General features: G+C 45.1%; 5 protein-coding genes across 26 annotated transcripts; 3 read left to right on the plus strand and 2 right to left on the minus strand.

The window, feature by feature from the left end:
- The first annotated feature begins 931 nt into the window (after positions 1-931).
- Positions 932-23,407, plus strand: CARS2 (cysteinyl-tRNA synthetase 2, mitochondrial). Of its 3 annotated transcripts, none has more exons than XM_032955293.2 (15): positions 932-1,559; positions 3,328-3,378; positions 4,236-4,353; positions 5,194-5,265; positions 5,764-5,869; positions 8,447-8,530; positions 8,623-8,752; positions 10,087-10,220; positions 10,778-10,845; positions 11,588-11,654; positions 13,777-13,915; positions 18,837-18,960; positions 19,867-19,965; positions 21,350-21,550; positions 22,214-23,407. In XM_032955293.2, the coding sequence occupies exons 1-15, from the start codon at positions 1,216-1,218 to the stop codon at positions 22,286-22,288; spliced, it is 1,812 nt and encodes a 603-aa protein (XP_032811184.1). In that variant the 5' UTR covers positions 932-1,215; the 3' UTR covers positions 22,289-23,407. The 3 variants fall into 3 exon arrangements, with proteins under 3 accessions (XP_032811184.1, XP_032811185.1, XP_075923589.1); XM_032955294.2 differs by having other exon boundaries at positions 937-1,559; positions 21,353-21,550; XM_076067474.1 differs by lacking the exon at positions 932-1,559 and adding an exon at positions 1,613-1,641.
- A 356-nt stretch (positions 23,408-23,763) lies between these two features.
- Positions 23,764-38,416, minus strand: NAXD (NAD(P)HX dehydratase). 8 transcript variants are annotated; one of them, XM_032955297.1, is made up of 11 exons: positions 38,205-38,396; positions 32,941-33,479; positions 31,353-31,494; positions 30,628-30,673; positions 29,074-29,162; positions 28,065-28,173; positions 27,300-27,350; positions 26,913-27,017; positions 26,128-26,251; positions 25,428-25,548; positions 23,764-24,904 (listed from the first exon to the last, which is right to left on the minus strand). In XM_032955297.1, exons 2-11 carry the CDS (start codon positions 33,407-33,409, stop codon positions 24,754-24,756), a joined length of 1,407 nt encoding a protein of 468 aa, XP_032811188.1. In that variant the 5' UTR covers positions 33,410-33,479; positions 38,205-38,396; the 3' UTR covers positions 23,764-24,753. The 8 variants fall into 8 exon arrangements, with proteins under 8 accessions (XP_032811188.1, XP_032811187.1, XP_032811189.1 ...); XM_032955296.2 differs by lacking the exon at positions 38,205-38,396 and adding an exon at positions 34,923-35,034; XM_032955298.2 differs by lacking the exon at positions 38,205-38,396 and adding an exon at positions 34,889-34,905.
- A 129-nt stretch (positions 38,417-38,545) lies between these two features.
- Positions 38,546-54,075, plus strand: CCDC138 (coiled-coil domain containing 138). 2 transcript variants are annotated; one of them, XM_032955289.2, is made up of 16 exons: positions 38,546-38,881; positions 40,926-40,968; positions 41,075-41,192; positions 41,774-41,898; positions 42,352-42,585; positions 42,806-43,002; positions 43,164-43,325; positions 44,028-44,147; positions 45,049-45,126; positions 45,344-45,472; positions 45,916-46,026; positions 50,303-50,419; positions 50,532-50,727; positions 51,924-52,106; positions 52,374-52,512; positions 53,464-54,075. In XM_032955289.2, the coding sequence occupies exons 1-16, from the start codon at positions 38,813-38,815 to the stop codon at positions 53,609-53,611; spliced, it is 2,169 nt and encodes a 722-aa protein (XP_032811180.1). In that variant the 5' UTR covers positions 38,546-38,812; the 3' UTR covers positions 53,612-54,075. The 2 variants fall into 2 exon arrangements, with proteins under 2 accessions (XP_032811180.1, XP_032811181.1); XM_032955290.2 differs by having other exon boundaries at positions 45,919-46,026.
- A 444-nt stretch (positions 54,076-54,519) lies between these two features.
- YIPF5 (Yip1 domain family member 5) lies at positions 54,520-64,312 on the minus strand. Of its 2 annotated transcripts, none has more exons than XM_032955300.2 (6): positions 64,181-64,312; positions 62,206-62,347; positions 60,703-60,869; positions 58,928-59,073; positions 58,060-58,241; positions 54,520-56,452 (listed from the first exon to the last, which is right to left on the minus strand). In XM_032955300.2, exons 2-6 carry the CDS (start codon positions 62,322-62,324, stop codon positions 56,290-56,292), a joined length of 777 nt encoding a protein of 258 aa, XP_032811191.1. In that variant the 5' UTR covers positions 62,325-62,347; positions 64,181-64,312; the 3' UTR covers positions 54,520-56,289. The 2 variants fall into 2 exon arrangements, with proteins under 2 accessions (XP_032811191.1, XP_032811192.1); XM_032955301.2 differs by having other exon boundaries at positions 64,062-64,194.
- Positions 64,313-68,030: 3,718 nt separating this feature from the next.
- On the plus strand, positions 68,031-96,737 carry TRMT9B (tRNA methyltransferase 9B (putative)). Of its 11 annotated transcripts, none has more exons than XM_032955280.2 (8): positions 68,031-68,266; positions 68,424-68,477; positions 69,085-69,155; positions 74,015-74,712; positions 76,621-76,678; positions 78,022-81,476; positions 87,669-87,842; positions 93,589-96,737. In XM_032955280.2, the coding sequence occupies exons 6-8, from the start codon at positions 81,320-81,322 to the stop codon at positions 95,391-95,393; spliced, it is 2,136 nt and encodes a 711-aa protein (XP_032811171.1). In that variant the 5' UTR covers positions 68,031-68,266; positions 68,424-68,477; positions 69,085-69,155; positions 74,015-74,712; positions 76,621-76,678; positions 78,022-81,319; the 3' UTR covers positions 95,394-96,737. The 11 variants fall into 11 exon arrangements, with proteins under 11 accessions (XP_032811171.1, XP_075923599.1, XP_032811170.1 ...); XM_076067484.1 differs by lacking the exons at positions 68,424-68,477; positions 69,085-69,155 and having other exon boundaries at positions 78,022-78,139; positions 78,469-78,491; positions 81,293-81,476; XM_032955279.2 differs by lacking the exon at positions 68,424-68,477 and having other exon boundaries at positions 68,031-68,329.
- The last annotated feature ends 22,263 nt before the right edge of the window (positions 96,738-119,000 follow it).

Consider the following 119,000-nt stretch of genomic DNA (forward strand, 5'->3'; position numbering starts at 1 on the left):
GCGAGCACTATGCGAAACAACGATGTTTAGCGCAACGGCGGCCGACTCGGCGGGGAGCCCGCGTTGGTGGAGGCGTGGGCTTGGCTTATTACCATGAGGAAGAGCCTCGCCACTCGTTACGGTGGTGGGCGGATAAGCGCGACAGAGGAGACGCTCGGCTTGGGTTTTGTTTTTTTTCCACAATAAAGCGTGCAGGAGAGAGCGAGAGAGGAAGGGAATTGTAGCGGTATACGCGTTCCGCCGTGTACACGACCGCGTATGAAGGAAGCCGCGCGACGCGAAAGGGCGAGCGCTGACATTGTTGTAACATCGTCAAACGTGTACAGTGCAGTAGAGGCGGCGGCATTGGCTCTATTTGAGGGTTTCGCTTGTGGGCGGTTTGAGGTTTTTGGGCTGCTTAGGAGGGAGGAGGAGGAGGTTAAAGGGAAGGGCACGCCGAGCGTTCAGCAGCAGTAACAACAGCAGCAGCAGCAGCTGCCCCCGCGTGTACGAGGAGCGAGCGAGCGCGCAGTAAAAGGCGGCGTTTGTCCTCGGTGTCGGAATGCGGGCGGCGGTGGGGGGGGGGCACGCGGCGGGGGGGGGGCGACGCGCGTTGCTATGGTGCAACTTGCAGCAAGCACTTCCGCATTACGTAATCCCCTTAAACCCCGCCCCTCGCCCATAGCCCCCGCCCCTCACTTTTGACCCCCCCCCTCCTCCCCCCCTGTCTACCCCAACCCCCCCCCCTTTCAGTCGCTCTCGCTCGCGTCGTAAACACTCGCCGCGCGCGAGCGTGCCCTCCCATTGGTTCCGCTACATCGAATGTGGGCGGGGCTACTAATACGGTGACGTCGAGGCGGGGGGGGGGAAGGAAAAACCCCCCCCCCCTCGAGGGTTGGTGGCAAATGGTTTGGCGGTGGTGGGAGTTCAAAACGGTCAGTTTAACCAATCACACGCGGGGACGCGAAGCTTGCGCCCGTTGCTTTTGTAACACCGAGCGCCAGATTGGCTTTCCCTCTCGTCACGTGGCGTTTTGATTAGCCCAATGGGGATAAGGTTGGGAGCGAAGTGGAGGGAGGGCCAGGGGTGCGAGTGGCGTCGGGAACGTGAGGGGGAGAGGCGGGCCGGGCGAGCGGGAGGGGCGGCTCGCACCCCCGCGTGCCGTCACTGCGTAGCGCCCACGATTCATTATTATTATTATTTTACTTGGTGCTTTAAGCTGCCAAAACGGCGGCCATGTTAGCCAGCCGAAGGTGGCGTGACGCCGCCGTTTTCTGTCGCGTGGCCACCGCCGCCGCTGCGCTTCGCTGCCGCCCCCCGAGGCACTGCCGCAGCCTTTCCGCTGGAGTCGTTCACTGTTCGTCGTCGCCGCCGCCGCCGCCACCGCCGTCGGCCTCGGACGGCGTCGTCGACGAAGGCGCGGCGGAGCAGGAGGTGGCGCCATTGCCGCCTTCTTCCCCCCCACGGCGGAGGGCGGAGTGGACGCGCCCGCGGGGTCACGAGACCGGCGCGCGCGTGCACAACGGCCTGACGCGCGCGCGCGAGCCCCTCGTGCTGGCGCGAGACCGCCTCGTCACGTGGTACTAACCCCCCCCCTCCTCCCCGCCACCCAAATCCCCCATCCACCCTCCCCCCCTTCGTACGCGACCGGCTCGTCACGTGGTACTAACCCCCTCCTCTTACCCCCCCCTCTCCCCAAAACTTCTCCCTCCCGTAGCGTCATTGCAACCCGCGTGTTTAAAAGGGTGTCCCCCCCCCCCCACGTGGTTGGGGGTCATTGCGAAGCGCGGTTTTCTGGATGTAATACGCCTGTACTCTTTGGTTCTATTCGGTAAAGTCACGGAGGCGAAGTCACGTTTAGGTGACTTTACCGAATAGAACCAAAGAGTATGGATCCTTGCAGTCACGACAGCTTCAAATCTAGAAGTAATACGCCTGGTCGATAGGGGTCGGTGGGGGGGTGGTGATCTAGACCGGTCGTGGGTCGCGTGTCCGCCAGGAGGGCTGTGGGGTTTGCTCCACTGCCCGCCCTCCTGTTGCCTGACCACGCAGACCCGCAGCCTATAACAACCATACACGGTCGCCACCCAAACAAGTAGTAATCTCTGCGGCAAGCAATTTTTACGCTTTCCGAACCTTTGCAGGATCGTTAATTAAGAATTCCCTTTTTGTTCAGGATATCTAGACCACGTCGCAAGCTGCTCCCCACCACCATTAAGCCAACAATTCCGAAAGTCCCTTGCAATGAGATATTTTGTGGCAACCGTGCAGTGGTTCACGGCACCAGAGATTCGTTTAACCATCAAGATTTAGTCGTGATATTATTCATAAATCGATTTGTTTTTTAGTTTTCGGTTAATATTGTAATAATTGGTTTAAGAAAACAATACAGTACATTGACAGATGTATTTAATAGCTTTTGGTTGCTGCAATTTTCCTGTCGGACTTGACATTAAAATGTGTTGTCGATGTCAGTCCAACAGACAAATATAAACAACAGCATTGCTAAGAGTAGGAGGCAGACACGTCCAAAACCTTCCTGTACGGTAGCCTTGATTACTGCGATTTCAAATCTGTAAAGGAGTCGCGATAAAGACAGGAAAACCCATCACAACAGGAGGCTTTATTTCAGGCCGGACAAGGAAAAGTTATAGTTCTCGAAAAAGCACCTGTCAACTGTGTGTACAACTTAGCACTCAGCTTTGTTGCATTATTCAAAGTGTGTTGACTGTCAGACATGTGTGGGAGAGAAAAAAAAACTAAATTAGAAACCCAGAAAGTGTGGCATAAAGAAGTGCGTTGTTTTTGTTACTTTGTGGGAGGCAATTGGGGTTCTCTTGCAGACCAAATATTCTGTAGTGACCTCTACCCACGAGTCCTCAGCTGATAGTTTACTTAATTACAGCCATACATGAAGGCACATTAAGGGGGGGAGGGATGGTAGAGTGTTTTCACCCTGAACTATGATCTCAGTGACTTGAGTTAAATTCCCATCCACTGCAAATATCAGTTGCAAGTGATGTCTGAACTGGTCCTGGCTCCCCGGCCCTTCACCAACCCGTATTGACCAGCATGGTGAAGTATGATCAAACAATCTTCATCAACGACGTGGCGTGAGGAGGCCTTGATCCAGCAATGGATTTACAAAGAGCTGTCATTGTGTATGTTTATTAAGGCAGAATAACATAAGACTAAGCTACAAGTATCAGGTGCATGGATAATATACATTTGCTGAGAACGCGTGAAGCTACTGTTATTGCAGCCAGGTGCAGGACTGCGTGTTTGAATATCTGTGTGTGACTTTCCTTAAGAGTTCGCATTGCTTAAAGGTGGATCTCTGTGTGACAGGTACAGCTGTGGGCCCACAGTCTACGACCACGCTCACTTGGGACACGCATGGTAGTGCCTCTCAGTGAAACATTTCTCACGTTTCTCTATGTCACAAGCTTTTTTGCTATCTGCATTGTAAAGATAAATAAAGTTAATGTTGCAACTCTCACAGCGAGAGAGCAGTCTATCACCATCACCCTTTTTTCGAACCGATGCATCCACACTATAGGGGCCCAAATTTGGTATGCCCTGCATAGAGAGTTTAGTGCAAGTCAATCAGACCAAAATGTTAAATTTGCAGAACTTGAATATATTGAATTTAATTTAACGTGATGCATTTTTTGTGTGCAGTCATTGGTGACCAAGCTACACTTGAGAAACCAGTTTAGTTACAGGTGTCTTGAGCCAAAATTAAAATCTAGGATCTGTCCTGGTTCATTGCCCTGATGTTAACATCGCCATTACAGGTTTTCTATTAGAGGTAATGACCCCAATTATAGGAATTAAAACAAATCTGTTTAACATTTACTGCATCCAAAATATAACAAAAAATGTATAGTTGTAAAATCTTGTCTTCATCTTGACTAATTATACATTGTTTCTAGGAGATATGCACATATACCCATGACATTTTCCAAAACTGTTCTGCTCAGATCTATGACACTTGTTGGAGCATAAAGGAAACTAAAACAGTCCATATCGGCATCTTCCATATAAAACATTTTTTTTACCATCTTCAGGGGGAGATGAACATTAGTTATTTGGTTGTCATCAGTGAAAAACAAATCTCTGTGCAGAAGATGGCCACAACTCAACTACCCGTGGTGCTAATAATAGGTTTGGTAGTAGGTTTAATACAAGGATGCATGCGCACATTCAGTCCTGCTTGTGGAGGTTTTAACCTTCGGGACATGTTCCCCATGCAGCTCGTACGTGCGTTTTGACATCATCCGGAGAATCCTCACCGCTGTATTCGACGTCGATGTCGTCATGGCGATGGTCATAACGGACATCGATGACAAGATCATCAAGCGCGCTCGGGAGGTGTGTGGGCATACGCGATTTATGGGAAGGGCCTGCCTGCTTTCGCTCGTCACGACATGTTGAGCTGCGTAACTGATTCGGCCGCCCGAGACCATTGCACAGTTGTCAAAAAACATTAAAGTTGACAAACACACCTGGTCTGGTTGGCACAGTTAGTTTTTTTACACGCTTTTTATTAACTCACTGTTGTATCCTCAAATCTTGTAACTCAATTTTAACCCACTTCCAAATGTGGTAGCGACTGCAAACTTGGTATGCTTATGTCATACTGATGACAATACTACATTCTATCATAAAAAATAAACATATTTTAAATCATTTTTTATATGTTATGCTTCGGCTTGGCTCTAATTGTCCACGGTCAACTGACGTTGGCTGTAATTGGCTACGGTCCTTTGCGTGATGGCAAGCTTCGGGGCCACTTCCTGGAGTCGTGGAGTTCTTCCATTACGAGTACGGTCCATTTCATTAAAGCGTGTTTTGAAAAAAGGTTTTTTTAAAATATTACTTAGGTATCGCACATTCAAATGTTTTGACCTCGTGCTTAACTCATGTTATTGGCACTTGGCAGGGGTACCTTAATAGTGGGTGGGGTTGTCAGAGGAGTAGGGGGGCCTATGATTAGTAGGCGGGGCCGATACCAGAATGAGCCAAGATGCTCAATGTGGGTGGGTGCAGTGATTGAGTGGGCATGGCGATGTTAAAGTACGCGCGGCTGATGGAGGAAGCAGCTGCTATCTTACAACATATCCTGGTTGGGCCTCTCAGAAATGTGGTAGTTTTAAAGATCTCCCTTTCATAGTGCGACGAATTTGCTGTAATTTGTTTTGTGGTGTGCAGCTGAACATGACACCGGACGTCTTAGCTCGAATGTATGAGGAAGACTTCAAGCAGGATATGGCTTCTCTCAACGTAAGATGCTTGGATGAGCCTGTCCGTGTGTCTCACAGCTGATGGATCGCATATGTAAATGTCGGTTTTATTATGGTATATTGTTGATAATTGCATATGCCAGAGTGTCTAGAGATTCGGGTAGAGACAGAAGCTTTAATTAATAATAGGATTTGTTTAAAATTTGAGATATACTTAATCTGAAGCAAAGAAGACTAAAATAGTCGTAAATAGAGCCTTAACTGGTGGTCAGTGTGAACAGTGTGGATATACATATAAATAAACTTCCATATATAAAGGGCACCAAAGGGAAAGTGAGTGACCACTGCTTCCAGTAAACAGAGGTTGACTGGGTATTGATATACATTTTACAGCAACCCTCTTCACTTGATCCAAGGGGCATTGTTTAGTCATTCATTCAATGATGTAGACTCCAGTCACACATCATCCCTTAAACACTGAGCTGCTTTTGGAGTGGAACGATGTGTGCGTGCCTGTCTGTGTGTGTGCGCGGTCCAGGTGCTGCCACCCGCCGTGTACATGCGCGTGACCGACAATGTGGGGCCCATCGTGAGCTTCATCGAGCGCATCGTGGCGAAGGGCCACGCGTACGTCACACCGTCAGGTAAGAACACACATACACGTGTGCGCACACAAACACAGGGCCGCGTGACCCCTCCACACATGGACCGCGTGATGTTTAGAAGCACAACACTTGTGCTCAATAATAATAAGCGTGGTGTAGGTTTTGTGCGTTTAGTACGTTTATATTGCAATAAGAGCAGTGGTTATTGCAAGGCGATTTGAACCCAGCGACCTGAGCTTTATTTTTTCCTGCGGCTAACAGTGGTGCGCGATTTCTGATTCAATCTACGGCTCCCCCATTAAGCAACCAGTGTGGTGAAATATGGTCAGCAACCCCATGATTAACGTATCGTGGTGAGGTCTTCATCCAGAAGTCAATGGACATGGCTGGAAAAAAACGTATTATTACAATTTATTATTCATCTGAAAATGCCAAACAAAAACGGAAAATTCCAAGGCATTAAAACGCCTAACGAAAGGTAGAATACATAAAACTCAGCAAGATGAACACATATCTCAGTTTAATACACACGTAGGGGTTCGCGACAAACATCCATAATCGAGGTTTTTTTTTAGGTTAGATCGTGTAAATATAAGTTTTGTGAGACCTGCCACTTCCTGACACAGCTAATTAGTAAGGTTTGGCATGTAAAAAAAGCATGCCAATTAGGTTCTAGTTCAGCACACCGGTGTGTTGGAGAGTACCAAAATTGTTAATGTTGTGGGTTTACTCTACAACGCACAAGTGTGCTGAAATAGTAACTAATTGGAACGTTTTGTTTACGTGACAAACCTTACTAATTGGCTGTGTTGGGTGGTGGCGGGTTTAACGACACAATTATATTTACGCGATCTAACCCAAAAAAAACCTCTTTTGGAAACAGATATAAATTAGAGACCTCATATTGCCTGTTAAGGGAAGTCAGTAGGCTTGGGCAGGATACATTGCTTGAAAGGATAATTGCCGACATGAGACTGTAGACATTGGCAGGTAAAGGAGGAAACTCGCCCAAGTGGATGACCACCTTGGAGGAGGAGCGATGAGATTATCGGTTAACGTGCTGGAGCGGGATGGGTTGTGGCATCCCAAGACCACAAGGCATGGTGTCGGTGTGGGGACACTTCATCCAGCAGTCAGAATCGGAACATTTATTTATACTGGAGGAATCCGATGAGCTATAAAGCTCTTTTTCACAGATTTCCAATAGGGGCAGGTCAGAACGTTACAATGATAAATAATAATGAAAAAACACTTTAGGAGTGTAAATTGTATACAAGGTAAACAAACCACTTAAAAAATATACAAATAAAACTAAGCTTTTTATTTTATTTTACAAATTAAGGCCCATTGGATAAGTCATGCGAGCTGCTGCTGCAAATGACGTACAATTACTATACTCAACTATTTTTCGTGTACTTATAATATCCACGTATAATATTCAAGATCACGACTGCATTATAGTTAGCCAGGTCTCTGAAAAGACTAAGAAATATATTTTTTATTATTTATGTTTTGCTACTTTTTATGTTGAATGTTTCCAGGTTTGTTGCGATTGTGCATGCCTATAGTCAGCATTTTGGAGTCAAGTGTTGGTGGATCATAGCTTTGTGAAACTCTGAAACCCGCTTGGTTGTGGACCTTGAGGTATTATTTGTTATTATGCATGGCAATTCTCCACATACTCTGGTTTTGTTGAAAAAACACTCATCAAAAAACAATTGATAAAACGTTCGATTGCGGGACACTTGAATGAGCGACTTTTGTTGATACATAAATGACCGCTATCTTTTGAATGATATGCTGTAGTTAAAATTAAAGTAAAAAAAAATATTCTTTGGTTCTTTCGGTAAAGTCACGTAGATAGAAAATATATATATTTTGAATAATGGTAAAAATAAAAAAAACAAATTCACGACGTTTCGATACCAACACAAGCGGTCGTCATCTCTCCGCCTGATGACGACCGTTTGTGTTCCGATCGAAACGTCGTGAGTTATTGTTTTTAATATTTATTATTTTTAAAATTGTTTTTTCTATCTACGTGACTTTACCAAGAGAACCAAAGAATGTGAATTCCTGCAGTCACGAAAGTTTTAAGTAAAAAAAATATAGAGTTTACACTGAGAAGAATGAAGAATGTAATATTTCTTCTGGCTCGCCTTGTTTAGTCAATAAGGTGTAAAGTAGTTGTGAGTCTCTTAACCGTTCCAGGTGGTGTAAAGGGATTTTCTCAGCCCAGCGTGAACTAAGTTATCTTGAGTAATTAGATGAGTGCAACTGTGGTTATAGCTGAACGCAGTATCTCTGAGCTGCTCGTTAACAGACTTTTAAGTAGTTTTACTATTTCGCAAATAATAGACATTTGCTGCTATTTGTGTTAGTTATTTGGCAGGTCGTGTATGAAAGATAAAGTGTGGGTAGTCCCGCCTCTTCCAAAACATGGCCAGTGTGGAAGAGTTGGCCAAATACCCTCTTAGAGAGGCTATCTTGAGCTCCCTCTAGTGAAGGCCCTTCTGCCGACAGTGGCGTGAATAAGTAATTGCAAGGGTGCAGCGCCTAGACAGTTTTTAAGTGAATAATCTTTCATTGAGCTGTTTATACCTTTGTTTTGCGCAGGCAACGTGTACTTTGACGTGCAGTCGATTGGGGAGCGCTACGGACGGCTACGGAGGGTCCTCACAGACGTCACACCCGAGGCAGGTAAAGTTGTGTAAACTTGGTTTGTTCTTCCCTTGTCGTCGGTGTTGGGGTCCAATTTTCATAGAGCGTGTGGTGTTCTCGTGCATCCACAGAGGAGGGCGAGAAACGTGGCATGAGAGACTTCGCGCTGTGGAAAGCGGCAAAGGCGTCCGAGCCATCCTGGGACTCACCGTGGGGGCCGGGCCGACCTGGGTGGCACATCGAGTGCTCGGCCATCGCTAGGTCTGGTCTGAATCGCACCCGATGATCCCGCGCATCATCTCACTCGCCAATTAAACGAACCTGCAGACACGGTCACAGCTAGGCACCGTCTTTGGCAGTGGAATAGCTATGGAGTGTGCAGATAACATAACTGCACCGGTGCCCATGGGCTGGATGAACCCAGACGCCGGGTGACAAAGAGGAGAGAAATTGGAAAGGCTCTATTTTGTTCCTTGCACCAGCGCCAATTAAACGAACCTGCAGACACGGTCACAGCTAGGCACCGTCTTTGGCAGTGGAATAGCCATGGAGTGTGCAGATAACGCAACTGCACCGGTGCCCATGGGCTGGATGAACCCAGGCGCCGGGTGACAAAGAGGAGAGAAATTGGAAAGGCTCTATTTTGTTCCTTGCACCAGCGCCCATGCCAACGGTACTATGTCTTTGACTATGTTTTGATTGTTTTTATGGACTTTCTGCAATTTTAATGGGAATAATTTGTTTTTTTGCATAAGGAATTGTTTAAAAATGTTATATGAAACGTTTTGTTAAATTGAAGGATTTTCTTTTTAATTAGTGGTGCAGTGGCTATCATGATTGGTATGGCCCTTGGCGCAAATAATTAAATGTAGCCCCATGTCAAATTGTCTTCTTTTTAGCTCAGCACTTGGGCCTGGACACTCGATATCTACGGCAGTAGTGGTGAATGTTTAGGGGCACAGAGCGAATGCTCAAGCTATCGTCCGTGAGTAGTATTGATGGTAATTTTCATTGTGTTGAATGGAGGAGGTTCACAATAGGCCTGTGAATTTAACACATTAATGTAGACCGTTTGGAAATTGATCTTCATTAATAAGTGCTAAAATTAGAGTTCAGCCGACTTTATAGTGAGCTTATTTTTAAGTGTAACCTGAGAAAAAGTTTATTTGAAGCTTTCGTGACTGCAGGAATCCATACTCTTTGGTTATTTCGGTCAAGTCACGTAGATATAAAATTAATAGATCACGACGTTTTGATCACAACACAAGCAACTGTCATCAGGTGAGACAAACACAGCAGGAGAACTGCTGACGCAGTTGTGATCGAAACGTCGTGATTTGTTAATTTTCTATCTACGTGACTTTACCGAAAGAACCAAAGAGTATGAGAAAAAGTTGATTAAACTATACCATAAGGCGTGAGTGAGAGAGAAATGCTGTGTGCATGGCCAGCAGCGTGTTTACTTACAGTCCTTGCCCCGCAAATCCCTCTTGATGCGAATCAGCAATGGGCATGGTAGACAAGCTCCTTGAGCGAGGTGGTGCGACATGGCAGTGGGACTCGCGTGCCAGTGGACGGTTGTTATGTTTGCACAGCCTGGTGTTTGGGAGCCAGCTCGACATCCACACGGGAGGCATCGACCTGGAGTTCCCGCACCATGAGAACGAGATAGCTCAGAGTGAGGCGTACCATGGCTGCGAGCAGTGGGCCAACTACTTCATGCACTCCGGTACACAGCTCCTCTGTCATTAGCACATTACAGCGCTTTTAATTAAACCGCTGTTTTTGGAAAACGTGAACGTAAGTGACTTTTATCATTATAATCGTCAGCCATGATTAGTTCACTGTTGGAAAAAGGCCTCCCTGTCGTGATCTTGTAAAATCAAGTAGTGGCGATGAATGCGTGAAATGTCACACTTTTGGAGGAAATTTTGGTGGATCACAGGTTTGTGAAATTAGCATGGTTGGTTACGTGTGGTGTGAAATAAGTTAAACATATATACATGCATACCAACATACAAAAATCCGCTGTACTGCAAAATGGCCAGGAGGTGGAATTACAGGAAGTGGGTTCATAAAATACATCTGTTCTGACTTTTCTTCTTCTCCTTATTGGCAAGGGAGTTTTCTGTGGATGTTCCAGTTTCCTTCAAAAATGGATTCTGCTCATACATCCCAAATCAGTGCCCTCTTGAAAGTCTTGACAATTGGTGAGGCTTTCCTGAATAAATAAAGAACATCAATATGTGTTTGAATGTGTGGTGTTGTGGCCTTCCACCTCCACAGGACATCTGCACCTAAAGGGCAGCGAGGAGAAAATGTCAAAGTCTCTCAAGAACTTTATCACCGTCAAGGTAGATTGACCCTTGTGGGCTAGTTTCTTTACTCAGTGCGATCGTTTACAATTAAACTTGCCAGCCAATACCAGTAATTGACACATAGTTGGTTCAGGGCCTATTGCAGATATTTTATTTGTAATCACGTCACTCATTGCTTATGTGTATCACAAAAGTAGGTGCAATCCTTTAAGCCTTTTTACCTTAAGTGTTTTTTGTTTGTTAATTGGTTAACCACAAACTGCTTCTCAGAAAGTGGTTGTTTTATTGCAAAGCTACTTAGTTTTTACACAGAAGACAAAGGGCTTGCTGGGGATCGTGGAATTCCAAAGCCAACCAGGCGTAGTAACTCACGCATGAGCGCGCATGGAAAATTGGAATTAGTTCAGCGTGCACATGCATTATAGTTTTTTAATAAACGTGGCGGTTTTTCTGAAATAGATAATGCAATAGTTTTTTTGTGCTGAATTGGGAGCGTGGGGCTGGGGATGTTCGAGTTGGATCGTAGCGTGGCATGGGGAGGAAAGCCTCCCACTTGGTTATATGATGCAGGGCTGGGGATGTTCGAGTTGGATCGTAGCGTGGCATGGGCAGGAAAGCCTCCCACTTGGTTATATGATGCAGCTCGCTGGCGGACGTGGTATTATCCTCGTGCTTGAATCATTGTTTGGCAGCGATGTCTGCCCTGCGTGCTCTCTCTCTCGCCGTCTCACTGCCTCGTTCTTTCTCGCCCTCTTGGTTTGCGTGTGATGATTTCCAGGAGTTCCTTCAGAATAACACGGCCAATCACTTCCGCATGTTCTGTCTGATGTCCAGATACCGTTCCCGTGAGTTTATTGATTTTTTAAACATATACTTTAAACATACACACAAGTATCTGACAATTGTTAAAAGGGAAAATGCACATGCATAAATACACAGTTGTATATATTTACAGTGTACGTATATGCTCACGCCTAACATGTATGTTGAACTTTATGTAGCCAACCATGTTAATCGGAGGTGCATAGTACTTGAGTATGTTGTACATAATTACGAGCCCGTTTAAAGTAGTAGCAATGTTAATGTTGCTGATGTTGGAAACATTTCACTTGTTTATTGGTTTTGTTTTGCATAACTTGGGCTTTCAGTGCGACCTTGGCAGTCGTGCTTTTGTAATACATATCTGAAGGGCTGTCAGTTTAGTTTGGAGATGACACAGTGTACTGTTTGCTATCAATGCTAGCTTTCCGAATGCATATCTTCCAAAAGTGATTGTGCCTTCAGTATTTTATGTTGCCAGAGCATTATGCATTCTTGCCAATAGTATTCAATCATAAAGTGGATTTGTCACGCGTTGATGAAACCGGCTGCACTCGTTGGTGCCAGTAAGACTCTGAAGACCAAAAATCAGTCGACATATTTATCGTGATTCTTAGGAATAAGACGTGTTATTATTCTAAGAAGGAGATGGCTCGGGTGTAATAGTCCAAACACCGGCCTTGCAAATACACAGGTCGTTGGTTCGGTTTGCCGGCGTGTTATTGGAAACAGTTGGAAAGTTTCTAAAATGCCACTCGCCAGCAGTATAAAATAGGTACACCACAGCTGAATTAGATCTCGTGTGGTGGGGAAAAGTGTGGGTACTCCAGTTAAAAACGTCTGGCAAGCATGGAAGAGTAGGTGAAATTGCCTTCTATAGGGGCTCTAGAGCTCCCTCATGTTCAGAATCAAAATCTTTGTTTAGAGTGGAGGAGGAATCTGATGAGCTATGAAGCTCTTTCACACATGTCCAGTATGGGCGTCGGGTCAGCAATTTGAGGCCCTTCTGCTAGCAGTGGTTTGAGCGAGAAATTGCAGGGCTGGACCTTTGCCTTTTTTGTTCTAAGAAAAGACCGACACATTATAACCGAAGTAACAGATATTTTGCAGTTTTTTCATACAATAAATTTCGATCGCTTCTTAAATTTGTACTTTTCTTATCCATATATTTTAAACAACACTTTTCACATTTTATATTACCGATCAAATGATCTCCATATCAATATACGCTGAGTGTAATGAAGTCTAAGGTTATGTTTTTGAACTGCAAAATCCACTTCCATTGTGAGTGAAGTGGTTGAGTGAATAAAGGTTGCTGTGGTTGTTGACTGCATTCTGCTAAAACTTATTGAGTTGGCACAGTGGGGAGCAGTTTTTAGTTATTTTCCCCAGCTTTATTCTGATTGTTCTCTTCGTATTCCGCCATGGGACAAAGTATCCATTTGGTTCTCTCGGAGAGTAGTGCAAACCTTCTTCGTGTTCGAGAATGGCCCACGGAAGCGAATATCACAGAGCTACCTCTGAGATCCTTGTAAAGGACCTCTGATCTGCCCAGTAGAGGGCAGCACTCTCCTATTTCTTACAGAGTAATGTTAGCAGATCTGGAGTTTAGAGACATTTAATGTGCAACCAAATGTAATGTAGTGGTTTTTTTTGTGCAGTCATTGGTGATCAGGCTGAGAGCATCAACCTCTGATACACTTGAGAACCTGGTTTATGTGGGAAGCATAGTTGTAACTGCTGCTGCCAGTCTCCTCTGTCTGCTACCCTATAACACCTTTTCTGAAGTCCAAGTCCCCTGCCTCTTACGACCTCGCCTGGCACAGGCACTGCAATGACTTCACTGTAGCTTAGTGGCGAATGTCTGTGGTTATTTATTAATTCCCTTTTGACCAAACGTTTATGCTACATACTGATGTTGTAGATCTGCTGCTGTTACTTACCACTGATGCTATTTCTGCTGCTTCTGTAAATGTTTTTACTTCTGATACTGTTGCTGCTGCAACTACTGCTACTGTTGCGGTGATGTATGTTGAACTTCTTTCGCATCGTACGTAGCCAACCAACCGCGCTAATCGGAGGTGCTGGCTACTGTTGCTGCTTTTGCTGCTTTTGCTGCTGCTACTGCTGCTGCTGGTGTCACAACAGCCGTGGAGTACAGCGAGGACAGCGTGCGAGCGGCGGTGGACGTGCTGGACTCGCTGTCCTCGTTTCTGTCGGATGCGCGCGCCTACGTTGCCGGCACTCTGCACACGAGGCCCATTGACGAGGCCCTCCTCTGGGAGAGGTACCGCCTCAACGCCCCACACCTCAGAGTGAACCTGGCCCTCCACTCGCAGCGTGCTTAACGCCACCTGAGCCCCGATTGATAGGTTTGGCCATGTCTTCTTGGAGCCATTTTTTGTTGTTGTGATTGGGAAGCAACTGGGTTTCTTGGAGAATACCCACATTTTGATTTAAAGCTTTCGTGACTGCAGTAATTCATATTCTTAGCTCTTTCGGTAAAGTCACGTTGAAGGGAAACAATAAAATAATAAAATATATTTAAAACAATAAAAAATTCTCACGACGTTTCGACCATAACACAAACGGTCGTCATCAGGTGTGTCGGTTTGCATACATTTATTTATTTTTAAACGGTGTATTTATTTATTTAGTTGTTTATAAAAACCCGTCAGCGCCACGCGCGGCGATTTGGCAGTTTATTTAGAAGGACTAGTCCATCTATGTTCTGAAAAGAGGAGGGGGGAGACGAAAAATTAATGTATGCTGTCTGAAAGCCACTGTAAGCGTGAACAATCAATTAAGACCTGAAATGGTTTATCAAATCTTTCCAATGATTGTTAAGCCAGAATCCATCTTCTCGGTTGAAATTGTCTCTGTGCTTGTATATGTGGATAGCCTCATGAAGGAATCTCTCATGGTAGCCAGATGGCTTACAAAGAACCTCTGTCTTGGAAAAGTCAATGTCATGTGAGCCTACTGAATTATAACAATGATCTGGCACGGCCGAGGTGTTGGTCCTACCGTGTTTAAGGTCTGCTTTGTGTTCACGAATGCGGTCCGAGACATGGCATTTGGTTTCTCCAATGTAACTACTACCACAGAGGAACACATAGGCAGTGAACTCAAGCACGTACACCAAGCTCTTAAGGCTAATGGTTACTCCGACTATACAATCCGCAAAGCTATCACTCAAACCATGAAGAAGGACCCTCTTGAGGAGCCTTTCAAAACCATCACTTTACCCTACAATGCGGGGATCACAAAAAAGATCTCCAAAATCTTGAATAAACACAAGCTCCAGGTCCGTTTCAACACATTACATAAAATCCGTGATCTGGTTCCGTCTGTAAAAGATGTGATTCCGGACATACAGTACCCTAGTGTCTACAAACTAAGTTGCCTCTGTGGTAGTAGTTACATTGGAGAAACCAAACGCCATGTCTCGGACCGCATTCGTGAACACAAAGCAGACCTTAAACACGGTAGGACCAACACCTCGGCCGTGCCAGATCATTGTTATAATTCAGTAGGCTCACATGACATTGACTTTTCCAAGACAGAGGTTCTTTGTAAGCCATCTGGCTACCATGAGAGATTCGTTCATGAGGCTATCCACATATACAAGCACAGAGACAATTTCAACCGAGAAGATGGATTCTGGCTTAACAATCATTGGAAAGATTTGATAAACCATTTCAGGTCTTAATTGATTGTTCACGCTTACAGTGGCTTTCAGACAGCATACATTAAAAAAAATTCGTCTCCCCCCTCCTCTTTTCAGAACATAGATGGACTAGTCCTTCTAAATAAACTGCCAAATCGCTGTGCGTGGCGATGACGGTTTTTATAAATAAATAAAATACAACGTTTAAAAATAAATAAATTTATGCAAACCGACACACCTGATGACGACCGTTTGTGTTATGGTCGAAACGTCGTGAGAATTTTTTATTGTTTATATATATTTTATTATTTTATTGTTTCCCTTCAACGTGACTTTACCGAAAGAGCTAAGAATATGAAATACCCACATTGTAATATATTAAACTTGTGCTGGGTTCTCAAACTGCCAGGTGTAGTGGCGCTTTTGGAGGCAAGAGTTGGTGGTCTACACAGAGTAGTGAAACTCCAGAACTCACTGGGCTGCGAGATGGCCAGTAGATGGAAGTTTTGCAAAAGGGTTTATGAGCCTGTCTGTATGTTTCTTCGAGTGTCATCCCTTTACATGCATAAGCTTTCTCCGGATACTCTGGTTTACTCCCTCATGCAAAGCACTCCTAAAAAGGCAGCTGAGCAGGGTGACTTTGAACGTTTCTCCTGCTTCTCTTAGGTCCTTTTATAAGTTGCTTTTCCTGAGCTATTTGAGTCTTTGGAAATTACACTAAGTCTTAAGAATTCTAAACATGGTCGAGTGTGACTTGGGTAACTTGCAGCGATGCCTAGTCCTTTAATACATTATTTTCTGAAAGTGTTTATTTTTCTTTGTGTTTTAAATCTAATGGTTATTCGTGGTAGTAGTGTTATTATGTATGTTCTTGCGTCTTAACACGTGTACTTCTGGTTTTTTGAATGATGCGCATCATGTAATCATTTCGCACGCTATACCACTGTGGCGTTTTCTTGCGGAAGATTCTCTGCTTTTTTAACGATAGCGTAAAATAGGATTTTTAAATCATAGTTTTGTAAAAAGTACACGTGTGAGTGATGTGAATTTTCTGCATTTCACAACAATATCTTCGACTAAATAGAAACCTTATATTTGGAATTAATGTGTGGACGAAGAAGATTGACATAATATGAGATCCCTGCCCGAATATATATCTCTATATGAAAGAAAGTAGTAATAATTAGGAATTGGCTAAGCATCCCAAAGCAGGACTCTCCTGAAAACCAGTCATGAGACTTGGACCTTTATGGGAAAATGTCGTATTATTGCTCTACTCCCATGTCCCCGTGAGATTTGGTTACTGTATCCGCATACGGGTTGTTTAATTAAACAGTTCATGAATTGGATAAAGTTGATTGATGATAAATAAATACATTTCCCAGTTGGTGCCTAAAATTATTTTCTAAACCACAACAGCAAATTACTGGAAGTAGTGACCTTTGGCAAAATGATGAGTGCATGTGCAGCATATTCGATGTCACTTGTGTGAATCGTAATTACTGCACGCGCTTGACTCGTTGGTTGGTGTGTTTGTCACTGCGCCACTTTGCCAGGGGTTTGATGAGTTGAGTCTCGTAGCTCTGATGATACTTGATGTTTCCGAATTGTACTGTCTGCTCTGGAGCATCATCAGGCAAGGAATTTAACTTTGGTGGCTTACCAACTCATTTGAAAAAAATGCGTCATTTAATATTACGCACGGTGGGCTTAAATTAATGTTCCTGTGTCACCAGACATATTCTACTGAACTGAGTTCACGGGTGATTTTATTTCCTGAGGCTCGTGGCAGTGTCATCCAAACATCTGGTTGCGCTTTCACCGCATTTTGTGACCTCTCGGGCAAATGTGGATCCGCTGCACGCTGGGACGCAGAAACAAATGAAAAGTTAATTCCTCGGTAAAGCCCATTGAGCTCGACAGATACCTGTCAAGGCTGACTCGGCCAAAGCACAACAGCGACAGAAAAGTCTTACTTATTACAAGTTATTCATACTTAAAAAAAAGTTAATTATCACAATATCATAAACGTTAACATTTCCATAGATAACTACATTCACATTTGATACTTTGTCATCATCTCAACGGGGTCTGTTTAAATGAGTACAGAGATGGCAAAGTGCATCAAGGCACCGGTTGCTTTGCGCCGCTGGCCGGGCCAAGCAGTGGTTGCTTGATGGCTGTTTTTGTATCTACTTTAGTGCAGGAGCTGGAGTGAGCTTTGTCAGAATACAAAGGCAATGCCGAATATTGAGTAAGGAGAGATGTGCACAGCATTCCGCTCAGCTGTGGTTCGTCTCTTGACTTGGCTGTAAATTGAATTTGGTTTGTTTAGTGTTGGCAAGAATGGAAATTTGAAGTTATTAAGAGGACCATACTCGTATTAATTTGGGCACATAAACGAGTGTCACTGCAGTGTCGTATTTAATGTTTTTATTTATTTTGGTAGTTTTATTTCCAGCCAAGGTGTGGGATTATAATGAAACAGAGTGCATTACAGAGATTTCCTTAAATCCTGGAATAGCAGCGGGGCACTGTTCCAGAAATTAATTTTCTGTTATTTTGTATGTGGCTGCATCTTCATTTCATAATTGTATTTTTGTTGTCATTTAATTTATTCAAAGGTTATGAAAATGACATTTTCAGTATTGGTAGCACAAATTGCTTCCAGTAATACAGGACGAGCAGTAATACATGTAAATAATAACGGTGTGTTCCCAATTTCCTTTTGCTTAAAGGCAAAGTATGGTTCAGTCTAATGTAGCGTTAAGTGTGGATAATTTACCACTGGTTTTTCAAGCATATCCTTTCAGCTGTTGCCAATAGTGGGAACTGGAAAGCACAACATCCATGTTGTCCAGGTCTCCCTTGTAGGAGGCACACCTGTTTGCACTGGCCCCTCACCTTGTTTTATCAGAGCATTGTTTTGTTAAGGCGTCACAGTTTAACATGGAGTGCTGGGCTTGGTGGCAGTCATGTCGGTGATGATAGTGTAAGCATCAGCGGTGATGGTGACCGTTCAGTTCAATTCATTTAGTTCATTTATTTTGGTATAGTCCTATGAGCCATTCGGCTCTTGAATTGGGTGCAACCACAACAAACAAAAACACGAACAAGAAAACATCTTAAAGTGACTATGTGACATTGCAAACAGAAAATCCATGAAAAAAACAGCAAAATATTCCTGAAAAAAGCACCGTACACCAACGCTGTGTGCAAAAAAATCCCAGTGGGATGCAAGTCAAACAACAACAACAACCACAAGAAAACTTAGATTAAGGCCATCAGTCTAACTCCGTACTACAACAAACAAAACATGTCCAAACCGTGAAGGTAGCTGTGTTGTATGTCAATAAGGGTGGTGGTGTCCGCGGTGACGTTGATATGTTGGTGGCTGCGTAAGTGTCACTGGTGATGGTGGTAGTCGGGTTGCTGATGGTGCTGGTCATCATGACTGTGCCGCTCGTGATGGTATTGACGTTGTAGATAAGCGGCCGTGTTAGCCTGGCCGACCGTGTGTTGCGTGTGTCCCGTGCAGGCTGGCGGAGGCACGGGCCGCGGTGCGGGCGGCGCTGGCTGACGACATGGATACACCGCGTGCCATCGGTGCCCTCATCACGCTGGTGCAGCACGCGCACAGGCAGATGCAGACAGCCATCCCGGTAATCAGATCTACTTGCCTTCCAACAACCCAGTGACTTAACACTAGCCAATTCAACCAACTCGCAGTGGTCTTGATTCAGCAATAGCAGTGCACGTGCTAAGGACGAGCTCAAATCCAGGGCGAGCGCTGGTGAGCTGGGTTATGTCTGGATTGTGTTTAGATTTTTTTTCTGGATCTTATTTGGAGTGTTCCCAAACTATATCCAGATTGTTTCTGGATTGTTACCGGATTGCTTCTGGTGTAATTGGGATTGTGTCTAGATGTTATTATAGGATCCTTATGGCGGTACCCCGGGGTACCAAATAATAAAAAATGGCCGAGGCAATTAAATATTTTATTTCTGGGACACTATTTTTTCCAGGGGTGTACTTAACTCCGCGACTGGGGTACCAATCCATCCGAAATCAGTGCCATACTCCGCGATGTCGAAACGCAGCAAGGACGATTATGCCAAAACCCTGAACGCTCGTACGCATCATAGTGGTGCATCGTGTACAGCTCGTCGAGATGAGTCGATTGCCGCATCGCCGACCATCAACAGACTAAAAATGACTGCATCACGGACATTATGCGAGAGCCGGGGTACTATGGTGACCCCGGGGTACCGCCATAAGGTCCATGTGTGTTGTTTCTGGAGTGTTTTTACGTAGTTTTTTTTCATTCTGTCAGAATTGTTCTGGATTGCATTTGGATTACATATGGATTGTTTCTGGTTTGTATCAGGACAATCGGGATGGTTTCTGTCCTTGGTAAATCCAGATTGTGCTTGGATTGTTTTGTATTGCTTCTTTGTGTCCACATTGTTTGTGTACTTTGCCTAAGTTTATGTACTGTTTCAGGAACGTTTTCCAGATTGTATCTGGATTATTTTCAGATTGGATGATGTCACCGCTCTGTCCTGCAGGTGGTGGGGGCAGTACGGAGCCCCAGCGTGCTGGGCGCAATCGCCGCGTTCATCGAGCGGATGATGGAGACGTGGGGACTCCAGCTCAGTGACGCACAGGTGCCACAATCACCCCCAATACACAGCTCTTTAATTCTCTTTCACTCTTGAGTGTTGTGACTATAACATGCAGCGGAGATTTAACCATAAATTTGTCATTAAATCCTCATTTTTGCAATGTGTGTACTTGGCCGATTTTAATATCTGACGCATAATTTTTAGCAAACAAATGGTCACTTTATAAATGTGCTGTTGTATAGGTCATAGCATCTTCAAGAACATGTCCTCCCTATAGGGTTATGTGTGATGTAAAGTGCACTGTACACATTGTAAACATAATTTTGTTACCAGGTGAGGGTTTGACCCTCTCTGGAGTTGTGTTTTTGTGTGTGGGGAACAGTAGCGCAGTGGTCCGCGCACTTCAATACCAAATCGGATACCCATGTTCGATTCATGGCCATGACCAACTTCGGTGGCGATAATCAGAATCGGTCCTGGGCCTCACCTATGTCGACTCGACCTTAAATGATTACCTGGTGCGATGCATCAGTACTGGGGAGACCAAGGCAGTCGTTTGTGGTGGTGGCCATACCATCCCTCGTGCGTTGTACCATCCTGAACAGGTCCTCGCTAACAGCACTTGCCCGACAGTCTGTTAAAGGATTACATGGGGGATTGTTGTCATACAGCAAGTGTTTCTGCTTTGGTTATCGTACAAATTAAATGTACTCTAAGCCTATGATGAAATCGCCCAGAAGCCATGCAGGGTTGAGACTGGACCGGTGACCACAATGCATAATAGGTTGTAGAGGCTGTGGGCCTTTGTAATGGGCTGCAAACGACAATACTTGAAATATGTTGAAAATGTGCTTGTATGCTCTTAAGACCCATGCTGTCCGCATTCACCAACCAGCACTGACTCGTGTAGTGAAGTATGGTCAAATAGCTCTTGCAATTCACACGGCATGGGAAGGCCATCATCCAGCAGTGGATTGGCAAAATGGATATACGTGTACAATATTTGCGCAGCGCAGGAACCACTGCTCTACCTCTTTCTATATAATGGTGACAGTATATTATTTGTCTGTCAGGGTGTGGGGGCTCACATACAGGACTGACATACACAGTTTTTTGTAGGCATGTAATTACGGTGCATGAATTGAATCATGTGCTTGAGACTATATTATTTATACAAACTATATGCTGTTTCATACAGGCTAATGAACTAAACTGCACAAATAAAACTGAAACAAAGAGAATACCATGACAGTAAAAACAGACAATACTGAATCGATTCGTAAATCGCAGGGCCACCCAGAATCGCCACAATGTCAAATCGCGGGGAGGGGGTGTGGGTGAGTCGTCCCATGCACCTCTTCGTTTGTTAAACCTGTCGTCGGTGAGGTTAAAGGTCCCTTATGAACGTTGGTGGCACCACGGCAAGCAGGTGGCGGCGGTCGACGCGGGGCCTCCGGCGGCCGTGCTGGACCACGTGGTGGCATTCCGCAGTGAGGTGCGCGACTTCGCATTGGCAGGGGACGTCATGCAGGAGAAGCGCCGAGGTGCCCGGGCTGAGCGTCGCGCGCTGCTGGACGCGTGCGACCGGCTGCGCGAGCGTCTCGCCTCTTGCGGCATCGAGCTCAAGGTGGGCGCCGCGACTTGAACCGGGATTATTCTGGACTCCAAGTGTGTGTACGGTAGCCGTGGCTGCGGGGATTTAATATATTTTGTATTAAAGTTTATGCCTTTGCAGTGACATTTAAAATGCTACCATTTGTTACTGCTAGGAAACGTTGCAAGTAACAAGTCGAGTGTTTCTTTCCCACCAGAGATGGGCAGTTAAATGACTTGCAAACTGTACAGTTGGATGTGGTGGATTGTGGGTGATAAATTAAGGCAGGCAAGTATCTGTTGCACCACACAAATAATGCATGTGTATTTAATTCCTTTTTCCTATGGACCAGTCTTTTTGTAAAATATTTTCTCATCCAATTTTACATGTGCTCAATTAGCTGGAATTTGACGAGTTTGTTGAGCCAAGATGCAAGCTAATAAGATGTTAACACTCTCATTGACAAACACCGTTTGGTTATAACTGAGAAGTGTACGTGCCGTGTCGAAGTGCTTCAGTTGCTTGTAGCATCGACAGTAAAGCATTTGCAGTCTGGGTCTACACTGCCATTACAGTCCTTACAAGTTGTACCTTCAGTGCCGATGTTGATGGCGCAATCCCTTTGGCGGTCTTGGTAGAGGCTGTGGTCATATTTGGGTTGTGCTGATAAAATCTGCTATTGTTTCGTTCCGACAGGACCGGGGAAACACATCCACTTGGAGACACACGGAGACGAGGGTGACTGACAGGGGCACGGGAGGGGGCGAGTGACCAAAGCAGAGCACGAGCGAGTCTCCGCTGAATCGCACGAAGCGTGCTTCAACCTCGGTGAATCCTGGGTCCGGGGTCGGACCTGCGTCCTGGAGCGGAGCCCAGCCCCTCGGCTCAATTCCGTCATGGGGGAAGTCCCGAGTGAGACCCGATGAGAGGCCTCTGCTGGACGATTACATGCACTACGGCTAAGAGAGCCTAGGCTTGTTTGCCTTGAGGGTGCCACTCCGGTGCCAAGACATTGCTTTTGCAGGGGTGCCGATACTTCAATTTGTGGCTCCCAAGTCTCAGCAGAGGCGAGGTTGTCAATTGCTTCATGGATGGGCACTGCACTGAGCGATGCCCAATTGGATTATACGAGGCTCAGGTCTTGCCAGGTTTTGACAGGAAATCCGATTTTAAACTTTCCCTCCCCCACATATTGTGTTTATTGACCCAGATTAGTGCCCGAGGAACCGACGAATGCTTTTAAAATTTACCGAGTATGCCTTGATTTTCACCCCCTACGTTTTTCTTCACGTCACTTAATGTCGCTGGGCATACTGCCTACAAAGCAACAATTGAACATTAAACAGATTGCTTTTTTTGCCTTGACAAGGTGGATTCTATCCTGGCTCGTGCTGCGGCTGGTAATTCAATTCCCCTTCATGCTGCCAGCCAAACACATTAGCACGACCTGCTATGAACGTCTGAAAAATGTTGACTCTGCTTTCCCTGGAAGGGGACTTATAAAGTGGGATGGACTGAATACGTTGAAGTGTTGAGTGATTTCATTACGGGGATGCGAGCAGATGTTCACGTAATTCTCAATCTCGTTAGGGATTGGCGAGGCTGTAAATACGATGCAATCCGTGCAGTGACGCACCGCTGTTGCAGCACATGTTGTTGATCGTAGTCACGTGTTTGTTAACCTGTCCGTGTAGATGCACGTGGAGCGGTGTTAAGTTGTCTTGGCTGTGGCAGCCAAAGCTCGACTTCCCATGCCTATTCATCAGTTAGGTCGCTGGGCTCAAACACGAAGTTGCTTTGTTTACATCAGGTGAATAACATATCCACATTGGCCACCAATTCAGTAAAGGCAAATGTTAATTAAATAAAATTCAAAATCCTTTACAAGAACGATGATTCATGGATGGATTTTTACCCTCTTAATGTGTGCATTGAATCATGTATGTGATTGGTTCATAAGATCCTGTAGCCATTATAGATTGTACATGTACCACAATGGCAGATTAATAAATCGATGCTACCATCCATATAAAAAAACTATTGAATTGCGGAGGGATTAATTTTTATCCTTGCCATCAGCTTAATTTAAGCTAAATGCAAGTCCCCTCTGTTCCTAGTTACAAATATTTTTAATAAACTATTTCTTGCATACAAATTATATAACTGTGTGCAGGAGGCAATGCATAACATTCAAATAGCGCAAACACCACCATGGTGACAGGTGCAGGGACAATCAAGATGGTTGCTTAGATTTTCAAAACATTTATTTTCAGTTTTGTACAACTTTTAAATCTGAGTGATATAGGACAGCCTGAATAGTACCCATTGTTTGGCATATTATAAACACGTAGCTATCATTGTGTATTTAATCACCACACCCAAATACATCTTGCACATCATAAGAGTGTTGATGAAGGTGTGGCAAAACCTTAAGATAATTTGCCAAACCAAATTGCTGTTTACTTCTATGTAAAAACTGCACCTCTCCTCAAAAGCGGCTGTGTAATGCAGGCTATTTAAATTTTCCACTAATGATCAAGTTCACCCTGCCACGTTCAACAGAACGAGACTGAAGGCAACATTTTCTCAGGAGGGGTGCCTCCCCCTCACCATTAGCACTGCTTGCTTCATCCATTTGAATGTTTTAAATCCTGCTGTCAGTTATAATTAAGCATGGCCATATCCTGTGGGATTTGTGCACAGTATCAATTCGGTTGGAGAAACACTGCAGTTAATGCTCTGGTTTATATTGCAGGAGGAAAAAATGTGTCTTACTGTCAATTACGCATTAAATAAAACTTGTAAATCATCACACTTTCCCTAGAAAGGGTGGCACTTAAATTTTGAACAAAACCATTTCACCCCCAAATGTCATCCTTACACAGCACAGGTTAGCGCTTTTCTATACTCGGTGTAAGAAAAAAGCAAAGATTTAATATGCCTCCGATTTAAAGCTTTCGTGACTGCAAGGATTCATCTTCTTTGGTTCTTTCGGTAAAGTCACGTAGAATGAGAATAAAATAAAACAATAAAATTCTCACGACGTTTTTTGGCCACAACACAAGTAGCCTTGTGTTGTGGCCGAAACGTGAGAATTTTGTTTTATTTTATTATTTTATTCTCATTCTACGTGACTACCGAAAGAACCAAAGAAGATTTAATATGCTGTTTGATCGGGGCTGTCCCATGTGCTTGGGTGAGCAGTATGGGGTGGGAGGTCAGGCTGGAGAGCGCAATCAGTCCCCGTAGAGCATGCGGAAGGCGGGCCCGATCTCGGCAATCATGTCCTCGGTGGTGGTGGAGCGGCCGTGCTTGAGGAAGGCTTGGCGGTTGCACTGCCGCGTTAGAGTGCACGCTCCGTACGCCCCCAGCAGCGTAGGGTTCACGCTATGGGAACACACGCGCTCGTTGTGGCTTTGTGGTTGCACAATTGAACAAAAACAGGACACTGGATATTTCAAAAATATGTTAAAACATTCTTGAATATCACTTAGTGCTACCTTTTTAAAACAACATATACAATAATCATGCTTTTGGCAAGGGCGCTTCATTGCAGACGGTGGCCAGAATTTTAAAACAAACTTAGATTTGGAGAGGGCATCTTGCAAGTTACTTTGTGACACCTTAAAAAGTAGTAAATGCGAGACTTGCTTGGAGCTATTTTTTATTGTCAAATACTGTTCGAGACTTTAAATAGCAAAACATTTAATGAACTCAATACAATTCTGGGTGCATCAACCTTTTATAATATAACCAGTGAGTTCTAATTTTGACTTAGAAATTAAATTAATTTATAACCAGATGACACAAAAGTCTTGTACAATTTAGACTTGAATGCGTGCTTGATCAGCTTTAGCTTGTTGGTATTTGCGAGTGTGAAATGCCCGTGATATGGGGGCACATTCATTACCCGTTGGAGATGGTGGGGTTGGCGGCGAGGGCCCAGTAAACCATGATGCCCGTGGCACCAGAAAGGAGGTCGCCCTGGCCACCGCACCTGCGGAAGCTGCCTTCGTGCTCACACACGAGCACTGATGAGATAAGCGGCACAGGGCAAAGCGCCGATGTGTTACCGTGGAATTGCACGATCAGGGGTGGAGCCCCCATTTACTTCTTCCAGACACGAGCTGCTGCATTTGCTTTGCAGCATGGTAGCTTTTGAGCAGTGCAAATGACTTGCACCAGGCGCAGTGTAAAGAAATGTGTAATTTTAAACCACTACCAGCTGCAATTTTAGCTATCAGAATCTTTATCCTGGAGAAATCTAATGAGCTTTGAAGCTCTTTCACAGATATCCAGTAGTCTTTCACAGATGTCCAGTTTCAAGAGTATTTTTGATATGCATGCATATGTATGACATCACGGTTGAATCAGACTTGGAGATAGCATCCAACTACAAACTTTGGTGAACAAATCTTTTTTGAGGTTTCTACAGCCTGTGGTGGCCGCAGTGGTCACTGTATAATAAAATAAACTGTGGTGGAACTGCACGTAGTTTAGAATGGAAAAAAAGGACCAAACTGCTTCTGTCGTGTACTTTGCTGGTTCAACAACATTAGTTATATAGTGTTATTCAGGATAGAAGCCTCAACTGCAATACAGTAACTCACCGGTCTCCCCGTCCGACACCAGGTCTTCCTGCCCTTTCTGCACGATGGTGACGTTTCCCAGGGCGAGGCACAGCTGCGTGAGCGCCGCGTATTTGTTCCCTTGCACAGCCGTGCCCTCTCCCAGCTGTGGGCCAGACTCAGCATGACCACAAAGGATGGCGTCATGTCCGACGTCGCGATACTAATGCACACCTGTCCGTCACCGGTGTACACTCCCTGTTGCTGGGATTATATAGCTACCAAATTCATGGGAGGCTCAACTGCGACACATGGTGTGTTGGCAGTTTCTCCAGCCATCAGCCGTCAACTTTTACATAGCCACACTTAACCACTTGCTCTCTTTGACCTTGACCCCACCAAATATGTGAATCCATTCGCTACTTAGATAGCCCCACCCTTTGCCTGTAACAAGCGTCAATAATAAGGCTAGAAAATTTTACAATGGAACAAAATCCTATTTTTTTCAAATGCTTTTGGACAGGCTTTTTGAAACTTGGTCTGTCTTGGCCAAACCAAGGCATTTTGGTAGTGGCCTTATATAGTTTTAACAAGTATGACTGCTGAGTATTGCTCCATTGGTAGAAGCATTGCTCTCGAGAGATGGTGAGTTCAAGTCCAGATCATTATGCTGGTCATCACCTTCAACTTATTAAACCTAATTGCCATCTTAATCGTCAACATTTAATCAACTGTCAACATTTCACATCATCGTCATTACAAAATACAATAATCAGATTAACTTCATAATGGGTGTAACCATTTTCATTATCATCATGATCCCTCACGGTCGTCTGCTGCAGCCGGTTGAACTCAATGGCGTTGGGGGTGAGGATGATGAACCGGTGTCCATGTATGAGAGCAGGGTTCTGTGTCACCAGCCACAGGCCATCCTGTCACATGAAATACCACGAAAGAGAGAGCAAGCTGATGGGAGTGCCCTTTTGCTAAAATGTCCACTTGTTTCATATATTTGTTTTAATTGAAGGGAATAGTTTTACATCATAGAGTAACCTGTTGAATTGCATTCATGGTGCACCAACAGCTGTATTAGTTTTAGATGTATTTCATTCACAGCATAACAAAGTTATCAGAATTCTGCACTATCTTCTGGCTGCAGATACATATGGTCAATATACACATGTGGGAGTGTGCATAACAGATTGTGTACTTACAGCATCAATGACAATAGGAATTCCTTTGCTCTTTGCCTTCTCAATAATAATCTGTTCAGAAATGGATGAAAAAGAACATCAGTTCCCAATACATCCGGAGAGACCTGGCAATTGTAAAAAGGTGCATCATGTCCACAGAGCAAAATGCTACCAGGATTGTATAGTTGATATTCACCCTTTTTGGGAAAAAAAACATGCATACCAAGCATAAACTGAACTTGTAAGACAACCGGCCTGGCCTTTTTTTACCCAGTGACCGGAATTTTACTGACCTGCACGTAATGAAGTGGGCACATCTGTTTGTCGGCGTCATCAATCTATTTCATTAAGAGCTCAGTGGAAATCGTTGGGGTTTCAACGCACTTGTTGCCATATGAAGTGATCATGCATGGACAAGGTCATGATATGAACTCTGGACTAGAGTCCTACATTAGTCGGGTGCCATTTTTCATTAGCTCATGTTCATCACATCATGTTCACGTCATGTCCAGCCTGCATCTGAATAGGCAAGCTTAAAAACAGCTGTGGCCCGCTTCGCAGGTCACCCGTGGGTACCTGACCTGATACACATCACTATCTTGGACTCATAAAAGTGAGCCCAGAGAAATCTCCTTATCTCCTTATCAAGGCCAAGAATCGTAGTAACTGAGTGCCATGATGAACGAGTCATTGTGTGTGGCCGCTGAAGCTCAGCGTTTTCCTCGCTGGGTTTTCTATTTTGCTTCAGACTGGTGCCCGCGTGTTCCCGGGCAACCCAAGGCTGACCTTGACATTCTCCAGGATCTCGGGGTCACGGCCGAGCCCTGGCCCAACCACCAGGGAGTTAAGACGTGGCAACCATGTGTCCATCTCCTGCCCAATGTTCTCGTGGTCCCTACACAATAGGACACCGAGCACACAAACACGCACGTAACTCTCATGTGCACACTGCACCGTTGCTTCACTGAACACCGTGGGTGAAGCTTCAAGGATGAGTGGAATGGTGGTGAATTTAATTTATTCGTCATTGCTAAGATTCAATCATTGGTACAATAGTTAAGATGCAATAGTTAAGCGATTGTTACATCACAAATTCGAGAGAGGTGGCAGTGACTCGTGGAGGGCTTCCTCCAACAGTCTTTCGCACCGTACGTAGCCAACCATGCTAATCGGAGGTGCGGCTGATGATAAGGGAGTTAAGCTGCAAGGGATCATAAGAAAAAACTCACAAAACCTTATTTGATATTTGCAGCTGGTTCCTAACCACTAGCATTAAAGTGGCCGACTCATCTTTGTTATGACATTGCAATGAAGTAATTTGGCAAACGTATATCGGTTTCACATTTATAAGGGACTGTTCGTTCTGTGGCTGATACCCTCCTGTCACAAGTTGCAATTGAGCCTTTCGAAGGAGCAATTCCCCCTATAACAAGAGGAATTATAATCTCATGGCTTGTAACACCAGTTCGGATGCAGCCTTGGGTCCACGACACCTAGAAATTATGTATTTGGTTTACATGTTACATGCTCTTGCAAGACCTTAAACAAGACATGTAACATCTTACTACATATTAGGATCCATAAGTAACCTTTTGTGAGCAAATTACCTGTATGGGTTTTCCAGACCTGACGAATGAAATAATGTAAGGTAATTTCTGGGCTTCATCCACTACTGAATGTCCAATCTAGTCAATGAGGACCTCTTCAGTAATTTGGATGCCATTATTAAGTTGCTCAAGGGGCTTATCGGTGTGTGGATCATGAAGGTGCCAGGCTGTGATGGAGGTCCACTTACAGGATTGGGTGAACGATGAGCTCGGGGCTGTAGGACTTGATAACCACCGCTGTGTCCTTCGTGCAGAACACATGGGAGAGGTCGGCTCCCTGGGAGCGGGTGCACACAGAGACAAGTGAGACTGGCACGGTGTGGAGACAAGCACTGGTCAGACACTGCCAGGCAGCAGCTTGGGCATGCAGTCCCGGTGTAGTACAGACGTACACCACCCTGCCCTTAAATTTTAGATCCACACTTTGTTCGTACAAATACATACCACCACAGTTGTGTAAGTTTCACAATATATTTAATGTCATTTATTTCTCCGTTAAATATTCACGAAGTCTTAAAACTAATTTAAAGGTGGGTCCTGCATTGGAAAGTTTGGCCAATTAATGGTGAATTAAGTTGGAGGTTGGAGGAATCAAGAGGCAACAGAAAGTTTTGCATTGACAAGTTCACAACTCATTTGCTGTACTGCCATCTCCTGGCCACCTTAAGACACAGCAACAGGAGTTTCACAATCCTATGTGGTTCCACCCATCTCTTTCCTCCAAAGCACTAGATTTCAGGCTTGTGCCACTATGATTGGCTTAATAAAACCGCCACAGTTCAGGTCATTGTAAAGTCTGCATTTATAACTTAGAAGTTGACCATCCCTTCAGCTGGAGATTAAGTTCACTGGGATGGATGGCAAATTGACATTGTCTATTCTAAATTTTGATTTAAAGCTTTCGTGACTGCAGTAATTCATATTCTTAGTTTTTTCGGTAAAGTCACGTTGAAGAGAAACAACAAAATAACAAAATATATATAAAATATATATATAAAAAAATAGATGGACTAGTCCTGGGCAAACTGCCAATCGCTGCGCGTGACGCCAACGGTTTTTTAAATAAATAAATAAATATGCCGTTTTAAAAATAAATTTATGCAAACCGACACACCTGATGATGACCGTTTGAGTTATGGTTAAAACGTCGTGAGAATTTTTTATTGTTTTATATATATTTTGTTATTTTGTTGTTTCTCTTCAACGTGACTTTACCGAAAAAAACTAAGAATATTGTCTATTCTAGTTTATTGTGATCTATAAGCATTGCATGCATGAGGTTTGCACAATTATATAACTATGTAAACAGTGCACTTGCGAGTAAATATGTACGTTGATTTTTGTGGTTGTACTGTTCTTTTTTCCTGAGCGCAGATATTTTATACAGTATTTAGCACCCCAGGCCTCCCTTGCAGATGAGATGTTGTCTCAATTGACTCTCACCTGGTTATAAACTTCACGCACGTATTCACTGACATATATCTCAGCACAGCATGCAGTTCGGTCACACAGTTGTAAAACATAAAACATATATGTCCTGTTGGCAGGTTCTGCAAAACTTTCAAACATTACATATCCACTCTGACCAATTAACCACCCTTACACGGAGACCTAATATTTGTAGACATTCGACATTTTAAAATCTCCGCCTATACTTCAGTCCCCAGCGAGTCGGATATTGCAACGTTGTACTATGCCGGGTAAACTGGCGGTGGTGGAAGTGGCCGCGTGAAGTTTCTTACCACTTTCAAAGCAGAGATGGCAGCAAAATACGGTGCTCCAGCATAGCTGTAGGATACACAGACAAAAGAAAGGTCAATTGTATACATACCACAATATCTAAGTTCAACATTTGGCAAAAAAGCTATTGTTGGAATGGTAGAAAGCAAGCATGCAACAATTTGTTCAAGTTAATTCTTATGCTCACTATAATAAATGCATTACTTTGTACATCGAGTAATTGAAAATATGATTTAAGCAAATATATGCAAATGATAAGTATTATGGAACGGATTAAATTATATAGATCAAAACATTAACATAGACAAACAGCACAGCAGAAATAAGACAATACAATAATTGGTTTCTACATTGAATCCGAACAATTCATTGAATCGTGAGTTGAGGAGCAGAGTAATTTATCATTAAATGACACTAGTGTCTTATATGGTAGTTGTATTTTATTTTGAGACTCGTCTTTGGAGGAAATGCTTCACGAGTAGACTTAAAACTCGGTGACCGTCTGCCATAGATAACAAAAAAGGGTCAAGCTTGCTGACAAAAGTCATTCATTCCGCTAATTATCTAAAAGAACGTCAACGTAAACTGGGACATCTATTCGTAACGACAAAATCCACCGCAAAAAAACAAATATGGATCACAGATATGGCTACGAAGATCTACGTTTTAGTCGCAACATTGTCTGTAAAACGGGGAGAGTGAAGTTTGCGAGTGAAACAACACCAACGGGTGGAGACGTGCGAGAGTTGAATGAACCCACTCCCGGGAGCCGCCCACGATTCCGACGCGGCCGGCTTGGCCTTTGTGTTTTGAGGGAGAGAGCGGAGGAATGATGCCTCGCACTTGCTCCAGAGGGCTCGCCATCCGACCTGTACACGACAAAGAACCCCCGTGTAGGCTTAACAGCACTTGCCCCAACAGTCTGTTAGCGAGCAACTATGAAGGCCGGCACGGCACACGAGGGGGTGGGTGGCCAACACCACGCCCGGCCGCCTTTGTCTCCCCAGTGGCGATGTTTACACACCGGACCTGGTACTTGTTTGAGGCCGAGTCGACCTCGGGGAGGCCCACGACTGGTTCAGATAATCGTCACTAGTGTTGGCCATGAGTGTAAATCGAACTTGGGTTGTCGGGTTCGTAGCGCAGCGCGCTAACCACTGCACCGCTGTTCCCCACTAGCGTACACGACAAAAACAGACACACACGCACACAACTACAGGCATAAAGACACAAACATGCACAGTCGGACACACAAGACGTACACCACAGACACGATATCAATGCTTGTTTTTCAGCAGCAGTGTCACGGCTCAATTCACAAATCTATAATTGTGTCTGCAGTTAAATGTTTTTTAACATCTCTCTATAAAAACAAGTGATGAAGCTCAAAGTGCCCTCTCCTGGCACAATGTAATATGATTTGAAGCTTTCGTGACTGCAGGAATCCATACTCTTTGGTTCTTTCGGTAAAGTCACGTAGGTATAAAATAAATCACGACGTTTCGGGCACAACACAAGCATCCATCATCAGGTGGGAAAGCATGGTCTGCTGCTGAGACAGACCGCTTTAAAAGGAGTAAGTTTTAAAACAGTCTGCCTCAGCAGCAGACCAAGGCTTTCCCACCTGATGACGGACGCTTGTGTTGCGCCCGAAACGTCGTGATTTATTTTAATTTTACACCTGCGTGACTTTACCGAAAGAACCAAGGCGAATGTAATATGAATTACAGTTCATTTGAGCCTATTAAAGTTATATTTAAATGTTTATAAGCATTATAAGAAATGGCAGACCAACTGAATATTTTTTTTTATCAATTCGTGTGCCAGATTTTGACATTCTTTTCGCAATAAAGTTCGGCTCACGCTTTCGGTGTCGCATCACAAAACAAAAGTCCACTCAAGCAAAAAGTAGTACCACAGTATTGTATGACGTAACTATATCTGAGGTTCCTTTAAATGCCCATAATCCTTAATAGATGGTTACAACATCTAAAGAATATTTAGATAACATGGACAACTGAATAAAAAATTATAATTCATGTAAAGATGCTAAATTGGTAAACTAATTTAAAATAACTGTGCGGATTTTTTGCACAAGTTGCTGATGTGACCATTGGTGAGACCATCAACGCTTGAGAACTCTTGTTTACTCAGGGGTGGCTGGAATTTTTTTGATCAACCTGGGTTCTCAAATTTTTTTGCCGACTCCATGCCGACACAAACTGTGCGCCACATCTTAAGCACGTGGGATCAAGCAAAACCCGTCTCTCATGTGGGCACCACCATCAGCACTTCATCCTTCCGCTTCCCCTGACCTGTGAAGGCCAGTCGCTTGGCGTAAGTCTGCGCCGCACTCTGCTGCTGCTGGCGCCTCTTCCTCTTCTTGCCCGACTTGGACGCCTCCTCCTCCTCTTCCTCGATCGCCTCGGCCGACTCCACCACCACGGTCCCGGCCTCGGCGTGCACCGCGGCCTGCGTGGCGGCCGTGAGGATGCTGGCCGACGGGATGTCAATGGTCTCGAAGACGTACTGCACGCCCTCGGTCACGCCGTCGCTCGGGTCCGTCTTGGTGGACAGGTGCTGGATGGCGAAGGAGACCTCGTCGGGCGGGTAGAGCTTCTCGAACTCGGCCGGGTGCTTGGAGCGGATGTGTTTGCGCAGGTTGCTGGTGCTCTGGCGGTACGCGAGAAAATTCTGGCAAAGCTTGCACTGGGCCAGCTTGGTGATGTTGTTGGGAGTCTCAAACACCTCCCACACCTTGGAGTAACACTTGAGGCTGGTCATGGCTGCGTGATGCGGCCCCGAAACGTCGCCACGTGGGGCGGGCAGGGTTTCGGATAATGTCCTCCTCTTTCTGTGTGGGTATGCACGGACCTATCAGGCTAATGAGCTTGACACCTCTACTCATGTATTATTATTTGTAGCATCGCAGTGAAAGTACACAGTTGTGTATACGTATGCATGTAGAACTTCTTTCGCACCGTACGTAGCCAACCGCGCTAATCGGAGGTGCGGGGGAAGGACAACAAACTAACGCACAAAAAGGCAATTATATAACGATATAGCCATGCAAATATTATAGTACAATATTATCCTCCTGCTGTCTTGTATAATACACACGAGAGTGAGAGACTTGTTGTTAAATGCACACACACGTGTGCGCTCCACACGCCTCCCACAACACGCACTCCTCTCTCTCTCTCGCAGTGCACCGACACATCCGATATGCACCAACGCAAAACACGGTAAGCGAACGTGCACACAAGAAAGACTATGCGCAACTGAAGACACGTGCAAACAACGCATGCACGGACACCACACGCGTTACACACGTGTACCCGGCAGACACGAGCGCACACAAACACTAATCAACACGTACCGAAACGTGCGCTAACCACACGATTCAATTGCAACGCATGCTCCCGTTTGCTGAAACGAATACATTGGGAGCCCCCCACTCATGCGGCGAATGAACCACGACGCTTCGCCGATCTCGTCAAGGGGCTTAAACCATCATCATCATCATACCAACTCCGCGCTCATCCTCACGGCTTCTGCCTGCAAGCCGTCAAACAAATTGTATTCACTGCATCGCGGCGCTTTCAGAAGCCCTTCCGCGGCGAACTGTATTGGAACGCTCTTCCTTCCTATTGTTAGGAAGCCACTGGAGCTATGCACTGTTAAATACGGACTGAGAACGGGTGTGTTCAGAACTGCTTTTTTGCGTGCGTTTAGTTCGCGGTCAACTCTCCCGTCACCTCCGACGAGCGAAAGAAGTTCAACACGCATGCAAACTAGTTTACCTGACAAACCACCCAAACGATGAACGCACTGTTAACGTGTCACGTGCATGTGTATGCTATCGTGCACGCGTTGACAGTAGCCAACAGCACCGCACAGCAACCTGCACGGGGTTAAGACTCCGAACCAGACCAGAGCAATTCCCCCCACCCCCACTTCTCTGCCGCTCTTTAAGCGGCCTCCATCTCGCAGCTCATCAACCACCACTTCATGAAACCCCTCCTCTAACTCGAGCCAGCACCCTCACCCCCTCGCGGCGTTTAGCCTTGGACACACACACAGACACACACACAGAGACACACAGACAGACACACACAGAGACACAGACACACACACACAGAAAGACACAGACAGACACACACACAGAGACACACACACAGAGACACACACACAGAAACACACACACAGAAACACACACACAGACACACACACAGACAGACACACACACACAGACACACACACGTGCGAGGGGTCTCCTCCGTGCCGGGTTTCAGACCCGGGATCGAATCCTCTCGCCCCGGTTCCGCGGCTCTCGGGCCCCTTGCGCGGTCCTACAAAATGGCGTTGGAACCGTGGCGGGGCTGCTGTTTAATATTCATGAGGTGTGCTGGTGGGCGTGGCTCGCTGTGATGACGTTGGCGGTGGGGGGAGGAGGCGGGGCTTGCGATGCAGGGTCGGGGAGGGTGGCTGGTAGTCGCCCTCCAGCAACAACGAAGGCAGACGCTCACGACAACGAGCGGAGCGCCGGGCGGATAAAACGCAGCGAGTTGCCATCAGCCGGTCATCTCAGTCAGCCAACCAATGGCACCTGCCGGGTGTGTCCCGAGACCTCCTGTCTCAGCGAGCCTTCACGTGGCCTCGAAGTGCACCTAGCCTGGCACAGGCGCCGTGGTTGACGTCACCGTCACTTCGTGTTATTTGGCGTGTAAATGAGAGTTGGGGAGCGGTGGTGTAGCGGTAAGAGCGCACTGCCGCTTCGAACCCAGCCCACCCGATCGAATCCCGCTCACGGTCAACGCCAGTGACGGCTGTCTGAACCGGAGTCCTGGGCCTCCCCTAAGTCGACTCAGCCTCAAACGAGCACCTGGTGCGGTGTGTAGTAAAACATCGTCACTGGGTGGAGACAAAGGCGGCCGGGCGTGGTGCCGGCCACCCACCCCCTCGTTGTGCCGTGCCGGCCTTCATAGGGTGCTCGCTAAGAGCACTTGCCCCGCCAGTCTGTGCAGGCTACACGGGGGAGCTTTGTCTTTGTCAATAGATGTTGGGCGTGGCTTAATATGCAAACGAGTCGTGACGCTATTTTTTTTTACAGTGGCGTCCAAACACAAATGGAGTAGCGAAAAACTCAACGCATTTGTCAATAACGTGTGGCCTACAGCCGACGTTTCGGGCAATTGCCTTGCTTTTTTGTACTAGAGCCGTGCACCATGTTGATGCCACGACCTTGCCACTTGGGACCTCGCCGTGTGCAGTTTGTGGATTTTAAGTAGTTTGTTGGAACCAGCTTTCTACGGTGTAACAAGGGTTTTACCCGTGACAAAATAAAACCTAAAGTGAATACAAGTTGGTGACTGCATTTGATATTTTTTTTCCCGATGACCAATGCTTAAATTGTCATGAATAGTTACATATCAGTTCATAAATTTTGACTTAAAAAAACTTTCGTGACTGCAGGAATTCACATTATTTGGGTCTTTCGGTAAAGTCACGTAGATAGGTTCAAAGAAAATAAAAAAATAACAAAAATAACGACGGCGTTTCGATCGCAACACAAAGCGGTCTTCATCCGTGATCAGGGCCAGGCCAGCCCTGAACAAGATCCGCTTAGCTTCCGCTTGTGTTGCGATCTAAACGCCGTAGTTGTGTTATTTTCTTTGAACTTATCTACGTGACACCCAAAGAATATGAATTAATTTTGTATTGAGGAATTCATGTTACTCAACAGCTAGTAGCCAAATATTCGCATAGCAATTTTAAAGAGATTTAGAATATAATTATCGTGAGGACCCATAGTGGCAAAGTGCAGTATCCAACGCGCATTGTGCACTATCTCTGGCCTATTTATCTATTAAGGGACAGTGTCCGAAACGTCGCCCATTCTAAGTACAGTTTTCACGTCAAAAGCCACGGCGACAGCGCGGGTGGGTAGGGATGGGCGGGCCCTAGCGAAGGTAGGCGTTTCCCCCTGCCCGCACGAGCGCTCTCATTGGCCGACGCAGCGCGCACGATCCCTCAGCGGTGGCCAATGTGAGCTGCGGGACGTCAACGTAGGCGGAGCCAAAGTTATAATATATGCAAGTTAGTTGTATAGGCTCCACCCCCTCTCCCGCGTTCACGCCGCGGGACCCGGGTTGTGGATCCGGGTTCGACTACGGTTCCGGTTCCGGCGGAACCGGAGTTGTACAAGACACGTGGGTTGAGTCCACGTGGGTTCTTCGAAGTAAACACGCGGATTATATAGCCTTAGGGTAACCGCACGGGCACACACTGGGTCCCAAATTCTCCGCAGAATGTCAACGCCGCAAAGTTGAAATTCCACATTCTCATGACGATGACAAGTCCATCTACAAAGAGCGCCAATTCTCATTCGGCAGAATGTGGCTTGAACTGTGCCGAGACCCGACGCGTCTCGCTCGTCTCCGCTGCCGGATGATGACAGTTTCATCCACAGAAGCAATCGCTGTTGGTAATGCAGTGAGGAGGCTGAACGGCAAGATAATTGATGAGCGTCACATCTCCGGTGGCGCCGAGTATGGAAATTTCACAATCCGATGGCGGTAGTGGAAATTCTTCATTTGTATTGCAGGGACCGCGTTAACTTCGAGGATAACTATCGTTATTTGGGCGAGTAATTTCAACTGTCAGGATAAACAGTCAGAGTTGTATTCGCATCAACCAGTGTCGGAAAGTTACAACCGCGGGGATAAGTCCATCCATAGCGACCACTTCCATTACACCGAGTGGCTTGAACAACGGCGAGAACCCTCGCAGTGTACCATACATAATCGTGTGCTAAAGTTGTAACAGAATGGTAAAAAAAAAAACATTAAAAAACTGAGTCACCTTTGTCTCCCCAAGTAAGTACGCAGTGATGGTGTACATCATAAAATGCACGGCGTTTGTACTGTACGTATTTTGGTGGTAAACAAAGGTAACCAGCAGACATTACTAAGTGGTACTGTATATTCGGCAGTTTAGTGGTTCAGTGCATTCAGTATGTATGTGATGGCAACAGCATTCATGACGGAATGTTTTCATTGCACGTAAACACCTTAACGGTCTTTAATGCACACTAAATTGTTAAACGTGCCTAGGCTATTGACCTGCGTGACTGTGCCCGGCTCTTATCCATAATTTATGACTCACATGTGGGTAGTTTCATAAATTAGGTAAATTTTGAAGGTATGAAGTAAGTCGATGGGTTTGACACGCATCCCAGGCGTGGATGAAAAAGTAAGTTTGTCCCGAGTGCGCCCGACACTGGCATTGAGTATTTATCGATGAGCAAGTAAGCTGTACAGATGAGCCGTATCGCAGTCGTAACTGGTTGACGTACTGTACAATGCCTCGAGTGATTATACAGACAGCTTAATAATTGCCTCACATCTACAAACGTGTGCAGGCATGTGCGTCCTAAACCGCGGAGCTGCCCATGCGTCACACAATACGTACATGACACAGCACGTATAATGTTGTGATTAGTTTTATACCGCAGTAAATAAATGTACACATTGGGCTCAGCGATTCCAAGTCACCGATCCTCAATACAAATCCTCACCTTCGGCAACTGAAGAGTGGCAACGGGAACGAACCAAAGCAGCGAAAACGTTCCGCAGCCGCTCCACGCGTAGCATCCCTCGCTTACTCGCCACACTTCGATACTAAATGTCCCAAGATGATTTTACCAAAACCATCAAGGCTATAATAAGAACAAGTTTCCTCCACCATTGGCATCAATAGGCTAACGTGATTTAATTGTATACAGCGCTTAGGAGCACGTTGCCGGCCCCTGATTGGCGGAACCCGCGAAGCGCTCGAGCCGTCTCCACCAATCGCGGCGCGAGGAACGCGATGTCCCGTGCCCGTGCTGACTGCGAAATGCAAACGGAGCGCGAGAGAACAAAATCTCGCGAGACTCGCGCAAGGTGAAGTGCTGGCGAAGGAGGTGGAGCCGCGTCAAGTCTCGCGAGACTTTGGGGAGATTTTGAACGAACTTTTAAATGGCGGCGAGCGGTGCTCGGCCGTGGCGTCTCCACGGCAACAGAGCTCCTCAACCCTGAAGCGTTCACAAATATAAACGTGTAAACACGTTCTTTATCATCACCACGGTTAACAATTACAGAGTTTGTTCAGGTGGTAGATACGGGACGTCTTAAATCCTCGAGTATGGCGGCGTCTGGCGCGGACGCGGTGAGTGAATCTGTGGAGAGACTCAAGAAGAAATACCTGGGCCAGGTGAGACCCGCGAAGCGTGCACAGTTCCCCGTTACTCCACTGCTGAACCATACTTCACCACCCTGGTCACTGCGGGGGTGGTGAAGGGGCAGAAAGCATAGAAGGTGGCGGTGTAGACGTTACAGCACAGCAGTGTATTACTTCTGTAAATACCCTCGGCCTACCGAACACTGCCCTGCTTGCAGGCTTTCTCCACCTGCTGTGTTAATGAATGGTGGTCGCTCCACGCACGTCGCCGACCATCGAGGTTCAAACCCGCCCCAGCATTTGGCATGTGGCGAAATCGTACGAATTCCGTGTGATTTGGTCGGGCGTCTTGAGACGCGTGTCAATTACAGCGCAGCGCTTTATTGAACACGAGTTCATAGAGAGAGGAGAGGGAGCTCGTTGATGTTCGGTCGGTAATTTTTGGTGTCGCCCATGATGGAGGAAGGGCCATGCACATTCGTTATCGGCTCTAGGGGGCCCTGCGATGCCACCACACACGACCCATCTCACCGCGACACGTGAACTGATTAAAGCTCCATCTCTTCGGTTGAAGTTTTCTCGGACGCGATGCTCCTTCGCCACTCTGTCACTGGTCTCAGACGTCCATCAGCTGTCATCCCTTTTGTGTTAGTGATGTGTCCTGTCCAAGCCCCAAATACTGTTTCGTAACAGTCATTGTCTCTACAGTATTTGCTTCTTGTTATCTGTTTCCAAGTATTCGTTCATGCTTTTGAGATGTTCTCGTTTGTTAGCCTTTTGTTAATTTATTCAATAATTCCCCGTTGTTAATTTGAACTTATTATAATGACTGTGGTGAGCAATGTTGAGACTGTTAATGTTCTTTTATACATTTATGCGTACAGTTTTTAGAAGACATTTTGTTAATATCACTGAATGATTTTGGTGAAAGTGTGTCTCCTTGTTTGAGATGTTTCAACAATCTGAGGTTAATTTCGTTATACTGTACATGTATGATCTATTAACATGTATGACCTTTTAACATCCACATTGGAGCCCTATTAAATTAACTCCCAAATGGAGTACACACCTATGATAAAATAATAATTGACAGCCATTTGTCAATCTACTAATAAAGTCCTCCATTTCCATGTCAGTACCATGTGAAAAATATAGGCATTAATCTTAGAAACTACAATACTTAATGTAACGTAGCACAGTGCACTACTTTGATTCACATTTTTTTGGTTTGTGTCCTTCCTCCGCACCTCCGATTTGTACATGTTGGCTATGTACCGTGCGAAATAAGTTTGGCATAATCTACGAATATTGAGCATTTGACATGAAGATACTGATAGTTGAACACAAGATGTTGCTGTTGGACCTGTTGTAGACAGTTGATAAGAGGATGCTACCAGTTGGAGTGAAGCAGTTCATTTTTACCGCCCTTTATATGGGCCCGTGGCGCCTTTTACTGCATCTTGTTTGCTTAAGAGTTGAGACTTAGAAGCCTCGGCATTCTGGCCACTGTTTCTTTATTGTGCCCAAATCACAGTTTTGACAATCGCCAACCACCGTATTAATTCACAGCGAATTGCGGTGAGAGCTCACCGGGTTCAATACTGTGCACTCGACTCTTAATGCGTGCTGGTTACTGTTGATTTCAAAATTACTTTCAATTGCAGCACATTGTTGTTGAAGCTTATTACTAAATCTTGACTTAAAGCCTTCGTGACTGCAGGAATTCATATTCTTGGGTCTTTCGGTAAAGTCACGTAGATAGGTTCAAAGAAAATAACAAAAAACTACGACGTTTCGATCGCAGCACAAGCGACCGCGATCGAAACTTCGTAGTTTTTGTTATTTTCTTTTAACCTATCTATGTGACTTTATCGAAAGACCCAAGAATATGAACCTTATTACTGTCCTTAATTTTCATGGCTCTATTGGAAGTAATGAAACTCGACGAGTTTTCACCTAATTAACTGAAGGATAGGGTATATATAATAACATTGCATTAAATCAAGGAATGTTTTTGGGAACTGACTGACCGTAAGCCTCACAATTGTGGCGTTTCTGGATTTGTGTGCTGTTCCAGGACAGAGGAAACAATGTGAAACCCCCTGAACCACTGTGTGCTGGTGAGTCTGAAGGCTTTGTTGTGCACACACAAATAGCTTTGGTCACATCGATAAAAGGCAGAGATAGATACGTGATGCACGTGATGCGATGCTGTGTGCGTTCCAGATAGCGTGACCCAGGGCACTCTCCAGGAGCCAGGGATGTCGGCGAAGTGTGGCGGAATAAGGCATGAAGAGCGGGCATTACAAGACCTCTATTCCCTCATAAAGATGCATACACGCCGGTACGTGTGTCCAGAGCCATCATTGGTTGCTTTCCAGTCACAGTAACACCAAGTTTAACACGTAGGCTTTCGCGACCAATATTATTCATAATAAACGTTTTTGGGTTAGATCGCGTTATTTATAAATGTGTCGTAACCCTCCACCACCCGACAAGGCCAATCAGCAAAAAAAGTGTCACGTTGACAAAAGACAAATAGTTCACTACTTTAGCCCACCGGTGTGTTGAGTGAATCCACAACATTTACAGTTTTTGAGTACGACGTTTCGCTGGTAATTACATCCAGCATCATCGGGCAATTCGGCTAAAGTAGTGAACTATTTGTCTTTTGTCAACGTGACCCTTTTTTTCTGATTGGCGGTGTCGGGTGGTGGAGGGTTACGACAGCAGAGAGCAATGCAGCAAAAGCCATTGCTGTACTATGTTCCTGAATCTGTGCTGATCGCCTTCACCAAGCCACAATGACTAATGTGGTGAAGTATTGTCATATACCTTTCACAACACAGCAGTGGATTAACAAAAGGGATACACATGCATATATTTTGTGTATGGATGTGTGATTGTGTGCCGTGCGTGTCACAGGCTTGATGGGGTTTCGGGCCACCGGTCGGCAGGTGGGGGGACCAGAGAGGCAACAAGTGGTGAAGGGGAGAGTGACGGGCAGCCAGCCCACAGCCGCATCACACACGATGCCTACACAGAGACTGGTAAGGGTGGCAGTCAGTCAGCCTCACTTCAGACTATGTAGCCTGTCGTGGAGGGTGGCGTCAGGCAGATAATATAAGATGTTGCAGAGATAGTGATGTACAAAGTCCAAACAGTTGAAGCCACAACTTCTTACAGGCCAACACCTATAAATGTATCAACTCTGCCCACTTTTCAGTAATATGGCTACAATACCAGTAATGTATTATTGCAACTGCAGTGTTGGCAAAAGCGTCTGAGTGGAGCATCACCTGTGAAATATTTGATAGGGTTATACAGTGAGGTTATTTAATTGAGTCAAGGGTGTCTGTAACGTACGTTTGATACAGAGTGATTTTCCGTTCCTCGGTACACGGTTTGATTTATCCATTCTGTATGCATATTTTAATGATAATAATCTGCATGTATATGGTACCGTAATTACAAAGATTCGCATCTGTGTAATTCCAACACAGACGTGACGCTGACATCACAATTGGTCAAGGCGAGACCTGGCTTCACGCACCCACCCGGCACGGACTCCCGTCTCACCTCGCCGAGCAGGGTGGAATCCAGACGCAACCGCCGCAAAAGCCAGAGCTGGGGGATTCGGCACACAAGGGCAAGGCGACCGGGACGGAGAGCAATCCACGGCAACCCCTGCTCAGAGGACCCTGCTTGCTCAAGCCACGTGTCGTGGGAATGTTCAGGTTTGACATTGGTGTTGTGCTGGTGTGCATTGATGTGGATGCTCCAAGTTTAGTGGGGATGTATTCCTGTAATCGACTGACTTGGACATGGGATAGGTGGATCACTTGAAGCTGATGCCATGTAGTTGACTTTGTGTTCTTCCTTCTTGTGTGTGACTTATAGGCACTCCCAGTCCCCCCTCATAGTTCACTTAAAGTTTCCTACCCCTTACTATTGTAGGAGACATCGATGAAGATGAGTACGACGACGTTGAAGATGACGCAGCCAGCGATAGTGTTGACAATGGTCTTGCTGAGAATGGCGAGGACAAGAGATGGGACAGTACCACGGAGTGGAAGAGGAAGGGGGCTGACTCTTCGCTGGGGGACCTGCGACATGTCTATGCAGAGCTTGAGGCCATCCACAGCAAACTGCAGGTTCCTTTTCACTGTCTCCTTGTGGTTCCGTTCACCCTTCTGCACTAAAACGGGTCGCCCTGGCGGTTGATTGCACCATTGGTTGGCAGGAAAGATGGTGTTGCTTTTGTGCTTAGCGACCTCCCCTATATGCCGGCTTTTGTTGCCTGTCTATCTTGCAGCGGGAGAGTGCGGCGCTGGCGGAAAGGGCGGTGAGGGCTGCTGAGCGTGAGGGCCGTCTGGCGGCACGTGAGGAGGAGGTGGCAGTGCGGCACGGTGGCGCGCTGAACAAGCTGCGTGAGGTGCAGGCACAGGTGCAGGGCACGCTGCATGCTTTGCGACAGGTGGGTACACATGCAGGAGTTAGGCTTCGGGTGAGGTTTTACGTCGGTATACTAAAACTAAACAGTTGAAACTATTTTTATTTACCAGGTAAGGCTGGCTGAGCTATGTAGCTCTTTTTCAGAAACGACCTGGCCACAAATTGGTAGCTCAACGAAGTGGCTCATCATGTGGAAATTTATAGCAGCCAAATACTCTTCTTAAATTGTCAAAGATATTCTCACACACCATGGATGCCAAACTTGTTTACGCTTAGTTAAACAAATTAAGATCTATAATTATACAGACTATAGGGGGAAGGACTGTTAGTGAGCACCTATTAGGCCAGCATAGCACAACTGGTCAGCCTTGTCTCCCTATTGCTGATTAGGTTATTATTAATATACTGCATTTTGTACTCGTTTAAGTCTGAGTTGATGGAGAGGAAGCCAGGACAGGTTAAATCGGTTATCACATGCTTGTCATGTTATCTATGGCTGGGAATATAATTCTAGTCGCTAAGTGAGTAGCACAGTGTACTGACCACTGCTCCTCTAGAGACTACACACATACACGGTTAAACTCTTGTCCAGCAATAATACGTTACGTCGTCCACCCAGGCTCTGGCTGGATTATGCATATGCGTTACACACCCGTGTCTGGCTGTCAAGGTGACAAACCTTTGGAAAGCTGCTCGTGAGCCGTTCGCTTTCCGTATCCCACAGCAACACGCTGCTGAGGTGCAGGAGCTGAGCGAAGCACTGAGAGAGAAATCCCGGGAGAATAAGCGAATAAAAGCCTCGTTTGACACACTGAAGGATATGAACGATTCCCTAAAGAAGCAGGTAAGTTTAAAAGTAAAATGCAATTAACATTTGATCCTTATGGCGGTACCCCGGAGTACCAAATAACTCAAAATGGCCGAGGCAATTAAATATTTTATTTCTGGGACAAGTGTGTACTTAACTCCGCGACTGGGGGTACCAATCAATCCGAAATCAGTGCTACTCTGCGATGTCGAAACACAGCGAGGACGATTACGCTGAAACCCTGAACGCTCGTATGCACCATAGTGCATCGTGTACAGCTCGTCGAGATGAGTCGATTGCCGCATCGCCGACCATCAACAGACTAAGAATGACTGCATCACGGACATTGTGCGAGAGCCGGGGTACCGCCATAAGGTTAATTTTTTTCTCAGATTGTTTTTTTTTTAGAGTGCTGTTGTCTCTTAGATAGTCATCGTGGAAATAGTATTGTCTACATCCCTTACAGAGACATTTATTTCTGTTGATTACGAATATTGTGAAAGCAGTGGGTCAAGGCGGTTATGTCCATCTACTATTAACCCCAGCCACACATCGGTAAATTAATTAGCAGTTGCCGACAGTAAGGCCTTAAACCAGAGGTTGGCAAACCTGAGGCTCCAGAGCCGCATGCGGCTCTTTTAATGACTGCTTCGTGACATTATTCACGTGCATTGTAGGTCTTGAAAATCTGATTTTTTTTACCGAATTTGAAAAAAAAGGGTCTTGTTATTTTGGTTGCTGATCCCTGCCTTAAACCATGACATTACATTCCCCTTCATCAGAATCTGTTTTGGTTTTTATTGTGGAGGGAATATTGGTTTTAACATAGATTGTTTGGTTTTTAGATATGAGAGTAGTGTGTTATCAGGGGGTTTGTGGCCGATTTCAAAATAGCTTCAATTCTGCCACCTCAAACCCTCTCTCTGTGTTGCCCCAGATGAGCGAGCTGACGGAGCAAAATAAGCGGCTGGAGACCCAGGCACACCGCGTGCAGCAGCGGTTGGAAAACCTGCAGGTAACAGCAGGCATCACAAATCAAGATATGCGAAGGAATTTCATTAAAGTATCAAAGCAAAATGGGGATTAATTTCACGTAACGGCCGGTAAGGAAATCTGAGCATCTTTTCCTGAATAATTGGAGCATCACTCCTTGCTGCGTTGTGTGCATTGCCTCTGGCACCTTGTCCATCCACGTTCACCATTTTTGCCGTCACGGTTGGTGCATCCTGCAGAGGAAGTTTGACTTCCAGCGTGCGCAAAAAGGACGGACTGTGCTCCTCACGCAGGCCCACAATGGCCAGTTGCGGAGAGCGTTGGAAAAGCCAGACAAACAGCCGCCACCGCAGCCTCACAAGGTCAAGGTAACTTGGAATGATGTCAACACAGTGCACTGACTGCCAAGCATGTAGCAATGGACCCCCACTGTTATTTGATGTCACGATTTGTGGTTGTGATTCGATTCAAGAATCTGTTCTCTTTGGTCTCTTTTTGATGTTTCTTTTGTGTGATTTTTTTTTATTCTTGTACAGTTTTATTTATACCATAAAGATGTAAATGTATACATTTTGCAGAAATTAGTAAGCAGGAATAGATAATTATCACAACATTGGATAGATGTGTTTTAAGTGTAACAATCAATTTGATCTATTAAACTGCATTATCACTTGCCTGTTGACTGCTCATGGCACCCTCTTTTTAAAGATTGTGCATGTTATTCAGTTTGCTGCCGAGAGTGTCATTTACATATAGCAGATGAGCATGACTAGGGCATCTTCGTGTCTTTGCCGTGGGCTTTGGTCACCAGCAGGCAAGTGTGGGGCTGTGTGAGCTGCTGGGGCTGCTGCTGTTGTGGGTGCCGGACCTGCACCCCTCACCAGACCCGAACGTCGCTCTCTCGCTGGAGAAATGCAGCAAGGTGGCGCCCACCTCCCATCAACACTGCATACCCTGATAATTAATTTACTGCTTCTAGTGATGGTGCCATGAGAAATCCTGCAAAATCACTCATTGTAGTCCCCCTGCCTCTTATTGCACATATATACATCTGCGTCTGCTGGGGATCTGTCATTATTCACCATTTTAATAGAGATAAACACCTAAAATAAAGCCCTGAAGATAAAATACTTCAAGATTGTTAAAGAGATCATGGCATGATATTGAATTCTAAGCTGCTGTAATTTTAGGGTTTTGTGTTTTTAATGTTTTAAATATGTTTAATTTGTGTAGCCAGCATCATGTGATTCTACAAACATTCTCATTTATAACTGTCACATGTTAAAGAATGGCATTTGGAAGCTGACATCACTGAACTAGTTCTGAAGTTTCTGCATTTATTACCTCTAGTCCACTCTATACAGTGCCATAGTGCACCTTTTCACATTCCCTGCTATGGAAGTGTTTGTTATGTGGCAATTAATCCGATAATGTTTGGTCGTCAAAGTTAGAATATTCCATTTTAAGTGAAAACTAATTTTATTCGTGGTTGATTCATTTTATTTAACCAGGTGAGAACCCATACAACAACGTAGTTTTTGTGCCGTTGTAGTGGATTCGAATTAGGTGCACACAACTTCTTGGGAGGCAACACTTATTTATTAATGAACACAACAGTTAACTCTTACATTACGCATAGGGTGGTGACCACCGACTTACTCTAGCTAACACACACTTCTCAGATACTCTAGGGAGGTACAGCCTCCTGTTTTGGTGGGACTTACATGTCTACCGCTATCCTAGAGTCCTCCGGCTGGGACCTACACACAGATCTCTTGCTAACCTAAGGAGGTACAGCCTCCTGTTTTGGCGGGACTTACTTACACGTCTACCGCTATCCTAGAGTCCTCCGGCTGGGACCTACACACGGATCTCTTCTTGGCGTCTTCACGATGCATCTTCATTCTTGATACGGGCAGCAGCGAACCTCGTGAGGAGGCTGCTTATATGGGCCTTGGCGTGCCCGGGCCCAGCCCCGGCCACGCCTCCCTTCGAGAACCCTCTCGAAGCCCCCCTGCTATCCACGTGCCCCCCGAGGTGCCCCCTAGGCCCCCGGCCCCCACTGGGGTCCAGAGTCACGTGTCCAGCCGGGGTCACAGAGAGTGCCACGACCTCACACCACCCTCGTGGCCTCCCGAGTCCCGAACCGGCCCGGACGTCATTCCTGCCTCCAGCCGGGATGACGTCATGTGTGTGTGTAGACCCGCGTGGTCGTGACGCTCCCCCGCATAGTGACGTCACATGTGTGCGTGTGTACACAGTAGTGATGCTACCATCACTACATCGTCATTGGTGACGAGGCTGAGACCAACAGACTTGGTATGTACTCTTTGGTTTTATTTGGTAAAGTCACGTAGATAAAATAAAACAAAAGAAAACAATTAAATCACGACGTTTTGGAGGCAACACAAGCTTCTGTCTTCAGGTGGAATAGTCAACACAGAATATCTGTGTCAGGAGCACAGTTCAGAGACGACCGGGATTATATACAGGTTAAGGGGGTGGGAGGAGTCAGTAAGGGGGCATGGGTGGGTGGGAGGGCTGGGTTAAGCAGCCTTTTGATAGACTGCTGCGGGCAACAACCACTTCGCACTGCACGAGAGTGGGTAAAACCCACCTTTTGTTATGCTGCGTGGGGGGTCGGGGGGAGGATTTTGAAAGCGGCGGCAAACGACTGTTAAATTATAAAGTAGCTAAAGTTTGATATACCACTGAAAAAAGGAAATGGCTGTACAAAAAATTGAAAGGCAGCTAACGTTTGACTTGATTTATAACATCTTTCCAGTGATTGCTCAATTTGAACCATCCTCTCGGTTGAAGTTGTGTCTGTGTTTGTAAATCTGGATGGCCTCGTGGACAAATCTCTGATAATAACCGGTAGGTTTTCAGAGCACCTTGGTATCGGAGAAAACAATATCATGATCACCCACAGCGTTGTAACAATGATCAGCCACGGCAGAATAATTCGTTCTGCCGTGTTTCAAATCTGATTTGTGCTCGCGAATTCGGTCAGAGATATGTCGCTTCATCTCCCCGATATAGCAGTCCCCGCAGGTACAACTCAATTTGTAAACACCGGGGTCTGTAAGTCAGGAATAACATCCTTTACTGACGGGATCAGATCACGGATTTTGTGCACTGTGTTGAACCGGACCTGGATCTTGTGTTTGTTTAGAATTTTGGAAATCTTTTTAGTAACGCCTGCTATGTATGGTAACGTGATGATTTTGATCGGAGTGTCAAGTGGTTTCTGTATGGTGGGAGAAACAGCTTGGCGGATGGTACGGTCAGAGTAACCGTTCATCTTGAGGGCCAGATGTACATGTTTTAATTCACTGGTCAGGTGGTGTTTGTCAGAAATGCAATGAGCCCTATGGATTAACGTTTTGATGAGAGAATTCTTCTGAGTCGGGTGGTGGTGGGAATCAGGTTTCAAGTAGGAGTCTGTGTGGGTGGGCTTCCTGTAAACAGAATGTCCCAAAGAGCCATCAGGCCTTCTCTCAAACAGGACATCCAAGAATGGTAGCTTGCTATCTTTCTCCACTTCCATGGTGAATTTGATGGAAGGGTGTCTGGAATTGATGTGGGCTAGGAAAAGGTTCAAAGCTGGGAGGCCATGTGGCCAAATGACGAAAGTGTCATCCACATATCTCTTCCACAGGGAAGGGCTGAGGGTGGATGTCTGGATGGCGTCTGATTCACATTTCTCCATGAAAACATTGGCTATCACTGGTGATAAGGGGGAACCCATGGGGGTATCAAATTGAGCAATCACTGGAAAGATGTTATAAATCAAGTCAAACGTTAGCTGCCTTTCAATTTTTTGTACAGCCATTTCCTTTTTTCAGTGGTTGTATATCAAACTTTAGCTACCTTATAATTGAACAGTCGTTTGCTGCCGCTTTCAAAATCCGACCCCCTACGCAGCATAACAAAAGGTGGGTTTTACCCACTCTCGTGCAGTGCGAATTGGTTGTTGCCCGCAGCAGTCTATCAAAAGGCTGTTTAACCCAGCCCTCCCACCCACCCACGCCCCCTTACTGACTCCTCCCCCCCCCCTTAACCTGTATATAATCCCGGTCGTCTCTGAACTGTGCTCCTGACAGATATTCTGCGTTGACTATTCCACCTGAAGACGGAAGCTTGTGTTGCCTCCGAAACGTCGTGATTTAATTGTTTTCTCTTATTTTGTTTTATTTTATCTATGTGACTTTACCGAATAAAACCAAAGAGTATGAATCCTTGCAGTCACGAAAGCTTCAAATCTAGACTTGGTATGCTTAATCACCTTGACACTTTATCAGGAATAGTTTTAGCACAATACAAATAATACGTTTCTTTCATATATCTATGTGAATATGAAATTGAGTAGAGTTGCTTCACTCTTTAAGCGGATAGGAACAATACTTAGTGGTCTAGCAAGATATCGCCTTCTCATATCAACATAGAAAGCTCATGTGAATGACTTCACAAGAGCATTACTATCTGAGACTGACAGCATGTCCCCTCATGGCAAAGGGAAGATATACAAAAAAATATTTACATACCACTGCTTGTGTTGTTTTACTCTGTATGTTTGACGTGTAAAGATTTAAGTAGTCATTGAGTGTGCCGTTTACATTTCAAGGGTTATGATTTTTTAAAATTTATTTTTGGAGTTTCCAAACAAAAGAGAGCATCAACAAAACACCAGAACAAATGTTAAAGTAAATACGGAAGTCTAGTAAAACTGTGCTAATGGGTGAGCTGCCTTGAAGGATACATACACATCGAGGTCCTTGAGTCACAGCGGCAGCTTGGTTAAAATGAGAGCGGTATCCATAATGTGATGCATTCGTCACTGCGATAACCATTGCTTGCTTTTAATTATTACTACGAGTCACTTATTATTTGCACTGCTTTAATCACTGCCTGCTTACGACTGACTGTTGGCTAATTAATTGCTGCACCATTAACCGTTCCGTTGTAAACACGAGTTAATACTAATTGTCACTGACTGCTGCACATTATTTTTTTTAACCACGGCCTGCTGCACAAATTACTGCTTTACCACTGACTGCTACCATAATTACTACCCTATGTCGAGCTTGAAACATTCTCTGCTGCCCATCCAATTTTTGCACCTTTATTTACTGCCGTACTATCTGCTGCACCTCCAACTGCAGCCTCACTAACCGCCACCCTCTTGCTGGCTGTAGGCCCTGCCACTGGTGGTGGAGCAGCTCTCCTCCGTGCCATCTGTGAGCAAGAGGCTGCAGCTGCCACTCGTCAATTTTGTGCTCTGGGCTCTGGGCCGCATGGATGGGACCTCACAGGTAGCGTGCACTCTCCATGGCACTACCTCTGTCTTTTGTTCCTAACACCATGACTTCTGTCAGGATTCCTCTATGCCTGTGCATGTGCTGTCTCATCCCCTCGTGGCTCCAGCACACTACACTCACCGCGACGTGCCGGCGCCTGGGAGAGGAGCTGTTCAAGCCGGGCGGGAGCACGCGCGGAGCAGAAGGGTCGGCTGAGTCGTCGCCCGAGCCCAAGCCCCATATGGGGGGCAGCTTCTTTAGGAGCTCGGAGCCCGAGGTTCGACTGCTCTCCTCGCTCGTCATCCTCCGCACCCTCTCGCAAGGTATGAACCAATCTCAACGAGGGCCCAGAGCACTTATACAACCGCAGCAATAACCCCATACTTATAGTACCCTGACCCCTAATACAATTCAATACAATTTGGATTCATCTCATGGCGCTGAGCAAATAGGGAGAATGTGCATATCTTGGTAGCGTGTTGAACAGAGGGTCTTTTTGTGAGTTTTTTTTCAAAGGGTAGAAAAGGTAGGAAAAGATACTGCGGCATGAAGAAAGACGAGACAACAGTGAGGTGAGAATTAAGACATTTCATAGAGTGAGGGGAAACAGTCATAGGCCAATGAGAAAAGGAAGGTCTTGAACCAAGACTTCAATGTGGGAAGGGTCTGGACAGTGCCAACAGTTAAGGAGAGGGTGTTGAGGGCAACTGGGGCAGCAGAGATGGTGGCCTTCATTTGAAAATGTTGTATGGGGGTTTTGACAAGGTCTTGATTTCTGGAATAGAGAGGATGGAGTGGAGTAGAGATGAGAAGGGGATAGGTAGGTGGTGGATAGTACATTGGAAAATCTTAATGACAGGAATACTAGCTATTGCCCTAGCATTAACACTAACCCCAATTGTAGCCTTAATGTATCATGGCATTTACTACAAGGAGCTGCTATGATATAATGATCAGCACACTGAATCAGAATCTTTATTTAGACTGGAGGAATCTGATGAGCTATGAAACTCTCTTTCACAGATGTCCAGTATAGGCAGGTCAGCAAGTTACAACAACAAACTGAATGCATAGATCACCCGTTAGATTCCTTCTTCTGGATCAATAATTGAAACAATTGCCAATGTTTCTTAAATCCACCTGCCTCTGTCCACCCAGCAGTATAAATATGTATACACTCAATTAGTGGGGGGTCACATGTGGTGGGCTAAAGTGTGGGCTACACCCTCATTCAATACGTGCAAGAATAGACCAAATACCATCTGGAGTTTGCGCTAGTGGAGGCAGTTCCACGAGCAGTCGCGTGAGTAAGAAATTGCAATTGGCCGGCCTTTTTTTAACGTTTTTAACAACTACATTTTAATATAGCTATTCAAAACACTTAACTTTAAAACCTTAACCATACCAATATCCCTTACCTCAACCTTTAATATTATCTTTATAAAATGCCGAATGACTGGAACTGTATAACAACCCACAGCTTACTCGGAGAGTGTGTGATTTGTGCGGGTGTCCACAGCGGACGTGTTGGCACAGGTGCTGGACAGCGTATGCTCAGACCTGCAGAGTGAGCAGAGCAAGCGGCTTTTTGTGAGGCACGGCGGCGTGGCGGTGGTCACGGCGCTGCTGACGTCGCCCTGCAGAGGGCTCCTGGGCGACGCTGTGGGCGTCCTACTGCTTCTAGCGATGAGCATAGATTCCGGTACAGCACATCCCACCCCCCCCCCCCCCCCCCCCGTTGCAGCCCACAGTCTTGAGTCAAAGGAAGAAGCAACACCTAAAAAAAACATTCTTATTATCTTGTAGTTATTAAACATGTAATTAAGTCAAGATTGTGATGCATTTAAAAAAGAAAATGTGAATCCTTTTGCTTTGTCTCATTTGCATAAGACAAGTTTGAAGCTTTGTTCATGAGAAAGGGCTGTAAATGTAGATGCTCATACGTGCTAGTGCATGCCTGCCTGTTTAGGCTGTGTGGAGGAGTTCCTGGCGGCGTGCAGCACAGAGGTGTGGTTCCGTTCGTGCTCTCAGCTGCTGCGCACGCCACATCTTGACCCGCTAATCCCAGAGAAGATGAGTGTCATCTTGCAGAAGCTCTCCAAGATCAAGTATGACCCATGATGGGGGTCGGACTGCATAGTACACTGTCAGGGGTTGAAGCAGGATTCCAACCAGTGTGCCCTCAACTTGGAGGACACTACAAAGCATAGAGCGCTCATTTTCAGTTAGTGCTGTTTGACGGAAGTGTATGAATTAAGTAGACAATATTTCTATAACATCTTGTTTGTAACATTCAGATGCATACACAGTCACTTCAGTCAAAGAATAATGACATTTATTTGTCCAGGAATGCCTCCTGGAGTCTCAAGAATTTGTCTCCAGGGTCCTAGATTGTATGTTAAATGTATTTCGCAGTGTACGTAGCCAACTGCTAATTGGAGGTGTGGGAAAGACAACAAACTAACACATAAAAAGCAGTTCGAAACAAATGAGTTTTCAATTTGGTTTTAAAAGTGCATAAAAAGATTTAGATGTTTAGCCAAATATTTGAGGAGTTTTACACGTCAGAGAAAACCCGACTACCACTGGGTCCTGCCCCCCCCCCAGCCATAAATTAGGAAATTGTCATGCTCTGTAAACATCGGCACTTGGGAGGCAATGGTGGCTGGGTGTGTCTGGCCAAACCACCTGCCCATAGCCTATGCCAACGTTAGATGCTTGCTAACATCACTTGCCACAAGTGTATGAAAGATATATGGAGTATCTGTCATAATTTATTTGTCAGGCTGTATAATTTTGCCAAATGTGCCATAGATCCTCCACCACACATAGCAAAACCAATAAAATTGTAACTTGTAAAAATATTTTACATGTCCATTATTGTTTCAGCTCACCGGTAAGTTGAAGAATAATTATCACATGTAGCAAATCGATGTGTTTAACTTGCAACAATGCCAATCATATTTAGAACAAGATCCAGTAAGAATAAAATCCAGGGTATCAAAATAACTTGTTCAATTGACCTGGCTGCTTAAATATGTATGTGTGCTTTTGTGCAGGACTAACCGGCGTCTGTTCGAGGCATGCTCCCTTCACATCCAGCTGCAAGAGATGCTGCGTACAGCCGAGCCACATCAGGTGTTTCTGGCTGTCAACCTGCGCTCCACCCTGCACCAGCTAGATGTATTCCGGGGCACCTGCACCTGAGGGTCCCATCACCTCACTGCTTGACGAATGGGATGGAGGGATAGGAGTCCACCTGATGGCGCCGTCTGCTTGATCTGTAAGCACATGGTGAGCTTACCATTAAAATGCACTCCCCTGGACAGCCAACCTCCACCTGATCAGTTTGTACCAAGTCAGGCATTTTTTTTCTATTGCAGAAGTGCAGTACTGTAATTTGCATAGACTTGCCACAGCATGCACTCTGTATGTAGAACTTCTTTCGCACCGTACGTAGCCAAGCATGCTAAGCGGAGGCTCCGATGATGTAGAGTGGATGTTAATTACTCTGTAACATAATTTAACGTGTCGGAGGCAGTCTAAATCCCAAGTATGGAAATTACATGCATCCGAGTTAGGAATTTTACTTGTTCTCCGCGTATGTATTTTTTTACAATGAAGACAATCTCCAACATCTATTTTTCCTAAATAAAGGATATGCTATATCAGTTCTGACTAGTACAATGTTTTAAGTGTGAAGTCAATTCCAGTCAGGGCTGCGGTTCATGCACAATGTTGATTTTATGGCGACTAGTTTTCAAAGACAAGGTGTGGTGCCACACGGGTGATCCAGTGCTTTAGAAGCAAAGGTTTGTGAATAATGCAGATTTGTGAAAACTTGAAACCTGCTTTGCTGCTTGGTGACCAGATGGCAGTAAATGGGTTAATTAATCTATCCAGACACTTGTTTTGTGGTAGGGTACTATTTAGTTTTATATTTATGGAAAAGGGATCTGATACTACCTTCTAATATGCACGGTTTTCTCCAGGTACTCATTTCCTCCCGTGCACATTAAAATGGAATTGGCCAATATTCCAATGCAGGACATTATAAAAGAAGACCTACAAATTCCTTTAGTTACCCATAAGTCTATAAAAAGACACCAGCACACTTGTGTACAAAAGCAACCTTTATTTTTTTCACGATAAAACATGTTATTTCATCCAGGCTGTAAAAACATCAATCCTCCACAACACGCTTTGCCTTATCCTGTAATTTTATCAGGCGAGCGAGCTTCTGATGTCAGGTATCTTTCTACACAGGCAAAGCCGTTGTTTGACAAAAGAAGTTAACATTTTACTTGCAGTGTGGCTGTTTTCAAAGACCAACTACAGCAGAACCTCGATTGTCCAATATGCAGTTGGACCCCCAAGGAAATGACCCCAACATACAAGTTTATCTTGTTGGCCACCCAGTGGCTCACATCAGGTGTGCAGTCATTACTTACCCTCGGTTCAATGCACAATTCTATCATTCACCCAAATTCTGAGCTAATGGGGAAAAATAACCCAGTGTAAGGTCCCATTTAATGGCCAATAGATCAGGCAATGTGACCGTACTGCTTATACCGGTCTTTTTTTCAGGTATGCTAATTTCTTGAATGTTATCAGCCCTAACCATGTGTCCATCAGGAAGTAAACACCTGATATTAAAAAATGTCGACTCAGGCCTCATCCTGGGACTTCGTCTCCTTCCATTAATGCAAACAGCCTTCTGACTAATCATATTGGAGTGGCGTATGTAGTAAATAAAGGTTATGTGCTTACATTTGTTCTTTAAGGGTGCAATTAAAACACACCTCAATAAACTACAAAACATGCTTTTAATCCACAACCTACAGCATTTTTCTGGGTACAATGCACTGTATGTGTCCCCTGTGAGCTTTTAACATGACATGTCAATGCAGAAAAACCTGAGCTAGAATGCATTTTTCCACAGTGCAAAGGGTTCAGTTTCTTCTAATATCAATGTCTGAAACCGTGAAATGCACTCTTTGGTGCTGAAGCTGACAAAAAAGTTAACTTACACGGGTCAGCCTATTAAGTCCACATATCTGATTGCCACCCACCCCCTTCGACTAACAGTATCAGAGGTTCTGCAAAAATAAAACTATGACCTGGCCAAATGGTAGATGGTTCAGGTGGTAGAGGCGGTCACATCTCAGCTGATGATTTGTCTTAATTTACTCCTGAAGGTTTGTCCTCGAAGACCAAAGTGCATATATTTACTTAAACCCAACATTGCAACTGTGTGGCTTCTTTAAGGGAGGTGAAAGAAAATTAAAACAAAACAGAAAAAACTAAAGTAGTAATTGCAATAACACTTTTGTTACTATGCACAAATTGCAACATTTTTCTTAAAAATAAAAAAGTAGTTTGACCGTACGCTGCATGGAGACGCCTTTCCTGACGCCACCACTGTTCATTAGTGCGCGTGGTTTTACACAGTTCATTGAGACGGCTCACAGGTACTCAACAAGGACAGCTTTCCCACTGGGTGAAGGACACGATTCTGGCCGGTGACTTGACATAGACATGATTTATGTTGTGAAGCGGGTGGTGATGGGCCTGAGGGGGCAGGTCGGATACACTTTGGTAGTTTTTTGGAACGGTACGGTGTGTTGGAGAGTGAAATGCTAGGTTAGAGAATAGTTTGTCAAGTGAGTAGCAGAAGGGTATGTAAATATACATTTTAAAGGGAATTAATTGGTTTGGAACATGAATAGAAGTATGGTTTTGCTTGGAGAGCTAGCTGGAGTTTGACCGAGGGTGAGCTGTGAGGTTGTGTAGTGTTCTAATGAAGACCGTGGTTTGCAAAGTAGGAAAACGGTCTGGAAAGTAGGTGATCGAGTTAGCGAGTGAGTCGAGACTGTTTTTGGTCCTCAAAAGATGGTGAGCAGGGCAAAGACACCGTAGAGTAGGGCACATGGGTAGGCGACCAGCAGCTGTTGGCCCTGCATTGCCAAGGCTGAGATGAAGAGCTTGGAGGCCGATAGGCTACACCAGCCAATAATCACGGCTGCTAACACCACACCCATCGTACCCCTGCACACAGCGCACAGCCCAGACACAAAGTACAGAACAAGACATCGGCTCAATTTAGAATCAAGATAATTTTTAAGAGGTGGCCAAGTGGCTCAGACATCAGAGCACTGAGCTGGCACCACTAACATCCTTTGTTTAAATTTTGATTTATAGCTTTCGTGACTGCAGGGATTCATATTCTTGGTTCTTTCGGTAAAGTCACGTAGAAGGGAAACAAACTTTCTTGCTGTGGTTTTCACACCTGATTATTGCTTGTGTTGCAGTCGAAACGTCGTGAGAATTTTATTGTTTTATATTTTTATTATTTTGTTTCCCTTCTACGTGACTTTACCGAAAGAACCAATAATATGAATTATTAGAACCAATAATATGAATCCTTTGTTTAATTTGACATTTTAGTGACCTATAATTAAACCAGGTTCTCAAATGTAGTGAGTTTCTACTCAGGCCAGTGGCAAATGACTGCAAAAAACCCATCACATTCAATTTGGTTCTGCACTCATTTTGAATTCTAGTTTTGTCATGCCATAACCATTCACTGTGTAAGGCTGGTTGGGAAAGTACTGTTCCCTGCTGTATAAACCAGAGGTCACTTGAAAGGATGTCAGAGGTAGCAAAAGGCAGAGTTTGACTTGTATATTTGGGGGGGGCGGGGCAGGGGTTTGCTTTGTTCCTCACATTCGGAATTGTGGGCACATGGATTTTGTGTTTTTATATCTTAATTGTAAACTACTGAAAATAAATTAATAAATGCGTCTAGTTTTGGGGGCGGGGGGGCATTGCCCCCGCGTGTCCCCCCCCCCCAATCTCCATCAATGGAGGAAGCTTTGTGGTATATGCTTCCATGGGCTGATTTAAAACAAAGTGCTTTTCTGTCACAGGTCCAAATAGGCAATGTTATGACACCATTGGCACAATTGAGATAAAAGGGGGTAAAAAAACCCCACTAAAATAAAAAAAATCACGTCTATTATTACAAGCAGCTGATTGTCAGGAAAGTCCAAGAAATAACTATAACTACCTCATTGTATGACAAATAATGTTTTTCAAGGTGAAATACTTCCACCTTAAAGAGTATATTTAGATTAAGTACTTTTCAAACTCCAGTCCTCATGACCCCCAATGGTGTAGTTTTTTGTGATTGCCATTCTGTTCAATTAAAATGCAAATCGCGCTGCTACATATTGCCAGGCACGTCATGCTTGGCAATCAAGAAAAGCTGCGCAAAAGGGGGTCTCGAGGATGAGTGTGAGAAGCATTCGAGTAAGGATGTGTTTTGGGATAACACTCAGGATAAAACATTATAGTTGATGAGGCGGTATAAAATCCAGTAGGCATTTAACAATACATAAATTAACATCTATTATGCTCCTGACACATGCGTGAACGAATGCATTATTTTTTATATTAAAATGTTTACTTTCAGCCAACGGAACAAATTAGACAGGAAACAAAGAAGACAGTTTTGAATCATGACCCTGAATCGTTGCAAGTCATCAAATCGCAGGGGAGGCCAAACGTTGAATGCTGGGTATTCAGTATTTCAGACTGGAGACCTGGCCTAGTGTTGTAAGTGTATCTGAGGGGGCATGCAGCAGACCACTCACTTGAGCGAGAAGAGGATGGCGCAGCCTGAGAGCAGCACCATGGGCAAGAGGCAGTAGCCAAGCACGCTGGCCACGCAGCCAAATGACACCCCCGTCATGCTCATGAGGTTCAGCAGAGAGAAGACGGCCAGGCAGCCGATGGCACTGATACCGTACACATAGCCAAACTGCACCTTGCCAGCCTGTGACAGCACCACCGCACACATGGGTCCAGAACCAAAAAAAGCATTTACACAATGTCAGCATTCTCATTGTCTGCATGTTACGTTTCTTTCTTGTGGGTCAGGGAGCTGTCTCATTCCAGTGCATTACAGAAAGATGAACTTAAAAACCGAGAAAATGGACACCCTAAAAAATCCAAGTCCTTGTTTGTTTTTACGATATGTTTGAGGCGCTATGAATAAGCTAAAATAAAATTTTTCTATCTACGTGACTTTACCGATAGACCCAATGAGTATAATATATTAGCTAACCCTGATTTACAATTGTTTACTAAAAGGAGGAAATAAAATAAACCACAATGCTGGTGATCAGCTATTTCAATTCTGTACATTTTGGTGGGGTTGAAGGTGCATTTTGTATTGCAGTACATGGTCTATGGGCCCCATTACCGTTTTGGTGAATGTTGCTTTTTGTGCAATTTTTGACAAAACATGCCAATGTCTGTTAATGGGAAAAATCGCAAGGCAAAGTGTTTTAGCCTTCATGTCGAAATATGAATGTGGCACTATCATAGAAAAACCTTGAATTCCACGTCTAAGCATTTCAAGGCGCTCTGCTGGAATAGTAGTCTTCTTAGGAATCGTCTCTAATTATGACGGTTATCTGAGCAGATGTGCATCATGACTGGAATGGCGAGTGTTCTTACCAGCAGCAATGTGGCCCCGAAGGCGAGGCAGAAGACCACGGGCCCCGCCAAGTCCGTCTCGTTCACTATGCTGCCATCGGCGATCTTGAGCGGGTTCAGTACTGTCAACGTCTTCTGCCAGATGTGGTCAAAGTTTATTCCCAGCTCTACAGTCGCAGGTGTAGGGGTCAAGTGGGAAGAAGCCAATCAGACAAAACCTCTGAAAAAAAACATATGTGACTACCCGACTTGGCAAAAGAAGAGGTGGGTCATGTGGTGCGATCGGACATGGTGGCCCGAGGAACGGAAAGAGAGATGGCGCAGGACAAGGCAGCATGGAGAAGGTTGGCAAGGAAAGCAGACCCCACATTGAGTGTAACAATCGGGTGGGAGAAGAAGACTACCAGACTTGGCCAGTGGTCGGGTGCATAACAGCTTCAGAATAAAGTACATTCCAAAAAAACATCTCTAATCTTTCTTTTTAGACACATCGGCCGTTTCCAGGGCTTGGGAACGTAATTTTATGCTTCGTTAAATATTTTGTTTATAAATAAAAGAATTATCATGATGGTAAAGCACACGCTATAACAATTCTAGAATTGTGAAACTCCCAAATATGTGATGTGGGCAAATGGCAGTAAAGAAAATGGGTCCATTGTCTGTCTTGACCTCTGAGTGTTATCCTCTCATATGCTTCATTTTTCTGAGTATTGTAAGTTTTCTCCTACATGAAATAAAGCACGTGTTAAAGTATAACTACGGTAATAAAACTTCATATCGCAGGACCACCCGCTGAAAAATAATTTTGACACTTAGGTTTTTCTGGATATGGAAATTATATTATTTATGTATCTGAAGTATGTCTGCTTAAAAATGGTCGTCAATCGTTCATTGTTGAAACTGACTCCAAGAATTGCCTCCCTGATTCTTCAGCTTCTTTTGCATATGTAGTGCCACAGCGCCGACTGCTGTCCAGCAGCGGCAACAGTTGGCCCACACGCCGTCGAGCATATACACGGGTGTGCCGGCAGGGCTGAGGAACTGGGGTAAGGGTCACGGAAGACCTCATCGGGAGGCCCCTGGAACCCTCTAGTGGATTTGAGAAGGGAGGCGCGGCCAGGGTGGAGGGAGGCGTGGCCAGGGCGGAGCCAGGCCACGCCAGAGCCAGGCCGCGCCGAGTAGACTAAAACCAGTGGAGAGCGAGAACTCGGGGCTGCCGGTTCGGGGAGTGGACTCGTTTTGTCATCGCTGCCGCCTTTGCCCGATAATTGCACGGTCGGACAGTAGTTGGCTGTCTCGGTCGACGCCGTCCGTGCAACGCTGTCAGGGTTGTGTTTAGGCCGGGCTGTACGGCAACGTGGTCGAGAGAGGAGGCGATCCGTGTGAATGAGAACGGTCGGAATTGGTGTAATGGAAATAAAGAGAGAGAAGGTGCCTCCTGCAACTACCTTGTCTCCAACTGAGTGTGTGCTACACACACACCGAGGACACTACACATGTAACAACTCACCCCTGTCATCCTTTAATGAATTGTCAGAATTTGGAGTCATATTAAAAAACTATTGTCTCATTCACACCATATGATTTGCATATTTTAGCTATTCTCATTTGTCCTGTCTAGTTCGCACCATGAGCCCAAAAAAAAATCTGCTTTAATTGGCATACATTGTAAGAAATTATTTATTTTGTACGTGACTTGCAGGTATCTTAAGGATAAGTATCAATGATAATGGGTGAATTAATGACGAATTATATTTCCAATCCAGGGACATCCCAGCTGTGTAAGAGGGCCTCACCTTCGAGAAGAGGTGGCTCGTCGTCGAAGCTGCTGCCATATGTGTTTTGTAGGGGTGCAGGTGCCGTGTATGGCTGTGCCGGCTGGAAGATCTGCCCTGCGTACGCCTGCTGGGATGGGGGAACGTATCCCGTTGGGGGCGCGTACCCGTACGCGCCAGGGGGAACACTGCAATGCACACAGCACCCACCGGTGGAAAGATCGCACACAAGAGCACTGCATCTCGCCACTTTTCTATTTTTTTCCATTTTGCATTATACAGCGTCACCAACCTTGGCTGGCCAACATTGTGAAGTATGGTCAAACAACCCCAAACAACACGGTAGCACTTCCCCACCTGCCCAACCAAATTACAATAATTGTCCCGTGACAAACAAAATTGATCTTTTTTCTCAGCCACCTTGTTTTTTCTAATTGTGTAATTTCCATGATCACAGTGTATAGCAGATATGCATACACATATAAATACACTTCACAAACGATTTATCCCACAATGTCCAGTGAAGTGAATATATACATAATTATATTATTCATGATGTTACTGTTATTGCGACTTGCGACCCAACACCAGCGGGTTCGTGGCAAAGAGCAGGCTCAGGCATTGCATTAGTACAGTAATCGTGAGAAGTCATGTTTTGCATTATAACTGAATAACGCTAAGGTGTTTGCTACTGTGTGGCTCACCAAACGTGTGGTACACCCCTGGTGTGTGGTACACCCCTGGTGTGTGGTACACCCCTGGTGTGTGGTACACCCCTGGTGTGTGGTACACCCCTGGTGTGTGGTACACCCCTGGTGTGTGGTACACCCCTGGTGTGTGGTACACCCCTGGTGTGTGGTACACCCCTGGTGTGTGGTACACCCCTGGTGTGTGGTACACCCCTGGTGTGTGGTACACCCCTGGTGTGTGGTACACCCCTGGTGTGTGGTACACCCCTGGTGTGTGGTACACCCCTGGTGTGTGGTACACCCCTGGTGTGTGGTACACCCCTGGTGTGTGGTACACCCCTGGTGTGTGGTACACCCCTGGTGTGTGGTACACCCCTGGTGTGTGGTACACCCCTGGTGTGTGGTACACCCCTGGTGTGTGGTACACCCCTGGTGTGTGGTACACCCCTGGTATACCACACCATGAGTGGGACACTTGAGGCTGCTGCCACTATACCACCGCACCACACCGGGTTCATGCCAATCCAGCCCAGCATAGCAGCTCAGGAAGCACCAGGTTGTTTTCCAGTGCAGAACCAAAGCTGTGCCACTGAAGTCACATGCAACGATTAATCCCGCCTCTTGTCCTGCTTGGTTCCTGAGCCAGATTTCAATGTATTGTGAGGCCAGAGTTTCACAATTTGGGTCTGACACAGCTCAGCAAACATCCAGTGAAAAACTACTAATTGTGAGAGCCCCACGCTGGCAAAGCTCGAATGTGCCAGTGGAAAATGGGTTATGAGGGTAAATGCTGCTGCAGGGAGGACGAGTACATGGTGGAGCTGTGGTCACGCACCCAGTCTCATACTGGTTTCCACCCTGGGCGTAGTTGAAGGACTGGCCTTGGTCCTCGTAGCTGTACTCGGAGTTGTAGAAGTCCGTGGCGATGTGCTCTGGCTTTCCAAAGTTGGACATTTTTAGTCTTTGTCTTTTGTTGCCTTGGAAAGAAAATTGGTTGTTAGAAATATGTAATACATTAAGTAAGTGTAAATCCTCGTGTCACTCCACTACAGGATGAAGGTCTCCCAACACTTTGTTGATCAAGAGGGTTCGTTTGAGTGCACCTCACGCTGGTAAGTGGAGGTTGGTGGAGGAAGGGGAGGAAAAGCACCGGCCACTGCTCCATCTCCACCACACATTCGATGCATATCAACACGTGTTATATTCCGGCACGAGCCGCTTCATTCATATTACTTAAAATCAAATGCTATCCGCTGCCATTAAATCATAGCTCTTTTCTTTAATCGTAGCACACGAACAATTGTAATTAGCCAATATCAGTTATTGTAATAGGTTTTACCCTTTTAACTGGCACAAAAACTGACACCTTTATACAAGGGATCATGTTTGCAATAACCACAACACAAGCAGTCAAAATGCAAACAAAAAAGACAACTCTGATAATAATATGCACTGTCCTTGAATTTGATTGGTCCACACCCGAGACGGCTGTTCTTAGAGCCTAGTCTCCACTGGTGTTGGACCAGAAGACGCCAAAAGGCGTACAACTCATATCTTGTTACTGGCAAAGGAGGTCTCATAATGTAAATGCTCACCCCGAGCCCTCAATACTCTGATAGTGCGCTGTTTTTGAGTTGTACGCCTTTTGACGTCTTCTGGTCCAACACCAATGGAGACTAGGCTCTAAGAAAAGCTGTCTCGGGTGTGGACCAATCAAATTCAAGGAAAGTGCATATTATTATTATCAGTTCTCTTTTTGTTTGCATTTTGACTGCTTGTGTTGTGGTTATTGCAAACATGATGCCTTGAATAAAGGTGTCAGTTTTTGTGGCAGTTAAAAGGGTAAAACCTATTCCTATATCTTGTTACTGGCAAAGGAGGTCTCATAAAGTTATTGTAATGTTACTACAGTAAGCTGTAATCGCCAACTCACCCTGGTTCCTCATCACCAGATGTTCAGCCACAAATCAACAAACCGTGTCACCTCATTTCCTTTTGTGGCCCTGTCACCAAAACTGGACCCTTCCACATTCCCATGGCGCGAACTATCTATAGGGGCACCAAACTCGGATTAAAATGGATAGCAGCCACTCGCCTCGGTTTACTCCCAATAAAGGGATGTAAGAATTTAGGAATATGTTTAATGGTGAGTTTTAAATACAGAAAAACAAGGCGAGCCACTAATGGCTCCTTGCATATGTTACTCGCGAGTGTAATACAATACAGTACTTAATTTGGCGCTGCTACCGAGACGTCGGTGGTGCACAAACACAAATAATAACACACTCAACACATTCTTTATAGCGCATCGTGTGGTGTGGAGGGCCAATGTCCGAAACGTCGCCTACTGTATATAGTGCTTTCCCCTATAAAGGCCACGCGCGCGGCGTTACTGACGAACGCGTCGGGAGTTTAAGGCCAGTGCGCGCATCACAAGCAGCGACGTCCCCGGCAGCGCTACGGCGGACTGCCCGCCCAATTCACCATTCGAGCCCTCGCTTCTCATTCCACAAACTCCTCCTTCAACCAACAGCTCGCGTCGCACGGCCCGCAGCAAGCACACGGCTCGTGACACCCGTGGACTCCCCCGCCAGTCCGATCGGGCCCGGCACGGCGGCTCGGTTAAGGTCGCCCTCCGCCCCGAGCCACGTAGGCAAATTCCCGCTAGGCGACCTCCCCCCCGCAACCCACCTCCTCTCGGATCCCTCGCACTCCCTGTGCCGGGGGTCCGCCGAGCCGCCGCCGCCGCCGGCTGGGCCAACCTCACCGCGTCTGAGCCGGGAAGCCGCGGCAGGCGACGCGGGGCTCACCTTGCTGCGGTCGTCACGGAGCTGTTGGACGACGCCGGGGCCCTTCTCGACTCAGCTCGCTGGAAGCGGAGGGGCCGCCGTCACGCGAAATGACGTCAAAACGCGAAACGGAGAAATGACGTCACGCGAAACGGCGGGTTGACGTCCCGGACGTCATCCGCGAGGGGGTTTCACAGTGCGAGTTGTCTCTGGCGGAGGCTAATCAGTTTCAAAAGACAAATGTTTATATTTTACTGGTAGGAACGAAGTTGTAAACTGAGTGTACCAGCCTGCAATAGATTAATGTGTCCGTCCGTCCGTCCCCTTTCAATACTTTAACGAAGTGAAATCTCGTGCTGTTGGGTGTAAAATCAGCAATAGACAGCGCAGAGACTTGATATGTCTTATTGCACCCAACATTTGGAAGTCACATTATCTCATTTGCGAACTTCTACCAGCCCACCCTGCAGGGACCTGTTTTACTACTATGAGCCAGGAATGTCTGTGTGTCCCGCGCGTGACGTCACTCCACCGTTGGCCAGCCCCCCTCGTTAATAATCATGAACACATGACGTCACCCACATGGACCCCCCCTTATTAATAATAATGAGCGGGTGACGTCACTCCACATGTAGCACTCCCCCCCTATTAATAATCATGAAGAGGTGACGTCCTCCAAATGGCCACCCCCCCCAACATTAATAATAATTAGCGGCTGACGTCACTCCACATGGGGGGGCGAGGCGCCTCCTCCCCCCTCCTCGGCGTCAACTGACAACCCTCACTACAAAGGCAGAACCCTCACGTCACGTGATCTCCGTGACGCTGCTGTTGAGACATCGAAGTAAAAAGGACGTCGTGATGAACAAGGAATTATAAATCATTAGACCTCTTTTGCCAGTACCAACATATAATAATAGGGTTTTTCCCCTTTTTTCTGGCAACAAAACTGAAACCTTTTTACAAGGATTCATGTCTGCATTAACCACAATACCTGCAGTCAAAATGCAAACAAAAAACATACTATGATAGTATATGTTGCATTGTCCTTGAAACTGATTGGTCCACACCAAGGGACGGCTTTCTTTTGAGCCTCGACCCAATTGGTGCTCGACCAGAGGACGCCAAAAGGCGTCATCTGGTCGAGGCGTCATGAGCAGTGAACACCCGATGAGCAGTGAACACCCGATGAGCATACTCTTTGGTTCTATTCGGTAAAGTCACGTAGGTAAAAAATAAAACAACAAAAATCACGACGTTTCGGCCACAACACAAGCGGCCTTTTTTACCTACGTGACTTTACCGAATAGAACCAAAGAGTATGGATCCTTGCAGTCACGAAAGCTTCAAATCTAGACCTGATGAGCAGTGAACACCCGATGAGCAGTGAACACCCGATGAGTAGTGAACACCTGATGAACAGTGAACACCCGATGAGCAGTGAACGCCCGATGAGTAGTGAACACATGATGAACAGTGAACATCTAATGAGTAGTGAACACCTGATGAGTAGTGAACACCCGATGAGTAGTGAACACCTGATGAACAGTGTACACCCGATGAGCAGTGAACACCCGATGAGTAGTGAACACCCGATGAGTAGTGAACACCTGATGAACAGTGTACACCCGATGAGCAGTGAACACCCGATGAGTAGTGAACACATGATGAACAGTGAACACCCGATGAGCAGTGAACGCCTGATGAGCAGTGAACACCTGATGAACAGTGTACACCCGATGAGCAGTGAACACCCGATGAGTAGTGAACACCCGATGAGTAGTGAACACCTGATGAGCGGTGAACACCTGATGAGTAGTGAACGCCTGATGAGTAGTGAACACCCGATGAACAGTGAACACCTGATGAGTAGTGAACACCTGATGAGCAGTGAACACCTGATGAGTGGTGAACACCTGATGAACAGTGAACACCTGATGAGTAGTGAACACCTGATGAGCAGTGAACACCCGATGAGCAGTGAACACCTGATGAGTAGTGAACACCTGATGAACAGTGAACACCTGATGAGCAGTGAACACCTGATGAGTAGTGAACACCTGATGAGCAGTGAACACCCGATGAGCAGTGAACACCTGATGAGTAGTGAACACCTGATGAACAGTGAACACCTGATGAGTAGTGAACACCTGATGAGTAGTGAACACCCGATGAGTAGTGAACACCTGATGAGCAGTGAACACCTGATGAGTAGTGAACACCCGATGAGTAGTGAACACCTGATGAGCAGTGAACACCTGATGAGTGGTGAACACCCGATGAGTAGTGAACACCTGATGAGCAGTGAACACCTGATGAGCAGTGAACACCTGATGAGTAGTGAACACCCGATGAGTGGTGAACACCTGATGAGTAGTGAACACCCGATGAGCGGTGAACACCTGATGAGTAGTGAACACCTGATGAGCAGTGAACACCTGATGAGCAGTGAACACCTGATGACGGTTGCTTGCATTGCTTCCGAAATGTCGTGATTTTATTTATTTGTTTTCATTCTAATTTATTTTATATTTTTATATTTTTTTCACCTACGTGAGTTTACTGAAAAAGCTAAAGAGTATGAATGTTGATGTTATCAGAGCATGTTTTGTTTGCATGTTCACCATTATAAGTACCGTGTGTGGTTAATGCAGTTAGTTGATTCCTTCCGAAAGGAATCTATTTGGTGTCTGAACATCTTAACACCTGTTTCATTACTCTTTGGTTCTATTCGGTAAAGTCACGTAGGTAAAAAATAAAACAACAAAAATCACGACGTTTCGGCCACAACACAAGCGGCCTTCATCAGGTGAAGGGACCAGGCTGTCTCGAGGACAGCGCTGGAGTGAACACAGCCAAGCTCAGACCGCGACCTACAAGGTGTGTAAACATTCTTATTTAAAAAAAAATATATACTTTTGATACTGGCAAAAAAGGTCAAACGATATGCTGAGAGTGTTACTGACAAATACTTGGGTGACCCTGCGTCGCCGAACATAAATATGATCGACGACGTTTCGTGAAACGGCCCTTATTCACGTCCTATATGACTAGAGCATATTGGCACAATACAAGAGGAAAGTGGAAACAAAAGAATGACGAAATGTGAAGTGGACGCCTGCGGGTTATATCTGCCCCATGGATCGTGATGTTGGCATTGCCCGAAAGTGACATACTGACAATCCACACGGTTTAACCCCGTATTCTTGTACAATAAAAACATTTTCGCGTGTCTATTTGTTTGTGTTTCTTTCTTGTGACGGGACTTTGTGGGATGAACGTTGAGATTTATAATGGGCCACAGGGTGACCAATATAAAGGTGTGAATTGGTCCGTAAGAGGTTAGGGCACTGACTAAAGGGGTTAACAGGTTTCAAGTGTGCATACAAGCATAGATATATATTTTTTTGCAGCGTACATGATTCCTTTTCAGGTAGAGTCATCGACAAACTTTGTCGATTTAAAGCTTTCGTAACTGCAGTAATTCATATTCTTAGTTCTTTCGGTAAAGTCACTTTACCGAAAGAACTAAGAATATAAAAAACTTTGTCGAATTTTGTTGTTGCTCCGATGTCGCTGCGCTGCGGTAGCGTTGCCGATACGATATAATTTGTTCACGATAAGACGATTACTCTTTGGTTCTATTCGGTAAAGTCACGTAGGTAAAAAAAAATAAAACAACCTACGGTGACTTTACCGAATAGAACCAAAGAGAATGGATCACTTGCAGTCACGAAAGCTTCCAAGCACGATAAGACGATTATCGCGATATAAATTCCCCACGGCGGATTGAATACGAGAGCGTCACCGCTACGGGAGCCGATTGGATTCGGGGTTGTAATATTAATTTATTTAACGAGAAATCGCGTTTTTTTAAATCGCGTTTTTTTTAAAATCGCAGAACCGATGCACCGAAGATCCAGGAGTCGTGGGGGCACAGGTTGGCAGTGTACGGTTCTGCGAGTTGTGACGACGATGATGATTGATGATGATCAATATTACTTCTAAAGTTCGTTTATAACCGAACGTGTTTTTGTTAACATAATTTAATTCATACAATCGGTCTGTTGGAAAGCGAAGAGGACTTTGTTTCCCGCATGCCACGATGTAAGCCCCATTGAGAATGCATTTGTTAACGTTGCATTGCGTTCGCCGAAATTGCGTTGACGGGTCAGTGCACCTCTTTAACTTTCGTCAGTCAACACGTGTCCGCTTTTAATTGTTTTAGGATTAACTACGCTTTCTCTTTTATATACCTGTGTAGGGTCAGCCACGTGTCTGCTACGGTGGAGGATGTTTGGGCAATGCACGACCCAGAGTAACAAACATAACGCGCATTGTTTGCGAGCACCCATTAATGCTCATCGATGTAAATCACTGTGATGTTAAATGTGTCATTAGACCTTCTTTGCCAGTAACAACATATAAGAATAGGGTTTTTCCCCGTTTTTTTTCTGGCAACAAAACTGCAACCTTTTTACAATTGTATATAATTATGCATATACCTATCAATTTTTTTTGTTTGCATTTTGACCACAAGTATCAAGGTTAATGCAGACGTGATTCTTTGTAAAAAAAAGGTTTCAGTTTTGTTGCCAGAAAAAAAGAGGAAAAACCCTTATGTTAAATGTGTGTTTGGTTTTGGCCAGCACCGCACACATCTGCTGTGTTTACATTGACTTTGGTATACTGTATACAATGTGCAGTACCTCATTTTCACAACCACACAAGGTAACGCGAATTTTAGGCTGAACCCACCTAGTTGTGGGACGAGCCAAGTTCAGGTACGCACGTGGTGAGAATGGCCGTGAAGTACGGCCAACACGTGTCCCCCGAATCGGGGCTGTAGTTCACACCACCACTCGCACACCCAGCCACCATGTACTGTATAAAGCACACAGTCTTTGTGTAATGTGTTCATTCAGACCACATCGTGTTTGGTATTGCATCTGCGGTGGCGCAGTGCTTCAGTTCCCAGCCACGGCTAACGTCAGTGGTGAGTGAGATGCGAACCGGTTCTGCGCCCGCCGGGGACTCAAACTAACCCTTTAACCCGCAGTGACCTGCCACATTGGGGAGGTATGGTCAAGCAACCCCAAGCCATGGAGGACTTCATCCAGCAGGGGATGAGAAATTACTTTATAATAAAAAAACAACGTATTTTATATAGCAGCTTTCATGTGAGCCATGCCTTTGAAAGGGAAATGTAAGGACACGACAACATAAGGTCCCTTTGTGGTCAATAGGGGACATTTCATTGCCGGTCTCGGACAATGCAACATTCAACCCTAACAGGCAGCTGCGTGCACACAATAGGAGCCCTCTGAAAGCATAGATAATGATGGGGGGGGGGGGGACTGCTATTAGCACGGCAGTCATTATCTATGTAAACAGCACAGGTTTATCGTGATGCTGCGTTGCCAATGGTGCATACACACACACATAACAAGCACTCAACGCATTCGTCAATAACACAACACAAGCACGCTGCCCTCAAAAGAAAACAATTGGCATTGCATTTGGGTGAGGCTCCTCGTTTAAAGGAAGAGAGATGAAGAAGGGCCATTGCCCGAAACGTCACCTATTTTATATTTTTCTCCCTTGTTAGTGCATTGTCATTGTCTAGGTAGCATTGCACAGATAATAGGAACGTGTAAGAGAGTGATAGCTCATGGCTCCACTTTGTGGCTGACAAACTCCCCCAACGCACATTAGTTTTAGTTGAAAACTGAGATGCAAAAACATTTGGCAGTTTTACAATTTACTTTCTTGCTTTGGTAAGTGATACATCCCAATTATTTATTTTATTCACTGAGTTTCAAGACACTGTTTTAAGGATTGTCTTGCATTGGGATGTTTGACCAAAACTATAAATAACTGGCTTCATGTGGGAAGACTCCAGAGAAAGCTCACATGTGAGGGAGTGACACAACATCTGGCAAGCCCTGATGTTCACCTGTTCAAGTACTAACCAGGCTTACTCCCGCTTAGCTTCTGGGCACATTCTTGGTGATTTGCTCAGTGGCCTTAGGCTGTTTATCCTGTCCTGCTTCCCAAGACGATGAAAATGTGCACGTTGTATGTTGACAGTAAATGCATGCAGAACATAGTGCATGGTAAATGAGAAATAGCTCCAATCTGAAATATACTGTGATGGAAATTACAATGCATACATCACAGTGATTGGTCATAAGCAATAGGTTAATCCATTGGTATAAGCGATAAAAAAACATTCTGTGATCAGTTAATTGGCAGACATTTTAAAATAGTTGCCTCTGAGCATCCCTTCCTTCAAATGCTGGAATAATTACTGGAGTTCAAGCCCAGCGTGGCGTCATGATGATCCCTGCCTGCCTTGTGTGCTTAACAATGCATTGTGAGCCTTGTGTACGGACATGATTTATTATTTGTGCAAAATAATATGGAACTTGTATCATGATTTTTTTGTTCGATTAATCGAAGCAATAACCGATAGATGAACAGATTATATCAGGAGTCGATAGCTGCAGTGCACTGATGCCTGTGGTCGCTGAAGAAAAATAATGCCATTTTAGAAACCACGAAGTTAGTCAACTTATAAGAATGAAAGTAGAACATTTTATTTATTTATTAAATGTCTTGTTATTTAGCCTGCCTAATTAAAGCCCAATTAATATTTAATTGTTGGTACGAGAGTTGGGCTGCGGTTGCCAGACCACAACTTTCTGGAAGCTGCATTGGTTTAAACGCTGTCACCCGGTGTAGGAAACCAATTACTGGATCACCCTGAGTTCTTGTGATCTCGTCAGATCTTGGAGGCTAAGCAGGTGTGAGTCTGGATAGTGTTTGCATGGCAGTCTGCCTGGGAATATGAGGCCTTGTAAAATCGTGCTCTGAAGTGGCCAGAAGATTGCCGTACAAAAACTGAATTTTGGAATCTATCTGTGGGGAGCTATCGTTATGGTCTCACATGAAGCTAAACACTCGATAGGACTGGACAAACATCTCAATGCAGGAATCATCTGAAAAAGAGTCTCGAGACTCGGTAAGGCTACCCTTGGTAAATAAAGGGCATTACTAAGGTGAAGCAATCACTGTCATTATAGTCACGTTACATCTTCTATTTGACCACCAGTATGTGTGGCCAGAGACTGGAAAACCTCAGGTGGATTGTCACCCTGAATTGCAGCCACAGTCCATCACTCTCGGACCCTCTGTTGCTTGCTAATAATTGTATGAAATTGTCTCCTAAAGGAACAATGTACTTGTGACAACTCAGGTGCCGTCCGTTATGATTGGGCCTGTCTAGCATAGGATGTGAACTGGTAAACCTTGGTACCAGGTGTGTGGCGGTGGTCGCCTGCCTTACATACATTGTGAATGCTTGGGCTTGAAGGACTTTATTGTTCACAAAGTGATTTTCAAAGAGGGGTTCTGGTTTAGCTGGGTTTAGATTGCATGTCATGTTGAATTATGATTTAGTTTCAGCTGCTGGGCCATATAAATGTGTATGAATCACATAACAGCTTCATAATGAAATGCTTTTAGTGTTCAGCCTCGTTCAGGATTGAGATAAGAGCTTTGGTATATTTTTTATTACCCAACAATGTGCAGCTCCGTTGCAGGATATGGTTTACAGTGTTCTGCCTGGTGAATAAAATGAATGGAAGCGACTATGGTTAATTGCATAGCAAAGTGCCTGATCTGGATTTGCCCTTGGGTATTTTTCTTGGCTTAAAATGTACTTGCTCAACAACCGTAAGATTTGATAAATAACACACGTAATTCTTTAAACGATTCAAAGCTACACACGTTTCTTGAGTTTCATTGTTCTTTTCCTATTCCAGACCACTTTTGTGAATCTGTTGGTGCAGAATAGCTGTGTGGCTTCAACTGTCGCCGATGGTGACACTATACTCTTTCTCTACCTCCAGTTGTGAAGCCAAGTTGATAGCTATACTGTGTGCATATTGATATATTATTACTATGAGTGACTGGCTAGCTCAGAGGTAAGAGCGCTGAGCTAGCACATCTTAAGAGATCCTGGATTTGTTGGAATCCAGGCAGCCTCCTGTAATTAAACTGGGTTCTTTAGTGTGGTGAGCCTGGTCACCAAAGTGTGCGCAAAAATATAATGTTAAATTAAATTATGGCTAAATTACTGCTCCGAAAATAAAACATTTTCAGTTTGACTGTCATATGACGAACATTTATTTGTCGAAGAGCAGGTGGGGAATTCCTGCCCCCTACTCTCTCGGCCAGAGGTCATTTGAGGGATGACAGAGGTGGCTCTGTGGCATCTGCTTCTGTGGGCTGTTAAAGGGGCTGTCCTGCTCTGCAAGAAGTGCAAACTAATTATGAACCTTATGGCCGGACACCGGGGTCCCGAATAAACCGAAGTCAAAATCCTATATATTTTTTGGCGACTCCATCCCATCGCGCACATAAACGACGCGACCCACCACAAATCAATCCTCTCGTTCTTCACCAAGCACCCGTCATTGCCAAAATTGCCGTAGTCATAAACAAAACTTTAAAACTTTTATACCTCTCGTCGAGAGGTATAGTTCTCCTTCAACAGACATAAAAATGACGTCGCAACAGAGTTGATGCGAGAGCTGGGGGCTTATGGGACCCCGGGGTCCCACCATAAGGTTCAATTTTGTCCCATAACTTGACACGGACAACACAATCAGCATAAAACTGAGGGAAATTTACAAAATAAATTAAAGGGCCTTCTGCAGTACCTTTTTGACCATCTGAAAATTATAATGGGAGCATCGTGCTGCTGCCAGACTTAGTTTTATACTTTTGAAATAAAAGGCTTTGCAAGCTTATGAGTCATTGTATGCCACTGCAATATAAATATGCGTGGCGTTATTGCGTGTACTTTGTTCGGAAATGTATAAATATTTTTTTAAATTCTCGATTAAGGATTGTGTTATCATTATATCTACCCGAGTATTTGCAAATTCAACACCATTCAGATGCCAAGTTAGTTTCCACGTTTTACAATACTGTATTCCTGGGGAACTACATTGTGAAATATACGCCAGTAATCTTCCTTTAGGAACATGTTATTTTTTAAACATACAGTTGATAAATTGTGCACTCTGTCTTGACAAGTCTGTGCAGCCCACAGCGCCGCATGGGGAGTGCCTGTCTCGGTATAAAACAGGAGAGCTTCAGGCTTGTGAGCCTGACATTTCGTCGCTAATTTTCGCACGGCCGCTGAACGAAAAAAAAACCACTCGTTTCAAACGAACGAGGGTGGTGAAGCTTGGGGTGTCACTCTCACTCAGCAATTTTAATTTTCACCAGTTTGGGGGTGGAATTTTATCATTGTTAAAGATGAAGAATCTACTCAAAGAAAGGGCATCACGCGTGTTCCTGGTACAGCCGTGTGTGTGTGTTAACCACGTCACCGATGATCGCGGTTGTTTGGTGGTGTTCCCTGCAGGGGATTTTGCGTTTGACTTTCTTAGGCGTCGATTAAAAAGCACTTCCCTGTGAAAACTTTTTTTTCCAAGGAGTCTCGTTTGCAGAAGTCACTCATGATTCGTGACATTCTGCATCGCTGCCAACGGCAAATAGAGACGACCATTTAAAATGATGTATTGTTTCTAGAATCTATTTTTAAAAAAATGTTAGACATTGATTCTTTAACTCATTAGTAAGTCATTGATGGATTTTAATATGTAGTTGATTCATTGAAAGACATTTTAATGACATATAATCCTCAAAAACTGAAAGCAAGAAAATCCAAATTGGAAATTCTCCCCCAAAAAAGGTTCAGACATGTGCAGGGTGTGCCGGGCGTGCTTTGCCGACCACATGACATATTAATAACCCGGTCTATCCACACTGTTCCTGCAGCCAGGGCAACAGGTCGGGCTCATTGTCTCACTGCGGAGCTGCCAATGGGAACCGGCTCTGGACAAAGCGTGCACCACCTGCCGGGCGGAGCTCTTCGTCACCACCTGCCCCACGGCACACACGTCAGGGAGTCCGAGCAGACAGAGACCACGTTATTCTGTCGCGCCGCCTTTCAATGACACCGCCGCAACTTGTGCGGTACTGGCAGGCATTTCCAATCTTGGTTAACAACGGATTAGCGCTGTACGTAATTTGATTTTTTTTAATCGTTAGCCAAAAAGCCTCGTTTATCCGCGAGACCCTTGCCTTGCCGAGGAGAGTCTGTTCAACCTTTGTTATTTTGAGTGTTTCTTTTATAAATGGGAAGAAACACACATTTTTTTTGTTAATGTCATTCTAATTTAATATTTGAAGAACAATAGCCTTTTGACAGGTGACTGCTCAAAGTCAAATATTTAAAAAAAATGTACACAAAAAGCGTGCAGTGAGCGCAGGTGCTGGATATTGAATTTGATTGCTCGGCACAGCCTTCACCTCTCCGTATGTTCGTCAGCATCACGTCATGCTTTCGTAAGGATCTGTAATTCCACTGAGCCGGCACATCTTGTGCTGCGGCGGTGCCCGTGAACCCTGTGCCCAAGAGAATCTTCCAACTCGGCACCCGGAGTCTGAATCCAGAGCCCACCTGCCGTCCCCAGGTAAATATTGATGTAGCTCTGTACACGTGTGTCCTTGTTCTTTCCGTTAACAGTGAACTCGATGCTCTCAGTGACTGCTGCGTGCTGCGTGCTTTACTAGAACGTGGCGATTTTGAAATGCACAACGATAAGTGTGAAGTGTTTGTCCCAATAACCCAAGGCTTGTATTACTTTAAAGTGTGACCAGTGATTCAATATTGCGTATTTTCAATTAATTAATTATTGCGCTCATCATTGTCGTTAAAGTCACGACCATCATCATCGAGTCCGTCACATCACACATCTGAATCACGATTATGATCATTGAATCACGGTCATTAATGTCAAACTTATCAATCATCATCATCAGAGAAATTTGTACTCGGGTGCACATGTAACAGTCACGTATATGCCATGGTTAGCTGTTACAGGTGTTTAGCCCTGACAACAACAGCCTGCCCCATACGGTGACAGACCGGGTTGCGTCGTTGAGTTTGTGAGCTGATGTCTCCGAAGGATTGGATTTTTTTAACCAAATACCCGAGACCTCTCTTCCCTCCCCCTCGCCTGGCACAGACTGTGTGGGTAAGCCGGATGTGTACTTTATGCTCTTCAACTTGCATGCTTAGGAACACTCACCCCGGCCCGCAGCTTAAAAACAACCGGTGGAAGCTGTGGGAGATCATCATTGCTGCTCGGGATAGCTAAGCTGCCGTCCCTCCCGCTAATACGACACGTTACACCGAGTATCATGGAACGGGCATTGCTGCAGTTGCTCAGCTGACTCATTTTATAAATATATATTTTTTAAGTTAAATTAATTGACAGGTTAAAGCTTGGTCTTAATCAATTTGTCAGAGTGCACCACTTCATGGGAGGCCAATAGTAGTAACTGTTCTCTCTCATGCCCCCCCCCCCCGCCACAGGAATGTGAAACTCCCACTGTGCTTTTTTTTAACAAGAGCCGCAGATATTTGTCATTGTCATTGCTATTTTAAATGTTGCTGCCTTCCACTATTCATGGGGATTCGACTTACCATAGCCTTCGTTCGTCTTGAAAGCGTTCCGCACGGATCTGCTATTTATATTTGGGTTTCTCATCCTGGATACAAACCCCCCGGCAGTCTTAGATGTAGCGCATGGTTCCTTGTTGTGTGCCATTAAGAATTAACTGGAGATTGGGAGACTGTTTCTTCGTTCCCGACGCCTCGCGAACGTGTAATCATTTGGTGTCTCTCTTGTAGTGTACATCCGGGGTCCCCTCTTGGTCTTCAATGAGATAAACTGGATTAATTACCAAAAATCCGTGATAGGAATTTGCCCTTGATGTTGTACCTCGTTTTTCATGTTATGTAATTCGTGTTATTTTCTTTCACACATCAAGCTTTCATTTCCTTTTATTTATACAGTAATACAGTTACACTTGATTTTCTTGTCATACAATTTACTTTCTCGTACTGGTATTTACCTTTTGGAGAGCCAGGTCTCGTTTGAGTAACAGACCTTGAATTCTAAAATGGGTGGTTACTTGGTTGAAATAAAGGTTGACTGACTGCACTGCCTAGATTCATGTTTTCATTTTCACGTGATAATTTCACTTCACTACCATGTGAGAATGCACAGCACACACTCACAGTATGAGACACTCGCGCATGCGTCTGCACTGTCATGAGCATGGAGGTGCAGCTGCCTGCCAGGGAGACATGCAGGGAGCGGTGGAGGAGGATGGGGAAGAGTAGGGTGGGGTGTGGGCCTTGGGGGCGGAGAGGATTCTCTTTGAGGAGGAGGGGCACGTGGGGAGAATGGTTGGGAGGGGGGTCTGATACAACGCAAGCAGAGCTCCTCCTCGCACACCCAGAGCTGCACGCATACAGAGGCACCCGATTGTTCATTGAGGACTGAAGGTCAGCATTCTGTGTGTCCCCTCAGGTCACAGCAGCAGAACGAGTGTCCCTTGGCCGGCGTGGACCATTGAAGCCGTGCACAGGTAAGAGCTACACCGCCAGATCCATGGGTGCTGTAATAATTAAGATGTTACGACTGTGTGTGGACGTGTTACACAAGGCTGGGAAAAGGACATAACGTGAATGAACAGACATCTGCTCGCAATTAAGCCACACGACAAGAAGTGCGCAGCGGACGAGGCAACTGCAGCTGCTGCTGCCGTCCTCCGATGCCTCTCGAGGGAGTCTGGTTGTCGCAAACCCTTGAATTAATGTACAAGGTTTATTCATGCAAACGTCTGCAGGGTAAAATGCCAAGCGGTGAGATTTACTGCTCAGCACTGATTTTTTAAATCAGATTTTTTAAATCAGTGCTGTGGAAGGTGCGTCATGCATTTACCTTTGGTCACTTAACATTTTTTGGAACATAATTGCGTCTAAAGATAACATTCATGGGTCGTTCTTGAAAAACAGTGACAATGTGAAAGTCTTCGTCTGCTTTATTTAAAGGAATAGAGCTAAACTAGTTATGTTGGTGTAAGTGTTATAAAATATATTGGTTCATCACTGAGTCACAACAGCGCAAAGTTGCTCTTGTTAGATTACTGGGTGTGTGGATTGCACAATTTGATTGTTTGAGCTGTTCTAGAGAACCACAAAATATCACCTTACGCGGTGCTCGCTGTACTGTATGTGTAGCCTGATTGGAGGCGGCAAGGTCATTGTGTGAATTTAATGTGCTCGGCATGCATTGATCGGGCCTCGGTGGCCATAGCTAAGATATGGATTATTTTTTTTGCTTGCTGTTGATGCTCTGTCCTGTTTAATTAATGCAGGCTTGTTCACATGACATGACATTGTTTAATAAAACCTGACAATCACAACAATTCCTCAATATTGGCATGCTGTTATTATTACATAGTGTTACTAAATTAGGTATTTACGCTGGAAAGCCTTATAGAGTATTAATACTAATTTTTCGTCTGGGTTCTTTGTTGGATAATTGGCCAACTCCTCTCTAAATTTCAAATAGGCGGAAACCACAGAGTTTCCTGAGCAAACCAAATTATAAGAGTAGAAAACGCTAAAAAAACCCCAATAATTTTGCTGTACTACCACCGTCCCTTAACCATCTTGAGGCCCAGCAGATTGGGAGTTTCACAGCACACAATAAAGTAACTCTTTGCATGATCCACCAACCCCCACCTCCACAGCGCTGTGTTAAGGATTGTCCCCTGCATTGTAGGAGCTTGGGCTTGCGAGCGGACATTACGGACTGTCATTTGTCTGACATTGAAAATCATGGTTAGCTTAAGGCATCGCTGCATGGTCAGGACGATGAATTGTGAACGTTGTTAGTGTCGTCTTTTTGCTGCTTTTGTTGCAGGAAGGCTACAATGGTTTTGCGTTGCTGACTGCACCACCTGGGCCTTGGTACTCTCCTGTATATCCTACATTTTTTATGGATGCCAGCTTCTGATTGGTCGATGACCATGGCGTGAACTGTAAGGCTACAATATATACGCAAATATTTCAGTGTTTTGCATTCTGATTGCATACAACATCAACAAGCAAACACTAATGCATGTAAAAAAATCTCCAGCCTGTACCACTTTTCTGTCTGATTCGTTTTTCATCATATGAACCTTATGGCGGGACTCCGGGGTCCCTTAAGCCCCCGGGTCTTGCATAAACTATGTTGCGACGTCATTTTATGTGTGCTGACGGCGAACCATAAGGCAATCTATTCCTCTCGACGAGCTCTACATGATGTGCTAATCAAAGTTTTGTTTATGACTACGGCAATTTTGGCAACGACGGGTGCTTGGTGAAGAACGAGGAGAGGACTGATTTCTGGTGGGTCGCGGCGTTTATGTGCGCGGTGGGACGGAGTCGCCCAAAATAAATAAATTAATTACGATTTTTACTTCCGTTTATTCGGGACCCCGGGGTCTGGCCATAAGGTTAATTATCAGTGCACACTTCTTGCGCAGCAGTAAAGCCCCTGTAAATCATCTTTAAATCAAATATGCAGTACTAAGCATGTACAAATTTAAATGTTGACATGTTTACCCAGGAGAGCATCACCAAGGCTGCGCTTTGCATGATTTTGTTTAAAATGTCGGAAGAAACAAAAGTGCTGGAGAAAAGCCTTGAATATAATTTGGTGAAAAAAACAGTGGCTTATAATTAAAAAAACTGGATACTGAGATAACCCAGTGGACTTTTTCCTACGTGATAATGATGCATGCACAACTGGGAGGGATTTTAATTGGAGGACAATGCTGAAAGCGTTAGATGGGTGTAGATTTTTTGTGCAACAGTCATGCACATTTAATTGCTGGTATGTCATTGGTGCTCGTAATGATGGTAGAAGTGTGGGGAGAGCATACAGGGATAAAATAGATTTACAAACAGACGAACATTTATATTGTGATGTTGCAATGTTTCATCATAGTGTACTTAAGATATCAGGATTACGTACAAACTAAGTAATTTTTGTAACCTTTGTGAAAATGTCTTTGCGTGGATCTCTGTGTTTAGCAAGGTTCGAATGAGGTATGAGAAGTCGTTTGTGATTTGTAGCACAGACAGCAGGCAACAGGTATATTCATGGAGAATCCCAAAAGGAAGTGAATGGATTTTATCTTGAATTAAAGCTTTCGTGACTGCAGGAATTCATATTCTTTGGGTCTTTCGGTAAAGCCACGTAGATAGAAAAATAATAAAATTATCACGACGTTTCGATCGGAACACAAGCAATCGTCATCAGGTGAAAAAATATAGCGAGAGAGCTGCCGAGGCAGGAGAAAATACAGCGGGAGAGCTGCTGAAACCGAAGTTACATAGGCTTGAGATGGGCTCAGCCCAAGGGTAAGTGGACGGGGCTAGAGGTGGAATTTGCATGTCAGTGTAAGATCGGTGATGTACCTCCACGACGACGGCGCAGCTGTGGAGGTGGCCATTGTATTGTGAGAGATTAGCATGTGAATGTAAACGAACCACCTCTAGCCCCGCCCACTTACCCTTGGGCTGAGCCCATCTCAAGCCTATATAACTTCGTGTTTCAGCAGCTCTCTCGCTATATTTTTTCACATGATGACGATTGCTTGTGTTGCGATCGAAACGTCGCGATAATTTTATAATTTTTCTATCTACGTGGCTTTACCGAAAGACCCAAAGAATATGAATGGATTCTATTCAGTGCATTTTATCCACTATATAGTCTATAATATTAATTGCGAGCATTGAGACTGCACATAGACCACGTATTTTTTACTGTCCCCATGGATTTGGAGCATCTTGTGTGCACGTGCTCTGAATTTTAAACCTTTATTCCTAACATATTTTAACACTTCCCCACACCAGTTTTTAAAGACCAAATAATACGACCAGCCACCCTTGTATTTTTAAACATTTGGAAACGAGATATAGCCTTGATACAAAACACAGTTCACCTGGCCATCTTCGCAGTGACTGCTGCGACTCAGCGAGTGGGATTTCTACAGTGTGAGTGTTAACTAATCTCATCAGGAATCCCATCCCCCTGTTTGGAAGGTGGAATTGATTGGCCCTCCTTTGTTACACTATGGAGACGAGCTTTGGGACAAAGCATGTCATCAGTGGAGTTGCGTTACAGGATTTTGTTCGGCATGAGTATAGGCTCGCCCAGCCACTTGATTCATATTCATGGGTTGGGTTAGGCTTGGGGGGTATTATTGATAGCATCACACTGTAGGCTAAGCGGCATGCCAGGCTGATTCTATTATTCAAATTTTCAAATGTATTCAGAAAATGCATCGGCGTGTTTTGTAAAATACATGCCAACGATTTCACAACTGAGGCCTTATTTATTATGAATTCATGGATGCAAGTTTAAATCTGCTGTCTGGTTTATTTAATATTTATTATTATCCCTGGTCACCATTCTTAAAATAACATATCCCAGTTAGTGCTAACCTGATTATAAATAGTGATAATATTTATTTTTCCAGGAATTCTCACTAAGTATCAAGACATTTTTTTTTCAGCAAAGATTTGCATTTCGTCATTTGACTTTCTGTTGTAAGACACGATTGCCTGAAGTACACGGAGAAAACACACACATACGAGGGGATAACATTCAAACGTCGGTATATTTGGGTTCACGAACCTACCTGCTATATGGCCATCTCCTGTCTAGCTCACAGACCAGCAACTTTTTCAGATCGACAAAACTGATGGTCCACTAAGAACTAATACAAAAAAGCTAGTGTACAGACATGCACCACTATGTTCTGCATTGCATCCTGCATGCATATAGTCAAACTGCTTTAAACATTTTCCAACGAAGGTTGAAAGCGTTTCTGAATTTTCTGTGTCCATCCGTCCATAATTATCTCTGAGATTATTAAATGTGAACAAACATGTGTATTATTAAGGTTATTTGCCCTTATGGAAAACCGGCCAAATCGTTCAAAGGGTTTCCCAAAACCTATATACACAAACCAGAGGAAATATAACTACTTGCAAATATGCAAATGATTTTTACCTTGAAAGCCACCTGTCGGCATCGATATTGCAAGTTAAAAAATTTTGAATGTTAGAAAGCGTTAAGTAATCCACGCGGACGCGTAGATTTTGCTAACTTGCTTAGTTTGTGTTGGTGTTGCTTCGAGGGCGGTTGACGGGAGGAGAGTGCCACCATGGAGTTGGCGGAGGCTGGGCGCCTGGAGCGTGCCCACGTGCACGCCATCTACGCGCAGATCGCGCCGTCGTTTGACGACGCGCGCTACGGAGCTTGGCCGCGCGTGCGCCACTTCCTGCAGGGACAGCCGCCCGGGAGCGTCATCGTCGACGTCGGTGAGCGCTCGCGCCACGATACGTTGCGGTACATTACGATGTGATGCGGCGCAGTGTAGATACATTTAGCGCTCGCAATCACGCATCCAACAACGAAGGCTTTCTGTTTAGACGCGCGCTCTCTGCTGCAACCAAGGCCAAGTGCTTCGAAGCTTTCTGTCGAAGCCCCCCAGTCAACCTCCACTACGTGGGAGATTGTTCATTGTCGTCTGCTGCCCCCATTGTCTGGAACTCCCCACAGCCGTCCATGCTGTTGACTCCCTGCCCCTGTTTAAGTCTAGGCCTTGAGACCTTTCTATCTTCCTTTTTTCCCTATGATTTAACTGTATTTCTATAAAATTAATATGCCAACTGTTTTATTTTCTGTGTCATGGGATACAATCACATTTAATGCCACAAATCTAATTCGGATTTTATTTACAAATTTTTGGTACGATCACATTCACAATGAAATAGGCACACACAACATGACAAGAACTAAGAATATAATAATATACATATCTTATTGTTAAAATCTATTCTTAAATTCACAATAGACAATGCATGTAAGAATCAGTTATTTATTATCCATGCAGATTATTTGCAAACTATTGTTTTATGTTACATTTGAGTCATGGACAAACAAAACTGTACAATCCAGGCAAAAAAAAGAAAGGCTAAAATGAGACAAAAATAATTGGATTTTGTATTGATTCATGACCCCAATTAGTGCGATTCATAGAATCTCTACGGGGTGGGGGGGGGGGTGAATCATTAAATGCCTAACAAGCACACAGCACAACAACAAAATATTCCATACAAGATTTTGCTGTTGCATTGTTAGTCGTGACAAATGTCAAATAAAACACAGTTTTTTGTAAATACTCTTGTAATAGACCGATATAAAAGAAGCTATTATTTCATGACTAGGTTGTTTGGGGGCGCCTGTGGCGCTCCTCAAAACCATTTACGGCCTTCGGCCAGGAAAGTCACAACATTTGCACACGAACGACGCATTCACGCAAGCACCCGATGCTCCGTTTTTAAGTTTTGAAATGAAACATCTTTGAATTTTATTATGTTTTGAATTAGATAATTGAATTTCTTCATTGAAAGCTTATATCATTTTACATCTCGAAGACTTCATTGAAAACGACATTTCATGTGAAATTTTTTCTCGTCGTTAAATAGATGGCCTTGCTGGGGGTTCGGTTCGATGCGGACTTTCACCTGGTTGGGATTGCGGGATCGAGATAAGGCGACATAGAGCTGGCTGTACGAGAAGACCGCCGTCTGCAGATCGATTCCAATGTTATCGAACGTCTGTCCCTGCGACTTGTTGATTGTGATAGCGTATATGCGGGGATAATGGGAAAATCGTGTCAATGGGGGCCAAGTCGATTCTGGGAATCAACACCGAATCGCCTCGGTTACACTCGGAGATGATCCGTGCCTTGATGAAATTTCTCGCGAGCTCCTCGACAATCAGTCGCGTGCCGTTGCAAAGTCCTTTCTTTGGGTCTAGATTCCGCAGAAGCATGATGATGACGCCCTTCTTCAGCAGCAGGACGTGTGGTGGCATTCCCGATGGCATCTGGTCATTGAGAAACTCGACTGTAAAATGTATTGTGTTGCTGGGATCTTCGCTCACGACTGAATTGGCGCTGTAGTAGATGGCGGGCTCGCCAGGCAACTGTCCGATGATCTTGCGGTTCATTTCAAGTGTCTGTGCATTGGTCGGTACGACAATGACTCGCTTCGAAAGGTCGTCTATAGACATATCTCCAATGCTGCCGAAGATGGATTCGATGAGATCCTCCGTTGCCACCATCTTCTCTGGGATTTGAATTGTGCTCTCTTCGAAGATTCCCGGCACTGGGGGCAAGCTGCCTGTTACAACTTTAAGCAGCCATTCGTTGTGCTCATTTTGTCCCTTGCTGCGCATGTTTGTCATAAGCATGAGCTTGTCGATGCAGCGAAGTCCGTTCTTCGGCAGCATCGTAATTTCGTCGATGATGAGCGAAGCTTCGCGCAGAACTTCACCTTGTGGCGATGCAGGCCGCATTGAAGAGACTTAAGTGTCGAGCAAGGGAAATGGAAGCTTTAATCCGCTGTGAACAGTACGTCCTCCTTTGAGCGTTGTTCCGGCGATGCCTGTCGTTGCAAATGGCAGTACAATTTGTCCTCGATCCCCGGATGTACGCCATGAGAGTTGTGTAGAGGAAGGTCTTGCCCGAACCTCCGGGACCGTTAACATAGAAGCATCGATTCGTCACATTCTCGTCATCGACAGCCATGATGATCTTGTTGAACGTGTCGAGTTGCTTCTCATTGAGCATCGCGAGACGTCGTGCGCCCTCGTTTGCTTCCTCAACTTGGTCATACACATCTTCTTCCGGTAGGTTTCCCTTTGGTGTTGGCAAGCCAATTGCTTTGCAAGAGAATCCGTGCTGCTGCAGAACGCTGTTGATGTCATGAAGTGCTTTGTTGATGGCGGTGTTGTCGGCATCTCTTCGCATGTAGTCGAGAGTTAAGTCCAATTTGTGGTCCTCCCACAGCTTAAGATGTGATGCGGGCAGAGAGAAGCAGCAGATGAAAGCAAACATCTCGCGCAACTGCTTCGGCTTCATGTAAGTGCCGGCATCCGTTAAGCAGCGATCCCACTCGTCGTCCGAATCAAGAAGACCTCGCGCTGAAGCTGCTGCCTTGAAGCTCTCGCACACCATTCCGTCGACGGTCCGCAGCGGCTCAAAGCTGGTCGCACCTCGAACATGTAACAGCAGCATTCGAAGATAGAAAGGTTCTTCGTCTTCGATGCTGATCGGGTACATGCGGGACACAATCTTGTCGGCTCCTCTCTGCTGCTTCTGCCAGTTGCCTCGAACGTAGACGTAGTGCTGCGGAATGTCCGTGTAGAGCCACTGACGTGCGTCTTGATCGCTTCCGTTCAGCAAGAACCACGATTCCAGCTTTGTGCTGCTAGCAGAGCTTCCTCCTCGTGTCCGGCTTCAAACACCATCATCTGTTGGTTGGGCAGATGGACTGGCAGGCTCATCACCGTGTGCGAGCGATATCGCACATCTTCGACTCGTGGAGCTGCCACATCGCCTCTGGAGTGCTCACATACCGGCAATCGATGAAATTGGTGATTTCATCGTAGCGCAGTTCCGGCTGCCCGTTCGAAGTGAGAGCAATGTTGGCTTGACGGCTTGAAGGGAAGTGCACACTTCCACGTTGATGTGCGCATTGTACTTGAGCGTCAAGTAGGGGTTGTATGGCATGACGTATCGAATGTCCATGGAAACGCCTCTGACTTCTGCCTGCTCAGCGTATCGACGATGGTAGAGTGGGTAGCCGCTCACATTCGGGATTGTGGTGTTGTTGAAAACTTTTGGGAACTCCTTGCTGCGCTTTCCGTCGTTCATGCAGGGGGCGCGTAGGTTTGCAGCGCCGCACGGACCGTGCATCACGCATCTCGTGACAATCTCGCGCAGTCGTGGATGGTCCCGCGTTGGAATTTTGGCGCACACAAACTGATCGATCCGTTCGTCGGTTGTGAACTTGTCCTGAGCTTGCAGCGTCACCAAGATGTCGGCGGGCGGAAGGCCTCGCTTCTGGAACTCGATGGTGTAGATGTGCGCCTTCGATTCTCCAAACACACCGTGTTTGATCAGATCGTCGATCAGGGCGTCCAACTTGATTTTGAATACACGCGCCACCAAGTCGGGTCGAGCTGATGGCTGCTCACCTGGTCGAAGGTTGTCGGTGATTTCTGGCCAGCTCGGATTTACGAAGAGGTCGCGTGCACCCCATCTCGCAAAGATCGACATTGCATCGCAGCATCGCTCGTGCATGTTTCTCGGCGATCCCTCGAAGCTCGAAGGGAGGATGACTGCGACGCCAGCTGCAATGTTTGCGTTTTGGGCTAAGTTTGCGACGTGGTCTGCGAGACCTTGGTACTGCTCTGCTCGCAGTCGCTGCTTATTTTGGCGGTTGTAGTTGAGATTGTTGGCCTCGACTTGCAGGTACGAATCCACCAACCATTGTTGAGTCAGCTTTCCGGAACGCATGACTGGATTGAAGTTGCCTCCAGTCGCTGTTTGAGCTGCTTTACACTGAAGCATGCTGACGTTTTTCCCAACTCTATTCGGTTGAGCTCACTCATAAGCCTTGCACTGCCAGTTCGGTTGCCATCCGGGCTCGCCGTACGGATACAGAATTCGAGTACGTCATGGGATCCATGTTGCGACTAAAAATATTGAGGTTGATGAAGAGCTGATTGGGATTCTGTGGATTCCTCGGGTAGATGCGAATGTCACGCTCGAACGGCGGCTCGCCATCGTCGTTGACGAAGACCATCGCGACTTCGTTTGATGTTGGTGCAGTGTATCGTCGTTGATCCGACTGACAATCGCGTCTCAGCACCATGCTGACCAAAGGAATTTCTTCTCCAGCTTGAAGTGCACGGTCAACTTCTCGTGCTTCGATTTTGCGAATCAACTGGTAGCTGTTGGCGAATCTGTTGTGCCGGCGTAAAAAGCGATCAATTTCGTCCAGGATAGGTTGACGATACTGAGCATTTGCGGTGTGCTCTTGATGGATCTCCGTTGCTTGCGTGCTGTCAAGCACGTACAGCTGTGCGTACTGCGGTGCTTGATTGTCAAGTGGCTGCAGGTGAGATGTGCAGTGATATGTCTGGCCGTGGACCTTGAAGACATATGGGCCTCGTCCTGGCAAATCGACGATCTTCGCTCCCATCGACGCGAAGGAGACCGCGCTGTTGTAGGATCGTATGTGATCGCGGAAGTGAGCGTGATTCGGATGAGTTGGGTCAGTCAGCAATGCGCAGAGAAACTCAGGATATTCCAGCTCAACTCCGTTGATGTTCTTTGGCTTTGGCAACTTGAGCCGCAAAAATTGCAATTGTGCGCCTCTACTCGAGTGCCGTCGAAATTGATGGCTTCATTGCGGATCGCTTGTCTCTGACGCTCTGGAAGGGCTGACTCTGAACGACCGCTGCACGCCACAACTGCGATTGTTCAGGAGTTTCTGCCGCGATTCGAAGTCAATGGGCTGCGGCATCTGCTTCACGGCGCGACTGCGATTGCTCAGCAGTTTGTCGATTGATGTAATGTTGTTGAGATTCACAATGTGCTGCACGAATTCTCTCGAGCGACTCCTGACTTTTCTTGGCCAACCATCTTTGCTTTCGTTTGTTTGCCTTTCCACGCTTTTTTGCGACGGGATCTTCGTCCTCATCCATAATTTGTTACTGGAAGTGAAAAAATCTTTAAGGAACATATTGAAGGCAAATAGAGAGAGAAGAGCGGGGCCGCCTCTCCTTGGCCTCTCCTCGCTCTTCTCTCTCTCAAGCGTTCATCATTTTCATCATAGAAAGATAGATAAAGTAGTGCGCTTGTCAACGTAATCGAACGTCTGTCCCTGCGACTTGTTGATTGTGATAGCATATGCGGGGAGAATGGGAAATTGTTGTCGTCGCAAAACAAAAGGCAAAGTCGTGTCGGTGGGGGAAAAGTCGATTCTGGTAATCAACACCGAATCGTTTCATTCTCTTTCTCAAGCGTTCATCATGTTCATCACAAATAGATCAAGTTGGGCGTTTATATTAAGTGGCCATCGTTCAGAAAAGAGAGAGGGAAAAGAGTTGAACATTGACTTTGAGATTTTCGTGTCTACCAGCTCAGTGTTCTGACCTCTGAGCCACCCAGCCCAGCACGTTCACACATTGAGGAAAGTTGACTATTATAGCTGGCGTGTTATATATTTTGTCTTTTATAACAATTTGGAAATATGTAGAAATATGGACTGGACTCATAAGAGTGTGCAATGTCAAATGTTCTTACTTAACTGTTCCTCCATCCATTGGCTTCAATGGCATTGTTCATTTTGCACATCTGTCATCTGATGTCCTAGTTCGATGCCCTGCCCGGCTCCTTCTAAGTTGTTTTGTATTCCTCACAATCCACCAATACAGCTTATATTAAATTTGTACGTAAATGTATTCGGAAGAGGAACGTGATTTTCTATTGCTGGCTCAACTCCCACATGGTACTTGTTTTGAACACGGGGACGCTGTGACCTTGGCACTTACTACTCATACACGCATACAATGCACAAACGTGCACGCACGCACACACAGACACACACACACGTGCAGGTGCGCGTAGTAATTCGCACTCTCCCCTTCCCCAGGCTGCGGCAATGGCAAGTACCTGGCACTGAACGGGCAGGCGTTCACACTGGGCTGCGACTACTGCCTGCCACTGGTCCAGGCGTCCCGTGCCAAAGGTCACGAGGTCATGGTGTCGGACAACCTGCGTCTGCCACTACGAAACGGCTGTGCTGACGCCGTCATCTCGATCGCAGGTTGTCTTTCCCTTCCTGGTCTGCTCGCCGGTGTTGACTTCTGAATAGTAAATCACTCAACCTTCGTCATCATCATCAGTGGCCATGTTCAATCTGTAATGAGTGGCTCCGACATGGTAAATTACTTCAAGTTGTTTATTAATAAATCTTCGGTACAGCCACGTCTCTCTCTCTCCACGGATGTCGACCCGCTCTCGTGGCTGCGCTGCCCCACGCCACGTGGCGCTCACCCCGCTCACCAACACGCCGCTGGCTGACGGCGCGCTAGGGAGCGGCTGAGCGGCTGGAGGTCGAGCCACCACGTGGCAGGTGGAGATGGCGGGTCAGCAGCGAAGGGGAGCTCCTCTAGATCTTCAGACACCAACCCCTAACGTTGCTGTGCCCCCGGCTTATATTCGCTCCCCGGAGGCTAAGCCCCGCCTCTGGCCACGCCCCTCCTGGAACCTTCGGGAACGTTCCAGAGGCTTCCCTGGTGGATCTGCCCCATCATCTTTACCCTAGATCAGTGGTTCTTAACCTGGGTTCGATCGAACCCCAGGGGTTCGGTGAGTCGATCTCAGGGGTTCGGCAGAGCCCCCGCCACGGAGGTCCGGACACACTTGAATTATTGTGTAAATTTGTGATGACACACACGGCCCGCTTGGCCATCACTGGCTGCAGATGATCATGCTACACTGCTTGGCCAATCAGCGCTGCGGGGAATTTAGTGCGTACTCAGTAGTCAACGTGTGACTGTTGTTGTCGTACGTCGTGTGATTTCTTTAATATTTTATCCATACTAACTATGTCGGGCAAAAGAAGAAAGTGGTCGGACGAATATGTACAACATGGATTCTCATGTATCATGGAACGTGATGGGAGTGAGCGTCCTATCTGCATGATTTGCAACGCCAAGTTGAGCAACTCTAGTCTTGCACCGGCAAAACTAAAGGAACACTTCTTGAAGCTGCATGGAGACGGGGAATACAAGAACACAACACTTGCTGAATTCAGGGTGAAGAGAGCCAGATTCGATGAAAGGGCCACTCTGCCTGCTCTTGGATTTGTACCTGTTAACAAACCGATCCTGACAGCATCGTACGAAGTTGCTTACCTGATCGCAAAGCAGGGCAAGCCACACATCATTGGTGAAACACTTGTGAAACCAGCTGCATTAAAGATGGCGAATCTGATACTCGGAACAGCGGCCGAAGGTAAATTATCCCAAATTCCCCTTTCAAATGACACCGTCAGTGACAGAATAGAAGACATGAGTAAAGACATCTTGGCTCAAGTAGTCGCGGATCTGATTTCAAGCCCGGCAAAATTCAGCCTTCAACTCGACGAAACCACAGACGTTTCTGATCTAAGCCAGCTTGCTGTTTTTGTATGCTATGTGAAAGACGACATGATAAAAGAAGAGTTTTTATTTTGTAAGCCTCTTACAACAACAACGAAGGCAGCCGATGTGAAGAAGCTTGTGGATGACTTCTTCAGAGACAACAATCTTTCATGGGATATGGTTTCTGCAGTTTGTACGGACGGAGCTCCAGTCATGCTGGGAAGAAAGTCTGGTTTTGGTGCGCTAGTAAAGGCCGATGCACCACACATCATTGTGACGCATTGTATTCTGCACAGGCATGCGTTGGCAACAAAAACCTTACCTCCAAAAATGGCAGAAGTATTAAAAACTGTGGTGGAATGTGTGAACTATGTGCGAAAAAGTGCTCTGAGGCACCACATCTTCAGTGAGCTGTGTAAAGAAATGGGCTCTGAATTTGAGGTACTTCTGCTCCATTCTAATATTCGGTGGTTATCCCGGGGACAGGTGCTGAATCGTGTTTTTGCCATGCGTGTGGAATTAGCCCTGTTTTTGCAAGAGCACCAACACTGCCATGCAGATTGCTTCAAAAATCCTGAGTTCATTCTCATTTTAGCGTACATGGCTGATATATTCGCAGCTCTCAATCATCTCAATCAGCAGATGCAGGGTGGTGGAGTCAATATCATGGAAGCGGAAGAACACCTGAAGGCTTTTCAAAAAAAGCTACCGTTATGGAAACGACGAACAGAGAACAATAACTTCGCAAACTTCCCGCTTCTGGACGACTGTGCAAGTAAGATCGAAGATGTGTCTGGAATTGGAGATATTTCTGTATCCACGGAACTGAAGCAAACAATTGCCACGCACTTAGATGAGCTTGCAAAGTCTCTCGACGGATATTTCCCTACAAGAGAGTCATATCCAGCATGGGTGAGACAGCCGTTCACGTTTGCTGTTGAAACAGCAGATGTCAATGATGAATTCCTCGACGAAATCATTGAAATTCAGCAGAGCCAGGTTCAACAGCAACTCTTCAGAACAACAACGCTCTCAACGTTTTGGTGTCGACAAATGAACAAGTATCCAGTTATTGCTAAGAAAGCCCTGGATTTTTTTATACCATTTGTTACAACATATCTTTGTGAGCAATCCTTTTCGAGGATGCTGGACATAAAAACGAAGAAAAGGAACAGACTTTGCTGTGAAAATGACATGAGAGTGGCACTTGCCAAGGTGAAGCCACGCATATCTGAACTGATCTCTCAAAGGCAACAGCAGAAGTCACATTGATTTCCAGGTATGTAATTTGTTGTGAGTTTATGCATTGTGTTGGTTTTATTCTTTGAACAAGGTAATGTTCATGCACGGCTCATTTTGTGTACCAGTAAAAAACATATCTATGTCTTGAATTTGAAAAAAATCACATTTTATTTTTCACTAAAGAGGGGTTCGGTGAATGCGCATATGAAACTGGTGGGGTTCGGTACCTCCAACAAGGTTAAGAACCACTGCCCTAGATGTAATGCCTACTATCGATAAACCATGGACTGTATAAGGTAATGTACCCCCCACAATGATACAGGAGATGGCGCTCTCTTATTACAAATCCACTCCTGGGTAAAGGCCTCCCAAAACCATCACCATCTCTCAGTTTTGGGATTCCTCAATCCATTTTGCTGCTGATCTTATTGCGCCCATCTATGTCATGGTCATCTTCACGCATATGTTCCCTATTTTAGCATGCTGTTCCTTCATCAGTCTAATTCATGAGCCACCATCCCTTAGAGCGATGTGTCATGCCGAAGCCAACTTTCATTCACAGTAAATACGGAATCTCTGATGTTTTTTTTAAAATCTAATCCGTTTGCTCCTCTTTCTCTGTAATATTTTTTACATGCATCTCTCCATGTTTCTTCGTGTACATTTTATTTTGTGTTCCACGTTTTATGTCAGAATCACGTTTTCCAATCCATGTCATAACAGGCACTAGCTAGGCCCTGATTGCAAGCTTTCTTCTTTAGACACATTGGTATGTTTCTTTTTCTTTTCAAATTCAAATTTCCAAAAACACCCTAACCTGCACTCTCTTACCTATTTATGTAATCAATGATCCCAGGCCATCTTCAATATGTTCCCTGTCTATATATACTCGGTTGTCTTTTTCAGATTTGGACTTCAAACATGAATTTTCTTTTGCTCGGGGAACTTGATGTTTGCGACTTTTGTTTAACTCGTATAGCTCATATTTGCAGTATGTTTTGTTAAATTCTTGCATAATTTCCTATCGTTAATTTTAATTGGTTGTTAAAATGACTAGCTGAAGCAAAATGACATTTAATTAACCTTTGGGCTTCTTCCAGATGTACATTTTCTCGGAGTGTTTGATGATGAATCTCTTCAACCTCAGACCAGGTTCAACATCACTTGGTTTCATTATCAAAGAATGGCTGTCATCGCTGTGCCATAGAAGTTGTGCTGCTGGGTGTACTGGTGTCGTGGAGAGTGCTGGACTTGGCGCGTAACTATAATCCATTGCCTTTTGAGGCACGGTTGGTAATCTGTGCTTATTTGATCACTAGTTCACAAAGCCTGTATTTGCCAGGCAATAATTAACCTGGTATGATTTTTAACAGTTTTTGTCTACGATCAGACACTAACAACTACTTAAAAAATATATATTTTTGGGGAAAAAAAAACGCAAATTGACAACTTGATTCAAATTCTTGGTTCTTTCGGTAAAGTCATGTAGATGGGAAACAATAAAATGATAAAAGGATATTGCTTGTGGTGCAGTCAAAACGTCGTGAGAATTTTTATTGTTTTATATATTTTTTATTTTATTGTTTCCCTTCTACGTGACTTTACCGAAAGAACCAATAATATGAATCCCTGCAGTCACGAAAGCTTTAAATCAAAATTTAAACAAAGGATGTTAGTGATGTACCCATCATCGGAAACCACTCAATTTAAAGATTTCTTTTTTATTAGAAAGAACAAACATTTATTAACGTAATACTCTGAGGGGAAACTCCTATCTTTTACCATTTTAGAATTATCATAAAATGCATATTTTTTCGTTAAAAATCGCTTTAATCCGAAATATCTCCAAAACAATAAAATATAGAACAATGGTTCTCACTTTAATTTTGAACGTGTTCTGAACGACACGCACAAACGTGTTTAAGGGGCACTTAAAATCGAAATTTGGAGGTCTTAAAATGAAAAATCTCGGATTTTACTGTTGTTTGTGTCCTAAAAGCTACATACGTATCAAATTTCAGCTTTCCACTTTGTCGGGAAGTGCCCGAGGTTTTTTAGACATACGGATTAAGGTCTTTCTTTATATAGATCGACAAGGAGGTGCACAGTAGAGGGCAATACAGAACGCTGTTTCAAACATTTATTGTACAGAGTTCCATCGCTGTACCCTCTTAGGAATGGAATTTCAGTTCCTCCCAAATACAAAATACAATTATGGGATACAATATATATTTATATAGCATTTTAATGCAGTGAGTCTCAAGATCCGATTAGCACGGTTGGCTATGTACGGTGCAAAAGAAGTTCAAAATTCATACATGGAGAGAAAGAGTCATAAGCAGAGCCTGGACTGGAATAGGGGCAGATCAGTCAACAGCGTGGAATTCTTGGAGAATAGAGTTCCAGATTACAGGGACAGTGCAAGAGAATTAGCGAATACGCACTTGGTGAATGTTTACAGTTCTTGATTGCTGAAGTAGAGTGTGTGGAGAGGAGTAAAATGAAATGAGAGGGGAGACGTAGGCAGGGATGAGTCTATGGATAATCTTGAAGAGGGTGAGAGTACAATCTTAAAATGTATCTTCAATTGGATTTGGAGCCAGTAGAAGGATTGGAGTATTGAAGTAAATGTGGTTTTGTTCATAGGTGTGGGTGAGAAGTTTGGCAGTGGTATTTTGGGTCCTCTGAAGTTTGGAGATGAGGGATTTGGGGAGGCCATAGGGGAGAGAGTTGCATTAGTTGAGTCGGGATGTGATGAAGGCATGGACCAGGGTCTCATTGGTAGCTTGGGTAAGGAATTGGTGGATATGGTCGTTGTGTGGATGGAGGTATGAGGTCCTGCAGAGTTTAGATATGTTGCAAGAGAACAGAGCAAGGGATTAATTACAACTTCATGGTGTTCCACGGTCTTTGCCAGTGTGACATCAGAGTGTAAGGGGTTCAAGATAAAACTGTGGTCTTTACTGAAAGTGGACTTTTTAACGATGAGGAGTACTTCAGATATTTGGTAACAAATAGGACACAAATGTAGGACCTAACTTATTTTTTTTAATAAACGTTTTTTTGAATTCTTTCCTGGATGATGCATTCAACATGTCATTTATTAATCTCATTGTATAGCTGAATAGACGAATGAACAAATTACGCTCTTATTATTGTTGTCGGTGATGTTGCTGCTGCCAGTGCTGCACCACTTCTGTACGAAGTCACGGCGTGTTCGTGCCCTGCGCGAGATGTCACGCACCCTCCGCCCCGGTGGACGCATCATGGTCTACGTGTGGGCCATGGAGCAGACTCGGCGGCGCTTCAACAAGCAGGACATCTTTATCCCCTGGCACCCGTCCGCTCCGCGTGGCGTTTCCACCGGCGACGCGCACGTCAAGCGGCCGCCCCCAAGGCAAAGCTCCCTGACGGCATCGTCTCCACGGCTCTTGGCAGGACACGCAATGGGAGACGGTGACGGTTGCCGTCGGTCGAGTGAGGATTTGTCCAACGTCAAATTTTACAAATCTGCAAGGAGGTTCTCGGAAAATGATGTTGGGCGACGTGATGCAGAGGAGTCTAGCTACTGTGAAAACGGAGGTGTTGATATGAGGAGGTACATCTGCAACAAAATTGCCTCTTCGAACAGTGATTTTACCTGGGGCGGTTCCTCACCTACGCCTCACCAGAGCAGGGAACCGACCAAACATGTATCTCTTGTGAATGGCAGCCCCGACCACGGCAACCAGTGCAGGAGCTCGTGCTGTGGTAGCCGTGGAAGTAGCTCTTCTTCTGTCGGAGACCTGGGTGTGAAGCGCTCCAGTGGTCGAGACCTCCGCATGGGAATCAGAAGTGATTCGTGTTGCATCGATGATAGGTCCAGCTCAAGCCGCCTCTACACAGCGCTGGAGAAGACTTTCGCATCTCTCTTCTTTTCCCGGTCGCTGGATGAGCCGCTGTCCAGGAGTGCTAATCATCATCCAGGGTCATCTGGGTCAGCTAGCCGCCCGAGCGCAGAGCCCACAAGGCACCGAAGTCTTGAGCACAACAATTGTGGGTTCTTCCAGCCAAGCCATCTGCCGAGCACCCACAATTCTAGCAAAGAGGGACTGGATGATCTAGACCAAGATCCTGCCTTTGAACAGATGCGAATGACGGAGAGCTCAGACGAAGAGGACGATGTCTTTTTACGCCTGCGCGGAATGGACGTGAGTGTTGGCGATCGTACGGGCTTCTTACCTGCACGGAGAGCATTGGGATCACACGAGGAGGCCTCTCGCTTCGTGGAGGTCCTTGCCAGTACGTCGCGCTCCAAGGTCTGCCTTCCAGATCTTGTAGAAGCGCCGGGTCGGAGTTGCGCGCTTGCGGGACGGGGGATGACACAGGTCACCAAGAAGCCCTTAGAAAGTCATTCTGCCGCCCTCCGGTTGTCTTTAAAAGAGGGTGACAGCGGCAGCCATGTGCGGAATGACTGTGAGTTATTTAACGGTACTGCCAGAAGCTGTGAATGGGACCGTCCAGAGAGCCCGGACGTAACCGAGAACAGGGAGCATTTGAGAAATGGCACCAAGGAAGACTTTGGTAATGATGATGCTGATGGCGATTGTGATGGGGAAGGTGATGGCGGCGGGGCAGAGGGAGGAGAAACACCGGAAGAACCCCGTTGGCTGCGCTACTACCATGTGTTTCGTGAGGGAGAGCTGGCTCAGATGATTGAGCGGCATGTAGCGGGGCTGCGAGTTGTGTGCACCTACTATGATCATGCAAACTGGTGCGTCATCGCCCAGAAGGAGGGGGGAGATGACACCTATGTCCAGCCCAATACGGTGCCCTCCGCTCATTCTGACGCCCGTCCCAACGGAGCACCAAATACCCATTCAAATACTCGCCCTTCTCCCAGTACCCCCCCCGATCTGCATTTCAGCACCCATTCCAACACACATTTCACTACCCATTGCCACGCCCACTCTCACACCTATCCAAACACCCATCCCAACACTGCATGAATGTAAGCCTGCATTTATTAGACTTCATTCCTCCTGCCTTCATTATGGCTCGGTTTTTCATTTTCACTAATCGGATTCATGCAAGATGTGTAGACTTAACTTGAATTTTACCAAGGAAGGTAGGGAACCGACAATGTAGGATTGCACAAGGAATGCTGTGTAAAACTTACAGCAGGGTTACGGTACGAAACTCCAGTCATCGGAATCGCTCGTTCTAATCTCAGAACTCAGTGCGCCTGGTCGGCGTTCATTTTGGTTATTTCCAAAGGGGTTCTGCTTTGCTCCGAGTGTACTTTCTGACCAGGTGGGTAGGCTGCAGTTGTTCTATCAGCCGTCTGCACACCCTGTGCCCAGGATACCTTGGCGAACGGTGGCGTTATCCCGGACAAGCATTGCAGATAGTCGTATACTAATGGTACTCAAGAGCAAAAGACCAACATCACCTAAAGCGGCAGGCTGTAGAAAAATTAATACTTGAATCGGTCGCTAAACATATGACAACGACTCGCCGCATCGTCTTCGGCTCATGAAGTAAATTAACGTGGCAGCCGCAATCATGAATGACATATTTTCAGCAGGGGGCGTCTTTTATCTGAATGTTTGACCGTGGCCTCAAAGAATGCATATTGTTTTGCAAAATGTATCACAGGGAAGAGACCAAAGCGAGTTTTCAGTGTAAATTGAAATGCAGCATTGTCCAGATTAGTTATTGGTGGTTTCGTATCTGGTTGAGCCCCTGAGTGATGATTCATTAAATATTTGTTTAAGATCAATGACCAAACCCACCTTGCGGTGAATGAAGAAATAAAGTTCCACTTATCTGCCTAGGGTTGTCAAAATTGAGGGCCTTACAATATATACTGCCTGGGAGTAACGATTATAGAAACTATTTTCATTCTAAAAACAGCTCACATTGTGAAATGTAGAGAAAAATGTCGAAGGTTAGATCATTAAGCAATACTGTAAATGTATTTAAATCTAGACACAACCTGAATTATTGTCAATAACTGGTGAAATACAGTATAAGCAAACGAATGGCCCGTTTTGTATGTCTATTCAGCGGCCGTAATAACAATTTGCTTTCTAAATATGCAAATAGTACATTCCTATGGTCCCAAGTGCTTTCATAGCAATAGTGATTTACACAGATTTGATTGTGAGATGTAGTGAGCTTAAGCGCACTGTAATTTATTTATGTTTCTGTTTTAAATTATGCTGATGAAACGTGTTAGTGCCATCTTGGTTATATTTTACAGTCTGTCCCTTTTTGCAGTATTACAAGTAATTTTATCTCTGTTCTAATTTATTGTTTTGATTGAATAAAGATGCTATTGTTGAATTAAATTAATACGTGCCTGAATTAAATCACCCAATGGAGTTAAGTATGATGCGGTGTTGTAAAGTGTATAAATACATTTACACATACATGATCGTATATTGATATTGCACTTTTAGAACACCAACAGTTTACATAAGTGGAATTCATTCTGTGATTAAGCGTCATTCTCTGGTGTAGTGAGTTAATGTCCTCAGCCCAGTCACCAATGACAAAAAATGGCATTTGTGGACTTAATTCTGTATATTTTCAGGCTCTGAAGATGTTATATTTTCGTGCATTGCCATGAAGTGAACACATGTAAATAAGGGCATATGAGAAGGTACACGGGGTCATCACTTTTTCCACAGACCAAACCCTGATATATATCTCAGTCAGCTTAGGTCTATCAATACTACTGTGCAGTGTACTATTTACTACTATAATGAGCCAAGAATGTCTGTGTCCCGCACGTGACGTCACTCCACGTCGACCAGCCCCCCTCATGAATAATCATGAACAGATTTTAACTTAACTTTCGTGACTGCAGGAATTCATATTCTTTGGTTCTTTCGATAGTCACGTAGATAGAAAAATAAAAAAATAAAGTGAATAAAAACAAAATATATATAATATACTGTAGCCTGCTTCTTAATTGGAGTGAGTGTACTGTCAGTCTATAATGTAGACTGTAGCCTGGTTCTTAACCTCGGTGAGTGTAGTGGCAGTCTATAATGTAGACTGTAGCCTGGTTCTTAACCTCGGTGAGTGTAGTGGCAGTCTATAATGTAGACTGTAGTCTGGTTATTAAGCTGAGTGAGTGCACTGACAGTCTATAATGTAGACTGTAGCCTGGTTATTAAGCTGAGTGAGTGCACTGGCAGTCTATAATGTAGACTGTAGTCTGGTTATTAAGCTCAGTGAGTGCACTGGCAGTCTATAATGTAGACTGTAGCCTGGTTATTAACCTCGCTGAGTGTAGTGGCAGTCTATAATGTAGACTGTAGCCTGGTTCTTAACCTGGATGAGCGTACTGGCAGTCTATAATGTAGACTGTAGCCTGGTTCTTAACCTCGGTGAGTGTAGTGGCAGTCTATAATGTAGACTGTAGCCTGGTTCTTAACCTCGGTGAGTGCAGTGGCAGTCTATAATGTAGACTGTAGCCTGGTTCTTAACCTCGGTGAGTGTAGTGGCAGTCTATAATGTAGACTAGCCTGAAAAAAAAACAAAGCCACAACGTTTCGGTCGCAACACAAGCGGTCGTCATCAGGAAAAGGGGGGCTAGCCTCTAAAGGCAAACTGTTTATAAAGGTTTGGAGATGGGCGTAGCCCAAGTGTGTCAGCAGCATGGGCGGGGCAGCTTATGTTAATGCAGGAGAAAACGACACCGGAAGTGGCTCTACACCAATCACAGGGCTGCCAGGTAATCACTGCACCCCGCTCCACACACCACACTGCTGACGGTGGAGGTTGATTGTCAAGAAAACACAAGTCAAGTCATGACCCAAAGTGGTTGAGGACATCTTTCCATTGATTGCTGAGTTTATAACCATCCTCTCGGTTGAAATTGTGTCTGTGTCCGTATATATGGATGGCTTCATGAACGAATCTTTGTTGATAGCAAGTAGGTTTGCAAAGTACCATCGTCATGGAGAAGACGACCGCTTGCGTTGCTATCGAAACGTCGTTTTCTGTTTTTTTTTAATTATTATTTGCTTTGTACCTATCTACGTGACTTTATCGAAAGACCCAAGAATAAGGACGTCATGATGAACAAGGGAGTATAACCCTAAAATGAAATAGGTCTGTGTCACCGTGCCCTTACAAATTGCGCAGGAATGGATGCAATGAATATATCACGTCGCGGTCTGCTTTTCGCTTGCAAGTTTCAGATTTACTGCAATACACCCACCTCCTTGGACGGGCAAAAGGCTAGTACAGTACTTGAATAAAGTTCAACACAATAAAGGTGCCACCCGAACACATGCCAATGACTGGACTCTCCGGGTCCAGGCGAAAACCCGACTACTCTACACCATCACCTCGTGTAGATACGTAATTGAAAGGACCTTAGAATGATTTCTGCGCTAACATGAAGAAGCCGTACTCTAACATTGGGCGATGTTGCACTGCTTTTTTGGAGTTCAGAATGGAAATTCCATCATCTCATTACATGAACCCATTATGCACAATTGGAATCCAGTCCAGTATACTATAGCGTAATTGTGTAAAAACAATGCTGTGCTGGAACGGTCATACGATCACTATACTCCAATACGATAAAAGAGAACTACTACAATATTTTTTAGTTGATTTAAAAAAATATATTTTTTATGATTACACCTTTATCAAGATGAAAGCCAAAATATTTTATCTTCGACACGGAAAAACTGGGAACCTGTAGCGAAAGACAATGTTGGGTTTTCTTTAATAAACAAATAACTGCAAGTGCTGCTGTAATCAATAACTTGGGAATTTGGGGCAAGGAACATTATGGTCAACCCCTGAGAATGTTTGACATCTCTGGGACCATTGTGATTCATCACCGGCTATAAAAACGTGTTTACATTTAACGGTTACGTCCACAATCACGTGGGGATGCGCTGGCTGGAATGCTTTAATCTTGTGCAAGAAGCATCAGTCACACAGTCATTGCGTTGAAACACAAGAATCACACCGCCGAATGTCCGGCCACGTGGAAACCAGTGAAGGTGCTGTATATTAAGTTCGCTCCCAGACCGGTGAGTATTACTAACCTTGCATTGTCTGAACTTCCGAGAGTGTACACTATTTACCTGAAATTCAAAGCGTATTTGTGTACACTACTGTGGAATATGTATTGTATGTGGCTCATGGAAATGGACTTGAGAGTGTAGTACACATACTGGACTGGAATTTGTTACGCAGTGTTGGGATACATGGCAAGGCAGTATTCAGAGATTAGAGGCCGACCGAAATTCGGGTTCGGCGCAGAAAGTTGTCAAATGGCCTCTTTCAGCATAGTTTCGGGTTTGGCCGAAAGTCAATTTTTTACTTTCGGTTTACTTTCGGTTTCGGCCGAAACCAGAAATTTAGTTTTGGTCGGCCTCTATCAGATATCGTATGTTGTCTAACGCGTGTGTTCCTCTTCCTGTCTCAGTCACGCGTCTGTCCATCATTCTCTCTTGCTCACCATTCAGTTTTGGAATCATCTTCAGCGCCAGCGTACAGGCACGTTCAATAATCCATGTAGCAGCAAGGCAATACGCACCGATTTTAATCTCCTCTGGGCACATTGCGTTGTTAGTTTTCATTATCAAGGTCATCTTTCCAAAAGTTGCCTCGACATTGTCAGCATTTCATCCCCGTTCCTCCTTCAGTCGCTGTCCAAGGTACATAGGCACTGTTGTGTTTCCGAGTGGTGTCCCTCCAACTGGTGTAAGGTATTATAAGAGGTTACATATTTCTGTACGACTACCACTCATAGATAACCACTGTTAGATATTGTAACATTGCTGTTAGATAATCCCATTCGTATGACTCTTTGGTTCTTTCGGTAAAGTCACGTAGATAGATCACGACGTTTCCATCGCAACACAAAGCAACAGTAATCAGATGAGACAAACACAGCAGGAGAACTGCTGACGCACGTTTTTATTCGTATTAATGCAATTAGAGTGTGGGAGTAGTGGCGCAGTAGTTGTCGCACTGCACTATGAACTTTGCCGACTTTGATCCCCGGCCACGGCTAACATCAGTGGCGAACATTGTTATCTGGACAGTTTACTGTCCACCGCCCTCCTCCACCAGCCCACAATGACCATCGTGGTGAAGTAATGATCGAACAACCGTCGAGACCGACACGGCGTGGGGGAAAGAGTTCATTCAGCTGTGGATTTACAAAAGCTGTGAATTATTCAGTCCTAAAACTATAAAGATTGTATGCTGTGCTGTGGTTTATGGTGAAGGGAGTGAGTTGAGAAATACGAAGGCACTCGTCACCAGTCATCATCTATCCACTGCTGGATGAAGGCCTCCCCACGATGGCCAGTGCGGATTGGTGAGGGCGGGGGAGCAAAGACGAGGGAGCATAGTAGCACAGTACAGTACTGTACAACAATGGGTTTTGCAACACTGCCCTCTGCTGCCTACTACAACATGGCATACATAACCCTACAGCCGCCGATGAAAACCTGGCCCGCTTGCTGGTCAACCCGTCAAAACCCAAATCAGGCTTAAGCCTGCTGAGCTTCCGAGCCTTTCCACGTGAGTTGGTCATTGAGAATGATGTTTTAAAAATAACATTAGGTTTTTACCATTTATGGTAATAAAACGGGTGTTAAGATGTTGAAACAACAAATAGATACCTTTTGCAAGGCATTAAGTCTGCATTAATCACAAATACTTGTGGCAAAACATACAAACCATCATGCTCTGATGATATAAGCAGTCTTTAAAACTGATTGGCCTATAGCAGAGACAGCCTTGTTCTTAATGTCCTTGTCTCACCGGTGTTAAGACCAGAGAACGCCAAAAGGCGAACAGCACAAAGGCAATGCAAGTATCAGAACCCTATTATGGGACTTTTTTGCCAGTATCAAAGTATGAAAAATGAGAATTAGTCTTCTTTGGTTCTATCGGTAAAGTCACGTAGAATGAGAATAAAATAATAAATTAATGAAATAAAATAACAATAATATTCTCACGACGTTTCGGCCACAACACACGAAAGCTTTAAATCGAAAAATAAGAATAAGTGTTACCCTTTCCGGCAATAAAACAGGAGGTGTTAAGATGTTAAAACACCAAATAGTTACCTTTTGCAAGGAATAAAGTCTGCATCAAGCACACGTTTGCATGTTCACCACAAGCATGTGTGGTTAATGCAGTTAGTTGATTCCTCGCAAAATGTATCTATTTGGTGTTTGAACATCTTAACACCTGTTTTATTGCCAGAACGGGTAAAACCTACTCTTATTTTTCATATCAGAAACCCTTATAGCTCGGGTCGATGTTTAATCGTTAGTCATTTCACAATACATTAATGGATCGATTCATACGGTAAATTAGATTTTTATGATAAAAATACTTTCATAGCTCCTTCATACGTGTACCACCTGACTACCTGCATTTTTAAAAATTATTGTACGAATATTGGTGAACATAAATTGATTAGTGAACGATAGACATGCACTATAGTGACAACATAATAATCTGGAATAAAATGGCTATTACCCAGTGTAAAGGTTATAAATAATGGCAGGGATAAATATATCTCATATCTGGCAGGTTCAACTGGGTTACAGGGACTCCTCTACTTATGAATATTGGACTTACGAACTTTCAGAGATACGAACAAACCTAGCCCGTATGTCCAGTTGCCTGTTCGGACCGAGAGTCGTAGTTCCAACCGCCACGCAATAGATGGCGGTAGTGGCATCTACATCTGCAGAACGTGAGGAACCAGTGGCATCTTCATCTACAGAACATAGAACCAGTGGCACCTACATCTACCGAACATGAAGAACCAGTGGCATCTACAGCTACAGGAGATTGTACAACTTTTAAAGTCATTCCCCGTGTTTAGTGTACATGCCGTTCAACATGTTTGGAATCGACAGGAGTAAAGTTGGGATTTACGAACAAATCGACATACGAACAGACCTCTGGAACCGAACTCGTTCGTAAGTAGAGGAGTGATTGCACTGGACGTGGTGAATTACCAGCCCCACCTCCCGTGAGTCCCAATGTTTACATAGCCACACCCACTGAGTCACTAGCCACGCCCATCCACACGGAGTGCTTTCAGCTTTGTCTGGCGTTGGACGTCCGTCTATTAGTCGAGTAGCCATGCTCCTGCATCATGAGTTCAGCATGAGGCCGGAATATTTGAAAGCACGAAAAAAAATCCCAATTTTTTTAAAGTTTCTTCGGTTCACTCCTTTCTGAAACTGGGAATGTCCTGGCCTGACCGGGTTGTTTGGTAACATTAAGGCTCTGTGGCAGTGATGCAAATGTACTTTTTGATAGGTAAATAATAAAAGCAGAGCCCTGCAATTGCTTGCTCACGCCACTGCAGGCGGAAGAGCCTTCACTAGAGGAGACTTTGAAGAGCCCCTCTCGAGGGTATTTGGCCTACTCTTTAATGCTATGGTAACCTGAGCCCGAATAGAATTACAGGTTGCCTTTGGTGTGGCTTATTACTCCACATGCAACTGAGTCTGATTTAGAAGCCATAACCCAGACCTAGGAATTATTCCTTTTCACCAGCCTGGGAGCACTTTGGAACCCTTCAGAATGTCATTGGCCATGTACAGATCATCTCCAGATGATGGTTAACAGTCGGTTCCTCGTTCGTGGGAACGAGGAGACCAAATTCCACCCGAATCATCCTGGGCCATGGGCAGACTTCATGGGCCATGGGGAAACTTCACCCAACCGTGGTCACGCAATGCAAGTGGCGTGGCATGGCTTCAGGAGGTTTTGATTGATCTGCCGGCCGCATGCAACCACTACCGGAGTTTTTATTATTATTACTACGTACTTTTTTTGCCGCGCCTTTCTAAGGAGCTATTCCCAGTGTCTGCGGCCCTTGGCTGTGGTTGGCAGCTGCGTGTGGGAGCTCACGCAAGCTCTCGTGCAGACCAGAGCCAGATGTTAGACCCAGCTGCAGACGGGTTTTTAGCAAACACAAAAACCCGCCACTTCTGCCTGCCATTGTGGCCATGTGCTGCTGCGATCAAATTCTCAAATTCTGCATGATTGATTGGCGCAGCAGGCAAATGGTAGACGGATTTTATTAATAAAGCGTAGACGCTAACATTCTGCTTGTTTGGCCAGTGGCAGGTAAATTGGAGTGCAGTGTTTGTTCAACAGTTGTGTGTGTGTGGCTCTTAGGGGCCCCATTAAAAAGGTCTTAAAATTCGAATTGTCGTGGTCATGTTTTGGGACTTGTTAACACAAGGAGGCTTTATAGCTGTGTTGTTGGTTTTAAAAGGAAATGAGGATGTTCTGTTGGAAGAGAAAAACAAGCGATAAAGTAACCTTGACGTTGAGCAGTTCTTATAGAGTCTATGAACGCGTTCTCTTTAATTTAATTATTTCTGAGTGAATGTTGTGGATTCACTCTTCAACACACCGGTGGGCTAAAGTAGTGAGCTATTTGTCTTTTGTCAACGTGACACTTTTTTGCTGATTGGCCGTGTCGGGTGGTGGAGGGTTACGACACATTTATGAATAACGCGATCCAACCAAAAAACCTTTATTATGAATAATATTGGTCGCGAAAGCCTACGTGTTAAACTTTCTGATCTTAGTTGAGGAATCACTGGTTTTCAGTTTGTTATCATAGTGTCATTCTTTTATATATTTGGTTTTATTTGCATTCGTAAAAGTTTGGAGCGTGAGCACACTCATTTTTATTAGAATGAAAATATTCTCAAGTGGAGTCGGTTTGATGGCCTTAGAAGTGACCATTGACTGTACAATACAGTACAACGCATTTTGTTACACTTAGTTTGGCTTAAAGCATCTCTTGAGGGCTAAAATATACAAATGTAATGTAACACATGGTTGACATGTGGTGAAGCATTTTTTACAGAGCGTGAAGGAGACCTACAACGTACTATATAGTTGGGTGGAGAGGCCTCGTGACGTCAATACAGAAGTTCTGTGGTGTCGTTTTCCATTACCATCCATTGGCATGATGTGAAGATTTTGGTGACTGAGAGAGCTCCGAAACGACATTTCTGCAAATGCAAACATTAGATTATACTGCACACCGTCATCGGTGCTCTCCATGATCTATCCACTGCTGGAGGAAGGCCTCCCTCAGCCATCTCCATCTCTCACGGTCCTGTGGTGCAAACAATCCATCCTCAGTATCACTTGCACACGAGCTAACATCACTGTTCAATCTCCATGGTGGATGTCCTCTCAGGCGTATTCCTTCTCTTGGCTGATAGTACAATTAGGATATAATTGGTGATAACATCAACATAGAGTGTACACATAAAACCTGAAACCTGCATGAGGTACAAATATAAGAATGCCCACGGATTCTTGCATCGTCAAGTACGCTACTCTAGCCTAATGCCAGAATGTTGTAGTTTAGACTTGGGAGTGCTCAAACCATTCGAACAGTACTGATGAATACAAATATATATCTTTTCATATTTCACTGCAATTAAATCAGATTTTCTGCAAATCAGTATCTTCTCGTTAAACCCTTGAAATTAAATGCACAACTTCACGCGACACGGTTTGGATCGGATCCCGGGTGCTGCTGGTTCGTGCAGTATATTAATAACGAGTGGCGCCGAGTCAGCGCTTGTGAGAACCGTAACAAAAATAAGAGCATGGAAAATAATTCGTCAGTGTTTCCTCCAGGAGTCACCCTTCAGCGAAAGTCCACGAGAGGATTTTATCCTGGAGTCCCTGAGTGTGAATCGCTCATTCATTAGCGGCCAGAGTCAAGAGTTTTTGGCTCTTAGTATATATATCAAATATATATCAAAGGACTTTTTTCTCTCCTGGTTTATGATTGAAATTCACATGAGAAACATTGGCCAGTGAATGTCGGAGGGAGCTTTACAATTGAAATCATATATATATTATATAAGCGATAGATTTGTTCCCTGAAAATGAATTCCTCATAAGAGACCTCGCAGTATCACAGTATATTGTAATGCACACCACTCCGGGTTGCATCACAACATTTGAAAATGACAGCTTAAATCCTAAGTTAAAATCAGTGAAAGAAATGCACAGTAAAAAATGTAATCTATTGGAATTTGCAGGTGGGATTTGACGAAAAACTAAAAATGTTCAACTCTATTTTCAGTACGCTCTCTGTTATTTTGTTTCTCTTTGGTTTAGACACACATTTACAGTAATTTGTGCCATGTTGGTGTTGTGGCACGTGCGTGAAACTTCGCGTTTCGTGAAGTCTCTGCGTGTTTGGCCGCTTTTACTGAAGCGTACTGGAGCAACGACATTCCCTCCCATGTGCATGGCATTGTAGAGCAACGCAGAGGCCCTTCTCCTCATGAACAACCCAAGCATAACTCAAAGAGGGCTGACGGGTGCAGCAGTTGGGAGCGGGTGGGGTGGGTGGTTAAAAAAAAACAGAACAATCTTTTTTGTATTAATGATGAGTACAGAGTGAACACTGTACCTCCATGTGCTGGTGGCCTTCCAAAAATTGAAGCTGTACTTTCTTGGATTCCTTCCCAATTTTTATTTATATTCTTTATATATGTACAAAAAAAATCGAATACTCCCTGAATACATGGAATAGAAAAGTAGCATGCATTTTATTTTTTTCCATCTCTATTTTCTGTGCTGACCTTCATGTGCGTAAGCGGTTAAAACAAATAAATATTTATGGGCTGGCTGCATGCATTCTGACCCAGAAGCAACAGCACAACTGCATCCTGGTATTCCTAAAAATGGTAAAATGCCACTCGCTCTGCGTGCGCTGTCACGGGCGACCGGCTCGCAAAATCCCAGGACAAAAACGACACATGGTACCCTTTTGTCAGTTTTACTATTTCTTGAGGGCCTGCCAGCTTGGTTTGGCAACTCTGAGGTAAAAAAAAACCGAGACATATCATGGGAAGAATTATTTCACGATAACGGATAATGGAAGAACTATATGTAAATTAATTGCATTGAGTGGTGTATTATATAGCGCAATTGACAAACACTGGGACTTTTAATGTCCTGGTAAGGCGTACAGATTTACCAAGACAGCTACCTTATAAAGAGGAGGATCCTTGGAAAACCTGGACGGGTGGCAACCGTACTCCCCATGCTGTGTGAGTCGTGGAGATTATTTGACCATGCTTCACCATGCTAGTCGGTTGGTGAAAATGGCGAGCATAAACATGGGGGCATAGTACATCTCCGATTGGCAAGATTGACTACGTACGGTGCAAAATAAGTTCAACATACATGCGTAGGGGAGACCAATACATTTCAGTCAGTGCCCTCTACTGCCCGTAACATAACTGAACCACGCAGCTCTATATGACAACCTGGTGTGCATGGTGGTGTCTTACCAACCAGGCAGTATCCAGACACAGCACTGCTTAGCTTCTGAGGTCTGACGAGATCAAGTGCACTCCCAGTGATTTGGTATTATACACAAGGACAAGCATCGTGTTTAACACTGTAATTGCGGCCGAGGATTCCTCTTTATAAAATTCGCATGTTGGGAGATCACAAAAAATGCGTGATTATTATTAGTCTGCACTTGCTCCAAATTGCAGGCCACGGAAGCCCGTGTGTGGATGGTGGGCAGACGGTGGGCGGCCAGGCCTGGGTGTTGGGTTTAATACGTGGAGCATGGCCTCCTCGTCCGCCATGTGGTTGCAATTGAGTCACAAGCACAGGAAGTTGCTAGTATTGCCCTCTTAACCCAGAACTCCCCTTTACCCTGCGTTGCCTGCCTTTCCTCCTCCACCCTAGCCCATTTGTTTGTGCCTCCTACTCCTCCACTCTTTGGGCCTTCTAAATCCTGTCCCAACCACCCCACCATGGGTTTTTATTTTTTTACTTGACACTTGCACCACCCACTGGACCGCCTCGTTCCCTGGCTGAAGTCGTCCATCTCCTGTGGGAGCCGCCCTCTCTGGTCGTTTGACCCCTGCAGTCCTGGTCCCTTGTAAAATCCTGTGGCTCGTGACCATCGGGTCTTCCCTCGGGCAGACGGAGTCAGGCTGGGTGGCCGCCCGTGGCGCGGAGAGGGCCTTTAAAACGTTTGTTGTTCATTTGGAGCTCAATTGTCAGGCTTGTTCCAGCATCGTACTCTGTCACAAAATACATTGCAGTGCCATTACTGACTATGGCTTTGTAGGGTGCTTACCGTATATATGTATGCACAAACAGCACTGGTGGGTTTAACTAAACAATGTTGAATATTCAGATATCGCCAGCATGTTTATAAAAATCTGCCAATTCACAGATCTCAACTCATGCAGTTTAGAGCTTAAAAATTACGAAGGGGAGCCACTGTATGAAATGGTGGGCTATGTTAAACGCTGTCTGCCGCTGTAAATGATTCCTGCTGTGGCTTAGACCAGGGTCGTGGTCGGAAGCCTTGTAACGCTAATTGTCTTGATGCTCCCGATAGCTGCTCGCAGCCTCCAGATGTCGGCTGGGTCCAGGGGCCAGGCCTATCATCCACATCCCACGCCGTTATTTTATCCAGACGCAACGGCCCACGTCTCGAATTCAACCCTCTGCAGCCGGGGTTAGTGGATTATGAAGAGCTCAGAGATACCCACATGATGGCCGAAGAGGTAGTCCGTGTAAAGCAGATTGTTTTTAGAGATTGTGTGCAAGTTTTTGTGTGTTTTCTCCCTCGTGTGTAGGGGATTTCTCCGTGCGCTATGGTTTCCTCCCATGTGATGGAGCACTCTGCAGCGAAATTCATTGTTGTACTGTACTTTTCTATGCTTCCCATTTCAGCAATCAGCACTTACCAGTATGGTGGGGTATGGCGAGACAAGCCTCATGACCCATATTGTTTGGGGAGGCCCTCGTCTAGCAGCGGTGGACAAACGGGCTCGATACGTACTGTCCACGTACTCTCGATGGGATTGCTAAAACTTCCCTAGCAGGGCAATGCTAAAACGGATTCCTCATACGTAATTGAGGCATTAATGTAGCTTTATTACACCAGCCAACAGCCCTCCGTTGCATGCGGTGATATGTGCAGTCGGGCGTTTAAATAATTTGTCTGATCTTTTTTTTTTGGCCAATGAACCAAAGAGCGGTTACTTCAGTGCACATAAAGATGAACGTTGCTGGGAACAGACCTCCGCAGTGATCTAGCACAATGTGCGTTTTAAAACTGTGCAACATGAACTACAGCACCCGTGAACTGGTTTCTTGATTTATAAGGGTCAGCGTAGTTTTCATTCGCAAATTACAGAGCTGTCGTGTGTGTGTGTGTGGTTACACACGCCCAAGGATTGATTGAGACTAATCTAAGCTCTACCTCTGTGAACCGTATCGGACGGACCGCCGATGCGCACTATAAATAACGACTTGTTGTGCGACCGCAGTTGGGGAGACTCCTTCGCACAGCTCTGTGTCATGCGGGGTATGGAGGCTGGACGTGGCCTGCGTACGTCCCTGGGCAGAGCTGGGGCGGAGCGGCCACGGTTAAAGGAGTTACCTTTTCAGTTGTGCTGTCGTCCTTACCGTCGTTGTAGTTTCCCACTGCTGTGAAAACGTCTCTCCAATTTTTCTCCATTCCTTTGTTGCTCCTCCTATCCAGTCGCAGCCTCCAAACGCTTTGATGTCATCTTGCCATCTCTTCCTCTGCTTCTTTGCCTTCCCATTTCTCGTCAGCATAACGTGTCCTGCCCACTTCCACTCATTTTGATCTAACAACAGCCTCGATAACCCCCGTTCTTTTCCTTATTTCTTCATAACTTTAACTCTCCGCGACTTACTCCTAACCTACTCCTTTCTATATATTTTAGGCAAACCAGCTGCGACCAGGGTGCACAACTGAACGTGTTCATTTATCCAGCATGTGTCTATTTAATAAGCATGCACTTACTGTGGAGTGCAATGAGGGCATCTCAAACTGAGATTTATCTATTTTTTCCAAAAGATACGTCTTCGTTAAAACAAATATATTCAGGGGAGAATTAAAATGTTAAAGGGTTGTCTTTTTAACGTTAGAGTCAACACAAAAAATACATTGTTTAATATTTTGCACCGTAAGCCACCCAGCCAATATTCTGGGACCCGCGGATTTTTAAACAGTTTTTTCGTTGACATGAGAGTGAATCATTGTCGAGTTTGCTTTTGCGCAGATGTTCACAGCTAAAGTTGGCGCGTGGCTGCAGATATGCGTCTGTCATCGCAGGACAGCGAGATGTATTTGTTCAGGTGAAAAAAAAGGTTAACTAAACATTGGGATGCTTTAGCTTGGAAACATTCCTCCCATAAAAGGAGAAGGGGGGGAAAAAATAGATGATTTTTTTCTTTTTTGGTGTTCCAAGACCTGCACCAGGGGAATAGTCCATTTTTTTGGTTCATATACAGGCACAGCGATGTTGGAGAGCAGGATATAATGATCACTCTGTTTCAGCTGCCCAGATGTGCAGGGTTAAAAAGGAGACGCGTTTGTGATCGGGCGTGCGGTTTTCGCTGGTGGGCACGGGTGCTGTGGCACGCGTGCGTGACCGGGTGGGCACGAACGAGCGCGCTCGCCGCTCGCCTGCTCGCTAGTACACAAGAACTGGGCGCGGTGGCCCACGTGAGTGCGCACGCACGACACGTACGCGGGGAATTACTCGCGGAGCACAGGGTCGTGGTGGTGCCGCGAGACTGTTTCAACCCGTGTGCGCGTTTTTCACAGCTTCTACGTGAAAATAAATGGAAAGTTAATAACAACAACAACAACAACCCTGCTATAAATACAAGTCACAATGTATAGGGCTTTTATTGGAGAGTGCCAACATGCCAATGGAATTGGGAGTGCCGTTCTGGGACGGGTAACAGGCAAACCTTGTTTTTAATGGACAGAGAGGGCTTTTGTGTGTGCATGTGTGTGTCTGTGTACGTTCACTCACAATCGGCGAGTTACATATCGGAGGACATAAAGAACAGTGAACAGCCAGCGTGCATCCCCCCCACCACTTTCCCACGTCTCATCTCGCAAGCCGCTAACATTTTACCCCCGATGCTGGGAAGCTATAGGGGGATACTTTCCCCCTTCTACCCCCCCTCCACCCTCGCTCGCCCCCTCCCATCTCAGCCATTCCTTCTGATCTCCACGCCAGGCGGACTGCGCACGCCAGCGCACACGCGAACACAACCGACGTCACGAACATTACGCACGCGCGCACGAAAACATTGCGCGTATATAAAAAAAAACATTTTCAGTATATTTAAAGCAGCACCAAGTAGCGGGGGTTATCCCGAGGTTGAGCAATGACCTCTCTGCTCGGAGGTCATCGCTTTCATCTAATTTCTTACCCCCCCCCCCCCCACCGAGAACCAGTTTTGGCCAAATTCAAAAACATTTCACAAAAATTGCGCTTTCACAAAATATCGTGTGCCCCTTGAATCGTGTTTGAAATTTGCCTGACATATGTCTGTGGCTATGTTACCTAACCATTTTATATATTAATGATATTGTACATTTAGATATATTCATCAACGCTTTTGTCCACGTATAACCGAATCCATTAGTTAATACAGAATAGCTTTAATCTAATTTCTTCCCCTGAGTGGTGACGCGTGTGGTGAGGTGAATCGGCCGTCTGAGTTGGATTCCTGGCCATGGTGAACGTGGCAGACATCGGTGACATCTCAATTTGTTTTGCTCCTCCGTCACCCCCACCTTCATCAACCAGCACGGAGAAGCATGATCAAATAGCCCCCATGATCGAAAGATATCGTGGCTGGCAGTGAATTGACAAAGGGCCGTAGGTTTAACTATCGATAGAAACTTTATCAGCAAAAAAACAAATCCACACTGTTCGCTTTCGGCTATGTTTTGGGCTCGAACGTAGTACAACAAGAAAAAAAACATGCAAATGTGGAGGCGGGAGTTGAAACAAGGACTGCCCAATTAATAAGGGGAGCAAAACCTAACGGACCGTTTGACAGCCGGTACTTCAGAGCAATTTCGCGGAAGGGTTTACGGCCAGCTCCGATTGCAGCACCCAGGAATTCCGCCGCCGCGTTGGATGGTGAGCGCTTTGCCGGAACTGGCCCTCGATGCGATTCCGGCACGGTGCGCCGCTTTAGCCTCGTGCGGCTGACGCGGCTTTAAAAGGAGCGCGCGCGCGCGCGCCTAAACCCACGCGCACGCCACTCGCTCGCTGGGTTAATCTCTTCCACATTGCGCTGGGGCCCCCCACCACCCACCCACCCCACCCTCTCTCTCTCTCCCTGCCATGGGAGAGAGAGAGAGGCTGGTTTTCTGTATCGACACAAACACTGCTTCCCCCCTATGTTCCGTTAAAAGCTACCATACTGCCTCTACTTGATTACTGTGATATCGTGTATATATCAGCCCCAAGTACTGTACTGAAGAAGCTTGATTCCATCTATCACTCGGCCTTAAGATTTGCATTGAACTGCCCATATAGGACTCACCACTGTGATCTCTACATTGGGTCAAACTTAACATCTCTTAATGTTCGACGGCTTGTACACCAGATCTTATTTATTCACGATGTACTTACAAAAAATCCGCAGACTACCTGCTGGATCTCCTCTCTGTTTCAAAGAACAAATTTGACCTCAGGTCTTCGCTCATCTACCAGCTTCACATTCCCTATTGCCGTACAAAAACCGGAGGAAGAGCCTTTGCTATTGATGCCCCCAGGGTCTGGAATGCTATTGCCAATAAACTGCAACTTGAATCACTACCTATGAGATCTTAACTCAAAACTGCTCTAGAGGAGTTGTACACCCCTAGCTGCCACTGCTATTCAGTGGCCTAAAATAAAATAAAATGTTTTGCTCCGGATGACCGCTGCAAAGTATTATCTGTATTTTGATTTAGTGTGCTGATCTTAAAGGTGCATTGAAAAATGTGATACTCCGACTGATGCTCCTGTTGTTTGTGGAGTGACTCATGCAGCCAGCTGTGGCTCTAGGGTTTGGTGTTACATGTTATTTATGTAGTTTATTGTAAAAAATTCGGTCACAGTGCCTATGATCACTGTTACATTGCATTTATGGCTTTATTTTGGTGATTTCTAAAAGTTTTTTGGTTTGGCCATGTTTTTGTTTATTGTAGTACGGAGTTAGAGTGATGGCCTTAATCTAAGTTTTCTTGTGGTTGTTGTTGTTGTTTGACTTGCATCCCACTGGGATTTTTGTACACAGCGTTGGTGTACGGTGCTATTTCAGGAATATGTTGATGTTTTTTCCTGGATTTTCTGTTTGCACATGCACAAAGTCACTTTAAGATGTTTTCTTGTTCATGTTTTTGTTTTTTTGTTTGTTTCGGTTGCACCCGATTCAAGAGCCGAATGGCTCACAGGGCTATACCAAATAAATGAAACTATGAAACTATGGAGCGCCCACTCTTCCTCCCAGAAAAAAAAAGCTTATTTGTTCATCACCAAGGCCGCGCCCGATGAAAAAGCTCCCGTCGGCCAAAAACGCTGAGCGCGCTTCCCTTTGCGTTCCGTAATTCCTTTGTATTTCTGCTGACTGCGAGGGAAACGGAGCCGGCAACGAGATACTCGAGGATAATTACGTGTTTGTTTTCGTTTAACAAATTGTTCGTTTGATTGCAACCGTCTTGGTAGAACACTGTGGTTCGCACGTTCGGGGAACGGCATAAACAGGGCTTTGAACGTGAGATAATGCGACAAGTCTTGCCAATCCTCGTTAGGTTTGTTGACAAGGTCCCATTTCTGATTCCATTATGTCAGCGACACTAATAAATAAACACGGCATAGCCACTCAAACGGGGTGAACATTAGATACTAAGAAAATATATTCCACTAACATGTGTTAGGCATATAAAAAGCCTATTTGTATAATTACTCAATTATAACAATAAATAAAGAAGTGTTTCACATACGGTTTGTTTTAAATCCCCATCGTTTTCTGCTGATTTTGTGATGGGGTAAGTGGCCTGATGTTAGGGATGTCTTGAAAAGTAAATGGTGCGTGTCAGTGTCAGTGTAATTATCTGCAGTACACATGACCATGCATATGTACCTACATATACAATCTAACACAAGTAAATGTACGTATGGTGAACTTTTTTCACGCCGTACATAGGCATCCGTGCTCTATTTGGAGGTGCGGGGGGAAGGACAACAAACTAAACACATAAAATCAGTTCTAAAGAAGTGAGTTAATAGTGGCTTCCTAATACAGAGCAGGGTCTAAATGTTGACTTAAAGCTTTCGTGACTGCAGGAATTCATATTCTTGGGTCTTTCGGTAAAATCACGTAGATAGGTTCAAAGAAAATAACAAAAAAAACGTATTTGTTATTTTTTGTTATTTTCTTTTAACCTATCTACGTTACTTTACCGAAAGACCCAAGAATAAGAGCAGCGTCTGTTTCAACACCAAATAAGTCAAATGACGTTTTAAGTTTATCGGGGCCTCCTGCACCAGTGTTGACCAGTTGTATTCCAGTGTGGTCCAATAAACTATGCGGGTTGCCTTGTGCTACACGCAAGAGCTTAACATATTCTAGATTTGAAGCTTTCGTGACTGCAAGGATTCATACTCTTTGGTAGGTAAAATAAAAATAAAATAAAAGAAAACAACTAAATTAAATCACGGCGTTTCGGAGGCAACACAAGCTTCCGTCTTCAGGTGGAACAGTCACAGCAAAGATCGCTGCATCAAGTGAACAGCTCTGGGACACCCGAGCTTATATACAGGTTAAGGGGGGGGGGGGGAGTCAGGAAGGGACGTGGGTGGGGGGGGCTAAGTTAAGACGCCTTTTGTTATGCTGCAGGGGGTTCGGGGGGAACGGTGGTGCACTGCACGAAAGCGGGTAGCTTAACATATGTTATTGTAACTTATTTTGGATACAGTATATTCATTACAGTATTTATCTGCAAATAAATGACCTAAATGATTTACCTCCATGTAAATTATACTTGTGGGGAAAAAGTAGGGGGCACGCAGTTGTCAGTCGGCGCATTGCTCAAAGTAACCTGGCCCACCTGAGTTCTATTCTCGGTCATGGATATAACGGCAGTGGCAAGTGATGTCTAAACCAGTCCTGGGCATGGCAACACCAATCCACATTGACTAGTATGGTGAGGTATGGTCAAACAACCCCCATGACCGACACGGTGTGGCAAAGCCTTAATCCAGCATTGGAGTGATAAAGGGCTGTACATTACATTGCATTAAATGTTACAAACATCATACTGAGCATGCATGCATAGGCACCTACTCACTTTTGCTACCTGTATACATCACGTCTGGCGCTCCTTTTCCTCCCAGATGTAACAGATCCCGGTTTTCCTGCGTTGACGGGTCTTCCCGTAAACAGGCAGTGCCTCTGCTTTCCTCTGCCCTTTCCAAAGGAAAATCAAGAGCTAAACATCTCCCCACCATGTGGGCCTTAGCGGCTACACAAGGGCTGGACATCAGGGAAGGTGAGCACGCAGAGATGTCTCTGGAACTTTGAATGATCCCACTGAATGAACTTGGGATGCTGAATTGGTTTAATAGTGCACTCGGCTTGCAATCCAGAGATTGCTGCTTCGAATTCCCAGCACGGCAGGTGAAACAATCGGGCAACGTTTTTAAATTCCCCCCCCCCCGCCACTTCTGTCTATCTGACAGGTCGCGTGTGATGGGGTAAAGTGTGGGTACTTCCATCTCTTCCAGGATATCTGGTCAGTGTGGAAGAGTAGGCCAAATATCTTCCAAGGGACTGTCTATAGCTCCCTTTAGTGGAAGCTCTTCTGTCTGCAGTCTCACGAGCCAGCAATTGCAGGGCTGCGCCTTTGCCTCCGTCAATTGACTTTTCAAACCTCTCAGCCTTGTATTGTGCCCAGGCTGGTGTGAAGTTTTCTTGAATGGCAGTGGAGAAAATAACTGTACGGAGGAAATCATCATTAGCATCATCGGCATTGTTACTTTTAAAGGGTTTTTACTTGAAGTTTTTGAATGTATATTACACATTTCCATTTAATACTCCAATGACATATATCCTAATTTGGGTTTGTTGGTTTAATCATGAGAAAAGCATTAAATATACATAAGTATGTAAAAAGAAATTGTCAAATCTACAGCAAAAATGTTCAGTCCACTTAGCCAATGACTCAACTCTAAATATATGCTTTTCAAATGTTGTGTTCCAGAGTTCTTAAGTCAGGAATAACATGTCTAATGGAGAAACAAAGTTTGAAAGAAAAGTCATCGTAACGAAAATAAAATTCGGCCCTTTGGCGATCTACTGCTGGATAAAGGGCTCCCCATGCTGTCAGTCATTGGGATTGTTTGACCATACTTCACCCCACTGTTCAATGTGGGTTGGGCCCCAGGAACGATTCAGGTATCGCTCACCTCTCGTGTTACCGGGTCGCGTTACCGGGCTTCATAGCGAAACGTCTTGTGAGAGAGCCCCGTTGTTCCGCCTTCCTGGGGTGCGAAGCGTTTTCGCTCAAGCGTCTCGAGCGGAGCTGCTCCGGTCCCAGGGTATCGGCCTCCGTTCGCCGCCTCTCCGATAAGGCCCTCAACTTCCTTCCTCAGCGTAGGGGGTTCCCGTGGCCGCCGTGCCTGCGAGTTCTCACCACCGCCGCTCGGACCTCGGGCCCCGGGCTCCGCGTCTGTGCCACGTCAGAGCGAGAGGTCTGTCGGCTTGCAACGGTTGACGCCCGTGATGCGGTGTTAATTTTTATTCACAAAATTATTGTCGAAGGTAATTCTTAATGGCGTATTTTTTTTTAAATGTTGGTCATCGATTGACTGCAAGTGGATAGACATACTCAAGAGTGACAATGCATAGCTGACGATGAAATGAACTACATTAATAATGCTGTTAGAGGCTGCAGTGCAATGAGGAAAATCAAAATTGGTCATTGGCTATACATGAATATAAACAGTTTAATTCCCTCATTCTGACCTGATAATATTGGGGGGGAGTGGGGGGATTGTACACACCACACACCAACATTTAACAATTAAAAGTGGACTAAATATTTAAATATTGGATTTATTAAATGGATTCCACAGACTAAACGACCTGATTAAAAATCCCCACAGGTTAAATTCGAAAGACTTAAGTCTATGGTTGCAAAAAAAAATGCTGACTAAATGAACACGTGCCGAGATTCCACCAGGGCTCGGTGCGAATCCACGGAAACCCGTCCTGCTCGTGTCACCCTGGCACACGACGCGATCTCCAACACCATGTCGTGTTCCAACGTGCACGCGTCTCTAAGATGTCCGTGTGGAGTAAAACAAAGGCAAGATGTGGGTGTAGAATTGTAAACAGGCGGGTTAATGTGTATATGGGCAGGGAGAGGGGCGAATACGGCGAGCAGAATGGGACGACAAAAATGAACGGTATGCGTTTAGCCGAAGTTCGAAAGCACAAACAAATAACGCATCGGCAACATTCGTCATCAGCACTGCCTTGCAAACGGGAAAATATGTGGCCGGCTGTTGTTTTCGGGCTGGGGCCCTTGTTCACACTCGAGAGCTTCTGACCATTCTTCACTGCAGCCAGGCCACCCTGCGTGGTGTACGATCATGGCTTAACTCGCAGGTTACTTTTTATTGATAAAAATTGTATAGAATGCCTCGTCAGGTGTTTCCCTTCCTCCCTCAACACCCCCCCCCACCCCCCGAGATTTCTAACCGTGGTCGAGTTACTAACCGACACGATCATTCCACCCGGTTTGTAATTGCAGTGCACACGTATTTTGTTGTCGTTGTTGGATTATAATCTAACGGCTCGTTATAGCCTGGCCTCTTCGTGCAACGGAGGGTGACCGTTCGGTCTTTGTGACGCGTTCTCGGCCGTTGCCAGTGTTCTCGCTTAATAACATCATTAGGCCGGTATGAAAACAGCGCGCGTTAAAAAAGCCATTTGGTTCCCATTACCTGGCGCTGTATTCACCGTAATAGAGGCACCCGTAGAATTGTAGCCAAGCGTTCGGGATTTGAAATGTTGTATTAACATCTCTGTGCATATGCGTGCCACGTGTTGTTTCTCTCTGTGTGTCACGTGTATTTATGTATGTGTCTTCATATATATTGTCCTTCCCCATATCTCCGATTAGCACGGTTGGCTATGTACGGTGCGAAAGAACTTCAATTTACATACATTACGTACATGCATTCAACATACATGTAGCGAGTGGTGATGTAGTGGTTAGTGTGTTGCGCAATGGACCCAGCGACCTGAGTACGATTCCTGGCCTTAGCTAACATCACTAGCAAGTGGTGCTAGAACCAATCGAATGCATTTAAAAAATTATATGTATTTGCACTTGGGAGACAAAGGTGGCCGGGCATGGTCATAGCCAACCACCTCCACATGCACCGCGCTGGCTTTAATTGGTACTCATTAATATGTATGTACGTCGAAATTCTTTCGTATCGTACGTTGCCAACCGTGCTTAACCGGAGGTGTGGGGGAAGGACAACAAACTAAACACAAAAAGCAGTTCTAAAGAAATTAGGTTTTTTTAAATCTATATTTAAAAGTGCATAGCTGCAGTGGCTTCCTCATATCGGAAGAGCATTCCAGACAGCCGCAGAAGCGCATTTGAAGATGCGCGATGCAGTGACCGCTGTTCTGTACAGCTTCTCGAGGTGTAGTGTATTCTTGCAAAGTGAATCAAGGTTGTATTTTATTTTTCGTAGATGAGAATACCAGGTTTTGTAGGCTTGGTCTGTAAGGTAGCCAGGTGATGCCAATACAGCAGTGGATTGAGTTCATCTGTGTGGAGCTCTGGGATGTTGCCTTTTCATATGCGCGGGGGGTTTCACCAGGTACTCCGGTTTCCTCCCACATGCCATAAAGAGCTTATTAAGGGAAATGGACAAATATTCCAGTGCAGGACCCTCTTGAAAATAGTGTTAGTGAGGCTTTTCTGGGTATATAAAGCATGTAAAAAAATAAATACTTGAAATGCATTTACATAAAAAAGTGTCGTGGACACAGACTTTTCAGAATGTGTCATTGGCGTTTATTATCAATATTTAATTATTTGTTTGCTTGTCCTGCCGTGCAAAATAATCAAGAAAAAATAAAAATAACTGAAAAATAACTTGTTCTTTTAGGATCGCCCCTATTTGCTGGACGGATTTTTTTTTTAAACCAAACTGAGCCCCGGCACTGCCCCGGGCATAAATAATAAAATCGCTGCCTGGCTCTGCAACGGTGGCTCCTGGGAAATGCCCGGGGCTGACCACCTCCCAGGGGCACATGCACTATTTTGCTTTGGCCTTCGTGCTGTCGCATGAAATTCACCGATATGGGAATGTATGTATGCTGAATTTCTTTCCCACCGTACATTGCCAACCGTGTTAATCTGAGAAGCACTCTATTTAGGCTGCACATCATCATGGGAAAACCCAGAATATCCGTGAGTCGCCAGAGGGCGCGTGTGTGCATGAAGCAGCCCCTTCCCGAGGGTTCCCCTTCTGCAAAGTCTGAAAGCGTGACCTTTACAATACTTGTGGCGGTGAAGCAATGTGGCATTGCAAGGGTGCACCATTTAGGAATCATATACAACAACCAAAAATATCCACAAATTCCACACGATTTCTAGAGAGCACCTTATTAGGGATCATCAGTGCAGTTTGGCCAATTTTACCTTGCCCCCACAA

Source organism: Petromyzon marinus, chromosome 16, assembly GCF_048934315.1.
Source record: "Petromyzon marinus isolate PM22_M1 ecotype Great Lakes invasive population chromosome 16, UKy_Petmar_22M1.pri1.0, whole genome shotgun sequence".
Taxonomy (NCBI): domain Eukaryota; kingdom Metazoa; phylum Chordata; class Hyperoartia; order Petromyzontiformes; family Petromyzontidae; genus Petromyzon; species Petromyzon marinus.

Excerpts from the sequence above, each read along its gene's own strand:
- CARS2 (XM_032955293.2), top strand. The coding sequence starts at position 1,216 with ATGTTAGCCAGCCGAAGGTGGCGTGACGCCGCCGTTTTCTGTCGCGTG. Across the intron at positions 4,354-5,193 it reads TCATCAAGCGCGCTCGGGAG|CTGAACATGACACCGGACGT; the intron begins GTGTGTGGGCAT and ends TGTGGTGTGCAG. Across the intron at positions 5,266-5,763 it reads AGGATATGGCTTCTCTCAAC|GTGCTGCCACCCGCCGTGTA; the intron begins GTAAGATGCTTG and ends TGCGCGGTCCAG.
- NAXD (XM_032955297.1), bottom strand. The coding sequence starts at position 33,409 with ATGACCAGCCTCAAGTGTTACTCCAAGGTGTGGGAGGTGTTTGAGACT. Across the intron at positions 31,495-32,940 it reads CAAGCGACTGGCCTTCACAG|GTCGGATGGCGAGCCCTCTG; the intron begins GTCAGGGGAAGC and ends TGTCGTGTACAG. Across the intron at positions 27,018-27,299 it reads TTCCTATTGTCATTGATGCT|GATGGCCTGTGGCTGGTGAC; the intron begins GTAAGTACACAA and ends TTCATGTGACAG.
- CCDC138 (XM_032955289.2), top strand. The coding sequence starts at position 38,813 with ATGGCGGCGTCTGGCGCGGACGCGGTGAGTGAATCTGTGGAGAGACTC. Across the intron at positions 45,127-45,343 it reads AGCGGTTGGAAAACCTGCAG|AGGAAGTTTGACTTCCAGCG; the intron begins GTAACAGCAGGC and ends TGCATCCTGCAG. Across the intron at positions 46,027-50,302 it reads CGCTGGAGAAATGCAGCAAG|GCCCTGCCACTGGTGGTGGA; the intron begins GTGGCGCCCACC and ends TGCTGGCTGTAG.
- YIPF5 (XM_032955300.2), bottom strand. The coding sequence starts at position 62,324 with ATGTCCAACTTTGGAAAGCCAGAGCACATCGCCACGGACTTCTACAAC. Across the intron at positions 59,074-60,702 it reads CGAGCCACCTCTTCTCGAAG|AGCTGGGAATAAACTTTGAC; the intron begins GTGAGGCCCTCT and ends CTGCGACTGTAG. Across the intron at positions 58,242-58,927 it reads TCGGGGCCACATTGCTGCTG|GCTGGCAAGGTGCAGTTTGG; the intron begins GTAAGAACACTC and ends GTGCTGTCACAG.
- TRMT9B (XM_032955279.2), top strand. The coding sequence starts at position 81,320 with ATGGAGTTGGCGGAGGCTGGGCGCCTGGAGCGTGCCCACGTGCACGCC. Across the intron at positions 81,477-87,668 it reads GAGCGTCATCGTCGACGTCG|GCTGCGGCAATGGCAAGTAC; the intron begins GTGAGCGCTCGC and ends CCCCTTCCCCAG. Across the intron at positions 87,843-93,588 it reads CGCCGTCATCTCGATCGCAG|TGCTGCACCACTTCTGTACG; the intron begins GTTGTCTTTCCC and ends TGCTGCTGCCAG.